We start from the raw sequence: 105942 nt of genomic DNA, 5'->3' as shown, positions 1-105942 counted from the left end.
GTTATTGTCAACACTAGACACGTTTAGGTAGCTTCCAGTTTTATTGAAGCTCAAGTCTTCTTGTATGGCCCATATCTGAAGGACCATGAAAAACAAAAATGCCGTTTAACAAAAAAGGTAAGTTGTAGCGGGCTTGTTTTTATGCACCTTAAATCTTAGCGCCAAAAAAAAGTGCAAACATAAACTCTCATTTAAAACCAGATAGCACAGACCTTGACCCAACAATTCCCACGACCCCATATACAAAACACACCTGTAAGGCTAATATATGAATGTGCGTACTTTTTTTGCAGACCATCAAACTTATTCTCAATTTAATGAGATGCCCGCTATATAGGCATATCTCATTTTTAATCAGTTTATCAATTAGTTATAAAACATTATATTGGACTATTTTCTTTTGGTAGATGACACGAATAAATGTATCTTAACCTCAAGAATGGCACCTCTGCCCGGCGTTTTTGGATCAGGTCAGTTTAAAATGCATTATTTAACATTTTAACATGGGCTATGGTGCACCATCAAGCTAATTCCGAAGTAGCAATAGCTCACAGGTTGACAAGCCTTAGCACTGAATGGGCTATTTCGAACTGCCCTGATGTCCATCAGAACTCTGATGCTTGTATAGCCTATGTCATTGAAAATAGGCTGCCCCCCGCGGACAGTAGGCTACAATATTAAAGCAAGAATACTCAATTACATGAATTATTTGATTTTACACGTGGATTGTAAAGTTAATTGTTTAATAATAACACGTCATTAATTTGTATGAAATGTTCCAATAAAATTAATTCTCTGTTGTAGAATTAGGAGTTTCCCTGCTTCCCTGCTTCAGGACGTTTTTGACGTTAACGTTTGTAGTTGTGCCTGATTTTTGTGGTGGGGGCGATGTTGATTTGCAATGTTGAGACCTTTAATAACAACACCACGTAAATTTAGCTAATTGAGTCACAAGATGTTGACAGATAGATGCCACAAAAAGCTTTGATTTTTTTCTTCTTTTTTTTTTGCGTTTTGGAGGCCATCCCATACCTTCTTTAGAACAAACGACAAGGTTTTATTGATAATGGACAAAGATATTAAGTTTGTATGTATTCATCAGATGTTAAGTTACATTGCTTTATTGCTTTATTATTTAAAAATGATAATACAAATATTTTTCTTTTATTGCCTCTTTCTGTTAGGCTTAGATTTCTAGACCCAATAAATATTCCTCAGGCTTATTTACATGGAGTTGTTTGGAATCCACAACAGCCTCGCGATTAACAAAGGCCAAATGCTTTGTCATACTATTTTTATCCGCTATTTTAACAGTGTTTGCCCATGATTACTATGTCTGCAGAAAGTCAGTGAGTAATCTGATTAATATTTTTAAATACCCTATATTTAAGGATAGGTGATGTTGGCTTCTTTTCACATTAAAGTTCACATTTTGCGCTTAAATAATCTTCCGTAACGGTGTTAAGGTCTGTAACGAATGTCAAACAGAGAGTGTGAAATGGACTACGTGTTTTTTCCCTGTCAAGGGCAGGGATGCTCCAGATCCGGAATCGAAGTGATAGGAAGGGTTTGCCTGCAGTACGAGTTCTCTTTTACGCAAAGACTTGTGGGTAACTCAGGGGCAGGCACATACACATGCAGATATGACACAGCAGGGTGAAAGGTTATTTCAGCCCACCCCCAACCAGCTCACTTTGTAAATTCAGGTTGCATGTACCAACTCATACGTTCTGAAAGAAGAATGTATTTGATGGAAAGGAACTATTCACATTTTTGGCACCAATATAAACTGACAACTTTAATGAATGCTTTCAAAGACGTATGGGTTTTTTTATTTTTAAAGTTGAACAGGGGTTGTTTAGAGAGAGTCATGTTTATAGTGTGCCTCATGATTTTCATGGACACGACAGAAACATTGGGCTTACAGTCATTTTTTTTTCTGTGAGCACGTGCAAGAGAAATATGTGTGTCCCCATTTAGATTCCTAGAATGTATTCTTCCCGCGAGATGTTTTCGTCATGTTATTGAACGTCGCTCAACATTTAGTCTACTACATCATCTTGAAAGGAGCATTTCGACAATAGTAATTTAGTGGAGAAGTTGTGCGATGTTATGGCTGTGCTAACTTTAAAGGGACATCTCTAATACTTCCTAGACTTTTTATCGTGAATGCAAAGAAAACATTTGTCTAAAATGTCACAAAAAGTTGAAATTTGTCATTCGAGAAATTCTAAAAACGTATTCGAAAGCGCTGAAACACTTAAGCTTCATCTATAAAATTACTAGACAACTTGCATCCAAAGGAAATGTGTTCTTTGTTCTCCTATTGTTAGCTAAAGCGCGACGAACAAACGTCCTCTTACCTCTCACGCTCTTTAATGTGAGAATCTTCTTCATCAAACTTTGAGCTCACAATCCTTAGCGAAAAGCATGCGCACATTTACTTGATATAACTTAATGATAAATGGGCTGCGGTGCGCATTTTTATTTGTCACCGGACGTCTTTCCCATGCTGTTTGAGACTCCGTGCACGTTGTAGTGTGGTAGCCCACGCGGACCCCCACTCGGTGAGTCCGTCACGTTTGAGGGTCCAGGGCCCATCCTGATTTCACCGCAATAAATGAGTCCAACTCACAACTCTCCCAAGAAGTGATCACATATTTAATTATTTCTTATAAAAGAAATCACGCGTATAAATACAACACGAGTTTTAACATGTCAATGTATTCACATAAAAGGTGTTAGAAATCATTACATGTAGCTATTTAAACAGGCTATATAGCAACAGCATTATATAAATAGCCTATTCAATAATTAATCACCGTATTTCCTTACTGATGTCTGCATGGCACTTTCTAGTCTTTGTGATCCAAATAAAACAGTTGGGTTTGGGTTTGTCAGATTAACTCAGCTTTGTGTTCGTATGTATGATTGAATTCATTTATTTGCATCCCATACAATAATATATTCTGCATAGTGTAAACAAATACATATATTCCAAGAAGGCTCATCAGAATGCGCTGTTATTGTTTCCAGTAAATTGCATTGGAAGTAGGCCTAATAAAATCCCAACGTCATGCGTTTTATTTGATCAAAGAGATTAAAAGTTATCAACTTTTGAAATAAACCCTGAAACGGGACAGCAAAACATTTCTAAAGGCAAACCCCTCAACTCTTCACCCACGACGAAGCACACTGGGTCGAAGATCAATCATTATCACTCATGTCACAATTGAGGACTGTTCAAGCTGTGAGGTTTCAGAATCAAAGGACCAGGACCTGCGTGTTGTCTTTCAAATGATGTGTGCCCCTTGGATAAAAGTTATAGAGAGTTCAGCGGAGGTTGGAATAAAATTGACTATCAACAGCGCCAGACTGCAGAACATTTAAATGCCAATGTATAGGCTATGCAAGAAACGCATAATATACAGGTCCAAAAATATTAGAGATATTTTCTCATCGTTCAATTTGGTCAGAACAACTGCATACCTGCTATTGAGCGGAAATTAATTGTCTACAAGTGAGACAATAATTATATAGAAGCATAAATAACTCTGATATCAATATAGCCTAAGAGTTAGTAATTTCATTTTCTTGCTATGTAAATTTGTACCATTATATATGTTGCCAATATTTATTTCACACATTTTATTTACAAAGAAAATCGTAAAAGCGGTGTTATTTAATAGCTTATTTTTAACATTCTGGTTGTTCGATGAAGCAGTTGCAGCAGGGCCCACAGTAAGGAACTGCACTACGACTAACGCTGAAGGATTAAAAGGAGACCGAATGCACTGAATCAACAGGACGACGACTAGGAAATGTAGCCTGGAGTAGCCTATCTATAGAGTAGCCTAACATACATTCCCTTGAAAATCTTTATGAACTAGAGTCTATTTATGTTGCCGCCCCTGCGTCGAAAGAGGTGGTAAAGCGTACATTCTATATAGTACCGATGTTAAATTTGGCACTAAATGGGCTGTGGGGATTAACACGAACCACTTCCACCACATGCAGCTCTCTGGTGCACGGCATAACCAAGTAAGCGCGAATGCAATAATGATACCATTTAACAATTCATCATCAATAGCAATAAAATTACGGCACAGAGGGTTTAATTGATCCTATATTCAGTGTGCCATAAAAGTATTTCACCCAAAAGGCCTAAACTAGCCTATATCTATAATCAATTAATATAAAGTGAAAATTTGATATTCTGTAATATCACTTCCAACTAAATGGTGTAGGCCTACTCTTAAAGCACCGTCAGTAAAATAGGCCTAGCCTATAGGCTATAGGCCTACTCAGCAAAGTTCAAACAATATGACGCTGGTTTGCTCATCATGACTGTTTCCCTTTTTTATAGGCTTTATAGGCACTAAGGATGATAGCAGGCAGGTCATTTGCATTCAGATGCTGGAATGATTGAAATTTAACAAATTTATGAATTATCAGTTTCCAGTGATTAGAAGAGTCATAAATCTAGCAAAACTTCGATTGCTTTTTGGTCCTAAAAACCACCTGAAAAGCAAGGCATGCTACGCCTCATGCTGCCTTCACCTGCTATCGGAATTATCCTAAAATGTCCTTGTTAAAAATTGGACAAGGACGCTCTCTCACGTCGTACTATTTACCACTGGGAAGCTCTGGGATAATTTTGATACCCAAGTTTCCGAGATGGGCGTGCCATAAACTTTAAACATGGGTGGAGGAGTGAACGATTGCTGCTGTGACTGTGATGGCCTATTATTTATTAGTTTTTCCCCCCACACAATAGCTACATCGCCTGTTCTTGACGTTAAAGTAGTGCATATTTACAAATATGAATAATAATTTTAAGTGTACCTATTGTGTGTTTTATACACAGCGACAATAGCCTGTATTTGACCGACATTCCAGAATCGTCAGCCAGATACAGCGCGGTGAATGATTTGGTTGTGAATGAATGGGACGCTAAATATAATGTTGGTTTTAATAAGATTTTACAAATAAGCAAGAATAAACCTGGATCCTGTTCTTTCCAACAACAAAGCACTTGAATGCGACGAACTGGTAATCACGACTTCAGAAGTGAGAAGTAGACATTTCCGATAGCACGTGATGGCAGCATCACTCCATGAAAACATAATATTCATCCACAGAAGCGCCGTGTATTTTTCAATGAACACAGTGGAAATTATGAAAACTGTATCAGGAGTATAGTGTTTCACAATGTTTTTACTAAGAGTTTTGTGAAATAATAAGTTAGCCTACATATGCATTTAAGTTTAACAGAAGAATTCCCGGTGAAATAACGTATGCAAAAAAAAAAAAAAAAAAATATTGTATTGTAGTTTAAATTACTTTTTTCCCTGTTCATTCTCTTTCCTCACCATTGTAAAACGGCATATGTCTGTACACTGACACAAACGGGGGAGGGGGAAGTCTTTGCTTGTGAAGACCCGTTATTTTCTCTTTCACGTTGGTAGGAAGTGGGATGGAGGCCTGATCTGTGAAAAAAAAATGGACTTTGTTCGACCGCAAAATAGTATGAATAATAGCCTATCTTTCTAACTCGCATACACTCGCAAATGAAACCTTGAAACATTTACCTGTAGGCCTACAAATATTCTTATTTAAATTTTGTCCACGCACATTTCTTACATTGTTCTCTATAAATTATATCCTGATACATCAGATCTGATTTTAAAATATGTATCAATTTATCAAAGGCTGGCTAAATTATTCCACACACATAAGGGGGGTTGCTTACACACACACACACACACACACACACACACACACACACACACACACACACACACACACACACACACACACACACACACACACACACACACACACACAGACAGATGTCACACACACACACACACACACACACACACACACACACACACACACACACACACACGCCAGCGCGCGCACACACACACAATGACAAAAAGCTGAGTTAATGTATACTGTGATGTATGTTGATTACATATGCAAATAAATAAAAAACACTATATACAATTGTTTACTAATCTTTTTTTCCATCTGAATTCAAATGAGCTTTGGGGTTGAAAAAATGCAACCATCGATATTTTCATTGGCTTTTAACTTGCCACTGCAAATAAACAATGTTTGCTTCAAATTCAAGGTTTTATCTCTGTCTGAGTTAAAAATGCTTATCTCGCTGAAATTAGATTACAAAAAATAATAATAATAACTGCATCCAATTTTGCAGAGTGCAGTATAAAGACATTTAAAATGGTGAACGCATCTAAATGAATTGCTACAACGACATCAGACAATGTTCAATTTGTTAGCGGCACATATATGCTGCCAGACCCGTTTGTCAGCGTTAATAATTTTTCAAAGTTGTAACAATACTCTTACAAAATTACTCATATTAATTTCTAAGCATGAATTTATCACGAGCGAATTATTAGCTTTAAGAGAAGTGGGATTACAACAGTATGGTAATTAGCTAGGGGGGTGGGGTTGGCAATGGGTGGAATATCCATTTTTATTTCATCACCTGTCAGTAACGTCCAATCAGCGTCGACTTTGGGGGCATTAATTGATGAAGGTGTCTCCAGCCTTGCTCAGTTCCCACTGTCATTTTATTTGTGACTAAACCAGCAACGGGAATAGCAGCTGCATTTTGGGCTCTATTTCTCTCTCTCTCTCTCTCTCCCTCACACACTCTCTCTCTCTCTCTCTTGCTCTCTCTATCGCTCACTCCCTCTCCTTTTCCCTTCCCTACTCTCTTCGCTTTTTATCCTTCTCACTGGCAGTGCAGTTCACCTTCCTCTTTTCCTCATGGCCAAATGGGAAGGGAGCTGAGGGAGCGCAGGTATACAGGAGCTCAGACAGGCAGCAGCCAGCCTGTCGGCAACATCACACACATTCCATCGATCATGCAGTGCTCAGGTCAATGGACTGATTGTTTTAATTCAAACAGGCCATTTCATTTTTATTTTTCTATTTAAAACTTTTTGTTCATCACGCAGTGTGGACATGTCACAGCCCATGCTGCACCGGTCAGCAGAATGCCTTGAAATAAAGAAGCAGCACTAAAGCTACTTTAAGGACAACCGTCGCGCTAAATGTTGGAATTAATGCAATGAAGAAAATGGGGGACTTGGAATCCGGTTTTGAGGAAATGCAGGGTGTAAAGCTTGGGTATTTGGTTATCAAAGGCAAACAGATGTTTGCCCTTTCTCAAGTCTTCACCGACCTCTTGAAAAATATTCCGCGGACTACTGTACACAAACGAATGGACCATTTAAACGTGAAGAAGCATCACTGTGATTTGGAGGAACTGCGGAAGCTCAAAGCAATAAATTCTATAGCTTTCCACGCAGCTAAATGCACTCTGATTTCAAGAGAGGACGTTGAGGCACTGTACTTTTCATGTAAAACTGAGCGCGTATTGAAATCAAACAAAAGAAGGGAAAAGACAAAAAATGCCTCGGAAAAAATGTGCGACGGCAAAAATCGCACATCTGCCAGAAGTGACTTTTGGAGAGAGAAAGTTTGGTTGAGTTTGCATGGCGTTCCACAGACTTTTTCATTCAAAAATAAAGCTGTTCGACCGGACCCTGTCCCTCGCACTCACTCAAATCTACCTCAAATTTACAGTAAATCCTTCACCCGTGACTTTCAACCGGTCTCGAAGTCGGCATCTACACCCTTTAAAAACTATGAAACAGATCAAATACCTGACAACTGTGTGGCTTTTAATCAGAAACATACGTTTTTTCGGCACGTTGTGAATCGGCAACCGCTGATCTATCAGTCCGCCATTGCAGCGCAGGCAAAGCACCAAGGCAACGCAGATCTACTTTACAAAAGGAAGAGGAAGCGCGAGAGCTGCGTGAGGCAGTTCTGGTCGAGAAGCAAACGCAGCCACCCGGTTTTGCTCGTCCCGAAGTGTTGTAAACCAAAAGTTCCCAACGGATCTTTGAGCCAGTTTCATCACCTCGAGCATGGATTATACGTCGATCCCCGGCATACTGGACATTTTCAGGAAAGCTGCAGCAGCGACACGGAATCTAGCTCCATTTCAGAACGGGTGAACAACGATTCGGATTTCGGGTCGAGTTTCTCTACCACCAGCAACTCCGGGACTTCAGATGAGGAGGAGGAGGAGGAGGATGACTCTCTGTCGGACTCTTCAGATGTCAGTAGCGACGAAGAGAGCTCCTCTCAGTCTGATTCCAGCTCTGTATCCAGTCAAGTTTCGGTGCAGAGTATTCGTTTCAGACGTGCAAGGTTCTCAAGTCTCAACACAAAAGCACCTCTGCTCTTACAGCCAACTTTTCACTACAGGCCTAATGTGCAGAACATAACCACTAATCAAGGAGTAACGACTACTTTGGATTGTGAAAGAACTGGCAAAACTCAAAAATCGGACTTCACGTCGTCCAGGGACGCACACAGGGATGGTGATGCCGCGAACGTGCAGAAGTTTTGCCCGGTGCAGACCTGTTTCCCAGATTTAAGAGAAAATGAGGGCTCTGAAGCACCATCGCGCCTTGAATTTTCAAGTGATCCAAAGACAACTGACAAAATTAAAGATATCGGGCTTACACCTAATGCAAATGGCAACAAGGCGTTTCCCCAACAAAGAATACCGGGTTCTGCAAACAAATGCTCCCAAGCCTTGATCTCCCACTGTGTTCAGGACAAAGAAATAACGGTTTGTAAGTCTTCTGATAGCAATCTTTCACTAGCAGCAAATTCCAAGAGGGAAGCAAAAACTTCCCTCAAATTGCCTTCACCTCTAAAACCTATCAAAACAGAGGCAGAGGAGCTCATCAGTACCTCAGGCCTTAACAATGAGGGCAACAGGGCAGTAAAAACGCCACCATTTTTACTCAACAACGTGAAGATTAAAGTCGAGGACAGCTTTGACGAATATGAATATGCAAATCATCTCCCGGAATATCAATGTAAGGTCAATGACGCTGATAGTCAGCGCATCTGTAATCATTTTAAGGAAACTGACCACTGCAAAGCCACCGAGAGCTGTGTTCAAAAACACCCTCCCTGTAACGAGGAATCAAGAAGCACTTTAAACACTCCTTGTTCCGAGGAAGGGGAATGCAAAAATGGTGCAAGGGTCAGAAAAAACTACAGGGCAATGCTTCTTGGTAAGAAAGCCGATAGTGTAAGGACATCCGCGAAATCAGTTGCAAAAGTTGACCGGAGCCCCCGTTCTGCCGGAAAATTCGCTAGCAATGAGGGATCGAATGAAGATTGTGCAGGCGCGAGCAAACGCAAACGAGCGAACACCAATGTAGCATCTCTGAAAAAGCCCTTCAGATTCATGGCGAATTTTCCCTCTCCGCCGTCCCTTGTTATTGGCAGCGATGGAGATTTGAGTCCCGCTTACTCTTTGAACTCTTTAAGAAGAAGTAGCCAACTGCCTCATCATTCTCACCCAGTGTGGAGATGGCAGCTCGGTCATTCAGTTGTTCCTCCGCCTCCAAGCCACAAATTCAGGAAAGCCTCTGTTATCCCTTGAACTGTTGTTTTAAGATCGGGGGAAATGTCTTAAAACTGTGACAAGCACTGATACCCGTATAGTTGTTTTGTTTTCATTGTTGTTTTCAATGCATACGTTTCTGGCCTGTTGTTATGTAGGAGCACACCGTCCTCATATAACACAGGCTGGTCTATTCATCGAGATTTGGGATTCGGGAATATACGGAGGGATTTATAATAAGCTGGCCTAGCAAAAACGGTTGCTTTCAAAATGACATTGTGGAGCTGTTTGATACCTGATGGACTAGACTCTCATGGAGCAAACGTTGGCTCATTTTGCAGGCAAGGTTAACCATCTCTCATAAGGATGGCGTTATAGTGATTGTCAGGTCTGTGTCAACTAAAATGCTGATTTTATTTTTTAAAACATCTGACTTTGTCGGTATATTTTGGGCCAATGTTTTTTTGTATTTTTTTTTGTATTTCCCTTTATGCTTCACCTACATACTGTATTTCTGAATTACTGTAGGCCGATGATCCATACCCTTCTTATTTATTCATTTTAAGGGAGCTCCCCAATTGTTGGCGCCTGGTTGTGTTCACTCACACACAGCACACCATAACTCTCACGGTAGGCCCAACACAATGGCCCACTAACTGACAATCAAGAGCTGTTTGATTTTGCACGATGTAATAGAGGGAAAAACACCAAATCGATTTCCTTTTATAGCACATTCATAGCTTAAGGTATAGAAACAGCTAAAGCACAAATTTACCATGCATTGCACTTTGCTAATGCCCATTAAGGTGAATTAGTGATGTGTTTTTTACTTTTCGATTTTCTTACGCAAAAGAGCCATCGCAAGTTAACCCAAAAACCTTTTTAATATCTGTAATTATTAATGTGGTGCTGTTTCCAGTATGTTCGTTTGCTTTTGAGAGGTTTTGTTAGTCGTTCTTATTGTACTTGGTGCCGATAGCGACCTACAGACAACTGCAAACAACATCGTTTTACATACGTGACGAAATCAAAGAAAAATACCTCGGTAGCGGAATATACACACATTCTGGTCAGGGTATACTTGTAAATGTTTATTTCTCTTTGACTCAAGTAGCCTTGTCCTTTTCGTATAGTGTTTTGATTGTATTTTACTTCTCTAGGCCTGTTTATCCGAGGATATGGATTACCTTGGCACTCGAAAGCGTAACCTTAAAAAAACATTCAAGTGTTAACTTGGTGTTTCACTACTAGAGTACCCTGCCCCATATAAATGCCTTGTGATGAATGTACTGTGACGTATCATATTTGTTTACTTCAGCAAAAGCAGACTGCCTCCGAAACAGGCCTTTAAAAGCAAATTGTTTCTTTGATTGGATCAGCCAAGGAACTAAATTGATAATTTTCTGATTATATTGCAGAAGAGCAAAAAAAAAAAAAAAAATACACATTCTAATTTCCTACAACAACAAAAACGAAATAAATACAAAACATGTGAGTCATCACTGAATAGGCATAGACTATGCAGATCTGGCTAAAGCGAGGCTATCGGGTTCACGTCATTCTGAGAAAACGCGTAATAGTCTTTAAGGGTATTTAATAGTATCGGCCCATTACGTGTGTTTTGATTAAAGTGTGCAAGTGGGGGTAGACACTATGTTGCCTATTAAGCGAAATTGCATCGCTTTCTGAATGTTCCAATATGCCATAGTGTGATAGCCTACTATGACAGGTGAATGATTAAAGTATAGTAGGCCTAGTTCTATATTTTTGTAATGCGACTATTTAATGTCTGCTCTCTCGAACGTATAAAAGGAACATTGTGTTCCTTTCTGTGTCAAAGTGCACTGCGGACTGACATAATAGCCATGTCGTCCTAACTTAACAGGAATTAATTCAAAACTAGCCAAATTAAACAGAATGTAGCACACACATCACAACCCTATTAAGTTAAAGAATTTCATGATCTCCACAATGAACAGAAATGGGAAAATGACTCACTGTAAACATGGTATTTGATAGGCCAGCGGCCTATATCTGGTCAAGGTGGACTTTGGTTTTTTTTTATCGCTCTGCTTTTGCTAAAATACTTGAGGTCAGATTTTGACATGATTTTTTCTTAAATTGAAGTCACTGGTGGTTGTTTATAAAAATGCATATTTATTTTTGTGATTTTCCTGTTTTTTGTATACCATTGTTGTGTAGGATAAATGCACTCGAAATGAAAACTTGAAAACGTGAGGTGGATTTTGAAGCACTTTCTTTTTTTCTTTTTATGGTGAAACTGTTCATTAAATACATCTGAGTGTGAAGTGACATGATCGTTCATTTTTAGCTTTTAAATAATTAGCCTAATATTCACTAGACCATAATCAACCGTTGTTTGCCCCTTGAGGTGTTGGGTAATATACGGTTTAAGCAAGATCAAACTTTAAGATAGGTTGTTTATTGTAAAGAAAATTGTTGGTGTGGGGGAGGGGTTTAGAAACTGATGGTCTCGTGCCCTGCAATACACACTATGCACTCAAGCCTATAACCACAAATGAGCGCGCGTAGGATATAATCAGGGAAAGAAGAACACAGGAAAAGCGAGTAGAAACAGCACATTTCAAATGAGGATTTCTATAACAGACATGATCTGGTTACACTACCATGTTTTCATAGATATAATAGTTTGTATAATTGGCTAATCCGTGTGTGAGACTGGGAAAAGGCAGCATAATGTCTCTGGTAGGCTGTATTACGATCATCTAGGCTCAAGATAAACTGCTTCTACTGAGTGATTTCCTTTCTCCATGGACAGCAAGATTAAAAGCAGAGGAGCAGGAGGTAGAAATGAAGGACAAATGCTTTGGCAAAGATTTTAAAATGACTCATAAAGGCGCGCAATTAGTCAGAACGTAAATGCATTGCTGCTGGTTCCTCGTGAACGGAACCTCCTAATGAATTAATTAATCAATTACACAGTTAACTTGATAATTCGTGCGTAGGAAATCAAGTGCTAGTGTAGTCGCAGCAGCCACTTGTTTGACTGGTAATGTGGAAAGGGGGTTTCCTTCTAAATTACACGTATATTTTATATTAATCATACTTTTAAATTCACCCGATTTAGCTTTTGCGTAATTAATTGAATTTGATTGTATGTCAATGATTTATTTCTTTAACCTTTCTTATATCACATATTGTATTTCAGTGTACAATCATATTTTAGTCATTAGTGATTTGGGCCGAAAAGGTCCATAAGACAAATCTCTAAAAATAAAATAAAATGATGTAGGCCTAATAGAAATAGCTAATTATTTAAAGCTAAATACATAGCCTAAAATAAAATAGAAAAATATTTAGGCTACTGGTATTGTTTGCTTTCATACACAGATAAGCGGTTTCGTCCGCAGGCAAATCAGCCTTCCCAAAACAGTTGAAGGCAATAAATCTGTCACACAATTGAAACAAACACAGTAGCGATACAGCAGCAGGGCTACGTCTTGTGAAATAGGTTATTTTGCTATAAAAGTGTTTATGTGAACTTTAATTATAATTATGATGATAAATAATCGCTTGGCATATACATAAACACATAGTATTAATACACGGACACACGTCTTAATCAATAATATGATTTCTGAAGAGTATCTACAGGTAGGGCTACTACCAAAACAGACAGCGGTTAAATGTTCTACTTTTACCATGCAAGGCGAACGCAAACACAGCCCGTGTTTTAAAAAAAGAAGAAAGTTGGTTAGCCTAGTTTAAGGTAGGCCTAGACCTACATCCGAGAAATTTGAAATGGTAAATAACAAATTATAGCACGCCAAACACACTGCACAAGACGGATCTTGCACAGCGAAATACTGACTAGCTCATTTCGAGGCCTGACTTAATCGAATGGACTCGAGGCTTCATTCAGAGAACTCAACAGGCCACCATAGGCTGTTCAGTAGGAAAATATTTTTCAATCTCCTAACAAGTTTATGATCAACCTGTTGTTGATTGCTACTCTGGAAAACAACTAACCTGTGGAGAAATTAGCCCTTAAGCTGTTTATAAATGTAGAAGTATTGGTTTGATTGTTTTCACATTGAAAATTGTAAAAGTATGACAACGACTAATGAATTGATGAATTTAACTGACAGTAAATGTTATATTGCCAATGCAATCATAAAAGTAATCTTAGCAGCGCGCACGGTGGACAATAATAGCTAATATTAACAAAGTAGGCCACAAGCCTATATGTTTTGCATAAAAAATAAATATACTATCAAATACTTCAGTGAGCTATCAACCGTTCGCCTCATATTTAGACAAGAGGTTCAACCAACAGGATAAACGGCCTCATGGAAGCTTCTTTTGTAATGGGATCAGGACGTGGGAGGAAAATAATGCTGTTACGTGACCTGCAAAAAACTCATCACCATGTTGTTAATCCCACAAAACACCAGATCGACCTGTCGATTTTTCTAATGCTTATTATACTCCACTAAGTTATATACACAAGGCTATATCACGCATTTTAAAACCATTTACTCCAGAACGTTGTAAAATGTGAAAACCATGTAACCTGGAGGAGTAATAAGCTTTAGTTACTCTGATAGCTGGTTTAATAGCAAGTATTTTAAACCTCCTATCAGAGTAACTTAGTTAAGGAGGAAGCTCTGATTGACTGAGGTCCTCGTCAGCCTCGTGGCAAGAGATTCTTCCGTTATCTGCATAAACTGAATGCATATCCTGAAAGGATACCCCCCACAAACTCCAAAAAAGAAGATATCGTTTCTCTGTTTCAGACAAGGACAACAAAATATACATGGTAAGGGACCGAAATATTTGACTAAGAAATTCGGGCTTTTTTTCTGCTGTCTTTAAAAAGCAATCATTATTCTCAGAATTCATCTGACATTTTTTATTCTCAAAAGCGTCCCTAATTATCAACAGCCACATAATTCAATTACTAAAAAAACTGTAAGCCCCCTCCCCCCTGCTTCTCCAATTAATAAATGAATGAATAAATGAATGAATGAATAGATGAATGAATATTCGCCCTCTGACACAGGTATGCCGTGAATCCCCAATAGGGAAATATATTAAATATTCCTTTCATTCAGAACCATATAAATGTGTAGAGACTGTAGTTTTTCCTACTTAAAACCAGAAAGGGCTTATTATACACTAAAGAATCAAACTCATACGGACTGAAGAAAAGGTTTCCACTCAAACTATTTGAACGTTTTTTCCCCCACAGCATACAAAGTAAAATAAAGATTAAAATATTGTGTATCCATATCATCTGTGTTTTTTCTGTTAGTTATCACCAGCTTAATTTTAAGTTGCAAATAGGGATGTCCATGACAAGGGTTTTGTCTTAAAACATTTTCAAAACATCCACATTTATCTTTAAGATAAAGATGAGATCTTTACGTTGCACTGTTTTCCCCCTAAACAAATAAGCTAATTGCTAGTGATAAGGTCAAATAATTTAGAAATATGAGTCTTACAACAATAGTTGTCATATGACAAAAACAGATTGATAGGCCTTATTCACCTTGCAAGTTTTGCTAGCAAAATCCTTCTCGGTCTTCTACAACAATACGGAAACAGAACTATTTCTTGCCTTTTGAAGCTCTATCGCACAAGGGCAATTGTAACTTTGAAGTGTTAACCAATAATTCACGTGTCAAAATAATTAGCGATATTAGTGATATAATCAGTGACTTGGGCTGCAGTCAAACAAATCATTAAACCCAATTCTTTCACGAGCAACGTTTCTTTCAGAAACACTTGTAAAAACAAGTGACTGATCCAAAACAACAAGCTCCCTTAACTGATCTATTAGGTGACGTAGGTCTTTCATAACACTTATGAAAAATGTGCTGTGGGTCAGTGATGCATTCTGCTGTGAGCCTGCCTTACAATTTTGACCATTCTGAACAGGCCACATATAACGTCACGAGGCATTTGCAAAGAGGGTTAAGCACACTAACATAGGCTACATATAACGTACACTTGTGTCATGTAACGTGGATTTAACCAATTAAGCAGATCTATTAAAACAATCCCTATATGTATGTAGTGCATTATTTAACCAATCTTAGCAATGAATTAGCATATTTTAAAGGCAATTCTTAAAAAAAAAAAGAAAAAAAAAAAGATTAACATTTAGAAAGCAGCCTTTCAAGAAATATGTAATCTGTCCCGTGTGCAAAAAGTCAAATAATGTACAATAATGTTTAAATCGTCGCTTTTAGACTGGCTCTTAAACGCTTGGTGAAGGTGTATTAATGTATTGTCAGAAAACAACTTTTTTTGTTTGTCAAAAATTATCCGAAAAAAAGAAAAAGAAAAGAAAACCCGTAGCCTGCTATGAGCCTGCATTGGCAGCCACATGGTCAAGTCGATTTCCGCACAGCAGGCTACGGCAGAATATTTTTTATTCCGGTAATTTCTCTTGGTCTGTGTTTCGTTGGGCAAATATTCGAAATGTGAATAACTTGTTTCTCCTGCTTGGATAAGTTTAATGCCTACATTCTGATTCTTCCTGTAGAAAGAGCTTTGGTGTAAGGCATTGCCACCGCGTTGCAAGATATACTGAATCATTTTAAAACCATTGTTATAACGACTAATGCTGAGGGGCTATTTTAATAAACCTTAATGATGTGTCTTTGGACTACAAAGAACGAAAATTTCGAAATGTACAGGCTTGCTTTTTTCTGTTCGCTGCGTTATTTGTGACAAGGTCATGTGTTATATAAACGCTACTTTTTAATATAACCTCAAACGTGAATGTCTTTATCAAAATAGAAGTCGACTAAAGTAGTCTACTACTACTGAGTAAACAGGTAAGAAAGCGAGCTGTTGAGGAAAAAGACGATGCCGAGAAAGAGACGATACGGTGGGTGTAGGTGAATGTAGAATTTACCACATAAAACAATGTGTTCAGATATGAAACTCATTTTAACAACTGCGCTGTGAGCTTTACAAGAGTTGCGTGGACATAAATGAAAAAATACTGGCGATGTATCGACATGTTTAAGTAAGAACAGAAGCGCAAGTGACAGCTCTTAAAAATGAGGCTCGAAAACGTATCGTCATTGCACGTGCTATTGGCGCCCCCACTCGGGTGGGAACGTTAGGAGAATTTTCTCTTAAAGGGGAGGTTAAGAGGATTTAAGGTGGAATGAACAAATTACAGCGAACCTGACCCCCGTCAAACTAATTAAATAATGATTGTATATTGGGCTAATTTCTGCAAAGAGAGATTAGCTTTATTTTTGATGATGCTAAAAATTGGGGTTAACTAAAATTGTGAAGTATAGCTACCGGTTGCTTCATCGTTGAGGTAAAGTTGGAAGAACAAAGAATTTACTCTTTCGTGTTTTGCTATATTATAGGCCTCATAAAATATGATAAAAATAAATACAAGTTTTTATGAGAAAATGTTTCCGTAGTACATGATTGTGTATGTTATAGGCACACTATGTATAGTGATAAAATGAAGAAATAATTGTGTTCTCTTGAGGAAAAAATAAACAATGAAGTCGTCTTTTGTAAACGGTTGTTTGTTTTTTATAGTATAATTCTAAAATAAAGACCGATTGTTAAATAGGCTAAGTAGTATACGGTTCTACCCACAGGCTACTTTAAATGAAAACGCAAAACAAATAAGAGATGCACGGTGAATTTCCAATTGTAGCAACAATAGAAATAGAGCTCTACAGAACAATGTTAATTGAGAATGAAATCTGAATAGCCTAGCCTACATGATTTTTGATATTTATGTGCCATTCACACAAATGTTGGTACCTGTCATTCAGTAGGCTATTTAAAGATGATGCCTCAAGCCTTTGCAGACGACGAGAAGGAGGAGGAGAGAGGAGGAGGAGGAAGAAGCAGCCATTGCTCCTTCAGAGGGAACAGCAGGAGCAAATTAAATAGAAGTCAAATTGAAAACATTGAGTATTAGGACAAAACAAATAAATAAATAAATAGCAAGGAATGTGTCATATCATGAAATATCATGCTGTGTTCGTAGCCTATATAAATCCGGTAGTAGCCTATTATTCATAGTCCTCTTCCCTGAGTAAGGATCCATTGAAGTAAATCGGTGCCCTGGCTCTTTATTTACGCAAGTTTTACATGCCAAGTAGCCTATAACATGGCTTTGGAGAACAGGCCTCAAAATTTAAGGCAGTTCCCTACGGACGGAGGGAACTGTGCCCTAAACGGCGAGTATTTAGAACTTACTATAACTCATCTACTAAGAAACTGTTTGTGTCACTTTTGACATGGCCCTTTAAAATCGTATAACAGATAACATATATAGGCTAGTGTTGGATTTTACGTTCTCAAATTCCAATTTAGTCTATTATTTGTTTTAAGTATTATAAACATTTCCCGAATCAACATAGCCTATAAAAGGTTGTTGCCTGGTGCTGAATTCGTGACTTTCCCTTGGGGTGAGATGATCAAACTCTATAGAGTCTACACAATCAGCTGATGTATTCTTAAACATTGGTTTTCACATCACTGACCTCCAAGAGAATCCAGAAGTGTTCGTGGACATATATAAAAAAAGTTCTATGTTGTTGTAGGCTACAGAAATCCGTTCAGCTGTCTGTGCTCTTAAAATGAGGTTGATGTTACTTTTCTAGATTTCTTTATTTAACATTTACATAACGTTTAACAAGCTCATTTATTACCGACGAATGAATTGGTAAAAGATGAGCACTCAGCCCAAATCATTGTAACAGGTCTGTGCATCAAAAACAATCTAGGGCCGAGGCAATGGCGTTGACTTCATGCTATGGATCTGCAATCAAGGTAAACGCCATATATTTGCCAAATGTTTTTTTTTTTTTTTTTTTAGCGAATGAATGATAAAAATGAACGATAAACATCACCCTTTTCAACATATTGGACTGCCTTATACTCTTAAAACGTAGGCTACGTTTCTAATTTTGACGGTTTTTTTGAAAGTAGTAATCTCAGTGTTCCTTCAGCTAAATCCTGGACACGCAAAAAGTAAAGTAGGCAACGACTCAAGACTGTCCCCCGCAGCCACTTATATATAACAATAAATATATATAACTATGTATATTAGGCCCATATATGAAAATGTACAAGGATTTCTTAATTGATGGTTATTCTTAGGTACGCTTTTTTGTACTCTCAATTGCGTTATTTTTTGTCTGTTCTACGTTGGCAGACCAACAGCGTTTTACATTTACTCAATAGGCTACTCATTTAATTACCGAGTAGCCTAGGCTAAACTACAATTGCATGCATTTTTTTATCATCAAGCTTCCATAAAATAAAAGCCAATTCTCTGCGTGACTCTTATTAACGCAATTTAAAAGAGCAGAAAACATGATGAGACGTTGCACCATAAATTGCAGACAAAGTGCTTTATTGTTTTGAGCAATGCTTATGGAATGGAGTGTATATCGGTTTACATCAAAACACATGAGACAGCCTCCCCTTTGGTTACTCTCAACAACAGCTTTTAGACTCCTATCTGTGAGTGTGATGCAGATTAGTGATTCTCCATCACTTCTATTACCTTCACTATCTAGATTAAAACAGTCACAAACGAGGGGATTTTTTCTTTCTTTCAGTAAGCCTGTAAACCTGCATATTCAAATAAAATCCATTAGAACGCGTCGTTCATAAATGTTTAGAAAATAAAAATCGAACTGCTAAAAAAGTACATGACATTTTTCCCCCCGAAGCTTATGTGATGAGTTCTGCATCAATGAAAACATTGAGCAAAATGCTTTTGGCAAATGAAGAACATAGTGGAGGGCTTTTGAAGAAGGCGTGACGTGAAGCTGTATCTTATAGCACTTTTCACATTTAGTGAAATTCACATATATATATCGCTGCGTGTAAATCCAGTCTCACAAGCTGAAGCGATGCTCTGATGACACTATCAAAGTCTGCCGCTAAAACAGCCTCTTTTGTCATGCCCATGTTGTTGTTGTTTTTTTGTTCTTTGTGAATATTACAACCAAGAAGACAAGGGTTTGTTTTCTTCCCCAATGAGAACAATAAAAAAATGCTTCTTTTCCCCACTGTGCAATGGTTTCCCAAGGGCACAAGCAGCAGCGCTCAGTTTATTAAGAAAATGAAACACTAACCAAGGACGCTGTAACATTGGTGCCAGATAATACTTCCAGATAAAAATGCTTTGAGAAAGCCTGAACACAATTTACAATTAACACTATAACAAGAGCCACACCTACTCATATCAACAAATTCACAATGCACACTCTTGTCCAAAAGGCTTTGCACATAGAATTAGCCAGTCAAGGAGAAATTGTGACCTTTTCAGTGTTGTGTTGTTGTGAACAGAAAGTATAATGTGCTGTATCCATTTGAAGAAACAACACATTTAAAAAACATCAAAACACCCAAAAGAAAAACACTGAAAATATCGGATTTTTTTCCAACAACCACCCTAATATTAGAAAATAACATTTTACTTCTGTTTGAAAAAAAAAAGAGATTAAAAAATACAGAATTAAATAATTTGGAGTAAAAAGGCACGACTCTTGCACAGTGTATACATTGAAAACACAGTATAAAGCAGGTATGGGACCATCTTAAAAAAATAGACCTGGGGTGGGGGAATAGGGAGTTTAGGGCAAGGGGGAAAAATAAAAATATGACCAAGCATGGAATATACACCATCTCTGGGCTAAACCAGACTGAACACTAAATATAATGCAACATGCATTTTTTTTCTCTTTTTCCTTTCTTTTTTTTTTTTAGACAGTACTCGTGTTGTATGATTTAAAACAGTAACATTCTTCATTTATCAGAACACTTTTACCGAATCACAGAGTGGTGCTTTAAAATTCTGGTGGATTAAAATTCAATGTAAAAATATGTGCAAGTGACCAAAACGTCTAAACCAACATAGGATGAGGCTTTTTCTTTGAATTAGAAAAGTTAAGGAACAAATGTTAATCTCTAAGTCATATTACCTGCTTCTAATTCAATGCCATTTATAAAAGTACTCTCCTCTGTTACAGGTATTATGTTTCCCTTGTAAATACCACTGCTGAACCAACAGGATTCCGTGAACATTTTGGTTCCATTCATCATGTGCAAAATATACAACGTTTCATCTATTTTGCTGCCAATTTGAACGTTCAAAAGAATTTCGAACAAAATTCACAAGACATATACACAAATAAAAAAGAAAAAAAGAAGAAAAAAAAAAAAAAATACACACAAAAAAGCACCCCTTCCCCAAACCTCCATGGAATACTGAAACACAACACAAAACGGTGTGTCCTGGTACGATGCAAGAGGTAAACTATGTTTTGTCTGCTGAGAACAAGCGTATGCATGAGAACACGTGAAACTGCAAGGCTGCGTTGAACAGTGCCTCATAGTGCTATCGTTGCAGCTCGTAACAGACCGAGTGATCCTAATAAAAAGTGCAACAGTTTAAGGTGCTGATGGCAACTGAATCACTAATGTAACAGAATTCACTGATGACTGAAGAGAAACCACTGATCCTGCTGCCTCAGTGTCTTCATTCTCCCTCCTGTCAAGTTGCTGCAAAACGTAACAAAAAACAAAAACAAACGAAATACCTACCGGAACCTTCGCCTCCATTTCAAACGTGTTTGCCTCAGAACACTGAAGGAACATGCAAAACAGTTTATCTGTCTGTCCACACAAGGCAAATAGGGGGCGATGGGTCCTCCTTTTGTAAATGGCTCAAAGAGCGTTTCTTGTTAGTTTGTCCAGAGCAGGAAGAGGACCGTGCGAGTAAGGAGAGTTAGCGGGCGGGGGTGCCGTGGGGTCAAGTGCTTCAGGTGCCTCTCTGCGAAGCTGTTGACCTCGGTGGTGTAAAGCAGAACGGGCAGCCAAGGGTTGGGTGACGTGAGTTCGGGTAGGGATGTGATGAATGATTCAGTGAGAGAGCAAATGAGAAGTTCTGTTTTGACCTCCTTGTCCAGAGACCCAATTCAACAAAACTGAGCCACAGACCATCACATGCGCTCTCTTTCCTCTCTCCGTCCTCTTCCTCTTTAAAAGGCAAGAAAAGTATCAAACGGAACAAAGAAGAATAAGGGGCATGCATAAGAAAGCAGTAAAAAGCCCTATCCCCCCAAAAAAAGGTATATCTGTTGTCCTTTTCCATCACTCTCATGGTCCCACAAAAACAAAGAACGAATAGATGAAAATCAAAATGTAAACGAATGGTGGTTGTAGCTGCTGAAGGGGTGCCCCCCTGTGGCAGAGCAGGCGAGCGAGTGTTCTACACCCCTCTGCTGGCGTCCCTCTTCATCCCCGTGGACTCGGACTAGGGCAGACACCAGCTGCCTCGGACTAGGGCAGAATGGTAGTGATGAAGTCATAGAATCTCTTCGAGTACTGCTCTGGGTTCACGGTGGAAATCTCTGCCCCAGCCTAAAAAAAAAGAGCAGGAGGTTGATGCCTCGATAAAAGCTATAAAAGGTTTCAGTCATGCGTACACTTTAGAGCATAAATGATGAATGAGATGAATCAGAGAAATACCCAAAATATTCCTAAAAACTGTACAGTACTTCTGGTACATGTTAAAAAAGTATTTTTTGATTAATGATAATGTTTCTTCTATCCATTCTTACACTGTAAAATATTTGTAATTTTTTTGAACAGAAGAAGACATTAAACAACTGTTTACATTACCTTACCGTATATACGGTGAACAATTGTAAATGGTTTAACGTTACATTGTCATTTTACTGGAATAGTATTTTTTTAAATGTAAAAACTATTAACTAAAAAACAGTCCATGCATGACATCACATATGACTCAAAATATATTTCATATAAACAATTTTGTTTATTCTTATTTTTGTTATATGTAATGACCTTCAGGGTGTTTTGTCTGGAATTTTCTGTTATTTAGTGAATGTTTATTGCATTATGTACAAATATTGGCCATTTTTTATAGGAGGTATTCTGATTCATCATTTGGCTTTATATTTTACCACCTATATTATCACGCTGGTTATCAGTACATTTCAAGGTAAAGAGCAAATTTTGGTACCTCAAGTATCTAGGAATATTAACATTATAACTTGATGAAATGCATAGTTATACATTATACAATATACAGGCACCAATATGCCATCCTATAATACTGGAAACATGATGATTTTTAGCTGCCGTCTTTTACTTTTTTTTTTTTTTTTTTACCATAAATTTAACTGAATATTTTTAAGTTACATTGAAATGTAAAAAAAAAAGTATTTTTTAATTTTATTTTTAGAGCACTCACCCCATGCTTTACTGTCTTGGCTGCGTGAGCAGCCTTTTTCTTGGCATCATAATGCTGCAGGATGTCAATAACAGCCATAAAGTACACCTCCTTTCTTGGAGAATCTGGGGAAAAAAGGTTTGCAATACATTTTCACAATGTAACAGTACAGAAAAAAAAAGTAGAATGGGTCTTAGCTTATTAATCATTAGTTGATTGTATTGTGAATGATGGCTGTTACATACAGCATGGAGACAGGACAGAATTTTTGATTATTAATATTATTTTCACCACCTGCCTCTCTTGATGACATCACCCAGGACGGAGACTTATTACATTTTGATAAAAGCTTAGAGGACTATTAATTTTATGAATATAATGCATGGATGAAGCGTTCACAATAACCACAGGAACATGCATCCAAAAAGGAAATAGGGCCAATTCTGATTTCATTCTACTGTAAGGTCTTCGTTATAAACAAAATCAAATAATTTGGTATATAGCATGTGTTCAATAAAGCAGTAAGCCCCAAGAAGCCGCGGTTTACAGTGAATCTAGAACAGCTAAGAGGCATTATTAAAGCATAACACGGTGTCCCCTTTAGCTGTTCTAAATTCACTGTAAACTATGGCTTCACAGAGCTTATTGCTTTTATAAAACAGTTAGACCATAAAAATATTTTTTAAATAAAAAAAAAGTTGCCAGCCAGCGCCAGCGATTTCGATCATTTTTCACAAAAATGTAATGGCCCATATAATATTTTGTTATATGAAATATGAATATCTGAGCATGCAATACATCAAAAGAAAGAGAAGTTTAAAAAAAACACACAAAAAAACACTTGAATACACTTTTTATCAACACTTGCATAAAAAAAGCAACATTTTGAACAAAAAGCTGAGAAAATCACGTTTTTGTCAAAGACTACTTTGTCAGATTCAGAACGATGATCAAACACAGACGGACTAGATCAGGGGTTTTCAAACTGGTGTCCGGGGACACCCAGAAGGTTCTAAGGGGTCCCCAGAAAATTTCAGAGAATAAAAAGACAAAGCAAAAATGGATAGTCTACCGAACATTCTAACTGTTTCACTTCTAAATGTTTCTCTCCTTTCTTGTCGTACATACTTTCCAGAATTGTATATGTTTGTTTGGTATCTTTCTAGTGAGTTTTCCTCACTATAGTCCCCTTTATCTTGCTCACTGGGATTGTAAGGCAGTGTTCCTATTGCAGTACGTAAGTTGCTTATAAACATTTATTGTAAAAGGTTCTCATACAAATAATTTTTAATTGAAAATGTTCTTCAAGTTTATAAATCCGACATTAAGTATAGCCAATTTAAGTTTGGAAACTTACTATTTATCTAACAGTTTAAATGTTTTTTTTTTTTCTCATACAGATGGATTTTAGGAAGGGGGTCCCTCATAAAAGGTTTATCATATTTGGGGGTCCTTGTCATCATAAAGTTTGAAAACCCCTGGACTAGACAGAGTCCATCAACACCCCTAAAGCTTCACAGTCCTATAGCTCGCCGTGGGTCGACATTTCATCCAGTAACTGATTAAAATTAGAAATTAGTTTTGATGTATATGCTGTTTAATGTTGATTATCACATTATATTGCTTGTTTTTTTGCGTCTTCTTCGCCTGTGTTTTGATCAGGAGATTCTGTACTCATTCAGACAATGCGTAATAGCGCCCCCTAGCGTATAACAGTGAAAACAAGGAAACCCGGAAAACTCTGTTTGGCAGGGAAGCGTTTCTTACAAATAACGGAAAATTCTGTGTTTGGCGGGGAAAGAGTTAATGAGGTCACATGTGTATGTTTGTAGAGTAATTTACAATGGTTTTGTCCTCAGCTTAACCTATTTATCATATACAGTGGAATATCTGCACAGGGCCCATTTCAGTAAGACAGCACATAAGCTTCTTTCTCCACTCACTGTCATGGCTTTTGATGGCATAGACGTCAATACTAGGGTCGAAGTCTCCCGGTGAGAGTGGTTTAGAGCTATCTAGGGTGTTACTGGGACTGTCAGGAGGCGTTCCAACAAGCCCTCCATCACTCTCTCCTTCCTCCTCTCCCTCATTATCCTCACTTTCAACCTCCTCCTGTTCTGCCCTCTCTACGTCATGGATCCCAACCAGAAGACTGTAGTCCATCAACTTCAGCAAGGCAAGGAACTAGACGGAGATGAGGGAAGAAAAAAAGACAACAGATGGATAGTAGAGGAAGAGAGGAAGCGCAAGGGGATAAATGAGTCATTGTGTCCATACCAGGAAGACAGAGTGAAAAAACGAATTCTTCCAAATCATTTACCTCCACATCCTTTCGAAGCTTATCAAGGAAGATTTTCTTACTCTCCTCATCGATGTATATTTTCTGCCCATCGTTGATGAAGTCATTGTCCTTGTACGTAGGAAGTTCTTTAGCCTGGTAGAAAAGAGAGAAATATAGTGTGCTAAATATGCTCACTTACACTTACAATCTCTTTTAGGGACATCAAGAGATACACCTTTAACATTAAAATAAATTCAGATCCTGATACACTGGCCATGTAATATCATGCAGCACACCAGGGGGTGCTCTAGATTCACAGGAAAGAGGCTGTTTGGTGTGTTCAGCTGCATATATAGTGCCAAGGGACCTTCGTATGAACAAATGAGTCAACAGTGTGGCTGATTTAGCTGATCTACATTCGTGGTTAGATATTCAGAATGACCTACAGAAGAAATGAGCCCTTAAACAGAGTTAAAGATGTATTGACATTAATGTAGATCGGCCAACACCAAAATCAGCTACAACTCAATATGACTCGGCTGTTAGTAATTATTACACACTAATACTTAATAATTAAGTGATAACTTTTCATGGCTTGTTCGAACTAATGAAAATGAATGTGGGCGAAAATATTTCCTCCAGGGTGATTTAAACCTCCACTCCAGCACACTCCAGCAATTCTTTGTAATTAGCTCATTTGGTACCCTTGCTCCAGACTCCAGTAAAAAACATATTAATGGACTTTAACAGCCTCTACCGTTTGCAGATTTCACAACTTTCAAAAGCAAACATGCACCTATCAAACTGTTGTGAAATCTAGGTCATTGAGAATCGAAGTGCTGGTGGGCTGAAGAACATTAGGAAAGGGTCTGGTTGAGGAAAGCGCTTCAAACCAGACAACATTATAAGTGAAAAGACATTAGGGCACTGATGAAATGGTTTGCATCCATTACAGATTAATACTGATTAATCTGTATGTGTTATTCCGAAGACAACATTTTTTGGAAATCGCTCAGCATCTGAAACAAAGTTTTGGTCACAAAGTCCTCATATTTTTCAACCTCTACCTTCCAAACACCAGTCAAAGAGACCACTTTTCATGAGCTAATAGTTTTCTGACAGATACAATTCATTGAATATCTTGAAATAGGTCACATTATAGAAGTAAAATTACTTGCCATTTAACTTTAAAAGCGAAGTAATGGACTTGAACCTGCTAAGCAGGCAGGCAGGGATGGAGTGAAAGAAGAAATATTTAACCTGTTGAAGGACTGAATCGCACAGTATATGTTCATTTATTCATAGTTTATTTGTTTGTTTCTTAATACCATACCAGCTTCTATGGTGAAACAAAAACATAAGGGAAAAAAAAAGAGACACTTAAGATCTATTTTTCTTTATCATAACTTCTATAAACAAGCAATAAAAAAGCTAATAAAGCTAAAAACCTATTCTAGGGAGACTGCCGGCATACCTTGGCTTGAGACGAGAACTCTAAACCAGAGAGAGAGGATAATCTGATGTGCGATTAGGGAAAAATTGCTCTAGCTTGTTTTACGAGAGTGTTTGACTTTACTTTTAAGTGGGAAAATAGTCTTTATGGCCAGTAAACTTCACAAACGTATCTCAATGATTGAAGTCATTGTGTGAATAATAAAATTATGCATATAAGCGAAACCAGAACATTCTGGGAAAGTTACTTCAAAGTCCACATTTACACCGACATGTACAGGCGCAATTAAAAAAAAAAAAAGAGTCTGTTCTCAGAAAACAGAGCGTGTGAAGAAAATTAACCTTTCTTTCTACTCCTCTTCATGACTTGGCCAGGCAACAAGCCGCTTAATGGCTGCTAAAACGGTTAGTCCTATGAGAGAGGGGTGAAGCCTTATATCCTACATATGCGGGACACAGGGCTGACAGCGACGGTCAGTATTCCTGTTAAGCAGTGACCTTAAATTGGCACAGTTTCAACAGTCATGTGTAAAGCTGCCTTTGGCCTGTAATAGAACAGCAGCAGATTCAGCATTTATTCAAAGAGTTGAGGCAAAAAATAGGAAAGTACTGTATGCCTAACCCATGTGGCAGATGAGAGACTGACTGCAAAAAAAAACATTCTCTTAATCAGCATTTTGGTCTGGTTTTCCAATATAAATACCCAAACATTTTTAACACCAAGATAATTGACTTGAGATGCAAAACTGTGTGATAAGACTAATTGGCCATCTGTTGTTCAACTCACAGGCCGCTGGGCCTGCAGTGTATATGTATGTATGTATGTATGTATGTATGTATGTATGTATGTATGTATGTATGTATGTATGTATGTATGTATGTATGTATGTATGTATGTATGTATGTATGATATAGATATAGATATATATATATATATATATATATATATATATATATATATATATATATATATATATATATGTATGATATATAATATTAAAATAATTTACTAATCACAATTTAATCATTTAAACTAATAATAAATGTAACATTTATTTAATATAAAAAATAAAGTTACATTAAAAGTGTACATAGTTGATTAAATTATTCATATTTATATTAGTATGAATTATATATATATATATATATATAATTAAATAAATCATACCATACCATACCATACAGTGGTAGCCAAAATTATTAACACTTGGCATCTGTGAGTCGTTTTATTGGGGCTGGATTTATTTTCATTCTTCTAACTATTGCCGAAACTACCTGCGATGGAAGGAATCTGCTGGAACATTGAAAATTATGGACTGGCCCCCTCAAAGTCCAGACCTCAACCCCATCGAGCACATTTGGGGCGAGCTGGAAAAAAATGTGTACATTCAAAGGAAAGCCTTTGGCTTCAGTTGCAGAAGGCATGGGATAACATTAGTGTTGAAGTTCTCAGAGGAAATATATTGACACTACGTCAGAGAGATGTGCTGCTATAATTGTTGCAACAGGTGGACATACCAAATATTAAAGTTAAAAGTGGATAAAAACAGTATGATTCACTTCATCTGATATTTGATGGTCAGAGCAACCATCTTCATGTTTCAAGAACATGATTTAATTTAATAATGTTTTGGAGGCAAAAAAAGGTCCATATTTTCAGATCTGTTAGGTGTTCTAATAATTTTGGCCACTACTGTATGTACACACACACACACACACATACGTACATGCATGCATAGATAGATATATATTAGTGCTGTCAGTCGATTTAAAAAAAATTATGAATTAATCACGATCAGTGTTTTTTATATTTTCATATTGTAATAATTCCACAGTTACTCTCCAAATTAATGTAGAAATAACTTAAAGACAGTATATTTTTAATATTTGTTGTAATGAAATCTTTTTATGAATGAAGGCAAGTATCATTAATGATAGACATTCAAACATTACAGAATAATTGAAAGCTATATCAATTTCAACATTTATTAGGCTTTAAAAAAATAACTTTTGTTAAGTGAACATAAAACAATCTTCACATGAACCCATTATAATAAATGTCATATTTACTTGTGGCCTTCATACCCGTCAGAAATTGAATAAAGATATAAAACAGTCTGCACTGCATAAATAAAAATGTAATCTAGATTAATCCTTATTAAAGCTACAATTTTCTCTGTTACCTTCCTTTGATTAACATTAAATGACAGACATCACAAAACTGTTTGATTCGGCCACTGTGACTTTAAGGTCTGCCTCTGCGAACATGACACACATCTGACGCGCTGTCACACGCACCTCTTTAAGTTAATTTAAGACGTTATTTAACTCATTTAAGACTGCTCTTAAGAGAATACTCGACAAAACTGCCATTTTGGCATAATTCTGTGTGTTATTTGTTCAAGCGCGAAAGAGCACTTTTGTCTTGTCGCACTTGAATGGTTTAAAAGCATTTGCATGAATAATAGCATGATCATATAACGTAACACTAGCCAAAGGATGATAGAAAAAATGGATGCTGCGTTAATAGCGTTAAATATTTTGAACGTGTTAAACTGAACAAATTAAATTGCATGCGGTAAAGTGCATAAAATGTGTATTTATGCATGTGTGTGTGTGTGTGTAACACTGGAGCAAGGGTAAAATGCACTATGCATGACAGACAATTGGGGCTTACCAAATAATACACAGACGCATACAATTACAAGGATAAATGGCTAACTGTTAACATATATCTTCTTTGTTAAGTTCTAGTACCTTCTGATGACTAACAGGTTGTCATTAAACCACCCTTTTTATTTACAGTGGCAGTGTTGATGCTACTGGAGCTTATAGCCTCTTGGTTTAATCTCCATATCTTAAAAAAGCACCATAGACTTTGCTTCACCTTGACACACTAAGTATAGGATGGAGCTACATCTGCGCACCCGATAATCACACAGACACTCTAAAATCAGCACGCCGCTGTCTCAACACTCACTGTCTGCTTCACAGTAAATTAAGGTGCCCGAAGTGACAAATGATTAGCCACTACAGAATGAACCATCTTTAACAAACACACAAGCAAATAGACTTACAATATACTCTGAACACAGAAAACTACTCTTGACTGACAGGAAAGCTTATTGCTTTCCCTTCAGAATTCAGATCGAGTTTGAGGGTGAAACTGACCTTTTCTTTGTCACTTGCCTCTCTGGCAACGGTAGATCCCTACAGAGAAGAAACATTGAAATATGTCAGTCCATATCATAATCGTCATCTCGTTTGACTTTGCCACTTGTTTTTCATAATCCTTACCTTCAGGTCATATTTCTTATACACAGACAACCGGTGGCTGAACACGTTGCGTGTAACTATCATATAAGTCTCGTCTCCGTCTACAGTGAGGCGGTACATGCCTAGGAACTGTGGCAACAGTGTGGTACCATGACATTCCACGATATACTGCAGCGAGAAAAGACTCTATAACCATCTGGCTCACTATAAATGTGCATGTAAATTAAAAATTATTGGTAAAACATCAATCAAAGGTTTATAGCGCTTGTATGGGGAATGTATGAGCTTTTGTGTTCACACCTGGTGGTACTTCTTGAGGATGTTGTGCATCTCAGCCACGTCCTCGCTGCTTATGGTCTTGATGACGTACCTCTTGTCGTAGGAGGTGTGGAAGCGAGCACCACTACGACCCTGAGCTTCACTGACGAGGGGCGCGCTACGGGTCAAAGAGTTCTGCCAACACACATAGCAAAGAGGAAGATGTCTTGGTATACGCAATAAAAGACGGATTCAACTGAGAGAGACTTTTTAACATTGTCATATACAGGTTTTGCACTCATTTAAACACGGAAGTGAGATCTCAACATCACACTGAATTAGAAGTGAATGTTAATTTAAAAAGCAGAAGTTGAAAGTTGAAACAGACAGTTGTTTTCATTCTAATTTCTCTTACCATTTTTAACTAGCATCTGTTCAACTTTGCATACATTTACACATTTTCTTCAAGCACACTTTGGCAACCACCAATGTTTATTAGCAATTGATTAACACCATACAATTGTGGATCTAAAAAGCAGTAGTTTGTATTACTTTTCCACCCAATCTGACCCTGTTACACTTTACAGTGCTGAGCCAGAAAAATCAGCTGTACAGCACACACCTGTCTCGTTTCCTTCCAGGAACCACTAATGTCTTTATCCAAGAAGCAAGATGTTATTATCACCATAAAAGTTTTCAAAGCAAAAACAACTTGATGCGACAAAACTAAATAACTGCTATAAATGAACCTATAGTATTAGTATCAATACTTAAAGTGTCACAGTGCGATTCAACATTTTTATTGAGCTGCAGAGTCACTATACATTCTTATAACGATTCTATTTACAAATGTCATATAGGACCATTAAAGTCCGGGGTAAGATTAATATTTTTGAAAATAAGTCTCTTCTGCTCACCAAGGCTGTGTTTATTTGATAAAAAAATCCAGTATAAGTAATACTGTGAACTATTATTACTATTCAAAATAACTGTTTTCTATTCTAATATATTTTACAATGCAATTTATTCCTGTGATGGAAAAGCTGAATTTTCAGCATCATTACTCCAGTCTTCAGTGTCAACATGATCATTCAGAAATCATTTTAATATGCTGATTTGGTGTTCAAGAAACATTTCTTATTACTATAATGTAACAATGTGAAAGTCTTTACTTTACTGTCCTTGCTGAATATATGTTTTCATTTTTTTTTTTTTACAATAAATACTCAAAAATAAGAGTAGGCACAGCAAAAGACTGTGATCCACAACAAGACACTGATGCTGATTTCTGCATGTTTGTTTGTAGACAGTTTAAGTAGCAAGTCAGTTATGTTCTGAAAGAGGTTCACAGAACTCCCCAATAAGCACTGGCTCTTGTGGAAAAAGGGCGAGTTTCTGATAACATTTTGTATGCAGATCATTTACTGTAATCGCCCTGCCAACCAACACATGACCACTTAGATGTAGACAGCAATTTTGCCCTTGTGTCTGTCCCAGTTTCAGGAAAAAAAAAGCTCATCGTGGACACATGATGCACATGAAAAGACCGGAGGGTCTCTGCTCAGCGAGGGTAAGTGACGGGCACAGCTGCACAGAGCAGCTCTACATACGTTTCCAAGGTCTGCTACTTCAAGCATGTAACACACCCACACAATCCCATCTAAGTCTTCATGTATTACTGCGTTCCTCAAATCTATGTGCTTGGATTTCCTCACAGATACACTCACCATATTCATCAAGTATACACATTAAACACAAAACCAAAAGCAGGATATGAGATTTTGAAAGGCTTCCCAAGCTGAGTCATGCGGGTTAGGACCTGTATCTGTTCAGCTGATGGCTCATTCCGCAGGGAAGTGATGCACAGATGGGCTGAAAATAGTGATGACGAGGCAGGTAGCTGTCAGAGGACGTAGGGCGGACTGAAAAGACCACATAGCTAGGAAATCATAGTGGGATTATGCTAGATATGTATTACAAAACATCTGTCACCATGAAGGTAGTTTCGCATAGCCAGACTTATGATTGGCGGCATAACGTCTGGTCCCAAGTACCGCCCACTTATGACCGACATTAGAAGCGGTCCTAAACTTACCTAATTATATAAGGCAGTGGTTCTCAAACTTTTTGACTCCAAGGCTCTACATTGACCACAATAATATTCCAAGGCCCCATGACTTTTCCAGTAGTTCTTGATTTACTGGATAATGATTTTGAAAAATATGGTGTAAGGTGTAAGGTGTAAGTATATTCATTATAAAAAATGCTTTTAGATTTTATTAATTTACATGACTTTGTCAGGGCTAGAAAATACATTTTTAAAATAAAGCTACTTCGTATATCCAGGTTTTTCAAGCAACAGGTGTGGGCGGGAATTAAACAAAAATATATTGATGTCTAGTTGTTTTGGCTTATTACAATGCTTGTTTTAAGTCATTGTAACTCATCATTAGGTCCCTTTGTAAGTTTGCTCCCCATAGTGGGCATCGGCTCCCTGGTTGACTAGCTGATTTTGAAAATATGTAGTTGTACACTCTTCTAAATTTGCCAAATTTTGTGCTGGTTTTAAAGGTTTAATTCTTCTCTGATGTATAAAATAGGAGACTTAGACTTCGGTACACCTCCAGTAAACAGCTCTTCCTGAACGTCTCTAATCAAGACCATAAAATAAGCAGCAGATTCTGGGAAGCTGATGTTTTTTGTGTACGTGTCAGGGTTATAGTCATATTGTAATGCCTTTTAAACCCACACAAGCAGACAGGGAGCTCTAACCAAGAACCTGAGCTGTAACTGATTACTGTGAAATGCAATGACATATCTTCCTCATTAGCCAAAATTAGAAATGTTGAGAAAAGCCCTTTTGCCCAATGCACACTGATTGCGAGGATTCTTGCTAAAAAAAGGTATTTTCTTCTATGAAAGAGATATAGGGAAAGGGATATGAGGGCAATTAAGAACATTTGTACGTGGGAGGCTAGAGGATGCAAAGGACAGCTCTGACATTACTGTGTTATTATGGGAAATAATGGTCTTCATTACGACAGCAAATTGAGTGGTTAATGACTAAATTACTTCTTGGTAATCATGGGCTTTTCTCACAGAGACCTTAATCTATTTGGCATTGTTTAGTAGTGAGTACACTGGTGTTTTGTGTTGTTCAAATGCAGTATTGCGCTGTGGTTTTATGACACTGAATGTAACACCTTGGATAATTTCTCTCACTTTCACAAAGCTTACCTGGAAGTCCTGGTCATCAATGTTGAACCTCTCTCTCAAATTACGGAAAACAAGAGGGCAATACTCCTTGAATTTAAAATGGCTTGGCATATTCTCTCTGAAAAGCAAAGAAGCAAAGAGATAAAAATGAATTCACAAAAAAAAAAACATTTCTAGAGTTGGCTGGTTCAATCTCACAAAGAAACATCAGTCATTTACATAATTACAAAACAGAAGTTATGATAGTCTTCTCTACTGTGACAAATATCCGAGTGAAACGGTTTCTCGAATGAGAAAAAAAAAAGTCCATCGGGAGTTGAGTCAGGAATATTTTTGTAGACAAACCCAGAAATTAGCATCACACTGGTTCCCTCAACAAAAAATCAATAGGATTTTCCCATAGACTTTTGAATTGTCGCAAAAAATAAGCTCTCTGATCAACTAAAGTTTATGGTACTGGCACGTTTTGTCCATCAATTTTCACAAATTAACAAACTTTTATGAATTTTGAAGCCTAAATACAATTACCAGAAATAAAAAAACCTTGACTTAGACTATAAATGAACTAAACCACAGTCGCTTAACTTCAAATGTCACCACTACCAAGCTTTTGTAAAAAAAATTCCCTGAAAGCGTGTTAGAATAGTTTCCAAGAGCGTGATTATAAACACAACAAGGCTGTGAAAGCAGAATAGTGTGTAGATGAGTTTACCTGTTTGATGTGATGACGTTCAATGTCACTGACAATGTGATTTAGCAACTGCCTTTTTTAAGACGTGTGCTCAACACAGACCTTATTTCAGGCTTTTAACCAAAATCCCATTAAAAAAACGGTGGATGGAACCGGATGCTAAAATGCTAACCCATTTCTGGATTTTGGCCTACAAAAGTACATCATCCCTGAAGCACTCTATTGATTGGAACGTTGTGGGCAGCTATTGGTGTGCTATGTAAGTGACAGGTTGTCCTGCCCTCACACAAGTAAACACGTCATTGCAAGAGGGAGGGGAAGAATTTTTTGATAAAAAAATACAAGAGCACAAGAGAGACTATATGCTATACAGTACTAAGAATTTGTATTATGTTATATGATTCAAACATGTTCTTGAAATGAGATTCACCTTTTCGTTCATGAGATTTACCCCTCTAATAACACAAGATCAAAATCTGTTGGATCATAGCAGTTGAGATTGGGGAAAAGTGAAAAGTTTGAGAGGAACTCACTTGTTAAAAAGGTGGTTGTCCACTTTAATCTTAGAGTAGGCTTTGAAGTCATCAGGCATTAGCATGATGGGGATCTGAACATGGCTCAACTCATTTATCTAGAGAGAAGGAGGAAGAGAGATTCAGTTACTGGTTACTTGTTTAGGGTTTGGGTCTTTAAATGGGAGTCAAATGTAGTGGTCACCCGATATGGGCAAGGAAACATATGACCAATACCAATATCTTGAGAGTAGGACAGCCTATAGAAATATACATATAATACCATTTAAAATAGCAAAATGAGATGTAAATTTTTTTTAAAAATTAGAATATTTAAAATATATTAAAAAAAATCCACAGACAAAGCTGGGTGTGGTTATCTGCAGATGCGAATAATATTAAAATGGCCAATTGTATCAGCTGATTAAACAGTCTGTCTGCTTTCACGAAGCGTCAAAATCCTAACACTTGAAAAACTTGCTACCAGTCAAAACTAAAAATACTAGTTCACACAGTTTATGCAACTGCAAATTTTTTTGCGACTAACACTAATTGACACTGAACCAATCAATGCACAAAAAAGTAGGTGCTGAGATGTGCTAGGTACAGGAAAGCATCAGTGTGAGTGATGTGTTCTGCTCATCAGAGGGCGATATCTCGGTAACACAATGCACTGTTTTGCTCTGCTCAGGATCTGAAACAATGTGCTACATTCAACAGTCATCAGTTCCTGCTTTGCACAGTTTGCTCTTGTGAAAACAACACTTGTAATAAAACCGTAATAACGGAAACTGTTGCATTGTGAGAAGTGGGAATTTAAAACTGCTGTGGACAGTTTTCATTCCAACAAAGAGATCTGGTGACTCATAGGTTCTTTCCCTCTATTAATAAATAAATAAATAAATAACAATAGCACTAACTAAACTCAAGAGGATTGCAGAAGGCTCTAATTACTGTGATATATTTGTTTGTTTGAGGATGTGCATGCACTAGGATAATTATAAGATATCAAATAGGCACAAAGCACCATGGGAAATCAAAGATTTTATGTTTGACAATCTCGATAGAAGCAGACAATACTGAATAAAAAGAACAATAGGGATATTAAAATTCTGGTTGGTAATTATTACGTTAAGGCCAATAACCAATAAATGGCTGATATTCAATTTTGATACTATTTTGTCTAAATACATAACACAATTTTTTTTTAATCAATCGGTTTAAATTGGCCATTACAAAATCTTAACGTTAAATATTTAAAAATAATTATATATATTTTCAGATTTGCTAAAGATTACATTTAAACTTCTAAAACCTTAATGTCGGTTGGTAATATATTGTGCATCCCTGTAAATAATGTCAACATTTTCTATCATAAAATAATTTTGAAATGTAAATCAATCAATCAATCAATCAATCAATAAATAAACATGAGAGAGCATGGAAATGCAACCAAATTGACATTCACAGAATATGGAATTCATTTTGGTAGATCTGATCAGTAAGAAAAAGGCTTTTAATCAAGGAGTGAGTTACAGCTAATTGCTTCATTTCCTCTGAAAATACATAGTAACAGTGTAAACAACCAAAGGTCAAAGAAGTTGCATTTAGGGGCTCACTGCCTGTCAGTCAACCCATTTAACTGAATTTGCTCACAGAAAGGAGACAGGTTGTCTTCCAAGACAAGGAGATATTGCATCGACCCAATGATGTGACCTCTCAGAGAATGGAGAGCATTGACGTCTCTAGAGACTTTCCTATTGGCTGTTTGAATGCCAGGCTTCTGGATTTGAAGGGTGTTTCATGCACTGTGGGTAAGCAGTGCTACCTATAGGAGGTAGAATGCCTTTTTTCCCCTTGTCTGAGCAAATGTGATTATACCTCATTTGTTCTGCATGTCAATGCTGAAAAACCTCTTCATGAATGTCAATTATTTGGCTTTCCTTGTGGATATTCAGCTTGTTATAACTGCAATTTAAGACTATCACGATAGCTCAAAATGATAAGAATACATTGTTATGTAAAATTCATGTTCAATGTGAATAATTTCATGTTATGACAATGTAACGTGTAAGCTGTTATGTTTTAGTTTTGTTTTCACTGTTTGCTCTGTTCCCGTTCTCTTTAGTTTCTAGTTAGTTTCCCTGTTTGTTAATTGGTTTCCATAGTTCCTGATTCGACACAGTAGAAGAGTTTCCTGAGTTTCCCTAGTTCAGTTGTCCGCTATCTTCAATGTGATGTGGTTGTGTTTCAAGTTTGCCTCGAGTGATCTGTTTGAATTAATTAAAGACTGTTTTGATTAGTGATGCACCGATCATGATTTTACATGGCCGATTCCGATACCGATTTTTTTCAAGAAAACATGAACAAGATGTTTATTTGGTATTTAACAGGCTAAATTGGCTTTTGGCTAATGAAAACAAGTCCGCAATCTGAAATTAACAGGAAATTGAATTGGAAATTAAAAGGCTGAAAGGTGAAATTAAAAGCAACAACTGCATATTCTGCAATCCAAACAAAGATGTTACTTAAATCAGCATTTGTTTTTAAATTCAGTGTAAAGAAAAAAAGTCTTTACCAGTGAAATTAAATAAAACCAAAGTATATAATTGTTCCAAAATGTTAAATCAAATAATGTTTAGTGCAACGAAAAAAACTAAGATGCTACAGCAGGTGCTTTTTAAATCAGATTAAGTCAATGTAATTTTAAGGTAAAATAAAAATGATTATCCTATAAGGCTACAGAACTGATAGTATTTACTTTCAAAAGTGCATGCATGTTCTACTTTAGGCTACAAAAAGAAGTGTTTCGGCTTTGTCACAAGTTAGTCTGTTTCGTTCTCATCCGATCCAACACGTGAGAAGCTGAGCTGAACAAACGCTCACCATCTACGCTTGTGCAGGGCGCGGAGAGGTAAGCTCGCGCAGGAAAGCAGCTCTTCATTCCCTTCAGCGTATCTCGTCTCTTCCCTCAGTTCTCCTGTTTCCGTTTGTAACACACAAGTGACATGTTCGCGAATGATTGCAATATAGGCTTATGTGCACGCGGACGCACTTCGGGAAAAATCGGCAGAAAAATACAAAGAAAACCGGCCGGTTGCCAATCACGTGCTAGAAACAAAAAACGTCCGGTTACGATTTTTGGCCGGTCAACCGGTGCATCCCTAGTTTTGATGATCTATTCCTTCGTCATGTGCATTCAAGTGGGTGGGCAGGTGCTGGTGAACTGCAAATCACCATTTACCATTGGCTTCACCGAGGAGGTTGTCACCAGCACCTTTCCAAATCCAGAGCCCAGCCAGCTATCACCCGGAGCTTCGGAGTGTATCGAATCAGCGAGTCGATTCAGTGGTTCGGAGTGCCAAAGTCACATGATTTCAGCAGTTTGACACACAATCCTGATTTGACTCGCTGATTCGATACACTCCAAAGCTTCATGAAGCATTGTTTTGAAATCTGTTATCACTATATAAGTCATTATTTAGGTTTATTTTGGCACACCAAAAATATTCTCGTCGCTTTATAATATTAATATTGAACCACTGTACTCACATGGATTGATTTAAATATGTTTTTAGTACATTAATGGATCTTGAGAGAGGAAATTGCTTTGCTCCCTACACTCTAAAAAAAAAAAAGGTTCTATATGGCACCAAAAATGGTTCTTGGCTCGTAATCATAGGGGAACCTTTTTTAGTGCTATATAGCACAAATTTTGGTGCTTCAGTGGTTCTTCAGCGGTTCTTCAGCGGTTCTTCAGAGGTTCTTTGACTAAGGTGCTATATAGCACCTCTGAAGAACCGCTGAAGAACCACTGAAGCACCAAAATTGGTACTATATAGCACTAAAAAAGGTTCCCCTATGATTACGAGCCTTTTTTTTAGAGTGTATGGAGGCCTCACTGAGCCTTCAGATTTCAACAAAAATATCTTAATTTGTGTTCCGAAGATTAACGGAGGTTTTACGGGTGTGGAACGGCATGAGGGTGAGTAATAAATTACATTATTTTGCTTTTTGGGTGAACTAACCCTTTAACTTCTTTCTTAAGATGATTTTGTGTATCTGGCCCCTGATCCGTTTATCTTTTCATTACGTTCTCTGAGTACATAAGCCCTGAGTTTCCCTAGTTCATTTGTTCGTTATTGTCGATGTTAAGTGGTTGTGTTTCAAGTTTATCTCCAGAGTGTTCTGTCTGAATTAATTAAAAGACTGTTTTGATTATCTATTCGTCATGTGCATTCAATACACCCACACATGACATAGGCTAACTCATAAATTATTGATTTTAAAATTTGAAACTATTTTGTAGGGCTGCTGCCAATTAAGATTTTTCCAGTTGACTAGCAGTCGTGCATTTAAGACATTAGTCGGGGGAGAAATCCTAAACCATAATGAGGATTTAAAATACACAAGTTTGTTCATATTGTTGGGGAGAAGTGAGCTCCATGTCTTGCTCACAATGAAGATGGCCTTGGCTTTGAAATGATGGCACTCCAATGACATAGAGGTGGAAATCAAGTTAAACATGTCATGCAGTAAATGCTGTACTAATTTATCTTCCACACTCCGCACGAATACTTGGATACACACCTAGCACACATTTATCTAGGTTCAAGTTAACGTTAGAGCAAGCAGCCATGTAAAGCGGCTCTTAATGTTCCCACACTTTGGATTTTCTACCCAACATATTTCCGCATGGACTGGCCATGTTAACTGTGACTTTGCCACTTCCTGTTGAGTTTTTTTTTTTGCGACAAACTGACTAATTAAAATTTAAATGACCAAGCCTCTTCTTGTCAACTAAAAATAAACCCTTAAAACCAAAATCAAGTGAATTTAGGCATCACTACATTTTAATCAACAGGAGGGCTCCAGACTGCAACCATATGGTGGCATTTTGCAACCTTTATTCCTGCTGGTGCGACAATTTTGTTAGAGATTGCATTGGTGTGACCACCACGTTGCCCAATTGATAAGAACTGCCATTCCTGTTACATACGTGAAACATAAATAATATCTGTAATAATCGATAATGAAAATCATCAACAACGATTCTCATTATCGATTCTCATTATCAGATATCAGATCAAACAGCCATTTCCATTCCCTAATATATGGAAAAAAGTCAGAAAGTCTCATGAAATACAAAAACTTTTCTTCGAATTGTGACTGAATTACACAAAACAAGTAAAGAGCGCCTCTTTTTATAATCACTGAAGCTATCAGTCAGTTCAGTGTGATACTAAAAAATAACCTTAAATAACAGTGATATTCCAATATGTTTTTTTCCTTCATTTCTGTCCAAAAGGACATGGGTGGGGTTCTCGTCCATCCAAGGGGAAACCTGTGGGCTGATCTGAGCAGGCTTTGGGTTACTGAAACCCTTTACGAGAATGCAAATTGTGAAAGGAAGTCAAGCATTTTAAACAAGGTCACTTGAAACCCTTTAAAAAACCTCTCTCCTGACACAAGCAAGTGTAAAGAGGCTGTAATGCATGCTGTGGTTACTGCTTAGTGAGTTCGGCTCATCTTTCACGCTGTGGTCAGAAATTAGGCTGTTGCTAAAGCGCTAGTAAGAAGAGCGCATTTTTAGGAAGAGCAAATCTAGCTAGATATGGCTAAAAATTAGGTAATTACAACAAAAATGATTCGTTTTTGGACTGTAAATATGATCTATCTTTTTTAAAGTGTTGAAGGAAATTAAATGTCACATGAGGAAGCCGAAACTATGAACACAGGAAGCAAATTTCATGAATGTTTATGCCCACTCATCGCTAAAACAGAAACAGCAATTGTGCTGACACAAACCATTTATCCTTTTAATAGAATAAATGGGCTGTCCGACCAAAAGAATCAAATGCTCCTCCGCCAAGCTGTTGTATACACTATCAAAGATCAAGAGAGCTACAGGCTGCAGACGGCATGCCAGCATTCAGAGAAGTAGCCACATACTGCCATGAGAACGTGACACTAAATCACCCACAAACCAAAAGAGCGCTAACCAAAAGCAGAGGGCATGAAAATCTCCATCTCAACACCTTTTTCTGACAATGTTTTATTCTAAATAGAAAGTGAAATTAAGCAGTATAGGTGACAGTCAAACCGCTGTTTTTTTCCCTGCAGGATGGGATTAATGCAGTGTTTATTTGAAATGCAATTAAAGCTAAGCACTGTTGTGAGAGGTTAAGAGGCAACAGGCACTTGCAGAAACATGTGCGAGCAGGATGAGGTATGAGCTGTGCTTTCTAGAGGACTAAGCCTGTCTACTGGCTAGGGTTGGGTATCGTTTGGGTTTTTTTCGATTCCGGTGCCAAACCGATACTTTTAAAACGGTTCCGGTGCCTAAACGGTGCCTGAACCGATACTTTTTTTTTTTTAAAGGCCACAAAACGAGGTGGATGACATTAAATGGCTTTTTATTTATTTATTTTTTATTTAAATTGAACCATTTATTAAAAGTTTAATGTATACTTAAATGTATGAATATAAATAAATACAAAACACAATTTACTTATTTACAAATTATAATTGACTTATTTACAAATTCACAGTAAAACCTAAGCCACCTAACCCAACTACAACAAGCCTAATATAACTCTTAATTACAGTAATAACAGCAGGAGTCTGTATTCTCGGTATGCTACTAACCAGCTTCGAGCTTCAGCTCTTTTTTGAAATATGACCATATTCTCTGGCTAAATATTTTAGAACGCATCGTCTTAATGTTTCCATGGCGACGCGTCATGTTTCTCACATGACACACAGCAGCCGCAATAGCGCTGACAGCTCAGCTGTATCGGGTTTATTTCGTTTTTTCTTTTTATTCAAAATATTCACAAACTTCTTAACTGTGTCACGAACTATCTGATGTTCAAATGTGTGAGTGAATGTGTGTTAGTTGATCTATAAAGCGCAATGGGCGGCGCCATGTTAGTTTGCGCCTCAGAATCGGATCTGTCGGATTTAACGTTACAACACTTGAGTTCATTCTCGTCTCACGAAATACATGAAAGTAAGTGACCAGTGAACTGGAAGAAGAACAGAGTAAACGCTATAGTTACTATATAATGTGCATGTATCTGATGTGAATAAAACATGTAACGTTAGTCAAATTATAATCGTCTGAAAGGATTGTCATAGCCGCTTTCATAGACATCAGGGTGTGTTTTTTGCTAGTAGCCTACTTATGAGCATTTAAATGTCTGAAACCTGAAATAAACATGATGTGGTTGAAAACACTGAATAGTTGTCATGAGTTGTGATGTGACCAGCGCTGAGCGTCTGTCTCTGGCTCAGCCAAAGCGCGAAAGCACGTTTGAATTTTGGCACCGAAATGAGGAACCGAAATCTGCGTTCTGATTCGGTCCGGTACATACCGGTTATATAAGTACCGGTGCCATATTGGAACCGGATTTCGGTACCCAACCCTACTACTGGCAATGGTGAAGCAACAGAGAATGGAAATCGGCTCTCTGTGACCCCACGTCAGCTACAACTACAAATGCCTTCTCATTCACTCCAAACAGAAAAAATAGGCTTTTAAAAGGACTCCGTATACCATGTGGACAATTAAGGAACTATATATAGCTCTGGAAAAGATTAAGAGACCACTGAAAAATTATAAGTTTCTCTGGTTTTACTATTTATAGGTATGTGTTTGGGTAAAATTAACATTTTAGTTTTATTCTATAAACTACAACATTTCTCTCAATTTCCAAATAAAAATATTGTCATTTAGAGCATTTATTTGCATCTTTTTTGTTATTTTGACCAGTTGTCGTTTTCTGCCGTGTTGTCAGACCTTGAATAACGGAAAGAAAATAAGTTCATATTCATTTTTAAACAACACAATACTAATGTTTAGAAATTAATATTTGGTGGAATAACCCTGATTTTCAAATCACAGCTTTCATGCATCTTGGCATGCGCTCCACCAGTCTTTCACATTGATGTTGGGTGACTTTATGCCACTCCTGGTGCAAAAATTCACACAGCTCGGCTTTGTACCATCCATAGCTTGTGACCATCCATCGTCCTCTTTATCACATTCCAGAGGTTTTCAATGGGGTTCAGGGTCTTGATCTGGTGGTCCTCCATCCATACCTTGATTGACCTGGCTGTGTGACATGGAGCATTGTTCTGCTGGAAAAAACAATCCTCAGAGTTGCGGAACATTGTCAAAGCAGAAGGAAGCAAGTTTTCTTCCAGGACAACCTTGTACGTGGCTTGATTCATGCGTCCCTCATAAAGACAAATCTGCCCGATTCCAGCCTTGCTGAAGCCCCCCCAGATCATCATCGATCATCCACCAAATTTCACAGTGGGTGCAAGACACTGTGCTTTGTAGGCCTCTCCAGGTTAGGGGTCGACCGATATGCGTTTTTCAGGACCGATGCTGATACCGATTATTACAGATCAAGTAGACCGATAACCGATATTTTGAACCGATATATGCGTCTAGTGTAAAAATGAAAATTGATGTCAAAATTAAGAATAAAAAGGCCTCTGACAATATTTTCTATAATTCTACATAGCCTAAAAAAGGTGACTATTGCACATCAATGGATTAAAATATATATATGTGTGTGTGTGTCATTTAATAATGATGTTGTAATATGCTATATATTTATTTATTTGTTTTACTTATAGGTGGAGCGATGGTATCGTTAACGGATTCCCAGTTATCATCAAGAGAGACTAACGTTACGAGGATACAGCGATCTCTTCAAAAGGTATTTGAAGTATCTGATTGAAGATGGAGACGATCGTTAACTCATGTATTACTACAAGTTGATAGTGATCACTGCTGCCTTACCTTTGTGTGATCACTGCAGCTCCTGTTAGTAAGTGCTTTCGGTGTGAGAGCGCAACATTTTCAGTGCCTTGAGCCTTCCACGTTGATTGGCCGGACTCGTGACTCCCAACAAATCAGATGGGTGATGGGCGGGCATTAGTCTAGGTCACAGAGCGGTGCGCTCTGACAGAGGTAGCTGGATCAGAGCCAGATCGCACGCATTTCAAAATTAAATAATTTTATCGGAAAATCGGTTTTGAAAATGACCGATACCGATAACCATAAAAATGCTTAATATTGGCGGCGATAATCGGTCGACCCCTACTCCAGGTCTCCGTCTAACCATTAGAATGACCAGGTGTGGGACAAAGCTGAAAATTGGACTCATCAGAGATGATGACCTTACTCCATTCCTCTACAGTCCAATCCTTATGGTATTTTGCAAACCTCAGCCTGGCTCTTCTTTGCTTCTCATTGATGAAGGGCTTTTTTCTAGCTTTGCACGACTTCAGCTCTGCCCCTAGGAGCCTGTTTCGAACCGCCCTCGCTGTGCACTTCACCCCAGCTGCCATTCTTTTTGTAGGTCACCTGATGTCATACTACGGTTGTTGCGTGACATTCAAATGAGTTGGTGGTCATTCCAGTCAGTGGAGAGTCGTTTTCGCCCCCTGCCGGTATGTAGCTTTGTTGTCCCCAATGTTTGCTGCTTGACCTTGTTCTTATTAACCGCCGTCTTTGAAATTTTAAGGATGGAAGCAACCTAACGCTCACTGTATCCCTCTGCCAGTAAAGCCAGAATTGAACCCTTCTTTTCCTCACTCAAAACTTTCCTTTTCAACTCTTTTGGCATGGTCAATAGTTATTTTTGATTCCAATTACATTTGAGGTACTTCTAGCACTATTTTTGCCATCCAGCTGGTCCTATTGCAAGAGGATAGTGATGACCACAGCAGTGGTTTTTATAGTTTTCCTCATTACATAAGATTTGGTTCAGATGATCACCTAATCAGCGCCTCATTCAGGCTACGTTTACACATGGGCGGCTATTTTCATAAACGGACATTTCAACCTCTCCGGTTTCAAAAATAACATTGTGCACACATGTCAGTTTTCAGAAAAGTGTTCATTTACACGTATATGTATATATGCCGTCAAGAGCATGCCAAACCTGTAGGTGGTGGTGTAACGAGAAGCTCAAGCCCACGTAAGCCAATCCGAATCCCGAAAATAGCAACGAATCACTTCCTCTTCCTTTTTTGAACAAGGATGGCGCCAGGGTCATCATTCATGTGGACTGACCAGGAGGCAGGCTCCTGTTAAATGTAACTTTAGATTACAAAACCACAAAATTACAGGAGAACATCAACTGGGAGACGTGCCAAAGTAAATATGCCGACATACTGACCCTCTTTTTAGAGCACTATACCCCAGAGTTGTTTGAAACAACATAAATGCGACTGCTACTCTGAACGCTTCCATGATCATATGTAAACATAGGTCGCACTTTTGACGGCGGTGCAAGCTCTGGCGCATACTGTGACGTTGGCTGCCTAAACACCCGTTTGTCTCAGTTTACATACAAATGTGCAAACAAAGATTTTCAAAATCTCCACTCTGGCCGGAGTTTTTAGAAAGACTCGTTTTCAGAGGCGAATTCTTTGTTTGCGTGTAAACGAAGGGCGCAAACGAAGGGAAATGTCTCCGTTTTTCAAAACAACCATGTACGTGTAAACAGGGCCTCAGTAGAATGAGGTGTGCCCGTGTTGGAATTCAACAGACACTGGAATGCAATGGCTGCCATACATGTAGAGATGCTGATTTAAGAAGAATTTGCAGTGGTCTCTTAATTTTTTCCAGAGCTGTATGTTCCTTTTTGTGAAACACATCTAACACCTGGGTCAGTGCATAACAAGGTCTAAAAGGCAAAAATAATTTCAATGACATTTAGAAAATTACAAATGTTTCCCAAGTTCAAGTTAAAGGGATAGTTCACCAAAAAAAATGAAAATTATGTCATTTACTCAAGTTGTTCCAAACTTGTATGAATCTCTCTCTGCTGCTGAACACAAAATAAGCTATTCTGAAGAATGTCAGTAATCAGGAAGTCAATTTTAGGAAGTTTTCAGCCCTTGTTGAAAAATTTTACTAAAATAACACTGCTGACAATGGTTTAAATAGCGATATTTAAAGAGATAGTTCACCCAAACTGAAAACAGAATAAGTTATTTTGAATCTCTGTATTTTGGAAGACTATGGTAAAGTAAAACACTTTGGTAACCAATATTTTTGTGTTTCACAGAGGAAATGAAAGTCATACCGATTTAGAACCACATTATTTTATGTGAACATATTATTTTAACCACACTCATTTTGGGCTGAACGTTTCCTTTAACAAACGGTCACACTACACTTTTCGTTCCACTGACTTCCATTCATGCACATGCGAATATGTCAGACTGCAAACACAAGCTAGAGCTGCACGATTAATCGTTAAAAGATTGCGTTCTCGTTTCAAACAACCACACGATCTTATTCCTAAATGACCACGATGTCTTTTATGCCTGTTTCACGTTGCATGTGCAGCGGAGCATGAACAGCGCGTATTTTGCCACTGTCCATGTTAAAGCAAGTGGAGCAGTGGGAGTGTTTTCAATTCATTCCTATGGAAGTTGAGCTTCAGGTTTGCGTGCAAGCTCAACTTCCATAAGCATGAATTGAAAACATTTGCTCTGCTCCGCACCATGAGAAGGTCGTCAGTCTCTCATTCATTGATATGGGCAGTGACAAAACACGTGCTGCTCATGCTCCGCTGACAGTTGCGATGTGAAACTGTTTAAAAGAAAGACTTTAGGGACTTTGGTTAACCTTTGAAAGTATGATGATCACTACACTGCAACATTCAAAACTGTGTTTGTGCTGCCACTGATCTGGAGCAGCTGCCATGCAAATATACAGTATGAAGCAGCTTCACAAACAATCTTTTTTCAACCCGACATCATTGTTATGTATGTGCTACAAAAATTTAAATAACAGGGGATTGTATAATGGGTTAAAAGTTTATAGTTGGAAGTAGTCTGAAGTTCAAGTTTGGTAAACTCTGACCTTCAAATTCGCATCACACGAAGACGCGTGTTATATGTTGAATTCATGTTTATAAAAAAAGACACAACAGAGCGTGACGTCATCACAACCGTTGCAGTGTCCGGAGAAATTTTGCATGCTCTAAGTCAGAGCTGCAACAACTAGTCGATAAAATTGATAATAATCGATAAAGAAAATTACAGACAACGATTCTCATTATCGATTAGTCGGGTCTGCCCTCTGTGCACGGTAAGTTCCACCATTGCGCCAAATTACAGCACTGAATAACGCATTTTTTTGGACAAAATGCACCTAAAAATAGAGAAGTGGAAAGGTACGTGATCCAAGTTGCCCAAAACATGAGAATTCTTTATTTTAAGCTTCAAGCGAATGTATTAGTGTTTAACATACCATGTCATGCTCTTTGACAGATGCGTGTTTGTCCTCAGCGCAAAATTTTTATTTTACAGGTTATATCCTCATCTGTAAATGCTACTAATTCACGCGACTATTTCCATTTTGCATTAAAGCCTGTCTTGACAGTCTGCATTTTAAGCTTCAAACTTCCATGAACGATTAATATTCAGCGCAAAAACATTCGTTTAGCTGAAATATCTGCTGTCGGATGCTAAATTTAGATTTAAAAGTCAACATGTAATTCAAGTGTTTTATGAGAGCAGTAAATGTAAAGGGACAACAGCGTGTAATTGAATATAAATGTAAAACGTTTCTACAGGATAAAGAAATGACAGTAACCGTTACTGTGTCCATAGCAAATGTGTGTGCGTGTTCCTGCAGAACATTCCTAATCTGCTAACAGTGAGTTTGTGTTTTATATTTTTTCTTCAACATCATTTTAATGTAGGGATTTAAACCGTCCGTTTGCTTATCTTTTTTGCAATACAGTATAGCACAAACATACCCTTACGAAAATGAACCATGTTTTTATTATAGTAACTAATCGATTATCAAAATAATCGTTAGTTGCAGCCCTACTCTAAGTCTAGTATGACTGTGGCTTATTCCTGAAAAATTTTACTTATCTACTCAAGATGCCCTCACTTTAATAAATTAATGAAACAAAAATATACTTTGCAAAGTCATTTACTGTGTCGTTACATGGAAAACACCTAATGTGAATAAGTGCTTGAGATGGTTTAAAACAAATGTGTCTTCAGCTACCTAAAAACCAGTTAACTGTTGGAGCTGTTAACCCTGATCCAATAAATTCTACTCTGTGAGCCGGTGACGGAGCGTGAGCAGTTTTAGAGACGTTGCACTGCACAAGATTAGAAACTGAGAAACTGGAGTAGACAACATACTCCACTGTCCCACTTTCCACCTACATGCTAGATCCTTTGAGGATCCAGGGATAGTGGACTAACATTTCCAACAAAGCCAGGAGCAGCTGCACAGGATCTCCTCGACTAGCTTCCTCATACTTTAAACAGAAATAACATACAAAGGCGACTGCTTTAGACTCCCCATCGTGCTGAGGCCACGTTATAGGTGTTTTACAAGCCTGTAGCAACGGTTTCATTTGTTCAAGAAGTAAGCACTTATCTCATCTCATCGGCCAAGTTTCACACTACCACTTCCTGTTTGTCTCCATGGCAGCGAAGTCAGGTTTTCCGCTACAGAGCTGACAAGCTCCATCAGTACAGGAAGCCTAGTTCAGAGAATGCTCATCCTCCTACCAGATGTTTATAAAGCTCTTTGTTTCTAAGCAGTGCATTCATCATAGTGGGGTGTTCGGTATTTCAGCCTCTTGACGTCAACAATGCCTTCATTTGTTGCATATGAGCCTATGAGTCTAAAATCAAAAGCTACAATAAGATCTGAAACAGGTTAAAATTATACTGTGACAAATTACACAGAAGAGTGTTGATTTGTTAATTTATCTTAAAGAAAATTCTGTCATCATTTACTCACCCACACCACTTTGGGTGAGTAAACTTTTGGCTTTTTAAAGGGGTGGTAAAACACATTCTTTTGAAGGCTTGACTGTGTTTGTGGGGTGCACTGTAACATGTGTTCATGCTTCGTTTTAAAAATATATTTCATATATTTGACCTTATATTTCATATATTTGACCTTTATTCTACACTGCTCTGTCCCTCCTTGTAAAACGGTCTGATGCTTTCCGGGTTGTATGAAGCCAGTCCCTCAAAAATACGCAGTGGGCTCAGATTGGTTAGCTGGCCCAGTGTGTTGTGATTCGCTAACCGCCTAGTGCACGTTTGTCGGAAACGTCACGCCCCTTACCGGAGGCTGTGCTTTGGTCAGTATTAGAAACAACGGCGTCAATAAAACCATATGAGCCCGAATCAGACCCAGAACATTTGAGTGAAGATGATCGAGCAGAACCTGTTCAGTCCTCAAGAGTAAAGACTGCGGATCTATAATGATCGCTACTGAATGGCACTTTAACTTTTGTATTTTTAGAACGATTATAGCCAAATATCTGTCGCAAGAACTAACCCAAAACGAACACTAAGCACTGGCTTTAACTAGTAAGTTAGCCAAATCACACACAGAACCATGTTTAGCATGCCTGTAGATAAACAATACATAAAAGCTCTAATCAAAGAATCATTTACACTAATGTCAGGTTCGCTGTTGAGATTTTAACGTTAGTGTTTGTAACGTTAGGTGTTCGTCGGATAACGTTAAGTATGAATGAGCATTTAACAGACTGGTTTGCAGAACAGCTTTGTCATCTGTTTACTTCCTTGCTACAACGTACAATTAACCTATTACAGGAAAACACATCGATGAAAAATAAATCAGACTTACAGGTTGTGGCCCGTAAACAGCTTCTGTTTTTAAATCCAGCTTTCAGGACAAGCCGTTGTGCATATCCTGTATTGAACTCGCGAAGTTTGTGGAAGTTTGTGTTGTCCTCCGTGAAATGTGCAGCGCGCGCGTCGTGGATCCACGCACCGGCAGTGTTTTTTTCACGCAGCTGACGTTGTGCAAATCTGGCATTGAAATCGCGAAGACGGTGGATGTTTTCCTCTGTTAGATGTGCTGCAGGGAGCCCTGCGCGCGCCTGATTCCCCGCTGACTCAAACACACGTGCATATAACATGCTGTATGTTAAACGCTCTTTAACGCACCCCCGTCCCAAGGAAGGCTGAACAGAGCAAGTACCCCAGACCTGCAATCCGGATGGAAATAACAGCGTTTCCTTGGCATCGCGGCAACAACACTCCAGCCTAACTATACCACAACAGCGCCGCGATACAAAATGGCCTCACCCCCCCTTATTTAATATTCTCGGAGGAGGGGTTTATGTAAATATTGAGCCTGTTGATGTCACCAACCCTGGAGGAATGTGTGTAGTCGCCTGCTGGCCGTTTGCTGTAGTTCTTAGAAACTGATTTCTTTAAAAGCAAATATCTCCCTTTGCTTTAAACTTTGAACGTTGTAACTTTGCAGATGTTGTTTATGCTCAAGCAGCAACATTACACGTTAGCTAAAGTTAGAATAGTAAAATCGTGGTTTACCACCCCTTTAAATAAAGTGTGTTGACATGATACATGATCAATGTTGACATTGACATAATCTGTTTCAGGCATCGTCATCATTTACTCACCATCATGTCAACATTACAATTGTCCCTATAACACAATCACATCAACACACTTCATTTAGAAAACGATTAAAAAAAATGTAGGCTTTGATACAAAGAAAAAGTGTTCTGTAAACTAGGAAGGAATCTATCTAAACAAATGGCTCTCAAAAAGCCCTAAAGGTCACATATGAGGCTATTCATAGTTTGCCCACGCGCATTAAAACCTCAGATGAAGTCATTTCATTAGACGCCCTAAAATAAAAGTTAATCAGCTGCTGATACTGAGCAGCTACATTAAAGGTGTCGTGAACTGGCTTTTTTTTTAATACTGTTGTCTGAGGTCAACTTATGACGTTTGCGTGGTTTTTACATTCGGAAACATCATTATAAATAAGTAACAGGCTATTTTCTGCCTACCTTTTGAGGCTCTCTGAAAAACGGTCAACTTACACTAGCCCGCCTGAAAAAAACATAGCCCCGGGACTTTGGCCTTTGCGAGCTGGCGTTTCAAGTCTGAGTCTGATCACGAATGAACCAATAACACCTTCTCCAGCCTGTGACCGTGTGCTAAGGTATGTAATAATCAATAGATATCAAACGATCTGTAACCATACAATACTAACACAAATAAAAACATGTTTTACTCACATAAGTGTGTTGCACCGTTCCTATCGGATCCAATATAGAAGGCACAGCATTGTGTTTTAATCTCAATATGTCTGCAAATCCAGTCTTGACCTCTATCTTGTTTACAATCGATTCCGCGGTGAAATGAAGCGAACAAACGTGCAATGTCTTACGCATTTGAGCTGGAACCGGCATGTTTATTGCTCGGTAGCGACCCGTTTAGCTCCATGAGTTGGTGGGCGGGCTTGAGGCGGCGCTTCTGCGTCCTATTACATCAATGGTCGACATATTGTGAGAGCTCTCGTTTTCTGGGCCTGTCAAAGAAAAGCTTTTACCTAACAAGGACGTTTTCAGCTCTGAAACTTAGAGGATTGATACTAATATCACAATGAACTTTTATATACCAAAAGGCTCTAGGGCTGTCAACAAATATTCTAAATTCGAATATATATTCGAATAGTAAAAAAAAAAACGAATTTCGAAGGTGAAAATTAATATTCGAATAAAAAATTTTTTGGAAAAAAACGCCCGCGGTAGTAGAGGCGTAGCGGTCTGCTTTGCGAGTGGGCGCGCTAGCGCGCCTGAAGCCTTGTTTATACTTTCGCCTGGCTCCGCAGCGCGAGCCCCCGCTGACTGCGCGCTCCTCCCCAAACAGATGAGGCGTTTATACTTGACACGCTCGCCGTTCTATTCTTTGAAACGGCAGAGGGCGACTCGGAGTAATTGTTCTATAAACCATCAGGAAAAAGCGTCGAGAAGAAGTGGGCTAATGTACACAGGTGACGATATTTATTTTAGTACACTTCACCGAAGACCACACTACAAAAGAATCATGTAAAACAGATCAAAATAAACCTTGATATTACTTGTGACATGAGAACAAAATGTATGTAGAAATGTATAACTAAATTTATGATCTCTTAAATGTTTCCTAATTTCACTAAACACTTTCATGAGTTTTCACTTAGTTTCGTGAACTTTTCTTTATTAAACGGGCTTGTTTATGCTTTTGTAGGCTCATTTTGTAAATATAAGCAACTAATTTGTATGTGCAAACTGGACCACCCTTACTTTGCATCGCCCGCCACAAGCTCTTTGTCTGCAACACGACAAGAGGCCATAACAGAGAAATTAATTTTGTTAATTTGTAAGGACATGAGACCGATCAGTGTCGTGGATGGGGCAGGCTTCAGGGAGTTCTGTCAAGCAATGGAACCGAGGTACTGACTGAATATATATAGCATGAATAAAGGACAAATGCATTGCTTCCACTGGTTTGATTATTTACCGTTTCATGTCAAGGAAAAGTTCTATGTTTACAACAGCACAGCTCGCTCGGAGCGTTCAATATGCTGTAAAACTTCAATGAATATTTGTTTCAATCACTGAATGAAGCCTGCTATATTTGGGACAAGAGTCGCAACCTTAAATTGCTTGCACAAAACTCTTGATCAGCACTCAAAATGTGTTTGTTCATTTAAACCGTTATGCGCAGAGAGGGTGAGGGCGAGACAGAGAGTGAGGTCTGCGGTCTTGGCTATTAGTTGATTTACTTGTGTTTGTGTAGGTAATACGTTGTCAAATATGTTTAAACTTAAATAGACTACCTATACAAGTATTTATGTCTCTTTGTATTCATTTGTCCTGTTATTGACGTAATGCACGTCATTGACAAAATGCACAACCAGATGTTCAAATAGTTTGAATATTCGTGTTTTTTAGAGGGAATATTCGAACGTCATTTTTGAGCAATTTTGACAGCCCTAAAAGGCTCAAAGGAAAGTTGATTTCTCAATTCATCACCCCTTTAATGACAATGTATAAAAACGTCTTTACTCAAACTCATTATTTTAGTTGGTGAATACATAGCAACAGCAACGAGAATAATTGTATTTAAACAGATTTTGGGCAACATTTAGACAGAGTGTGATCATCTGCAATCTATAATAACTTTGTTGTAAAGAGAGCAGTGAGGATGTGCATGACTAAATCTGTTGATCTTGTACTATTCAAGGTTGAGGTAAATCCGTAACACAGGTCATTCACCTGAGCTGCCCTCATATGAATAACAAACTTAGGAACTGTTTTCACCTGGTGTTAAGATGCATTTTGGTTGATCGGATTACAAGTAGGAGTTTACACCTGGTGTTTTAAACTCTTTTGTCCACTTTCAACCACTTCTGTTCTGATTTCTTCGAGGGGAAGGTCTATGGGTGGGTAAATCCATAGGCTTTTTCAGATCTTTCGATCTAGTTGATAAAATAAGCTCATGCAATTTACATAAGAATGCAAACGGAGACAACAGAAAAATAGAGAGTAGCAGCTTTTCCTTTTGTTTCTTCAAACCAAACTTGGGTCTTCAGCCGACAGTTTAAAGGGGTCATGAACTGCGTTGTTTTATTGTTTTATGATGTTTCCAGGGGTGCACTTATAATGTTGGAATGCTTTTTACATAAAAAATTGTTATAATTTATAGATAAAAGGCTTTTTTCCTACCCTGATTTTAGCCTTCTGCTCTGAACGCTCCGTTTTAAGGGGCGTGTCTGCTGTGAGAGTTCAGTGTAAACACCCACTGCTGTTATTGGCTATAACGTCTTTCCATTTGAAATAGTATTACTCTCTCTTTTAGCGTGTTTTTACTATTACAGCTCTCATTGTTGACTAATCGTGAAAAGAGTTGCATTACATTTAGATCTATAGCATTATATTAAGATCGTGGCATGAAAGGTTGTAGACGATCATACACATGTTGAGCGCATGAAAGCAGAGATCTCGTCATACCAACTCAGTTTCTGTACACTAACAAATGCTTTCATCTTCACTAACAGTGCAAACGTGATATAGGCTAGTTAAGAGATTCGTTGAATAAAATGGGAGTCACTGATAAAATTTAATCACGTTAAATAATTTTCAATCTTCTAAGAGAAACAACGCAAGTTGACATTTAGTCACTGGTTTGATTTACTGACACATCTGACTGTACATGAATCAGTGCATTTCAGGTCAGGCATTAGAATGAACACAGTTACTTACATGTTGCATTACTGTCAAGCCCAGGCACTGCACAATATTTTGTAACCCTCAACAGCATGTTTATTGCTTGGTAGCTCGATCTGGTTTAACACTAGGCCTATGTTACATGTACGAATCGGTGGACGGGGCTAAACAGGCAGTGATGATCTTCTTCTGCAGAGGCGGTGCTTGCCTCCCTTTAACGTCATAGATCCCCATTTTTAAAAAACCTGTCGTTTGCTGGGCCTGGTGTCAATAAAAGCTTTTTTTGGATTAACAAGGAAGTTTTAAGTTCTGAAACTTACAGGATATTCTTAAAGTATTAGTGTTTCTCACCTCTTATATGTCAAAAGCCAAGGAAAATGTGATTTCTCAGTTCATGACCCCTTTAAATCCATCTGGTTAGAGTGCTTCCCATAATATTTCCGCTTTAGGTCAGTAAGTGGAGAGCAGATGGTATTTTGTGGCTGTCCGAACACATTTGACAAAGTGAGCGTTTACAGTAAGAAAGAAATCTGGTTGAATGCGTTTTCGACTATCTCTGGAATTGATCGAAAGCACACAACAAACCAGCTCAAAACATTTAAGAACGCGTTTACACCTGTATTTAACGTCGAACACTAGTTTTACACCTGGTATTATGATGTGTTTTGTCAAAACACATTATAATACCAGGTGTAAAAAGGACCTTAGGCACGCTGAATTTGTGTAGGCGTCATTAGCTAAACCTTGCTAAGAAAAAAGAAGATGAGGTGTCTATGGATAAACGGATTATCAATAGTGTTAGTTTTGATTTATCTTCCCTTACAAGTGTGGACACAGAAAATACTACACAAATAAAAGTGTCATGGCAATTAGCAAACTTCTTTTTGTTGAACCTCATACGCCTTCGATAAAGTAAATGGCAAATAGTATCCCACGTGTAGTTCAGCAGAAAAGCATACTGAGAAGAGCATGTGAAAATCATCTGCACATGTATTGCTAATCAAAGCAGTCTGATTGAGCTTTAAAGACTTTGAAGACGATCAGCATTTGCCTTAGGCAGTGTAAAAATAAAATAGTGTGTCTATTTTCCCAGTGCCACAGATCGGCTGCTGAATCTTGAGTATTTTTAGAAACTCCTTATGCAATCCAAACACAGACAGAGCAACTCTTGGTCAGGGCAGGAGAGTCTGGGAAATATGGAGGGCTTAACAAAGAGAAAAGTAATGAGATAAAGAGATTAAGAGAGAGTAAAAACCTGTACAGAGTAAGCAGAAAGGAGAGGGTAGCGGAACAGCCATGAGTGATTGTGCTGGACTAAAACATCCGCTTAGCAGTGTTTGATTTCATAATCATCTAAACTGAATATCCTCTTATTAGCATTAATTCTCATATCACTTTCAATGCATATACAAATTAGCCTTTTGTAGATGCACCAAAAACAGACAGCTTGAGAATACAAAAGCTGAGGTGCTCCTTGATATGAGACAAAATAAGGTTACATTGTCTTCCCCATTCACTGGTCTGCTAATCAAATTCAAGCATCGTGGTCCTTAGTGGTCAAGAGCCGCTGCTTTTCTGTTTAGTAGTCTGAGATCAGTGAGGGCCTGCAGCTGCAATGCATGATTCATTAGCAGTGTAAGCACCACAGAGAGCTGCACCAACTACTCCACCCTCAACTTTCTTGACCACATGCTCTCTGAGTTGCTTGACATCTAAAATATCCAACACTAGGTTAGGTTTCAAGGCCCACTTGCAGCCTACCGAATGTAGTAGCACTGCTTAGCTCCAGTCAGTGGCAGTCAATGTTTTTAACTGATGGGGCTGTCACAGATAAGGAAGGATCTGTTCTCCCCTTCTCTCTTGTGATTTTTGGCCTCCCCCTCTCCAATTCCATTCCAGCCCTGCAAGACCAAGACCTGACCTTTGCTTTGACCCATGGCACAAAGCACCACAGCTCTCTGTTGATGTTTATATCATGCAAAACAACCCAACAATTGGCTGTGGTTTAACATTTTTAGAACACTTTACAGCTTTAAATTCACCCTATTTTTTCTAATTGGATCTTATTATGAACAAGTCATCCATGCATACGTTTGTTTATATATATATATATTATATTAAGTTCTTAATGTTTATTAGTTTGTCATTTTTAATCAAAATGTACGTTAATAACTCGATATTCCAGTGAAATATCAGACTTCTCTCTGGTCTGGTGACATGCTGGACTTCTTAAATAATTTATTTAAACCCTGCCTCTTACAATTGACTGAACACTCATGGTCAGACATGTCATCCAATCAACAACCGATGAATAGAACCCAGTCCTCAGATCACATTTTTCTTCTTTGATAATCACTTGGATGTGTCAAAAAATGGAAGAAAAGATCTGTCACTACAGTTTCAGTTCAGTTACATGACACAACTTAAAGTAGGGCTGGGCTGATAAACAATATCCTATCGAATCACGATACGTTTGATGTTGATAACTAAGATAAGCTCTGGACATTTTTACTTCATATGGATTAATCTAACAACCAATCACACAGCAGAAATAAGCGACAACAGCTAATCAGCGCGCAGCTTTTAGCTTGCAAAGTACATGGCCATTTCCAACTGAAATTGTAAGCTATTGGCAAAGAAAACTCGACACAGGGAGGAAAAAATGAATGGAAGCAGCGATGAAAGTAAAAGTGAAAGTGAAACTAACCTCGAGTTATCATCCAAAGATGGGAAGAACATGAATGTTTAAACTAGTTTGAAGCCAGATAAAACAGCGCTGACAAAAAAAAATTGTGCGCAATGATACAGTCAAATTTACTGTAGTAATACTAACTGCACCACCATGGTATTGTGGCAGAAATGTGGGCTAATACAGAATTGTATAATATTATATAATTATTATTTTATTATATTAATGAAGATGTATTAAATGTAATAAACAAGTAGCCTAATGGAATATAATTACAGTATTTTTTGTGATTAAGCTGTAGCGTTTGTGCATTTATACTAAATGTAATATTTAGGCTACAGTTTTTCATACAAATACATTAGAAACTATATAGTTACATTTTACCATGGTAGTGTGGTACTATACACAGTAAAAAACGTTGGGTTATTTTTTTAACCCAACCGTTGGGTTACACATATTGGGTCAATATGTTGGGTTATTTTACAAAAATGTTGGGTCATTTTAACATCGTTGGGTTATTTTTAGTAATAACCCGGCCATTGGGTTACGGTTTCAGCAGCGATGGTTCAAATTTTAACGGCGAAATGCCCAGTGACAGTCAACAGAAGAAGCTGCTGCAGCCTGATTATAATTTGAAAGGTAAGTCCTATCGTTTTTTATGTATACAACTTTTATAACATTATGTATTGTGTACTGAAACGTTGAATATAGTATAAAACTGAATTTTATATTATATTTATTAAAGTTCACTTTTAATGCTCATCAGTTTTAATGCTCTCGATAGCAAATAAACCCTAGCTATCCCAGTTAGCGCCTGGCAGCAATAAAGTAATTAAAACATTATTCTAGCGAAACTGTTTAGAAACTTACTATGGTGATAAAGTAAGTAACGTTAACGTTAGGCCTAGTCTGAAATCGCTATATAATGCCCCGCGGAGCATTATCAGCTCGGCCGGTGCGCGCGAGCTCAGACCCGGTCACTCGACAGCACAACAGCGCTGTGAGATCCAGGGAGACGCGTTTGAATTCGCCGAAATATCTGCTGTGAGATGAATGAGTGCAGATATTCCCCAACACCAATGAACAATTAGGCTAGTTCACGACAGTTAGAATGTTTTCCAACCCACAAATTACCTAGTTTTACTGTAGTAACGCAAACTGCAACTGGTATTTTGGCAGAAATGTGTTGTATATTCATAATGAATGTCGTCATATGCATATAGTCATGCATGTTACTATTAAATGTATTACAAGAGTAGTTAAAGCATCCAATTATAGTATTTTTTCTTACATAGCTATTACAGTTTTTGCCTTTATTTTAAATGTGTTGTACTAAATGTGTTTTAGACATAATGGATTCATTTGTGAGGCAAAGACTACATCAATTGCACCTCTGCCATTTAATTAAAGGTGAGTAAGCTATTGAATTGGGAAGTTGTATACAATTATTTTTAAAGACTAGTCTTCTTTTCTGAAAATGTTTCTTTTTTCCTGCTTCATTCTAATGCAGAGGAAGGAGTGGATGAAAGGTTTACGCTGCTTGATGACAGTGGTTCTTGACTCTAGTCCTGGAGGATCCCCAATAGTACACAATTTGGACGTCTCCCTTATCTGACACACATTTCCGGTTTTGGAGTCTCTCTACTAACAAGCTGGTAAGTTGAATACGATTAGATAGGCCAAATGTGCAGTGCTGGGGCTACTACAGAACCAGACTGTTTGGGAAACAACCTGTTTATTACTTATGTATTTTTGTTTGTTTATTTTTTCAGCTGTCTTCCCTCTTTTTCATACGGTATGTTTTCATTTCAATAGAGTATGAGTTGTCTGATGACTGACTGATTTAATGGCAAAAGAACTTAAGAAGCCCTCACTGCCAAGTCGAGGAGTTCATTGAGACGTACAACACCTCAACAATCTGTGCATGGATCTGATCATCTGGAACAAAAACTATTGAAGATATGAGTAGAGAACATCCCAGACTTTACGATTATCCTGGAATGGTGAGTTTAATGATGTTCATTATAAGGAAGGCCTGTCTTATTTTGGAAAAATTGTTTTGGTTGCGTCTAAGTGATTATGAAATTAGGTCCATACATGTGGTATAGGTGAAAACTTTTTTTTCTTTTTCTGTAAACTCTTTCAAAAGGTGATCATGGAGAAATTCCCTTTAAAACCCTTCCTGCCATCATCGCCATACCTCACAAGTGGAAACAATGGTGTGTCCAACATATGCTGAAATGAAGAGAAGCTTAAATGACATATCAAATTAGCTTTGATAAAGTGCACCGCTCTGTGGCTCATATGCATCCATTTATTCTGTCCTTTAGTGATTCTGCTTGTGGGTTAGTTCACCCAAATAATTATCCCATAATTTACTCACTCTCAAGTCATCCTAGGTGTATATGACTGATTTTCTTTCAGACGAACACAATCTGAGTAATATTAAAAAAATGTTCTGGCTCTTTCAAGGGGGGGGGGGGGGGGGGTTAATATTTTTGAATAGAAAAATATCTATATTTAAAAATGTGTAGACTAAAATAACTAACTTCCGGCAGACAGCCTTTCGTATTCAACTTACAAAGAAAGTGTAACGCCTCTCGCAGTTCAAAACGCTTGTTCTACGCCCAAAGTCATCGTCACACCTGTTACGTTTTTTCCGGAAGTTGAATACGGAAGGCGGTCCACTGGAAGCTAGACATTTTACTTTATAACGTGTTAAATATAATATATTTGTCTTACACAAACCCATTGATTCACTTCATTGGGTTCTTATTAACCCCGGGAGCCGTGTGGATCCCTTTTATAATGGATGGATGCACTTTTTTGCATTCACATTTTGTCATTCACTGCCATTATAAAGCTTGGAAGAGCCAGGACATTTTTTAATATAACTGATTGTGTTCGTCTGAAGAATGCCATATACACCTAGGATGACTTAAGGGTGAGTAAATCATAGTTCACCCAAAAATGAAAATGACCCTATCCCATTAATTACCCTCATGTCGTTCCAAAACTGTAAGACTTTCGTTGTTCTTCGGAACACAAATTAAGTTCTGTGAGCTTTCTGTTCCTCCATTGACGGCCTATGCAACTACCACTTTCAAGGCCCAGAACAGACATCATTAAAGTAATCCATGTGACTCAAGTGGTTTAGCCTCAATTTTATGAAGCGACACGAGTGCTTTGTGCAACAACAAAAAAACATCACACAACATCTGCTCTCTCATCAACACAAAACACATGCGTCAAGGTGCTCTCGTGAACATGCATTGAGATTAATATTTTGTAAATAAAGTGGTAAATTATGGTTAAGGGATAGAATATACTCACGTCACTTCATAAAATTGAGGTTGAACTACTGGAGTTAAATGGATTACTTTAATGTCTTTACTGCCTTTCTGTGTTCCGAAGATGAACAGAAGTCTTACGGGTTTGAAAAAGCATGAGGGTGAGTAAATTATGACAGAATTTTTATTTTTGTGTAAACTATCTTTTTAACAGCAGGTGTAATGACTAATTATAGTGACAATTTTTTAATTCAGTACAGCACTACTTCATTGTAACTTTTATGTAATGTAACACTGCTGATGTTGTCACTGCATGCCAACTGAACTTTATTTATTCTTTTAAGGTTGGAACTAACGTGGTGCATTAGCTGAACAGTGAGACAAGCCAGGATCCACATAACAATTCTTGGGGACAAAGAGAACTCGCAGGTTTTTTCATTTTCAGTGTGGAGGCAGTTGAACAGAAGACCTTATTTCAAGCACTGGAGATATGTTTCAGATTTCTTTATACATCTATGACAAACTATCCAAAGACCTCTGCCCCCATTTGGGAGTTTTGGCAGCATGCAAACTTGAATATATCCAGAGGAGTTCCTTCAACACATTGCTGCCTCATTAAGAACTTTGATCATCATCATTTGTATTAGTTTTGCTACTTAAGGTATGTTTACAACACATCAATGCAGTGTACAGTGCATTTTTTTAATAAAGTAGTTTATTTCTGGAAGGATTTAATATTATGAATTTGTGTATTCTGTTGTATAGGTTTTGAATGTAATATTTTTGTACACTTTTGTGTAGTTTTAAATGTAGTATAAATTTTTGTGTTGTATGGACACATTTTATGCATGTTTACTCTATGTACATTTGTGTGTATGTTTCAAATATATGTTTTGATTTGAATGTGTACTGTTTGTACATTTTTTAAATAGGTTTTGAATGTATTTGTGCTGTGTATTTTGAATTTAATATGTACACATTTATGTATATTTACATTAAATGCTAGACTCCCCAATATTTAGTTTGACATTTAAAATGTATATTTTAAAATGTATGTATTGTTTCTTACAAATAAACAATCTGTATTTGAAAATGTGTATTTTATTTATTAAAATAATGACATGAATAAAAATAAAAAGTTAACTCAACTGTTGGGTTACTTTTAACCCAACTGTTTTTTAACCCAATGCATTGGGTTAAAATAACCCACAGTTGGGAAGGTGCTATACCAACCCACAGTTGGGTTACTTGTTGGGTTATTTTTAACCCAACATTTTTAAGTGAGTAGGATATGTGTGGATTTAACTGTGGTTATCATTATCTAAATGTTTGATACTATGGAAGATCAATGGTTTTAATAAAACTCAAACAGTAATAATATTAATTAATATTAACCATAATTTTTATGCTGAAGATACGCATCATCAAAATCAGGCAACCTGTTTCATGATTTGAAACAATATCACCCGTTAGCACATGCAGAAACTAAGAAAACTATGTATTCAAAAACGTGAAGCGTTTGTCATGGTCTGACAATAAAGAGTAGTTTAAAGTAGTTTAAAGTTTAAGTAATGGTCTGACTTCTTCAACTTTCAATTAGGAGCAAAAATCTGCCTTTAAATTTGAAAGAAATAAAGATTTGACATTTATCATTATCGATATTATCGACTGATATAAAACATTTTATCGCGATAATTGTTTTTAGCCATATCGCCCTACACAGTATGTAATTTTCGCTGCAAGAAGTCGCATATTCAAAACAATAACAAAGGTGTAGCTTCATGGCTGTGAAGGAGCGTGGAACGATGAGAGTTGTCGTCTTCACCTCAATCATCAATCAGACAGGACTCACAAATCATTTTCATGGATGAGGTAATAAAGCTTTATAACCATTACGTTTGATCACATTATTTTATTTCATTCTAATGAATAAGCCACAAGTAATGTGATGTTTAATTCTAAACTACAACCTAAATGTCACATTATTTGTTTTATTTCTCCTCTTGTCCCAAACTCTTCTTGATTCACCCGTACGTTTACATTTGGAGTTATCTTTGGAGACAGAACCTTCTGCAAACGATAACAAATAATTGTGGTCCATGACGACTATGCCAAACAACAACAGAGTGGCGAGCTAGATGCTACAACTACTGCATTTTTTCATGTGACTCACTATGTTGTCATGGTTTTACAGCAGTAAAAGCAGAAACCGAGGATAACGCGGACATGACGCCATTGACAGTGCAACACAATGAGGGGTTACACTGGTTAAAACTGAAAATTTCTCTGGATTTGTAATGGATTGTTGGAAAAATTTGGGATCATGTAAGTGCACAAGTCAACAAAACATCTAACTGTTCAAGTGGTTTTTGGATATTTTAATGCAAAAATCTTACATATTGTGCCATTAACAAGGATGCAACAATATTATAATTCTGGCCATTGCGGATATTAGTCAATATTTACTTTTAAATTATATTTTATTACTATTTAAAAGTATAATTAGTCAAATAAATATATAATTATATTTCATGGATTAAAACTGATAAATGAATCATATTTAAAGGGATAGTTCACACAAAAATGAATATTCTGTCATCAATTACTCACCCTCAAGTCATTCCAAACCCATAAGACTTTGTGAATAAAAGCCTAAATTCAATCTGTTCTTCATATAAACCGCTCAATTAATATGGATTAGTTTTACGATCTTTTTATGAACTTTTTGATGTGTCAAAGTGGTAGTTGTGTAGAAGAGTACAGAAAGCTCTCAGATTTCATCAAAAAGATCGTCCTTTGTGTTCCGAAGATGAACGAAGGCCTTATGGTTTGGAAGCACATTTTTGGTTTTACAGAGTTTGGGTGAACTCTGTAAAAAAAACTAAAAAATATTTTTTTGTTGATTCTAACCTTCAAGTTAAAGGGGCTATATGCGTTTTTCTGAAATTTAAACTCGCGACTGACACCTGTGGCCAAAAAACAGAACTGCTCTCATTTTCTGCTCGCTCTCGCAGCGGTGGTGACGTCACATCCGCAGACAGCGCGGGAAAAGACGACCCGCCAGAAAATAGGAAAAATAGGATACAGGCTTATAGGTGCACCCACTGTGAGCGGACAAGGTGTCAGTATGCACATCAGGAGATGTTTGAGTCATAAATGGTAAAATAAAAAGGCTATTGTTACGTTTATTTTGGGGGAAAAGTTGCATATAGCCCCTTTAAGGTTAGATGAGGACAAAAATAATCAAAAATATAATAATAGGTGGAAAAGGGTGTCCAATTAAATACCCAATACTAACCTATAAGCAATAAATATAATACTACTATTAATATTAACACATATATACTCATGTACATTTCTGGATACCTTTTCAATGCTTTGACAATGGGTAGCGAGGCCATGAATATAAAACAAATAGTTACATTATTTTCATGCCTGGTCTACTGGAACATTTTCTTAAATGTCAACCATCCATGCAGGCTACATTTATCTACTGTAAATAAACTAATTAAGCAGAAAAATTATCCTTAAGAATGGTATGTGTGACTGGAAAATAATTTTTTTTTTATTACAACTCAGACAACTAAACACATCTACCATTTGGAAAATGTCACCAGACAGTGTAGAAGAAGCAGGAAACTGAAAACAGGCTGTTTCTCTGAAGACCTCCAAAGAATGACATTTTAAGAAACTTTCATCTTAAACACAAAAGGAGTGCTGTATAAATTGATCGGAGACAGTTAATTCATAGAGAAACGTCTAACAAACAGCTGGAGGTGAAGACTGTCAAACCAAACACAAATGGACAACTTAAGGCATCTCAATCTGGTATTTGTAGAGCAAATACTGCCACTCTCCTTAAAGTACAGACAAACAGCCAGTATATGAATATGAAACTCCCAAATTAAATGTGTAGGGCTATAAGAAAAGCACGTCAAGGAGGCTTTCCTCTCCAAAGACAGCTAATGGTGCAAACAATAACAGTCAGTATCTGCTGAAATGAGTCTGTATTGCTCATGTATCTGAATTGCTTCAGTAAACCTCCAAGCTTATCATCTTGCAACCAAAACTTCCAACAGGAAACGATTACTCACCCACAACTCCACTACTGATACAGATATTATTTTGCAACCTCCTCTTTAAATGCACATAAAAGGACATAGAGACCTTACAAATGAGATGCTGCATAAACAACAAATTAAGGTTTTAAACTATTAGTAGTTTGCATCAATATGGGCATGTGGGAATACGTTTTTTGACATGAACAATATCTTTAAGTCAACACTTCTTTATATAAACATTGACAGGTTTAGTTCACATGCTTTAAGAACATCATAATATCCAATTGCAAGTGTTTAAAGGAACAAAACAAAAAATGTTCTTCATTAAACTGAAGGTTAAGCAACAGAAAATCAAAGCAGACCTCTGATGATCCTGAAGTGCATGGATCCAACAGATGGTGTCAATTGTACGTTGCGAGACATACTGAACTTCTCTTCCCTTGTTAACTCTAATTAATTGATCAATAACGGACACAAACAATGAAAAAGACTGCAGGTTTGACTCACCGAATGGTTAATTCCCCACATGAGAACACTGAGCAGAGGGTCGCTGGCACGAAACAGCTTCACTTTCTGAGCCACGAAGTGTTTCTTCTTCGTTTTTGTTTTGCTCGCAAACGATGAGACAGTGTTACCAGCCGAGGCCATTGTTGGTTGTATAACAATAAATTAACTATCACACAGTGACAAGTGCTTTAATTAAGCTAGTGGTGTCCTAACTGTCTCTTAGTAAAATATCATTTGGCATAACGTTCAGTTAGCTAACTAACCGCAGCCAGCTAGCTGTACCAACTCAACTATTAGCTCTCTAGACAGATGAATAACTCGCCAAATGTGCTGAAACAGTCTGCGGTTATATATAACATTAAAGTTAAGAGCAAAACGCGGTGTTATTTTAAGTTCTCGCCCGTAAACTGCAAAAGCTCCTTAAGACTTCATTAGTAAGCCTTCCTAACTTGCTAACTAGCTAGCCTGGCAAGCCAGCCTCCTCCCCTCGGGAGCCTTTTTAACACTTCGCTTTATGAAAAACAGTAGAAATACTGACGGATACAGCTGAAAATAGAGAATGAAATGTAATCTGAACGACGTCAGTCTAATTTGGGGAAAAAAGAGCGGGTGGAGAGACATCCACTGCAGCGCTGCTCCATTAGCATGCTAACGCACCCCAGCCAGGCTAAGCCAGCAACCCTTCAAATATGTCTCAAGCAAAATCCCACTCCCACTTTCTTTCTTTGTCGTTTGTCTGCCCCGAAAAGATGTTTACTTTTAGACGAAGCCAGTATTCCGAGCGTGGAAAGTGTCCGAGTCTGAATTCGGTGTGAATTTTGTCAGCTATATCTAAATTGCTTGAAGTTGGCGTATCCGGCTCATCCGCACTGCCCGACTGACGGACTGACAGCTACACACGCGCGCGCGCATGCACACAAGCACACACACATACACACACACAGACACACACATTTTGATTTATAACTCAAATGTTTATTTTAATTGAGGAGGTCAATTAAAAGTATTTAGTTTTAGAGAAACAAATAATAATACAAGGGAAGAAAATATATATATATATAAATGTCTAGAATAGCCTAAATAAAAACTAAACAAATACTTTCTTGTTTAGACAACTTGTGATTTGGTAAAGATGGATGGATGGATAGATAGATAGACATTGCGCAGGTGCATTTTAGTTGTACTTGAAGAATGGGTTAATTTACCAAAAGTCCATGGTGGCACTGGGTGTGTTGTATAGTCTTATTATGGCTTTCTATGGCGCTCCCTGCAACACCTACTACTGAACATGCTCATCATTCCAGCAAGCATGTCACGGAGTGGGTGGGTAGTGTACTGTCCATGAGTCTGTCTGAACATGATTCTCATCAGAGGTCCAGGTCTACTCCAATGACATCTGTTTTTCTAATGAGTTCATACCATTTTAGATGGAGGAAATTGGAGAACTGACACTTCTCCAACAACTTCTCTAAATGCTTTAACCCGCAACACCTAAATGCTCTGTTCAAATAGTTTAATTTATTAAATAAAATATCGTATTAAATAAATATAATTAAATCGCATTTAATAAATAGTGCTTATATTGGATTAAACTATTATAGAACAATGAATAAGAAATTGAATAGACTAGATTTCTTGCCGTTGAGCTTGTTATTTTAATAACCCGATTTTCTCTTCTAATTATTAATTTCATTATTTTGTATAGAATTTAATAAATTATTTCGTCAGAGCCACCTAACGGTTCATGACCGACATATTTTAAACAAATAAATAAATAATTGAGCAAGTATGTTTCAGAGTGATTCTTGCCCCACCTACAGGTGAAAGGGTCAATTACACCTGTGTCACCTAGCAACAGCAGCTAAACAGAAACATAAGCGCACAGCTTTCAGTGTAGCAGGTATTTTTTTAATGTCGAATTTGTTTATAATAATGTTTCGTGGAAATTGTAGATGTTTTGTTATTATTTATCTTGCTGGCGGGTTTTCTGTGCTAGTTGATAGGCTACGTTACATTGTTCCTTTATTTGTGTAGTTTGGAGTCTTTGACATCTAGATGGGGAAAAAAGTCAAAAAAGAGACCGAGTCATTCCAGAAAGATGTGGTGAGAAAGTTTTTCTTCACTCGTGTGATTTTCCAGTGCTTTCTTGAAACATTTTTAAACTTTTTAGTTTAACTCTTTTTGTTCCCTGTTGAAAAAAACAGCATATGCTAGTATGTTTCAAAGCGTGGCAGCTGGTTTGAGCTGGTTTATGCTGGTCCTTAGTTGGTCCTAAGCTGGTCCTAAGCTCAAGTGCTGGACTGGATTGCTGGTCCTAAGCAACTACGTTAGCTCCAGTTTAGAACCAGCTTAAACCAGCTCAGGACCAACTTAAACCAGCTCATTGACCAACTAAGGACCAGCTCAAACCAGCTGCCATGCTTCAAAACATACCTAACCAGCATACGCAGTTTTTTCAACAGGGTTGATGCTTTTCAATCAGAGAGTTACTAAAAGAAAGACAATATTGACATACATGACATACAACATATTGACCAAGAACTCCAGATGAGAAAATCATTCTTTACTCTCTCTGAGTCAGCCAACCTTTTAATACCTGTCAAGTATTATTCTTTCAGTTCGACCCTCTACCTATCGAGAGCAAAACAGCAGCGACAGCGGTTCTCATGCTCGGCTCTCCTGAAGAAGAGGTGCTGGCAAAAGCTTGTGAAGCCATCCACAAATTCGCAGAAAAAGGTAACAGTGTCATCTAGTCTTACAGTCTAAGGTCATTGAGAATTTTGCAGAGGTAAGTGCTTCCCTTGTGTGGCTCTCCTTTATTGATCCCTGTGTGCGTTTTTGCTGTTGTGCTGCTATTTTTAGGTGATGAGAATAAGACTTCTTTGATGTGCTTGGGAGCGATTGAACCTCTTTCTCGTCTCATATCTCACGAGGACAAGACTGTGCGCAGGAATGCTGTCATGGCTCTGGGCGTCATGGCTTCTAACAGTACGTAAGGTACAAAAATAGTCACTGCTAGTAATTCAAAGGATGTTCAGCAACATAGTTTTCATTTTTAGTTGACATATTTAAACAGATGAAGTTAAAAAGTGTTTGAAGACACTGGATGTGATACCTGCAATCATCAGCAAACTGTCACCTGAAGGTACAGGCAGTTTTTTCATTTTCAAATTAAATATGCATTATATATGATCACTGATCACTGTTTGGATTTAAATTGGCAAATGCTTAAGAGTCTATGATTGGATCATTATTGCAGTGATTATTATGTTTCTAACATGTTATTTGTTTGGCAACAGTTCTTCTAACCCTAATTGATGGAGTGTGTAACTTTTCATTTCTTCAACAACCATGTAGGAAGACACATCATGGCCATATTCCAGTATGACATTGTCAAGATTCATCAGGCTCAATTTGTGAAAGAATGGTTTGGGAGGGAGCATGAAGAATCATTTTCACACATGAATTGCACCTCTGAGCCCAGACTTTAAATTCATTGAAAGTCTTTGGGATGTGCTGGAAATAGTGATGGAGATAAATGTTGTGATGTTATTCTACTCTAGCACATCCCAAAGACTTTCAGTGAATTTAAGGTCTGGACTTCAGGAGCTAATTCATGTGTGAAAATTATTCTTCATGCTCCCTCCCAACCATTATTTTACAATTTGAGCCTGATGAATATTGACATTGAATATGCCCATAGTCTTAGTTAAAAGCTACACACTCCATCAATTAGAACTAGAAGAACCGTTTCCAAACATATAACATGCTAGAAACATAATAATCACTGCACTGAAATAATGCTCCAATCATAGACTCTTAAGCATTTGTCTATTTAAATACAAGCAGTGCCTTTTTTTTGGCTGATATACACTCACCTAAAGGATTATTAGGAACACCTGTTCAATTTCTCATTAATGCAATTATCTAATCAACCAATCACATGGCAGTTGCTTCAATGCATTTAGGGGTGTGGTCCTGGTCAAGACAATCTCCTGAACTCCAAACTGAATGTCAGAATGGGAAAGAAAGGTGATTTCAGCAATTTTTAGCATGGCATGGTTGTTGGTTCCAGACGGGCCGGTCTGAGTATTTCACAATCTGCTCAGTTACTGGGATTTTCACGCACAACCATTTCTAGGGTTTACAAAGAATGGTGTGAAAAGGGAAAAACATCCAGTATGCGGCAGTCCTGTGGGCGAAAATGCCTTGTTGATGCTAGAGGTCAGAGGAGAATGGGCTGACTGATTCAAGCTGATAGAAGAGCAACTTTGACTGAAATAACCACTCGTTACAACCGAGGTATGCAGCAAAGCATTTGTGAAGCCACAACACGCACAACCTTGAGGCGGATGGGCTACAACAGCAGAAGACCCCACCGGGTACCACTCATCTCCACTACAAATAGGAAAAAGAGGCTACAATTTGCACGAGCTCACCGAAATTGGACAGTTGAAGACTGGAAAAATGTTGCCTGGTCTGATGAGTCTTGATTTTTGTTGAGACATTCAGATGGTAGAGTCAGAATTTGGCGTAAACAGAATGAGAACATCTCACCTTGTTACCACTGTGCAGGCTGGTGGTGGTGGTGTAATGGTGTGGGGGATGTTTTCTTGGCACACTTTAGGCCCCTTAGTGCCAATTGGGCATCGTTTAAATGCCACGGCCTACCTGAGCATTGTTTCTGACCCTGTCCATCCCTTTATGATCACCATGTACCCATCCTCTGATGGCTACTTCCAGCAGGATAATGGACCATGTCACAAAGCTTGAATCATTTCAAATTGGTTTCTTGAACATGACAATGAGTTCACTGTACTAAAATGGCCCCCACAGTCACCAGATCTCAACCCAATAGAGCATCTTTGGGATGTGGTGGAACGGGAGCTTTGTGCTCTGGATGTGCATCCCACAAATCTCCATCAACTGCAAGATGCCATCCTATCAATATGAGCCAACATTCCTAAAGAATGCTTTCAGCACCTTGTTGAACCAATTCCACGTAGAATTAAGGCAGTTCTGAAGGCGAAAGGGGGTCAAACACAGTATTAGTATGGTGTTCCTAATAATCCTTTAAGTGAGTGTATATATTCACTTTTTAATTGATTTTGCTCAAACCTTACTTACCTGCCACCTTCTTTTCCTCAGAGAATGTTGTGGTCCATGAGTTTGCCACTTTGTGTTTGACGTCATTATCAGTGGACTTCTCCTACAAGGTCCAGATATTTGACCACAAAGGACTTGAACCTCTTATTCAGCTCTTGTCTAGCCCGGATCCTGATGTGAAGAAAAATTCTGTGGAGTGCATATTTAATCTTGTACAAGTAAGACAACAGATGTCAGAGTCAGACAAAAGGTCTGTTGTGAATTAGACTAAAAGGCATTTGTCAGGGTGGTATTTTACAGCACTAACAAAACACAGTTGTTAGATGAAAATTGAATTTAAAATTATTTGTATTTTCAATGACGTCATAGATATTTGATCAGATTTAAAACCATAACCCTTTGAATTCCAGAAGGATGCTGTTAAAATCAATTATTTGTGCTCTTTTCTGCTTTGTGCACACTCAGGACATTCAGAATCGAGCGGCTGTGCAGCGTCTAAATGGACTCCCCCCACTTCTGGATCTACTCCGCTCGGAGTTCCCAGTTATTCAGCAACTTGCACTGCGCACCGTAGAGAACATCACCACTGACAGTGAAACCCGTGTGGCCTTTAGGAATGTACAGGGCTTTGAAAGAATCCTGGAGCTCCTTGCGACCAAAGTAGGCTAATTATTCTCATCTAAATTATTCATGAGCATTTAGCCATTTCAAAATTGCTCCTTAGTCACCTTCATTACGAGCAATCAAACTTCTTGTACGCAAGTGGAGAACAATTCAAGCAATTCAATCAAAATCAAGCAACATATGATTGAGCAGTAATGGCAGCTGTGTCTCTACAGGAGTTTAGTGAACTGCACGAGGAGGCTCTCAGGGTTATCTGTAACTGTCTGGAAGACAGCGAGTCCATGCAGCTTATTCAGACGATGGGCGGCCTGGAACAGATACTGCAATTTGTTGGCACGGCCACACTGCCTGAAGCGCAGGCTAATGCAGTCAAAGCCATAGCCAGGATGGCACAGAGCAGTAAGGGGAAAAATTCTCATATCTTTACACTTTTTTTGACAAATGACAGTTTGTGCTCTATACACCGATCAGGCATAATAATGACCACCTTCCTATTGTGTTGGTCCCCCTTTTGCTGCCAAAACAGCCCTGACCCGTCGAGGCATGGACTCCACTAGACCCCTGAAGGTGTGCTGTGGTATCTGGCACCAAGATGTTAGCAGCAGATCCTTTAAGTCCTGTAAGTTGCGAGGGGGTCCTCCATGAATCAGACTTTTGTTTGTTCAGCACATCCCACAGATGCTCGATTGGATTGAGATCTGGGAAATTTGGAGGCAACTCGTTGTTGTGCTCCTCACACCATTCCTGAACCATTTTTGCTTTGTGGCAGAGCGCATTATCCTGCTGAAAGAGGCCACAGCCACCAGGGAATACCGTTTCCATGAAACGGTGTACATGGTCTGCAACAATGCTTAGGTAGATGGTTTGTGTCAACGTAACATCCACAAGGATAGCAGGATCCAAAGTTTCCCAGCAGAACATTGCCCAAAGCATTACACTGCCTCCGCCGGCTTGCCTTCTTCCCATAGTGCATCCTGGTGCCACATGCACCCAGCCATCCACGTAATGTAAAAGAAAACGTGATTCATCAGACCAGGCCACCTTCTTCCATTGTTCCGTGGTCCAGTTCTGATGCTCACGTGCCCACTGTTGGCACTTTTTCTCTGACCCAGTCGTCTAGCCATCACAATTTGGCCCATGTCAAACTTGCTCAAATCCTTACACTTGCCCATTTTTCCTGCTTCTTATACATCAACTTTATGGACAAAATGTTAACTTGCTGCCTAATATATCCCACCCACTAACAGGTGCCGTGCTGAAGAGATAATCAGTGTTATTCACTTCACCGGTCATAATGTTATGCCTGATCGGTGTATATTGTCAGACAACATGTGCAGTAATTGTAAAACAGCTTGTCACTGGGCAGTACAAAAGTACATCTTTGTACCTCATGTAAGATTTTAGTACCTTAAAGATGTAATTCATCATAATTTAAGCGCCCTCATGTTGTTCTGGAACATTAAAGAAGATACAATGGAAGCCAATGTTCACCAAAATGGCTTGGTTACCAACATTCTTCTTCTTTCTTTTTTTGTTTTTTTAACTCTGCAGACAAAAGTAAGTCATACAGGTTTTTAATGACATGAGGGTGAAAACAGAATTTTCATTCTTGGACAAACTATCCAGAAGGGTGCATATAACTTTTAAGGGCACACGTTTTTACATTAAAGATGCACATTAGTACTTTTAAGTGTTCATAAAGGTGGGTACATATTTTTACATATTGTACGGGTACCCTTAAAGTACTAATATGTACCTGTAAATACAAACATGTACATTTAAAATATGTCCTCTTAAAGGGATAGCTCACACAGAAATGAAAATTCTGTCATGTTAGTACTATAAGAGGATATATTAGTTGGGTGTATATTTGAATTTACATACAGTATACATTTTTTAAGAGTACATTTGCACTTTAAGGTTGTATATTAATACCTTAAGAGGACATACTTCTTCAAGGGTACATATTTGTACTATTTAGAGGTACAAATTAGTACCTTAAGACAACATATTACTCTCCCAAAAAAGTATGCATTTTTTCAAGATTTACACAGTTCAATTAATAGTAAAATTCCATCAAAAATTGAAATGAATAATCCTTACATATTATTCATATTTTGGAAAAAAATATGAGCTTAATAAAACATTTCGTATAAATCTTAGTTATTAAAACTTAAATTTAAACATATTTTCTTTTTTCTTTATGAATACAAATCAAATAAACCAAATGGCCCATTCCCTTATTCCATTAAGTTAAATACAAAATGCTTTGTTAAGCTCTAGTCCTTTTACGCATTTAAAATTCTTAAATCATAATGAACAATATGCAAGGATTACTCAATTCAATTTAATGGAATTTTACTATTAATTGAAATGCGTACATTTTGAACAAAGGATTAGATTTTTTTTGAGTGTAATATTTTAAGAGTACATATTAGTACCCTAATGATACACATGGCAACTTTTTGAGCAATGTTGCCGTCAACGGGCAACCAGGTGAGACACAGGGCCCATGACTGATCTAAAGTATCCAGATAGAAATGTGTTGGCCATTCTCAAATTTGCCCTGTGTATCATCACCTTAAGGGTACATAGGTGTAGCTTAAAAACTTAAGTTTTGCACATTTTGTCTGACAGAGTATAGTAGTAGAAACTAGTATAAAGCAAAAGACATAAAGTTAATCAAGTTAATTTTCTCTCAATAAAGGTGAGAACAGAAAAATTCTGCATGAACGGAATGTAGAAAAAGCCCTCACTGATCTTCTCATGCAAGAGAATGAGAGTGTACGTACTGCTGTATGCCAGGCTGTGGCAGCAGTGAGCAAAGACCTTGCCAGCAGGGATACATTTAGATGCCTGGGTAAACCCATTTACATTAAGTGTCCAGATTTATTTCCCAGTTTAATTAAATCTGACTTTAGTTTTGTTTAATCTATCATCTTGTCCTTTTGTGTCATTGAAGAACTGATGTGTCTGTGCGTTTTAGATGCGATCGGGCCCATCGTGCTGCTGCTGGACAGTGAGGGAAGTGAGTTGAGAACGGCCGCCGCAGAGGCCCTGTCCAGTCTGACCAACAGCAACAATCTCAATGCTTAGTGAGTCATAATTGAAGTGCAATAAGACTGTATGGTCAATAAGTACAGTATTGCACAACTCTACAGTAATGTACCTTTATTTTTCCCTTTTCAGTGCTATATATGATGCGGGGGGTATCAAGCTCTTGGTGCAACAGCTGCGAGACAGCTGCACTGGAGCAGCTGTGCATGCGGCATCAGTCTTGACAAACATGGCATCGCAGGAGGAGCTGCGCAGAAGCATTCTGGCCCATGAAGCTATGCCAGCATTGGTGGAGCTGCTACGCTCCACTGACAACAACACACTCAGCAGTGCAATGCAGGCTGTGGCTTCACTGGTCTGTGATGCAGAGGCCAGGCTAGAGGTAGCAGTGCACTGCACAAAAAAAAGTCAATTTCAAAGGTCTACACAATCGACGCAGCTTATCGGCTAACTGAGTGTAGAAAAAACTAAAAAACAAATTCTGGGTCAGGGGTGTGAAGGACGTAAATAGATATTGTTCTACATTGCATTATGTGCGGTTTCTGGTGATTGTTTTTTTTTTTTTTCTTCACATGCAGCTGAGAAATGTTGGAGGCCTGTCACCTTTAGTTCAACTGCTCAAAACGATCAATGCTGATATTCGGAGAAACGCTTGCTGGGCAATTAGTGTGTGTGCAAACGATGAAATAACAGCCCTAGAATTGTGCAATGCTGGGTAAGCATGTTTTATGCTTTAATACACTAAATGTTTCAAGTTCAAGGTAGACATTTATATATATATATATTAACACAGTATATGGAGCAAGTTCCCATACCTCAAATGGGTGCGATCAGCCTTTGATTAAAAAAAGACAAAAAAAAAAACATTAACTCTCAAGGATTTTAATAGGCTTTGGCATTAGAATGAACTGTTAAAGTAAAAGCAGTAGATGGCAGTAAATCCCAAATATAAGATTTCTGGAAGGAAATGAAGCCTACTTTAGGACCAGATTTAGCATTTGTGATTATTTGTTATGACAGTAAAACTATTTTCCTTCAAACTTCTCATCCCTGTAATACATCTGGACATTTTACATAATTAATGTTTGTATGTTTCATTTGATTTGGTGGTGAAATATGACCAGGACAAGTTCCTGACAGGTTTTGAGAAATTCATTCTTTTAGATGTTTTCAAAGTAACTTGTTTTGTTGTCATCAATCTTACAGAGCTCTAGAGATACTCCAGGAAATCAACCTGTCACCACACCGTAACAACAAATTTAGTGAGCTGGCACTACAGAAGCTTCTGGACAGCAATCTACCGTTGAAGTATAGTCTGACAGGACACCTGTCAGCCAGCGATATAACCACTGATGGCTTCTACGACCCTGGACAGGTCCAAATATGAATGTTTTTCAAGAGAAAAATAAATCCTCAGTCGTAGAGATTGCACAAATCAATAACTCTTTCTCGTTTCTCTTGATTTGTCTTCTTCCTTCTGCAGATAAGAATAGGTCATCAGGTTCCTACCTTAGAGGATATATCAAAACAAGTGGTCAACCAACATCGAGCCACTATTGCGGTTAATGGCAAGCCCCCGGATCAGTATGTTAAGGACAAGGGTTATGCTTTGGAAAATCCAAACCTACTGTTTAACATGAAACTTTCTCAAATGTCAAACATTGAATCAAACAGCTCCACAAATAGCACTTTTCCTTACTGGTTTGGTGTATTCATAGTCATTTGGGGGGCACGTTTAGTCTATTTTCACTGGTATTTTGACCTCTTTTCACTTCTGCGATCTCACTTTAGAAAACAACCTCTTTGTGGAGAATAAAGACTTTCAGAGCCCGTCCTTTTCCACACCATTAGTTCTACAGCAGCACACTTGAATATTAAATACCTCAGTTGCACAACAGATAGATGTAGATAGATGAATTTCCCCTGGGGGAAATTCTTTTGCATCGTTGGCTCTGGAATCTGGCCTTGAGCTCCCACAGGAGAAATGGGAGTTCTGCCACTGAGACTCAAACGACACAATTTATGCTCAGTTCAAGTTAATTACATTTAAAGATTCTAAATTGTAAACAGAACATTTCTGTTTTTCTGTTTGTGGATTTGGTTCTACCATTCAAATGAGTTGATTGCCAAGTGAGCACAAAGGTCTTTTGATCCACGGCTCTAGGAAATGTTGTGAAGTAGTTTGCTGTTTTTGCTTAGTGGATGTTAAGGTTTAAAAATGCTCATACATTTTTTTTGTCTTCTATCAGATTTATTACCAAGGGACCAGATGATCGTAAGACAGACAGTCCAACAGAAACTACTGCCTCATCTGTTATGAGCAGCACAAGGGCCAGCAAAACACCAAGGTGTGTTGTGTATACTCAGTGCTGGGTAGTAACTGATTACATGTTATCAGGATTATGTATCAGATTCCAAAAATTAAGTACTTGTAATTGGATTATATTACATTTTAAATCAGACTCGTAGTCAGACTACTTTACTTTTGTATTGATTACATGTTATTCTCACAATGGCAGTAAATTAAAGGGATAGTTCACCCAAAAATGAAAATTAGCCCATGATTTACTCACCCTCAAGTCATCCTTGGTGTATATGACATTCTTCTTTATTAGTTATATTCAAAAAGTCCTGCTCTTCCAAGTATTATAATAGCAGTAATAGTTGCTCTGTTTTTGAAGTCCATAAAAATGCATCTGTCCGTCAAATAACGTGCTCCACGCAGCTCTGGGGTGTTAATAAAGGCCTTCTGAAGCGAATCGGTGCGTTTGTGTAAGAAAAATAACCATATTTAAAACTTTATCAATTAAAATTTCGGCCGACCGCCTTCCGCATTCAATTTATGGAAAAAGTGTTGAAAGTGCCTCTGCCGTTCAAAAGGCTTCCGTTACCAGGGACGCTCATCAGACATCATGTACGCATCTTGAATTGCGAGAAGGCACTTTCAACACTTTTCCACGGAAGGCGATCGGCTGGAACTTTACTTTATAAAGTTTTAAATATGGATATTTTTCTTACACAAACGCATCGATTCGCTTCAGAAGCCCTTTATTAACACCCCGGAGCGGCGTGGAGCACGTTATTCGACCGACAGGTGCTTTTGTTATGGACTTCAAAAACAGAGCAACTACTACTGCTATTATAAAGCTTGGATTAGCCAGGACTTTTTAATATAACTCTGATTTTAATCGTCTGAAAGAAGAATGTCATATACACCTAGGATGTCTTGAGGGTGAGTAAATCATGGGCGAATTTTAATTTCTGGGTGAACTATCCCTTTAACTGATTCCACTTCTTTGTTATAGCTATTTTAAGTGTTCCTCTCTATAAAAGTCTACTTCTTATATACGTTCAGAAGGTCTTCCAGGTTTGTGGAATTGCACACACAGACCAGCCGCTAGTCATGTGACTATCGCTAAAACTAAGACCCACAGCATTTAATCACTGGATTTACAGAAATCATTTCATTTTTAAGAAGTTTTCTCAACATTGCATATTTAATCAGCTCTTGATGAACACATTAACTATTGTTTGAATTATCACTCAGTGGGTCATTTAACCACGTATTACTGTCTCTGGAAGCCATTTGCCATTCAAATGTACAATTTAATGTACACATTAAAATGTACAAATTCACATCATTTCATATTTACATGCAATGTAGGGATTCCCCAACTTTTTTTTGTCAGCTGAACCGCTTTGGCCTAATATATTTACTTAAATTAAGCCCTTAAATTTTAAGTTTATAAGTTAATAAAATGAAGTAAATAATAATAATAAATACAATTAAGTTCACAGTTTTTTTTATTATATGTTGGATAATGGTCATATGACATGCAGGTTTTATATTAAACATTTTTTTTGCTTTTTATTCAACTCACAAACCCCAGTTTGTGGAAACCCTGATGTAATGTAATATTTAATGTACTTCATCAATAATGTTGATAACAAAGAATGGAATATATTTTCTTTCTCTTTGTATTTTTATATCAATATGGTACAAAGTTATTCTATTCAAATCAATGTGATAAATGAGTTAGGTCAAAAGTAATCAAAAAGTAGTCCGATTACATTACCTTAAATGTGTAATGTAATGGATTACATCACTAGCTACAAATTTCATCATGTAATTTGGAATCAGTAACCGACTTTCTCTTTCTAAAGTAAAATGAAGGGAAAGGGTCACAAAGAGGATGAGAAAAAGAAGGACGAGGATGAGAGTAAGCCACAGCAGGAGACTGTGGTGGATGAAGCATGGAGCTTGCCGTATGACGCTGCGTTTCATAACCTTCTCAAAGAGGCTGACGAATCTATCTCGCCACTTCAGGATGAGGTCAAAATGTATACAGCTTTGGGCATGTACGTTTTTTTTTTCACTGTCATCCCACATTCAACATCCACATGGCTGAAATGTGACAAGTGATGATTTCTCACAGGTTAGTGTGTGAGGCAATGGGTGGACAAGTTGAGCCAGAGAAGCTGCATGACTTCCTGTGGGAACTGCACATTAGCGAGCTGAAGTTTGAAGCCACATCCAACATCGTTCTCATTGGAAAGATAAAAAAGGGCACCTACTTTCACAGAGCGTTGCTTTTCAAGGTAATTTATGCTTATGCTATTGCCAGTTCCCTCTCTTTGCTTGACTGTGTAAAAAACTGACCTGACAGTGACTTTGTTCAACCAAACACATCTTTAGGGTTGTAAAAAAATTTAATAACCACATAGTACAAATTTGAAGGGATGTTTTCCCATAAATGTCTGTGGTGGTTAGTTGCAGCTGATATTTCTGCCCAATTGTGTGTAAGAGATTAATTGCAATACCTTTTAGGTTCTTGCAGACCGAATTGGGCTGAGCTGCAGTCTCATAAGAGGAGAATACAACCGTGCGTGGAACGAAATCCTCATCACTGGTCCAAAGAAACATTATGGATACTCTCAGCCTGAAAGCTATATTATAGATCTCATGCACCAACCTGGAATCCTCATGAAAAGCAACTCACCAGCAGCTTTAGCATATCAGACCATTTAGTAGGCCTATACTATATATGGTGTCTTGAGAAACAATGTGGCAAAGGGGTTAAATAATATTTTAAAAGCATATTACAATAATCTGTTAAAGTGAAGTGAATTAAATCCAAATAAAGTATTATCAAAACTGATGTGTACTCTGGTAAAATTAATTGAATTATCTCTGATGATAATAACTGGTTGAGGAAGGCTACGTTTCTCTCAGTTATGAAGGTCAAAGTCTACGATGAAATAGAGACTGGTGATAAGAGCGAAAACATTCCATAAGACAGTAAACAAGGAACTCCAAAAATCAAAATTTTAAAAACTTGCATGACGCGGTTAGTCTAGTAACAAAAGGTGCAAAGTGTGATCAGTTTCGACCGTGACCCATAAAGTTGTGACCGTTTTCCGGTGCTCGAGCTGTGAGGGGGGAATGAACACAACTGAGCTCAATTCAGCTTCTTTTCAGTCTATTGGGTAGCCCATGTTAACTAGTGGAGAAAGTCAGGCCACTGCATGAAACAATGTCAAGAAACATGTCACGCTTTCTATTTCGCGTCTCCTCTATCGTTTCCAGCGGAGCGACTGCCAAATCAATTTTACCTCAAAAGAGGATAATTGTAGGGATCCGGCTGATTTCTACATCAACGGGTAGGGTTTTATTTCGTATTATGTGTATTGTGTTAATTAATTGCCTCAAGATATTCCTTCAATTGTAATTGTATTATATTTTGTGTACTTTAATGTTTGTGCAATTGCATTTAGTTATCTAATGAGTCGGTGCAAAGTGCAGTTATGCTAGTCATGTAGCACAGAGAACATGCATGCGTGACCTGATTACTCAAAATGCAGTGTTGATGATTTAAAAAAATAAAATATATATTTTATTAGCTCTTCATCAACCGGTATTGCAAATACAAATGCAATTAATATACAAAATAGCAGTGTTTAATTGATCTTGAATCTATAAATAATATGTTATATAATAGATTATATTTCTTAGATATGATCATCATAAATATATGACTTTTTTTTATTTCGGTTTTAAACTGAGATTTGAGACAAACCAGCCAATAGTACTAACAAATCCAATACTGTCAAATCCATGTTGGTAATGGTGTTGTTTTCTCGCCAGAAATGTCACTTCCTAGAGAAGACTAACATGATGGAATGTGAAAGCTGTAAACCTGAAAATTGTTACTAATTAAAATAATATTCCCAAGATCTTAACAAACTGTGGGTTTCATATATTATCCAGTGCATGTATGTGATGGGGACAAAAATGTATTGCATTTATAACTGTTTGCACAGGGTTGCAGTCATTGATACGTTATGACCAGTCCACAGATTGGCAAAGGAAGCTGACTCCAGAACAGTATGTTGTTACAAGAGAAAAAGCCACAGAGGTGGTGAGTTAACAAAACAATAATAATGTTTAAAGATGCATGTGTATGCATATATACACAAAATTGCATAGCTTACACAATTTTGCATAGCTTGCACACATTTTTTATACGTTCATATTTTTATAAGTACATAATTTTTATTTTATAGCCATTCAGTGGCATCTACTTGAATCACAATGAGGTGGGTATGTACCACTGTGTTTGCTGTGACTCCCCTCTTTTTAGGTAAGAATAAAAAAATAAATTAAAATACAATTAAAATTGTGTAATTCTCCTTTAAGAAACTATGATACTTTAATGACAGTATTTACAATTATAAAGGAAGAAATTAAATGATCAAAAATGTATATTTATGAAAATATTAAAGCTGCAGTCCGTAACTTTTTTCGGTTAAAAATTATCCAAAATAATTTTTTTTAGCAAGTGCATAACCAACCAGTGTTCAAAACTATCTCCTTACCTGGTAGCTTTCCGTGGGAAATTTGAGCATGCCGCAGTTTGTCTTTGCGTCATTACGTCACGTCTGTATACATAAAGGAGTCCAGCTTGTAGGCTATCGCATGTGAGGATGCTGCAGGTGGCTGATCATTTATAGCCTTTTCTCACAGCAGCTGGAATAATTTAATCTATAATTTTGATGGTGGATTGTAATCCAGAAAGCACCAAATGACAATCATCAGTGACAACTGGAGATTCACCCGTAGTCAAAAGCAAAAGATTAGACTGTGCAGAAATCTACAGGTAACACTAATATATATATATATATATATATATATATATATATATATATATATATATATATATATATATATATATATATATATATATATATATATATATATAAATATATATAAATTTTTTTTTTTTTTTTTGGTATATTTATTTATGTATTTATTTATTTTTAATTTTGGCAGACTTGGCATTCCATAATGCAAGGGTTTTCAAACTGATGCCAGGGACCCCCAAATACGAAAAATCATTTATGAGGGACCCCCATCCTAAATTACATCTATTTTTATGAAAAAAAAAATTGTTTCCAAACTTAATACATTGGCTATACTTAATGTTGTATGTATAAAACAGAGATGGCGACAAAACTTACAGACTGCAGCTTTAAATATGAGAAATATATTAAATAAATATAAAAAATATATGTTTTGCATAGGTTAAAACTTAAGATAAATACAATTCTGCCTTTGGCTCCAATAGCTCAGAAGCAAAATATGATGCAGGAACTGGGTGGCCGTCCTTCTACGAGGCTCACGGGACATGGGAAAAAGACGAGAGTCATGCCAACATTGTCCGTCGCCCTGACAACTCGCTTGGCAGCACAGGAACAGAAGTTATCTGCAAACATGTGAGTGCAGGACAAAATGATGTCAGACGGTTGGGTTATTGTGTTGGCAATATACAAGGTAATGAGTAAAAATTCCACTCTTCATTTATAACATGTAATTTTGTTTTATAGTGTGATGGTCATCTTGGACATGTCTTTGATGATGGTCCAGATCCAACTGGCCAGAGATTCTGTATCAACAGCGTAGCTCTAAACTTTAAGCACAGAGAAAAATAATGCAGAGACATCCAGCAGTTATATTTCATTGGACAGGATTTTACAGTTATTCAGTGCAGATAAAGAAAAGAAAAAAGCATTTGAATAACAATTGTCCAGTGTTGTATACTATATAAGTTACAGTTTACAATGTTTATTTTGAGAAAAAAAAAAAAATGCTTGAAGGTTGTATGTAAGGAAAAGTGGTTGATTAAACATCCCATATCTCCCACCTCAAAAAGGTGTCATTATTTTCCTGTACACTCTAATGTTGCATTTTTATGTCTTGTATTTTTGTATACCACTGTACATTCAAATATGAAAATGCACATGCTTTACACTTAAAAATAAAGTTTTCAAAAGGGTTTTCACAATGATACCATAGAAGAGCCACAAAAGAACCTTTCAATCTTTTCAATCTTAAAAGAACAATTTAGCTTGAAGAACATTTATTGAATGGAAAGGTCCCATCAATGCCAGTAAATAACATTTCCTTTTACGAGTGTATGACAAGAAAAAGTTTGTAAATGACCTGCTTGGTTGAATTAAAGTGAACATTGTCAGATATCGACAATATGTTTGGGTTTGTCGAAGAGTTAATGATAAACCTGAGGAGAGGGTCATCATCCTAATCCGCGTGTGGCAACACTGGACAGTTGACTGACTCTTATTAGCACACTTTTACCAGAGCTGTGGGGAAATATTGCTATAAAGACTTTTAGTAAAGCAACAGATAAAAAAACCAACAGATTTCATGATTCGCTTCTGGCTGCATCTGTTCTTCGTGCTCGTGTGGCTCAGTTTCTGGGAGCCTGCCGAGGCACGAAGAGCACGTTATAAACCAATACCACCGAAGCCAAAGAAATCCGAGGCAGAAAAGGCTATTGAAAGACTAGCTCCAGGTCAAAACGTCAACATTGATCAGGTATATTTCAACATCCTTCATGTCATGGCATTTAAGTTAATTCGTTTTGGCAAATTGAATTAAAAGTCATTATTTGAACATTATTCACATTGATAGGCCAATAAATCTTGCCCAATGTTGTTTCAACAGACGGCAGATGTGTTTCTTCATAAATGCAGTATGCACACAGTTTATTACTTAATTATATTTATGCTAGCTGATTAAAATAAATCACTCTCTCTAGATGAGTGGGAAGTGGTACCTGCTTAGTGTAGCATCACGGTGTAAGAATCTTCTGGAAAGTGGCTTCAAAGTGGAGAGCACGTTCGTCACTTGGACTGTCATTGGTGACAAGGTGTCCGTCAGCACTGCGACAAAACTGTAAGTACTCCTTAAGTCACAAGGGGGAGCACTTTACTCACTGAATTCAATTCTTGCCAGTTGAGCTTAGTTCACTTTATAATATAGTTTGATGACTCTCAGTACTGGCACTTAATTACAACTTGGTTATGAGACAATATCAAGTTTTTTTGTTTCTCCAAAAAAAAAAAAAAAATAACATTCATATACTCAAACACAAACTTGATAGTCTTATCATTAGTCAGAGGTTATGACTATAGGCCTATAATAGGCCGCCCATGCTTACCAATCTTTTAAATAGTTTAATCCCCTACAGTTGCCAATATAACAAACTTGAATAAAGCTGAGACAATAACCAGAGGTTACAGGTAGTCCCATGAAATATGCCGCCACATGCTTGCTATTATTTCAATAGTATTTTTGTCTAGTCCCCTATAGTGAATACAACTGCATAACAACCTAAAGTTAAAGGGATATTTCACCCAAAAATGAAAATTATGTCATCATTTAGTTCCAAACCTGCATAAATGTCTTTCTTCTGCTGAACACAAAGGGAGATATTTGGAAGAATGTTTGTAACCAGCAAGCAGTTTTTTTTAGTGGGAAAAAAATACTATGGTAGTCAATGGCTGCCGAGATCTGCATGGTTACAAATATCTTCCTTTGTGTTCAGCAGAAGAAGTAAATACATACAGGGTTGGAATAACTTGAGGGTGAGTAAATGATGACAGAATTTTCATTTTTGGGTGAACTATCCCTTTAAGCAGTTAGTCAGAAATCTAGAATCTCGCCTGATGTGCCCCATGCTCAATCTAACCTAAAACTCTATAAAACTCTCAATAATTTCAGAGTTGATCAGAATAAACTCAAAGATGTAACAATTTATTATTAGTCAGGTAAATGTATCATGGCAACTACATAATCAAATCAAAGATAGTCAACACAAAAACATCAAAGGTTGAGAAATAAAAAGTAAAAGATGCATGACGACATCTGAAAAATGTACACTCAGCATTACGGGCTAATACAGAATTGCACTAGTCTTATGCTACATTTCTACATAATTCTCAGACCAAGACAAAACATCCTCCAAATGGAGGCATGAATTAACAATTAGGCTTTGCTTTCATTAAGGTCTCAGACCTGGCTAGTTTACACCTTATTGGGGACAGAAGGTAATTTACATCAAAGACCCTGCAAGGGCACAACCTCCACAAGCAAAGTAGGCTCTAAACTTCAAAGCCTTTATTACCTTTTGGTTTACTTCAGTTGATCTCAACATGTGGAGATAAGACAGTTGGTGTGATTTACTCAGTGTGATTGCGTCTTGAATAAGGATGCTAATTTTTCAAGAGAGAATTCAAATGTTAATTTCCAGAAAAGTCCTTTGTTTCCTCAGAGAGTAGCCCTCTCTGGGCCTTAGACATCTCTACACCAGCCTTACACTATCATTTAATTACAGCTGATACAAGCAAAAGCATTGGAAAGTCAAGAAACAAGCTTTTTCAGAATAATTTGTTTCTCTTTTATTTAAACGATTTATGCTAAAATAATTCTAAAATATTGAATAATTCAAATTAAACATAAAACATTTAAATATAAATGAATATGTAATAATCATATTCATATATATATATATATATATATATATATATATTATACATACATTATTTAGTTTATAAAATTATACTTCATTAGTTATATTAGGTTATTTTTAAATGATAATTAAAATGAATGATATACCGATCAAAAGTAATGTTTTTAAAAGTCTTAATCTCACCAAGGGTGCATTTATTTGATCAAAAATACAGTAAAAACCATAATACTGTGAAATATTATAACATTTTATTTATACAATCTATTACTGTTTTCTGTTAGCCTATAATGTATTTTAAAATGTAATTTATTCATGTGATGGCAAAGCTGAATTTTCAGCAGCCCTTACTTCAGTCTTCAGTGTCACATGATCTGTCCAAAATCTTTCTAAGATAATTTCTTATTATTATCAATGTTGCATTTTTTTTCTTTGGAAATCATAATACGCTGCCATACACAGTGTTAGGGAAAGTTACTTTGAAAAGTAATGCATTACAATATTGCGTTACTCCCTTAAAAAGTAACTAATTGAGTTACTTAGTTACTTTTTAAGAAAAGTAATGCGTTACGTTACTTTTGCTTTACTTTTTCTCACCTGGACTGGGCTTGTTTTTGTTTATAACAAAAAAGTTATATTTTTGTGCAACGGTAAAGACCTCTTCATACCAAAATTGAAATAATTAGCCCCAGGCTGAGGTAAAAATGCAAATTCACGCATGAACAGTAGAGGCACAGCTCTGCTGTGCTGCCATTCTAGATAATGGTAGAATAGGATGCAGGAGAAAAAAGTTTTACCAATAAAAACAAAAAATCTAGTAATTTTCATCAAAGGTCAGCAGCAAGACATTGGTAAATTAAATATAACGGTAGATTATGCATAAAAATAGTTATTTTATTTAACATTTAATTATTGGAGGTTTGCATAGTACTCTGATGTTGCTTTTGACTGATTTTATTCATTTTGAGGAGTACTGAATCTTTATTGTGCAAGTGAGATGAATAAATGCTCACATTTAGTCTGGAACTACAATAACCATCATCTTCACACACAACGCCTCTGCACTTATTTTTATGGGGGCAGGAGAGCTGTCAGTCAAATGATTGTGAAAAAGTAACTTGTGTTACTTTTTTGAAAAAGTAACTCAGATATTTTGTTGTAAATTTGAAAAGTAATGCGTTACTTTACTAGTTAACTGGAAAAAGTAATATTATTACGTAACTCAAGTTAGGCTACTTGTAATGCGTTACCCCCCAACATGCCATACAAAAGTTTGGGGTAAGTAAGATAAAAAATAAAAAAAAGAGGAATTAATACTTTCATTTGGCAAAGGCACATTAGGTTGATAAAAGACAGTAAAGACATTTATGAAATTAATAAATATTACAAAAAAGGTTTTATAATAAATGCTGTTCTTTTTAACTTTCTATTCATCAAAGAATATATTTCCACAAAAATATTAAGCAACACAACTATGTTTAACATTAATAATAATAAAAAAAAAATTCTTCTAAAGATCAATTCAGCATATTAGAATGATTTCTGAAGGATCATGTGACACTGAAGATTGGACTAATTATTATTGCATCAAATGAATTACATTTTAAAATATATTACAACAGCTAATTTAAATTGTAATAATATTTGACAGTATTAGTACTGTTTTTCTGTAGTTCTGATCAAATAAATCCAGCCTTAGTGAGACTAAGAGACTACTTTCAAAAACATTAAAAAACTTTACTGTTTTCAAACTTTTGACCAGTATTCTTGTTCTGTTCATCCATTGTGCTTTTTCCCAATGTTAGCAATTTTATATGCTGGGAGATCAAGCAGAACTACATGAAAACAAAGACCACTGGCCAGCTCTTTCTCAAAGGTAGGTATCTGGTGCAACTCCACTAACCACCACACCAGAGTTCTGGTTTCTAAGCCTGTCATTCTTACCATCTAAACTGATCATGTTTTTCTTAGTTATGCAAATTATGCACAGTTTAATGTTATTACTGTAATAAGTGGTGAAACACAAAAAAATAAATACCACTTGGTTTGAATTTTTTTTTTAATGTATTTATTTTTTCTAAAACAATGTCATTCAAATATTTTTAAGTTGAGGCCACTGTCTTTTCATCATTCACAGGAAAGAGACCTATTGAGAATGTGGACATAATGGTGCTTGAGACAGACTACAGCTCATTTGCTATGTTGGTTTTGAAGAGAGCAGGGAAAATTACAATGAAACTATATGGTAGGTGTTCATGGTGTCTATTTTAAACGTCTCACACCCATATTTGTGAACTATTTGTGGACTAGCTAAGCTTTGGTGGAAAAGTGCATTGTTTCAATAAAATATTCCTTTTCTTTAAAAGGACGCTCGAGTGAAGTGCCTAATAATATCTTGGATAAATTTGAGGATCGTGCAAAGGCATTCAATTTGGGATTGGACGTCATTTTCCCGTATCCCGACTACGGTGAGACAATGGACAAATGTTATAATAAAACAATTAGGCCAATAAACACTCTTATTGACTCGATATTCTTTTCCAGGGTTCTGCGAGTCCACAGAAAAGGTTCTGGGTAAGATCTATTTTTTTTTATACATCAGCTTATTGTGACATTGTACATTTACAGAACGACATGTAGCCTACACTGTAAAAAAAAGTCCTTAAAATAGGGCATAATGTAGGCTACTGTAGGCTATAATGAAGGAATTTTCCGTATTGGTTTTTACAGGTGTTTTACCTGTATTTTGAATTACACATTGCATTAGTTTGTGTTTTAAGGGTTAACGGACATTTTCGTCAATTACTGTACTGGACTGGAGTAGCTACATGTTTTTTTGTGTTTGTTTTTTACAGTGCAAGGCATATATTGTGACATAATCCAATATTTGTTACATTGTAATATAAATCGAACTGCTTTCTGATGTATATTCGCGAACGAATTGTTATTTTGTGGTTCTTCTTCTGAAAGATTCAAATGTACCGATTCGCGGCAAGAGGCTATGTAAATTGTCGACAATAATGGAGAAAATGACTCAATATACAAAGTATTCGAATACAGAGTGATAAACTCTTTAAATCAATATTTATTTCACTACATACAATAACACGTAAAACCCCGCGCGAGAAGTTTAGCGAACTGATTCAAACGACTCGGTTAAACGAATCGATTCGCTAAATGAATCACATTTCTTTACTTCTCAGTGCCGTTGCTTGGTGTAAGGCAACATTTACTGATTGGCTGAAGGAAATTTTACATCCTACAAAAAGAGCCAATCCAGCCATTTGTGCTTCTCTGGCTTGTGTTAAAATCACGTTTTCTGTTTTAAAGGCATGTGTTGCTAAACTTGCATAACCTCACTCAGGTTTTGTAACAAAACAAAACAAAACAAAACAAAAAGAGTAGAATCTCTACTTTTGCCTAACAACACTATCATTTCTTCTCCACCAGATATGACCTAAGACTGACTGGCCAGTATCTTTGATTGTGAGCACTGTGAGAATTACAATAAAGAAATGTTGTGATTTGAAGGTTTTGTGTGTTTTAAGAATTACATTTTATAGTTTGATCATGAACAATAGCATTCAACATAATTATAGTACATTAATAATAAGCATAGAAAGTGGTGGTTTTCCTTAAGCCATTCTTGATGTAACAAAAACGTTCTTATAAAACAAGACAAAGGAATCTTAGTTAGGTCAGTGTGGTTTGTGATGTAACTCTCAAAACAAGACTCTGCCTGCCCACCCTTTTCGGAGTTACACAACATTCCAAAAAGTACTATCCTACGGAAATCATTTTCTTATGGGAAAGAAATAAACTTGTTTTCGAACTCAAAATGAGTTGCTTATGCAGCACCTGTCTTATAATACTTGACACATGAAAATCAAAGGCTGCACAAGAGCAAATGCTGATTTGGATACAATGCATGTTGATATTTTGCATTGCATTTTATAGAAAACACTTTTATGTAGTCTTAATTCAGACATTATTTACAATCTACACTACTGTTCAAATGTTTGGGGTCAGTAAGATTAAAAAAAAAAGAAAATAAATTATACTGTTTATTCAGCAAGGATACATTAGCCGACAATGTTTAAAAGTGATATTATAGACATTTATAATGTTACAAAACATTTCTATTTCAAATAAAAGCTGTTTTTAAAATTTCTATTCATCTAAGTATTCTCAAAATTACACACATTTTTAAGCCTTTTTTATGGATTTATGCATTTCAATTAATAGTAAAATTCCACCAAATTGAATGGCATAATCCTTACACATTTTAATTGAATTACAATTCTGAAAAAAGCATTTGTTTTCAACATTCTGAAAAAAAGCATTTGTTTTCAACATTGATAATAACATTCCTATGTTCTGTAGTTTGAACTTCCTTATTCTAACTCGAATGATTATTAAAACTTTATAGTTATCATCCTTGGTATGAATGGGTCTTTATTCATTAAAAAAAAAAATGATCAGAAGTGTCACTAAAGACATTTATAATGTTACACAAGATCTCTATTTTAAATAAATGCTGTTTTTATTAATAAAATAATCTTTAAAAATGTATAAGTTTTCCACAAAAATATTAGTCAGAACATGAGCAGCAGATTACTAATCACTAAAGACTGTAGTAATATATATATATATATATATATATATATATATATAGGCCTATATATATATATATATATATATATATATATATATATATATATATATATATATATATATATATATATATATATATATATATATATATATATATATATATATATATATATATATATATATATATATATATATATATATTAAGTATTCTAAGTATATAAGTATTCTAAGGGTCAAACGGTGCATCAGACCGAGGGTGATAAAAAGCAAGAATGCTCACGAACACCCACAAAAATCAACACGTGCATGTTGCACGTTGTGTAACGACTGTAATTAGCATACTATTCCTGCTGTGTTTGTGGAGGTGGGATGGACTGAAGGAAGGGGGGTTTGGGGGGGCTCAATGAGGATAAAACGGGGGCTGCCGTACGTCTCCTCCACACAGCCAACTTTGCCTTCTGAACTGCGTCCAGAGAGAGAATCTACACTTCTACAACCATGACGACCGTCGCATTGAAGATGCTGTGCGTTCTGCTCTGCGCAGTGTTCGCCTCCGCAGAAGTCATGCCCATGACTGACTTCGACCTGGAAAAGGTAAATTCAAATATACAATCGTTTTACCGTAAAATACTATCTCAGAGTGCATGCAATTTGAGGAAGTTCTCCGGTTAAGTTGGACTAAACTAGTTGTATTCTCTACAGATGGGAGGAAAGTGGTATCTCATTGGCTTTGCAACAAATGCAAAATGGTTTGTCAGTCACAAGGATGACATGAAAATGGGAACAGCCATCCTGGTGGCTACCGAGGAAGGAGACCTTGACATCAGTTACGCTAATTTAAAGTAAGCTCGTGTTAGCTTTATTGTAGTGTTCAATTAGAAGAGTTTTGATAGGCTAATTGTTATAAATTGTTTAATTTATTTCTTAGGAGTGATGGTTCCTGCTGGAGGATGACGCACCTCGCCAAGAAAACCGAGACTCCAGGACGTTTTGTCTTCCACAGCCAGCGTAAGTCTTGCTGCTTCTAATTGTCAGGTTGCTTTTAATCATCGTACTTTGTTCACTTGGCCTAAATGTGTTCGATTTTATCAGGTTGGGAAAATGACAATGACATGCGCGTGGTTGACGCCAAATATGACGAGTACGCGCTCGTTCACACCATCAAGACCAAGGGAGATGTGTCTGAGGTTCTCAACAAACTTTACAGTAAGAGCTCGCTTTGTACACGATATAGCCTAGATTAAACGTTTTCACAAAAAGAACTGCTGAACGGACTCTGAATGTGTCATGACTACAGGTCGTACCTCAGAAATTACTGATGACTTGAAGGAGAAGTTCAGGCAGTTCTCTCTGGACACCGGCATCCTTGAGGAAAACATTGCCTTTCTGCCACCAAACGGTACATTTTTAAGATATGAATCTATCATCAAGTCACTTTCAGTAATAATACTTAAAAAAAATAATTATATATATATATATATATATATATATATATATATATATATATATATATATATATATATATATATATATATATATATATATATATATTTATTAATATTGGCTAACTTTTAATTGTAAACTGCTGTTTTACAGGAGAATGCTCAGTTGCCTAAGTATCTCATCAACCAAATAAGGACAAAGACAACTTCAGCTGGTCTGATCATTTCACACGAAAAACAGAATTTGCTGGCCTTCGTCTGCTTGGTTTGTCTTTTTCTCTTTGTGTCACAGTTATGTGGTTCTCACATGATGACATATCAATTTGAAACTCCAGAGCTCATCCAAATTACTTTTCAAGCAGGGGGACAGAATGGCAAAGTGGCAAAATGCAAGTTGTTGTTTTTTTTTATGTCACACCTGAAATTTTTTTTTTTTATGAACAGTGCTTCTATTTTTTTCTATGGTGGTTTTGTTTACTGCTGTTGGATTAAATTGGTTTACAAATGACAAATGTTGGTGTGATTCATTCCAATTCTGCATTTTTCAATGAAAAACAAACATTTTGGACACAAAATACTGTTTATTACTTCTGTATTTACAAATATTTCTTATACACATAACATAACATCTTTTAGAATCTCTTTATTCCAAATTATACATTTTCAGTATCTGTGTAAAAAATAAAATTTATCCTAAACGTCTTAATAATAATAATAATAATAATAATTTGAGGGTGAGTTTTACAACAAACAGACCAGAAGCCAAACGGCAACATTCAAGAAATACACAAACATACTAGCGTCTAAATTAAAACAAATTTAGATTACCAGCCATTCTGCCTGATTCGATGACTGCACACTCTGATCAAATTTCAAGATCTCTTTTGAGCCGAGAACTATTTGAAATATAATTTTTTCTTGCCAGAATATTAGCAAGAAAACCTGTTCTACATTACATTCTAGTCATTTATTAAATATCAGTTGGAATTTGTAAATTAGTGTGCCAATGTTGGCGAGTTTCCCCAAAGCCTATAATTTTCTCTCAAATTAAAATATTTTTTTTTAGCAGCCAGGGCATGAGTATTTCCAATTCATTTTAATTAGACATTCTGCTTATCTAAAGCTAAGAAACCAGAGCATTAGCACTTCCGCACTTGTAAACGCATGTGCACATACACGCCACAATCATCAATGCTATTCAACATGCGATACAGGAGTCATAATTCAAATTTATAACCAGACGCTCCAACATAAAACTGTCCACCCTTGATTTAATATGCAAGTTTATCTATTTTTGCATTTAATCTAAAGCTGGTCAGAACAATGGTTAGTTTGTCTGATTTAGACTGTCAACAAAGGTTGATTAATGCGTCTTCAAAACATTACAGCAGTGTAACCTGTGACCGGACACATTAGAAGGCGGATTTTTTTCTCTCTACCCGAAATAGCCTCTAACTGGCTTTCCAACGGTCAGCTTTTGGCCCTGAAAACCACAGCTACATCAGAACGGACCTTTTCCTGATGGCTTTCTGATTGGTGTTGCAAAGGTCACATGCTAGGCATTAGGTCTTTATGATGCCGCATGATGTGCTGATTCTTCTCTGACGGTCTGCGGAAACCTTTTGAGCAGAAGTCACAGCGGTGAGGATAGTCTTTGGTGTGGATGGAGATCACGTGCCTTTTGAAGCCAGACGCATCACCTGTGCTGTAGTCGCAATACTGGCACTGGTATACCCGCCGCTCGCGATGGCCCTTGGACAAACCGGCGCCACCCAAAATTTTCTTACCGCCATGAGCACCGAGTCCGAATGTCTTCTTGAGACTCTTTTTGTCAGGAAAAGCCTGCTGCTCCTTGGTGTGCACTGACAAAATATGCCGACTGAGAACAAACGGATCTGCGATTTTGAAATTGCAATGCCTACACTGGTGTAACTTCTTAGCCTTATGGGCGGCCGAGTGCTTCTTGAGCTCGGACGGCCGGTGGAAGCCTTTTCCACAGACCTCACATTTATGTGGATAGTCTTTGGTGTGAACTGAAATGATGTGACGCTTCAGATCACTAGAATTGGAGCTTTTATGATCACAGTGGGTGCAATGGTGTGTTTTGGCTTCCTCGTGCGTCAGCCCGTGCTGTAAGAGCTCGTCGGGTTCGGCGAACGTCTGGAAACAGCGGTCACACTTGTAGGGCATCTCTTTGCTATGCTTGGTCTTCACGTGCGTCTTTAAGTTAGACGAGTCAGCCGACTTGTAGTCGCAGTAAAGACAGGAGTACGGCTTCTCACCGGTGTGGGTCCTCATGTGTTTCTTCAGCTCCGAAGGATGCCGGAAGCCCTTCCCACATTCGACGCAAATATGAGGGAAATTCTTGCTGTGAACGGCGAGCAGGTGTCGGTTGAGAAGTCCTTGTTCTGCCGTCTCATATTCGCAGAACTTGCAATTGTGCATTTTGGTGGTGGGTGGTGAGATCTGAAGCTTGGATTCTCTGTGGTGGTGCTGCAGACGGTGGGAGAACAGCGTCGCCTGCTGGTGGAACTCCTTTCCGCACACTTCACACTCAAATGGTGCTTTGCTGCTGAGGGTGTGGATCTCCATGTGGTTGTGGAGATTTACTTTTTTGTTAGTGGTGAACTCACAGTCCGTGCACTGGTATTTCTTTCGGCTTACGACATCCTGATGGTGATTCTTGGTGTGGCGCTTGAGGAAACCACGTGACTTGAACTTTTTCCCACACAGCATACAAGGGTACACCGTAAGAGGCTGGCCGTAAGGTCCAATGATGATTGCTGAAGTTGAAAAAGGAAACCAAAATGATATTATATACATATATATACGCTGTAATATAATATACGCTACTGTTCAAAAGTTTGGGGTTGTTAAGATTTTTTAATGCTTTTGAAAGAAGTCTCCTTTACTCACCAAGGCTGCACTATTTGAACAAAATACAGTAATATTGTGAAATATTATTACTAGTACTGTCAATCGATTAAAAAATAAAAGTAACTATTAATATCACACATTTTTTCTGTTATTAATCATGATTAATCGCGATTAAAAAAAAAGTTAAAAAAGATTAAATATTTTTATATTGTTATAATTTCACAGTTACTCTCCATACAATGTTTGTTGTAATGGCATGTTTTTATGAATGAAGGCCAGTATCATTAAAGGGTTAGTTCACCCAAAAATGAAAATTCTGTCATTAATTACTCACCCTCATGTCGTTCGACACCCGTAAGACCTCCGTTCATATTCGGAACACAAATTAAGATATTTTTGTTGAAAGCTGCTGGCTGAGAAAGTCTTCAGATAGGCCTCCATTGGCATTCAGTACATTAATACTCCCAAGACCCATAAAAGGCACTTAAAACATCGTTACAAAGTCCATCTCACCACAGTGACTCTACAATAATTTTACGATGCGACGACAATAGTTTTTGTGCGCAAAAAAAAAAATCTAAATAACACCTTTATCCAGCTTGTTATTGTCTTCCGTGTGTGCCTCCACGGCGCATGCGCGAGAATATGACGCAGATCCGGCGTTCGGACATATGACCCAGAAGGGATTTGTTTACAAGCAGAGGAAGACGCGCGTATCTAAGCTGTTGAATTCTACATTGATCGTGCTTCAGGTCTCGGCGTAGTTCTCAAAATAGGGCTTAAGTGTGCATTTCATGGATTCCCGAACGCTGGCGCTACGTCATTCTCGCGCATGCGTCGTGGAGGCACACACGGAAGACAATAACAAGCTGGATAAAGGTGTTATTTCGATTTCTTTTTGCGCACAAAAACTATTGTCATCGCATCGTAAAATTATTGTAGAGCCACTGTGGTGAGATGGACTTTGTAACGACATTTTAAGTGCCTTTTATGGGTCTTGGGAGTATTAATGTACTGAATGCCAATGGAGGCCTATCTGAAGACTTTCTCAGCCATCAGCTTTCAACAAAAATATCTTCATTTGTGTTCCGAATATGAACGGAGGTCTTACGGGTGTCGAACGACATGAGGGTGAGTAATTAATGACAGAATTTTCATTTTTGGGTGAACTAACCCTTTAAAACTGCTACTGATGTCTCAATAAAAATGTTTTACTTTTACATTTTTTAACATTAATGATAGACGTTCAACATTACTGTATATTTGAAAGCTATCAATTTCAACATTTATTAGGCTTAAAATGAAATAACTTTTAATTTAAGTGAACATTAAACCATCTTCACATTAATCCATTATAATAAATGGCATATTTACCAGTGGCCTTCATATATAATCAATATACAGAAACTGAATAAAGCTATCAAACACTTTACAGTCTTAACTGCATAAATTATAAATTAAATATAGATTAATACTTATTAAAGCTACAATTTTATCAGTTACCTTTGTTCTTTGATTAACATTAAATGACTAGGCTGATTCGGCTGCCGTGACTTTAAGATCTGCCTCTCCGAACATGAAGCGGATCTGACGCGCTGTCACGCGCATCTCATTTTCTCACAACTCTTTAAGTTAATTTAACTTAATTTAATTTAAAGACGTTATTTAACTAATTTAAGACTGCTCTTATGAGAATGCTCGACAAAACGGGCATTTTGGCATAATTCTGTTATTGCTCTTTCAAGCGCGAAAGAGAACACGATTTTTGTGGCTAATTTTGACAGCACTAATTATAACTATTTAAAATAACTTTAGGCTTTCATATATTTTAAAATATAGTTTATTCCTGTGATGTCAAAACTGAATTTTCAGCATCATTACTCCAGTCTTCAGTGTCACACGAGCCTTCAAAAAAATCATTCTAATATGATGATTTGCTGCTCCAGAAACATTTCTTATTTTGATCAATGTTAAAAACAGTTGTGCTGCTTAATATTTTTGTGAAAACTTTGATGAATAGAAAGTTAAAAAAAGAACAGTAACAGCTTTGCAAGAGTATAAATATATTTACTGTCACTTTTGATTAATTTAATGCGTCCTTGTGTGGATTGTGTATTATTTTTACACTACCAGTCAAAAGTTTGAATTTTTTCAATGTTTTTAAAGACGTCTCTTCTGCTCATCTAGGCTGCATTTATGTTATTAAAAATACAAAAAAGCTACAATATTGTGAAATATTATTAAAATGTAAAATAACTTCTCTATTTGAATGTATTTTTAAATGTCCTTTATTCCTGTGATGCAAAGCTGAATTTTGAGCATAATTACTCCATTCTTCAGTGTCACATGATCCTGCAGAAATCATTCTAATATGATGATTTGCTGATCAAGAAACATTTATTATTATTATAAATGTTGAAAGCAGTTGTGTAAAATATCTTTTTTTAGGATTCTTTGATTAATAGAAAGTTCAAAAGAACAGCATTTATCTGATATAGAAAGCTTTTGTAACATTGTACTACCGTTCAAAAGTTTGGGGCCGGTAAGAATTTTTTGGGAAAGAACAAAAAAATGAATACATTTATTCAGCAAGGATGCATTAAATTGATCAAGTGACAGTATAGACTTTTATAATGTTGCTTATATATATATATATATAAACAGCATTTATCTGAAATATAAAGCTTATTATATATATATATATATATAATAAGCTTTATATTTCAGATAAATGCTGTTTATTTTACAATAATACTATTTTTGCTGTATTTTTGATCAAATAAATGCAGCATTGGTGAGCAGAAGAGACTTCTTTCAAAACCATTAAAAAATCTTAATGATTCCAAACTTTTGACTGGTAGTGTGTATATGTATATATAGCTTTTGAGCAATAACATAACAGGGATAAATCACAGGGATAAATTAGAAAACGGTTGTTTTAAATTGTAATAATATTTCACAATAGTGCTGTTTTTACAAATCCAATATGGTGTCACTTCTTTCAAAAACATTAAAAATCTTACAGACGTTTGAATGGAAATATACATAATTGTAATGAATCAAATTATATCATTAAATTCAATCAAATATAAAAAAGCCGAATAGATGTACCTGTCTGAATGTGACGAAGTTCAGAACGTCTTTTGCTCTTGTTCTTGCTTCGTTGACGGCCGAGTCTTTCGATCACGTCAGACTCATCAACGTGCAGCAGAGCACTGGCTGCTCCATTCCTGTTCTCACAGCTTTCACTCTCCTCCCCACCTGACACACATCACATCATTTCTAAAGTTAGAACAAAAACACATGCATATCCCGAACACATTTGTACTGCAGATTAAAGACAACTATGTGTATTATAAAGGGCTCCACTATTCAATTGTGAGTATCGGGTAACTTGGTTAAATTAATTATGCAAATTAATTCACAAAAATAGCTGTCCATCTCATAGTCAGAACATTTCCTTGTTAGGAAATGTGGTGACATAAATGCATATTTTCCTTTATAATTAATTGTACAGATTTTATGTAGTAAATCGATAGCCATCAATACTGGTTGTGAAAATGAATATGACCACAAAAAAAAACATGTGTTTAACTAACTGTAAGCAGCTGCCCAGGCCACAGGCATGAAGTCTTTGCTGAGCGATGCGTTGTCATGTGTCCGCTGAGCATTTCCTGGGTCCTCACCACCCACCACCACTTCCATGTAGACCTCATCTGTGATTTTAGCCACATCTGTTGGGGGAAGAACACACAGTATCAGCAGAGGCACTTGGAGGAAGTGCCTTCATAACAAACTGACAGCAATAGGACTCACTGATGTCATCCTGGCTTTGATTGGCTTCATCCATTGACATGTACACCATCTTCTCTCTTATATGCATTCCAGAGGAATCTACCAGCTCCATGGTTTCATCTACATCAAGCTCAGTGTCTCCTATGTCAACAGTGCCTCCTATAAATTATCCATACATGTGTAAACACCAAATGTATATACACACACTAAAATAAAAAGAAGTGTGAAGTATAATGCCATGCAGCCGACTGACTTACCCAAGTCCTCCTCCCCTGAATGAGCCTTAATAATGTACACTTTAATGACTTCTTGACCCTCATCATCCTTGTCCACATCCTCTGAGTCTTCTAAAGTGCCCTCAATGGTGACTTTTGAATCCTCATCAGAGACCCCCTTTTCAGCCTCATCCACTGAAATAAAACCAAGACAAGCAAATGGTGACAAACATGCAACATGCATATTCTTGCGTCCTGCATGATGAATTGTTAAATGGTGAAAAGAATAAAGCAATAAACGGTGCGTTTACTGCGTTACATTTACCACGTGATCGACAAAGTGGAAGCTTTAAACGGCAACAACAGCAGTATGATTAAATATACTGGTGTTTAAAGGGGGGGGGGTGAAATGCTGTTTCATGCATACTGATCTTTTGGCACTGTTAAAGACTTGGATTCCCATGCTAAACATGGACACCGTTTCATAAGCTAAGGTGGACGTTTAATGGGAGTATTTCTTTGCCAAAATTAGTACTTCCTGTTAGTCATAAGTTTCGGAAAGTTTTTTTCGATCATGGGTCCGCTTGACGTCAACAGGGCGGAATTTCCTTGTATGGGCCGTACGGACAATTCTACCGGAAGAGCGCGCGCGAGAGAGAGAGAGAGAGAGAGAGAGAGAGAGAGAGAGCGCGTGAAAGCAATAGGCTACGCCCATCAGAGCGCTGGCTCGTACAAATGGAATTTGCTTTTCCGGATCAACAACTGAGTTGCGCAAATATTTATGTCTGTTCCCTGCATTTCGGTGCCGATTGTTTTATAAACAAGGCCCAGTTCGACGCCGGATTTTCAGATCGCCTAATACTGAAGGATGGAGCGGTCCCAACGATAAAGGTCCCAACGTTGGAACCGCAGGTTTGACAGCTTCAAATGTCTGTTTTTGCCTATGCCCATCAAGTAGCCCAAACATGATCACGTATTGATCAATGGAGCATGCGATGTATAGTGTGTGTACATTTGTTTAGCTGGCCACTATATGTGTATGTTTGTGTATTGTAAAAGCACTCCAAACAACAATACACAAAGAATGGGGAAATATGTTGAACTAAATAAGCGCGGTTCTTCATTCAAATGCGCTACTATTCCATGTCTTTCTATGTAAACACTAGCCTGACGCGCAAAACCAGTCCGCTTACTACAAATCATGTCTTCACAAACCACGCGTAAACACACACACACACACACACACACACACACACACACACACACACACACACACACACACACACACACACACACACACACACACACACACACACACACACACACACACACACACACACACACACACACACACACACACACACACACACACACACACACACACACACACACACACACACACACACACACACACACACACACACACACACACACACACACACACACACACACACACACATTGTAACACTCGCGCTTGACATGGTGTTCTAAATAACACAAGCCGCTAAACATATTATATAGTTAGTGTAACTAATACCACATAGTCGACGTCCTGCTCTAGTCGTTTTTGCTGCTCCTCCTGTTCAACTTCAGCCTCTGGGTCTGATTCCGGATCATAGATGTATGGCTGTATCTGATTAAAAGCCATTTTTTATGTTGAATAAAGTTTTTCCCCGCTTTTAGGGATGACGCAGCTTTCAGACGCACTCAACACTAACTGTGCGTTCACACCGCCGCCGGCGAGAGCGTCAAACTTCGCTCTGGCCGCTCTGCCATCGACGCTGTAGAAAGATTCGTGGACGCGCTGCCGCTCTGACGTAGATCGAATGCTCTGTCTTTTTTGAAACGGCATTTAAAGGGGCTGCAAAGCAAACACTCATGTTGATCTGCGTTTGTGCAGACTAACCACAGGTAGGGTATAACCGTATAATATAACCTCATGAAATCATTTAAATGTGAAAGTTTAAAAAAAGCAGATCGATGGAAAGAACTTAACAATTATAGTTACATGTTTGCTAACGAAATAAACCAATTAAAAGCCATTTGTGTGGTGGATAAATAATGTTGCACGTCTTCTTATCAAACCCGCCGCACCAGCAGTGATCAACCTCCTCTATTTTGCTTGGGAACTAATGTGGTCGGAACCGAAGTTTACAGCACTGCGTTCTCTAGAATCATCTCAAGCGGAGCACTTCTACATTCCCATTGGTTGCCGCCGGCTGCCGCCGAACCGCGTCATAGCTCATTACCATAAAGTTGACCTGACTTCAACTCTCCTTGACGCCCAAATCGTCCAAGACGCGCCGCGCCGCTCTCGCCGGAGCTCGCCGCCGGGCTCCCATTGAGAATGAATGACTTCCGGCCACTTTGACGCTCTCGCCGGCGGCGGTGTGAACGCACAGTAACAGCGGCGCGCGCTCGACATTCTTTAGCTCCGCCCACACGATACGCCCCCAGCCGCACGGCTTTTTCCGGAAAGACTCGGAACAGCGCATCTTTCTTTTATAATTATAATAAAAATAAAGACTTTTCGGAGATATGCAGGATGCAGTGCTACTCTATAGGTACTCAAGATTGACATGAGACTGACTGAAACTGAGTGTTTCCCCCCCCCTTTAATAAATCATTAACTTTACTACTACTACTAAGATATGCACCAATGCTGATAATTATTTCCATGTTATAACCAACAATTGTTAAATATTGATATTAAAATTCTATACTACTTTATCTAAATCAATTAACACTAAAACCTTAAAATAATATCAATCATTTAAAATGATACAAGTAAAAAAAAAAAAAAAAAAAAAAGATTAATTTTAAGATTTCCTAAAGATTACATATAACAGTGTTATTCAATTATTATTGCTTTTAAAGATTAACTTTCAGTGAGAGTTAGATTATGGCAAATATAATCTAAAGGTAAAAATACAAACAAATAACCATAAAAAATTAAACAACCTATATCATTCTATTCTATATTAAAATAATACACAATGGCCGATAACTGATATGGTACCAATACATTCTGCCAAGAAGGAGAAGGAGAATAGTTTTTTCTCATTTGCAAAATTTCAACAACAAAAAAATCAAATGTCTATCATAGACAGTAGGGGTGTAGAAATGAATTGTTGCATAGTAATAGACCATAATCGATTATAGCCTACTGATGATTCTCTGACATCATTCGTCACATACACTACTGTTTCATGCACTTTTAGTATTTACTAGTGTTTGTTAGTTCTAAATGGTCCTGAGTTCAGACTTAAAGGGGTCATGAACTGGCTTTTTAATTTTTTTGATACTGTTGTCTGAGGTCAATTTATGACGTTCGCGTGGTTTTTACATTCAAAAACATCATAATGAATAAGTAATAGGCTATTTTCTGCATTGGTTTTGAGGCTCTCTGAAAAATGCTCGGTTTTGATGGGCGTGCCGCACTGAAGACTTAAGGAAGGAAGGAAGTAAACTCCCACGGCTAGGATTGGATAAGATTTGCATATTTAATGAGCTTCAGCTCCCCTCAGCTCATGTGGAAATTGTTTTGAAAGCATCTGGAGAAACGCTCACAGGGCTCGAAAAATATCTTTATCAAACAAACACAATGATTCATCTCTCATCCACCCACGATTGATTGGAATGTTATTTTTGTATTACTTGGCCGGCCCGATCAGTGAATATAGCCACGAACTGTACACACACACGTGCGCAAGACAGGAATGTTATTTCACTATTTAAAGGGTAACTAAACCCCTGCTCAGAGCTTAACTCCACCCACTGGCAATTTTCAAAAAATGCTGGAAAAGTGGGCAGATCCCGGCGGACACAGAGGGGACAAACCGAGGGCGGGGCTGAGCGGAGGGCGTGCACCTGAGACCCGCAGTGACGGATTGATTGACAGCTGTCAGACTCGCGAGTCGCAAAGATGGAGAATGACTGGAGTGATGCCAGTAGCTTTGCAACAGAGCGGTCATTTCTCCTACCTTCACCTGAAGTGGAGGAGGGTGGATTGTCTGTTACAGACACAAACCCGGAGCCTTATCAATGCGAGCCGCTGCTCAAACTGCGTTAACTCCCGATGCCGACGATGCTAGTGAAGCAGCCGCGCAAGAGAACCGACCTAATCTATCTGCGTGCGCGGCAACCACTTGCGTGTCAGGGTTTGAAAGCGCGCCTCATGTATGAAAACTATCTGTACACATGACGGGCGGCAATAATATCGCAAGAAAAGCCTGACGTGTAGGCCTACTGACAACTGCATTATTTAACCGTATTTTCTTCAATACAATGTTAAAGCAAGTGTCAAGTGAGTTTCATTCATAATGTTTCTACTTCATGTAATATGACAGTTCATACTGGAATGAAGCTGTTCTCATGTGATTGGGGAAAACATTTCTGAGGGCGTGGTGAGCTCGTGCCAGGGGCGCGGATAGTGAGCCGTTGGAGGTACCATCCTACGTCACGATGTACCACAACGTCCAATAGGAAAATTCAACTGCAGTAGCCACCGTTCAACCTTAAGAGGGCACCACTTTGGCGGTTTTACACCATATTTTATAGAATTAAAACACTTTATACTCAAATGTCAAAACATTTACTCGAATCAATGAACAGCATTAATAAAGCCCCAGTATTACAGATCATTAACTAAAAAAAGTTGGTTTAGGGTTTAGTTACCCTTTAAGATAGCCCGTCGGCAGGCCGGTGATATGTTTTGGTTAGGCTTTGCGAGCACTGGTGTTACAAGTCCGAGTCTGATCACGAATGAACCAATAACACCTTCTCCAGCCTGTGACAGCATGCTAAGGTATGTAATCAATAGATATCAAACGATCTGTAACAATGCAATACTAAAGGCCTTTGCACACTGAGTCCGAAATTCGCATGCGAAATTTTCGCACGTCAAAAAATAAATTCGACCACACGTTATGTCAATCACGCTTGCACACTGCCTCCGAAACTTTCGTCCGTCGTTTTTCGCATCCGTTTTTCCCATCTACAGTGCTGATGCCCAACCTAAAACTGCTGGCAATGCTGGTGAATGAATCGCCTGTGCTCCTCAGATACCTACAATTATATATACAAATATTATTGTATCAAAAATACTACAATATCACAGCTATAATTATAGCACACCAACTCCCTGTAAACCGTGTGTGTGTGTGTGTGTGTGTGTGTGTGCGCGGATCCTAGACATACTGCCAGTCTCTGTTCAGGATTGGAAATTGGTGGTCTTCATTTTAATATGTGGCTTCAGTATCGCTAGCAAAGCATCAAACAGAGCCACTGACATTCAACTTTGAATCGGTCTGGATCATCCCCAGCTCCTTGATAAGGAGGTGGAAGACGGCATTTTGTGTTGTTTTGCGTTTTTTTTCCGTAACGCATTCATTAATATGCATCGGACTCAGTGTGCAAGGTCTCTGTGCGTGACGTTTTTTTCTTATCACGAATACGAAAAAACGCATGCGAAAATTTCAGACTCAGTGTGCAAAGGCCTTAACACATATAAAAACATGTTTTACTCACATAAGTGTGTTGCACCATTCCTGTCGGATCCAAAATAGAAGGCACAGCATTGTGTTTTAATCTCAATATGTCTGCAAATCCCTGTATCTTGTTTACAATCGATTCTGCGGTGAAATGAAGCGAACAAACACACAAAGTCTTACGCACGTGAGCTGGAACCGGCATATTTATTGCTCGGTAGCGACCCGTTTAGCTCCACGAGTCGGTGGGCGGGCTTGAGGCGGCGCTTCTGCATTCTATGACGTCAGTGGTCGACATATTCTGAGATCTCTCGTATTCTGAGATCTCTCGTTTTCTGGGCCTGGTGTCAATAAAAGCTTTTCTTTGACTAACAAGGACGTTAACTTACTTACAGGATATTCTTATATCACGATGAACTTTTATATATCAAAGGCTCAAAGGAAAGTTGATTTCTCAATTCATCACCCCTTTAAGTTGTGTTTGATGTTTGCTAAATTCAGGAAGTGTACTTTCTTGGAGAAGATAAAATAAAAAGGGAGTTCATATATCTGACTGCTTGTATTCATTGACAAAAATGTAACCACGTGCAGTAATATTGAAAATTGAGGGTGCAATGCATCGTGATATTGAATCGAATCGTTGACATGATAATCGTTATCGAACTGAATCATGAGACCAGGGACGGTTCATACCCCTAAAGCGATGTTTGAAGCCTAGCTCACATAGAACTTTTACATAGTCATTTTCAACCCAAGCGGTGAATTCGAATGATCAACTTGAACCCATTGCAAAAACTTTTTCCCGATCTTATAGATTCCCATTTAAATAGATTTTGCCCGTGAAAATTTGCCACACAACGGTAAAAGTAACCCTAATTGTAGGAGGATTACTGTTGCCAGCAACTGCAACTTTTTGAATAAGGAGTCATTAATATTCACAAATCCTTTTCAACAAATGTTCTATTCTCACTGGCTGAAGCCACTCACAAGAGATCATGAGGTAGTCTCCACAGGTGTCAGGATCCTCCTGTACCTGATCGTCAGTCACCACATCAACCCGCAGTCCTTCATCCTCAAGAGCCACATCATCAGGTGACATCACACAGGTCTCTACCGCAATGGTGCCCAGGTCTTCATCTTCGTCTTCATCTGAGCATGGCACATACTCCGCCACCACATCCTCGATGGCTTCCTGGATGACCAGCTCCTCATGGGCGAGGCCGTGCACCGCAATCTTCTCGCCCTCCACATCAGACACGAGAACCGACTCCTGCAGTTCTACCACCACCTCGTCTTCTCCATCACACTCTTCTTGTAGAACAACCCACACATTTGCATATAAATATCTTAATACCGTACTCATAAAACAACAATCTGAGAGACTTTATCATTGTCATTGTTTGTTTTACCCGTCTCATGGAATATGATCTTGGGCTCATGGGAATGGAGAGAGAGAGCCGTTACATCTTCATCCATTGTCTCCACTGGTCATCTGCATAATATAAGACCTACAGGAACAAAACGCAAAAGAAAAGAAAACCACCAGAACACAAAAACAGATTGTCTGATTTTCACAGCATAAGATCAGTATGAAATTATATATTATATTATGTCAGAATTCTCTCTCAATAGGATTAAATAATACACTGGGATATCACAAAGATAACCAGAAAGTAATAAACTAATAGGTAAAATATTGATATTTTTGTCTAGATCCCATCACTAAAGCAATTATTAAGTCATTCCTGTTTTGCAATATTTTTTTATCCCATTCACATGAGTCTTGATATATTGTATAAAATAATGGATACATTTTTTAAAAATGGAAATCATTTAATAATTTAAAATAAACGTAATAACATCATCAAATGTAATCTTTAACATATCTCAAATGAATATCCATTTTCATACTGGGAGTTATAAATTTACTTGCAGCATTTAAAATGATTGATTTTTGTTATTAGGGTTTTATTTTAAATTTAGATCAAATGTATCATTTATCAGTATTATAGGCCATAACATGAAAATAATTATTACGTCTATCACAAGAAATATGTATGTATGTATGTATATGTATATGTATATGTATATATGTATATATATGTATATATATGTATATATATATATATATATATATATATATATATATATACACATATACATATATATATATATATATGTTTTAAAGATGGGAATCATTAAATCATTCAAATAAAAACTGTTAAAAAAAGCTCACTGGACTTTGGCTTGCCATTATGTAAATAATCAAATTAATAATTTTAAGTACCTGGTCTTGATCAGTGCATATTTCTGAAAGTCTACTTTATGTAGAATTACTTTAAACACAAGCATGTTTATTTTTTACTGCACAATAGGAATGACCTTAATATACTTTTAGTACAGCAACTGGAAGCCAAATAGGCTCCCATGAATCCTATAATCTGATACTGTAATTTAGAGTTGACCCATCTATTCCCATCTGTTTACAATGTTACAGTAAGAAGGGGCGTTCCCTCTGAGCCTTAAGCAGTGCCCCGCCCACTGTTAGAAACCACCAGACACGCCCCTTTAAGCGATATCGCCATTTTGAATACATTAAAAAAATATTTTAATCAAATCTTGTAATATATACTTAAATGCCAGCACAGTGACACAAAACACGATCTACAACACAATTACAGTTTGCGTAATACATCTGTAAACGAAATCAATGTGTAATTGCTTATGAATCAGTCATGCAGGTCTTGAGAGTCTCGTCTCCGCGGCCTACTTTAGGCCTCTGAAGGCCGCGGCTCGGTGCTAACAAAGGCCTACGCGCCATTTCAACGGCGTTAATCTCTCAAACAGATAAATACACATTTCACTCCAAAATATCGCATCAGATGCAAATTTAACACACATAATCTATCCGATTCTGTTAAACACGACGGCCTACCTGTTGTATTTTTTTGTTTCGTTTCCAAGGCCGTACGGGTTTCCGCCTCCCACCCCCAGACTCGGGCAGAACGCAGACGGGGCTCTTGTGTGAGTAGGGCGGGCCGGCGCAGAGCGCGGAGGGGAGGGGCCGAGTCTGATGCGCTCCGAGGCGCTGCAGCCTCCAGCTCCTCCGGCGCTTACGCCGCCTTCAGAGGCGCACGTCACTGCCTCGGAGCCGCAGGAAAATGCGGAAGGAGTCTCAGACAAGTGGCCGCAGTCCGGTTCTCTTGGCAGGCCCATATACTGTATTTTGTCGGTGCTTCGGCGAAAGTAAAACTAGGCGGCTTTGACTAAAACCATACGAATGATTTGTTTTTGTTTTGTGCAGCGCTCAACTCGATTGTGAATAGGTATTTTTGATGGGGTTTATTTTGCGGTCGCGTGAAAATCGTATGATGCGGAATGAGCCGGCTCGGATATTAGCCAGTTATGGATTTATGCTTATAAAATGGTTTAAATGGCCATTAAGGTTATTAATTTTACGCTAACTGTTGTGGTAGGAAATATTCGCTGAGTAGCACATTCATACAGTTTACTGCATGTTTTACATTTTAATTGTTTTCTTTTTAGGAACACGATATCAAATGCATTTGTTCTAACATTAGTTACAGGCCAACGTAACTAATTTAACTATTTACATACAAAGAACCAAGCAAACATATAATATACGAAAATATAGTATATTAGAAATAATAACAACATATTTCATTCCAATACTTCTTTAAAATCGTATTACTAATGGGATGCCTCAAACATTTATTTTAAAATGTAATGTATTTACTCATTAGATTGAGTTATGTGGCTGGCTAGAGTTTTCCGCCTAACACCAGCACATAATTTATTAATGTAAGGTTTAATGCTGCCACTGTTAAGACTGAACTGCGGCTC

At 37.5% G+C, this 105942-nt stretch overlaps 7 protein-coding genes across 12 annotated transcripts; 5 read left to right on the top strand and 2 right to left on the bottom strand.

Moving 5' to 3' along the window:
• The first annotated feature begins 6991 nt into the window (after positions 1–6991).
• Positions 6992–11788, top strand: skida1 (SKI/DACH domain containing 1). Its single transcript, XM_079805682.1, has one exon. The coding sequence runs from the start codon at positions 7109–7111 to the stop codon at positions 9512–9514; it is 2406 nt and encodes an 801-aa protein (XP_079661808.1). The 5' UTR covers positions 6992–7108; the 3' UTR covers positions 9515–11788.
• A 7055-nt stretch (positions 11789–18843) lies between these two features.
• On the bottom strand, positions 18844–64967 carry pip4k2aa (phosphatidylinositol-5-phosphate 4-kinase, type II, alpha a). Of its 4 annotated transcripts, XR_013815745.1 has the most exons (11): positions 64034–64967; positions 34432–34529; positions 33229–33325; positions 30034–30186; positions 29755–29901; positions 29629–29667; positions 25045–25158; positions 24668–24908; positions 22746–22849; positions 21332–21889; positions 18844–20711 (listed from the first exon to the last, which is right to left on the bottom strand). XR_013815745.1 is itself a non-coding variant. In XM_079806932.1 (10 exons), the coding sequence occupies exons 1-10, from the start codon at positions 64172–64174 to the stop codon at positions 21809–21811; spliced, it is 1215 nt and encodes a 404-aa protein (XP_079663058.1). In that variant the 5' UTR covers positions 64175–64967; the 3' UTR covers positions 18846–21808. The 4 variants fall into 4 exon arrangements, 3 of the variants coding, with proteins under 3 accessions (XP_079663058.1, XP_079663060.1, XP_079663059.1); XM_079806932.1 differs by having other exon boundaries at positions 18846–21889; XM_079806934.1 differs by having other exon boundaries at positions 18846–21889; positions 64791–64893.
• A 1121-nt stretch (positions 64968–66088) lies between these two features.
• On the top strand, positions 66089–77978 carry armc3 (armadillo repeat containing 3; the record flags this gene model as incomplete). The annotated part of the gene is made up of 17 exons (XM_079805742.1): positions 66089–66136; positions 66652–66769; positions 66896–67021; positions 67110–67178; positions 69182–69357; positions 69605–69799; positions 69979–70162; positions 72471–72623; positions 72750–72858; positions 72953–73202; positions 73399–73535; positions 74027–74195; positions 74304–74404; positions 75070–75168; positions 76985–77179; positions 77257–77419; positions 77649–77978. The coding sequence occupies 17 exons, from the start codon at positions 66089–66091 to the stop codon at positions 77847–77849; spliced, it is 2493 nt and encodes an 830-aa protein (XP_079661868.1). The 3' UTR covers positions 77850–77978.
• A 297-nt stretch (positions 77979–78275) lies between these two features.
• Positions 78276–81358, top strand: msrb2 (methionine sulfoxide reductase B2). Its single transcript, XM_079806676.1, has 5 exons — positions 78276–78481; positions 79142–79239; positions 79385–79461; positions 80446–80593; positions 80705–81358. The coding sequence occupies exons 1-5, from the start codon at positions 78355–78357 to the stop codon at positions 80807–80809; spliced, it is 555 nt and encodes a 184-aa protein (XP_079662802.1). The 5' UTR covers positions 78276–78354; the 3' UTR covers positions 80810–81358.
• Positions 81359–81375: 17 nt separating this feature from the next.
• On the top strand, positions 81376–87132 carry c8g (complement component 8, gamma polypeptide). The gene is made up of 7 exons (XM_079806674.1): positions 81376–81713; positions 81937–82073; positions 85452–85522; positions 85784–85891; positions 86013–86114; positions 86191–86220; positions 87097–87132. Exons 1-7 carry the CDS (start codon positions 81543–81545, stop codon positions 87105–87107), a joined length of 630 nt encoding a protein of 209 aa, XP_079662800.1. The 5' UTR covers positions 81376–81542; the 3' UTR covers positions 87108–87132.
• Positions 87133–88465: 1333 nt separating this feature from the next.
• Positions 88466–90397, top strand: LOC307119927 (lipocalin-like). The gene is made up of 6 exons (XM_079806675.1): positions 88466–88854; positions 88963–89102; positions 89189–89268; positions 89353–89466; positions 89558–89659; positions 89857–90397. Exons 1-6 carry the CDS (start codon positions 88759–88761, stop codon positions 89874–89876), a joined length of 552 nt encoding a protein of 183 aa, XP_079662801.1. The 5' UTR covers positions 88466–88758; the 3' UTR covers positions 89877–90397.
• zfx (zinc finger protein X-linked) lies at positions 90268–105402 on the bottom strand. Of its 3 annotated transcripts, none has more exons than XM_079806671.1 (8): positions 105014–105402; positions 103488–103586; positions 103066–103389; positions 96632–96784; positions 96396–96533; positions 96179–96313; positions 95691–95840; positions 90268–92485 (listed from the first exon to the last, which is right to left on the bottom strand). In XM_079806671.1, exons 2-8 carry the CDS (start codon positions 103552–103554, stop codon positions 91251–91253), a joined length of 2202 nt encoding a protein of 733 aa, XP_079662797.1. In that variant the 5' UTR covers positions 103555–103586; positions 105014–105402; the 3' UTR covers positions 90268–91250. The 3 variants fall into 3 exon arrangements, with proteins under 3 accessions (XP_079662797.1, XP_079662799.1, XP_079662798.1); XM_079806673.1 differs by having other exon boundaries at positions 103066–103386; positions 105014–105151; XM_079806672.1 differs by lacking the exon at positions 105014–105402 and having other exon boundaries at positions 103488–103690.
• Positions 105403–105942: the final 540 nt, after the last annotated feature.

The sequence above is a fragment of the Gobio gobio genome (genome assembly GCF_949357685.1).
Source record: "Gobio gobio genome assembly, chromosome: 23".
NCBI lineage: Eukaryota > Metazoa > Chordata > Actinopteri > Cypriniformes > Gobionidae > Gobio > Gobio gobio.
This window is presented reverse-complemented; position numbering and strand designations above follow the sequence as displayed.

What these genes read in the sequence shown, in the direction of transcription:
- msrb2 (XM_079806676.1), top strand. Translation starts at nt 78,355, where the DNA reads ATGTCAAGAAACATGTCACGCTTTCTATTTCGCGTCTCCTCTATCGTT. An exon ending in TGTGACTCCCCTCTTTTTAG is followed by an intron (nt 79,462 to 80,445) that starts GTAAGAATAAAA and finishes TGGCTCCAATAG; the next exon opens with CTCAGAAGCAAAATATGATG. An exon ending in CAGAAGTTATCTGCAAACAT is followed by an intron (nt 80,594 to 80,704) that starts GTGAGTGCAGGA and finishes TTTGTTTTATAG; the next exon opens with TGTGATGGTCATCTTGGACA.
- skida1 (XM_079805682.1), top strand. Translation starts at nt 7,109, where the DNA reads ATGAAGAAAATGGGGGACTTGGAATCCGGTTTTGAGGAAATGCAGGGT.
- pip4k2aa (XM_079806932.1), bottom strand. Translation starts at nt 64,174, where the DNA reads ATGGCCTCGGCTGGTAACACTGTCTCATCGTTTGCGAGCAAAACAAAA. An exon ending in AGGCAAGTGACAAAGAAAAG is followed by an intron (nt 25,159 to 29,628) that starts GTCAGTTTCACC and finishes CTTTTCTACCAG; the next exon opens with GCTAAAGAACTTCCTACGTA. An exon ending in TGCCATCAAAAGCCATGACA is followed by an intron (nt 22,850 to 24,667) that starts GTGAGTGGAGAA and finishes TTTTTTCCCCAG; the next exon opens with ATTCTCCAAGAAAGGAGGTG.
- zfx (XM_079806671.1), bottom strand. Translation starts at nt 103,554, where the DNA reads ATGGATGAAGATGTAACGGCTCTCTCTCTCCATTCCCATGAGCCCAAG. An exon ending in TTCAGGGGAGGAGGACTTGG is followed by an intron (nt 96,534 to 96,631) that starts GTAAGTCAGTCG and finishes GATAATTTATAG; the next exon opens with GAGGCACTGTTGACATAGGA. An exon ending in ACTTCGTCACATTCAGACAG is followed by an intron (nt 92,486 to 95,690) that starts GTACATCTATTC and finishes TTTCAACTTCAG; the next exon opens with CAATCATCATTGGACCTTAC.
- LOC307119927 (XM_079806675.1), top strand. Translation starts at nt 88,759, where the DNA reads ATGACGACCGTCGCATTGAAGATGCTGTGCGTTCTGCTCTGCGCAGTG. An exon ending in CTGACTTCGACCTGGAAAAG is followed by an intron (nt 88,855 to 88,962) that starts GTAAATTCAAAT and finishes TATTCTCTACAG; the next exon opens with ATGGGAGGAAAGTGGTATCT. An exon ending in GGTTCTCAACAAACTTTACA is followed by an intron (nt 89,467 to 89,557) that starts GTAAGAGCTCGC and finishes TCATGACTACAG; the next exon opens with GTCGTACCTCAGAAATTACT.
- c8g (XM_079806674.1), top strand. Translation starts at nt 81,543, where the DNA reads ATGATTCGCTTCTGGCTGCATCTGTTCTTCGTGCTCGTGTGGCTCAGT. An exon ending in AAAACGTCAACATTGATCAG is followed by an intron (nt 81,714 to 81,936) that starts GTATATTTCAAC and finishes CACTCTCTCTAG; the next exon opens with ATGAGTGGGAAGTGGTACCT. An exon ending in TGGCCAGCTCTTTCTCAAAG is followed by an intron (nt 85,523 to 85,783) that starts GTAGGTATCTGG and finishes CATCATTCACAG; the next exon opens with GAAAGAGACCTATTGAGAAT.